Below are 119,472 nucleotides of genomic sequence, written 5' to 3' on the forward strand. Positions count from 1 at the left end.
GAAAGAACAAAATAAGTGTATGGATCTCCTGTATTCTACTTTCTGAATTTGTTGTTGTTTGTTAATTACCACAGAGTTAGGCTCTGAAAGTCGCACAATTCTGCATTTGCAATTTTCATGCAATTGTCAGGCGATTTCAGGGGATGCCTGAGTAAACTTGAGGTCTATGGACAGGGCTGGACTGGGACAAAAATTTGGCCCTGGACTTCATCCAGAACAGTCCACTTCAATTGTGAGTGTCCCCCTTGCATCAGAGTATCCCATCAGAGAGTCCCCCTTGCATCAGAGTGTCCCCCCTTGCATCAGAGAGCCCCCCTTGCAGAGAGTCCCCTTTGCATCAGAGTGTCCCCTATCAGTGTCCCCCCTTGCATCAGAGAGTCCCCATTGCATCAGAGTGTCCCCCATCAGAATGTTCCCCATTCACTTAAGAGAGCCACCTTTGCATCAGAGAGCCCAACATCAGAGTGCCCCCCTTGCATCAGAGAGCCCCCTTTGCATCAGAGAGTACCCCTTGCATCAGAGTGTCCCCCTTGCATCAGAGAGCCCCCCTTGCATCAGAGAGTCCCCCATGAGAGTGTCCAGCCCTTGTATCAGAGAGCCCTCCTTGCATCAGAGAGTCCCCCTTGCATCAGAGTGTCCCCCCTTGCATCAGAGAGCCTCCCTTGCATCAGAGAGTTCCCCTTGCATCAGAGTGTCCCCCCTTGCATTAGAGAGTCCCCCATCAGAGTGTCCCCCTTGCATCAGAGAGCCCCCCTTGCATCAGAAAGTCCCCCTTGCATCAGAGTGTCCCCCATCAGAGTGTTCCCTCTTGCATCAGAGAGCCCCCTTGCATTAGAGAGTCCCCCTTGCATCAGAGAGTCCCCCTTGCATCAGAGTGTCCCCCCTTGCATCAGAGAGTCCCCCATCAGAGTGTCCCCCCTTGCATCAGAGAGTCCCCCATCAGAGTGTCCCCCCTTGCATCAGAGAACCCCCCTTGCATCAGAGAGTCCCCCTTTGCTTAAGAGCGTCCCCTCTTGCATCAGAGAGCTCCCTTGCATCAGAGTGCCCCCCCTTGCATCAGAGAGCTCCCCCATCAGAGTGTCCCCTCTTGCATCAGAGAGCCCCCTTGCATTAGAGAGTCCCCCTTGCATCAGAGAGTCCCCCTTGCATCAGAGTGTCCCCCCCTTGCATCAGAGAGTCCCCCATCAGAGTGTCCCCCCTTGCATCAGAGAGCCCCCCTTGCATTAGAGAGTCCCCATTGCATCGGAGAGTCCCCCTTGCATCATGGTGTCCCCATCAGAGTGTCCCCCTTGCATCAGAGAGCCCCCCTTGCATCAGAGAGTCCCCCTTGCATCAGAGAGTCCCCCTTGCATCAGAGTGCCCCCCCTTGCATCAGAGAGTCCCCCTTGCATCAGAGAGTCCCCCTTGCATCAGAGTGTCCCCCCCTTGCATCAGAGAGTCCCCCATCAGAGTGTCCCCCCTTGCATCAGAGAGCCCCCCTTGCATTAGAGAGTCCCCATTGCATCAGAGAGTCCCCCTTGCATCATGGTGTCCCCATCAGAGTGTCCCCCTTGCATCAGAGAGCCCCCCTTGCATCAGAGAGTCCCCCTTGCATCAGAGAGTCCCCCTTGCATCAGAGTGCCCCCCCTTGCATCAGAGAGTCCCCCTTGCATCAGAGTGTCCCCCCTTGCATCAGAGAGCCCCCCTTGCATCAGAGTGTCCCCTCTTGTATCAGAGTGTTCCCTCTTGCATCAGAGAGATCCCTTGCATCAGTCTTTTTGATCCCACTCCACAAACAACCTGAAGGAGCCAGCCACATGTTCAGGTAAGTAATGGGCACCAACAATTGAAATTTACTGCAGATTTTGGAGCATGGTATAATGCTGATTGTTGGCATCGTATAAAAGGAAAAGAAGAGAAGGAGGGTTCTCGGTCAACCTGTGCCCCTAATAGACACAAGGTTACTTACACATAGGAGGGGCTGGGGGAGCTGGACAAGGAGCTTCCAGTGCTCTCCAAGGTAACCTGGTTTCCCCAAGCCCCCCGCCCAAAGTGACTACTGTCACAGGTGCCAGTCACTTTAGTAAGCTGAATACATGAACAGGTTTATTGCAGATTGCAATATGGGAAGGAGGGTGGGGTACAGAATCAGGATATCCCATAATATGAATGTCTCAAAAACAAGATTAGGCTCTAATTTCTTCTTAATCTCTCATCTCTCTCTGTGGCTCCTACACACAGACTATGCTGGCTGAACACCACCACAGCTATGGCACCTAGGCTATTGGGGTTCAAGAGGTATCTCAATCTTTGTGTTCCAAGGCTGGACAAAATTGACTTTTCTTGTGGGGACAGTAGCAGTTTATTTCCTCTGGGCCAGAAACTCTTTAGACTCCAGTACCTAACATCTTCAGGAATACCTCCCAGGAGGGGAGACTCAAGCTTCCTTTCCAACCCTAGACATTTGGACTTAGGGAGAAAGACAGATCTTTCAGGAGCAGGAAGAGTCCCAAATATTTAACAGATCTCCCAGCATACATCACCATCCCACCCACCCTCCCAAGCCACTGACTGACTAGGTAAATAAACATTCACAACACAGGACTCAAACAGCAAGTGGCAAAGAAAATAGGCCTCATTCACTAGGATTCTTACCAGCTTCTGTGTGCTGAGGTATAAAATCCCCAATGCTTTCTGGTGCCCGGGAAGTCACACGGCCTCCAATGCAAGTGAAGGGCTGTGCACTGATGGCTTCTACACCACTGTTTTACCCATGCATGTGCATACGATGCCCCCCCTCTACATTGTAAAGCGCTGTGTAAACTGTTGGCGCTATATAAATCGTGAATAATAATAATAATACGATGCTGCTTCACAAACGTAAAAGTGTCACGTTTGTGAAGAAGTGCCTTAATTGCATGTGCACAGTAAACGCTGATGCAGAAGCCATTGATGTTTACAGGACCATGGATCAATACAGCCATTCATTCTATGCTTAGTGATTAGCTGAGTGCAGCCCATTGCTTCCTACAGAAACATAAAAAAAAGAGGATGTAGCAAAAATATTACATCTCTACACATATACAATCTGTTTACCCCTGTACTTTACATTTCACTATAGAACACCCCTCTCCTGAAGAAGCATTAAGCGAAACACAATGAGATAAAGAGCTCATCCACAACCAACATTTTTTGTTCACTGTATGACATGCATCGTATGTTATTGTTTGTAACTTGGGAGGTTATGATTATAGTCGTTCCTGGGTTGGAGGATCTATGTTATATTTTGCTGTGGATGGCCTTTTATTTTTACTATAATGTGGTATTTTCTTGTTCCTTTTTTAACATGACCAACTTAATTACTGGTTAAGTTGTAACAATAAAAATTGGATTTAAATATGTTTATATATTATCAAATATATGCAGCGCTTATCAAATACATACATTTTTTAATATATAAACTTAATATAAAAGTGCTTAATAAAAAATTAAAAAATCATGTGTCTTAAATATAAAAACATCCATAAATCCATAAATCAGTTCATTAAGGTACAACAAATCATCCACAAATATATAAATAGTGAAAACAATGTGACATTCAAGTCCTGGACATTCAACAGTGGAAATTGGACATTGCGGATCCAGGATTTGGTTGTCACATTGTTTTTCACTCTTTATATATTGGTGAATGATTTGTTGTATCTTAACAAACTGATTTATGGATATTTTGGTATTTATTTATTACACTTTATTTATGGCACATGATTTTTTAGAATTTTTATTAAGCACTTTTATATTAGCTTTATGCATTACATAATGTATTTATTTGGTAGGCGCTGCATATATTTTGTAACTTGTTTGAAATTGACATATGTTGTGTATTGTATATTGGTTTTTTGCCAGCTGCTCTCTCTCTCTCTCTCTCTCTCTCTCCCTCTCTTTCTCTCTCTCTCTCTATATATGTATCAATTGAACGGTAACAGATTACATCATATGTAAGAATTTGGGGGCTTCAACACTGACTGCAATAAGTAATTTTTTATTTTTTTTGAAAAGAACATGTTTATTGTTGTCAAAAAACATCATACAAATAAAATGCATGTCATGTCAGCAGCATAAACGGTTATGAGCATTACATGTATTCTAGCTTGCTTTTCCATCGTTGTTTACATCGGACTAAGGAGGTATAGGTATATACATAACTTGGACATTGTAACTAGGTTAGCCATTTACATTGTATTGTTCATATTAAACTAGACATTTTCCCGAAATACCTTCTTAGGATAATGAAAACCGTAGCCTCCATAATCTTGCAGCTATACATTAGTGATCATGTAGTGCAGGTATTATTGTTGGATAGCCATGAGCTCCATATCTTATGGTACTTTTTAGGACAACCCCTATGTATGTAGAGTACTTTTTTATATGGCAGGGATGCATTTACCTCTCTCAACCAGTCCTGGACAGAAGGAGAAGTGGTTCTCAACCAGTGTTTGGCAATTAGTTTCCTAGCACTAAACAGTGTTTCACTGAGGAGTGTAGCCAGAGGCCTAGACATGGTGTCTGGGAGTAGACCCAGTAAGCACGGCCTGGGGTCTAGTTGTAGTGGTGAACCCATACGGTCATGGAGGAATTTTATAATCTGCGTCCAGTATTCAGTTATTACTGGGCATGACCAGATCAAGTGGAAAAAGGAACATGGAGTGCCTAGACATCTTGGGCAATTTAGATTCTGACTTGGAGAGAATTTGGCTATTCTGGCAGGTGTAAGATAAGACTTATGAATAATGTACAGTTGAGTCAGGCGTTCGGATAATTTAGGTGAGGTTTTTCGTACATTTTCCAATATATTTTCCCAATCAGTGTTATCTATTTGGCCGAGGTCTACCTCCCATTTGAATTTTGCTATATCTACTATTCTGGCAGTGGTTCTAGTACGTAGTGCGGTGTACAAGTTGGATATAAGTTTTTCTGAAGAGGAACCTGTGATAATGTCCACCAGTGGGAGCGTTTGTGGATTGGGAAAGCCATTTGCAAATTGCGCCTGAAGCGCGTGTTTTAGTTGCAAATAGCTAAATTGCATGGTAGAGGGAAGGTCAAACTCTTCGCAGAGTGTTTGGAAGTGTCTTACCCCAAATATAGTGATAACCTGGAAGAGGAACACTATGCCCCTAGCAGCCCACCTGTTGGCCCCCTGTAGGATCAGTAGTTCCCTCAGTAGGGGGTTATGCCATAAGGGTGTATGTGAGTGGAAAAAGTCAGTACTGGACATTTTGATCGCTTTTCCCCATACATAGCAATGCTGGTGTAACAGTGGGTGCCGTACCTTATTTGTTCGTCTCCTGCTCTCATTCCTAAATAGGACTTGTAGTGGGGAGTGCATATCATTATTTGGTCTTTGGCATACCAATGTTTGGTATCTAAGTTCATCAGTCTTATGAATATGATAGAAATGTGAAAGCTGTGCAGCTATATAGTAGGTGTGTAGATCTGGTATGGCCGCTCCACCTGACGAGGTTGGGTTTTTAATCGTGTTCCAAGCAAGTTTGTGCCTGTTAGACCCCCATATGAAAGAGTTGATGATTTGATCCATCTTTTTAAAGATCTCTAGTGGGATTAGCACTGGGGAGTTCCAAAATATGTACAAAAGTTTTGGCAGGAGTATCATTTTAAATAAATTAATTCTCCCCATTACTCCTAGAGGAAGCCTAGCCCAAGATTGTGTGCGAGATTTTAGAAGGGGGAAGAGTGGCTCGATGTTATTTACTATAAATTCACGGAGATCTCTTGTAATAGTCACGCCCAGATATTTAATTGAGGCCACTCTTTGTAGCGGAAGGGAGGACGCATGATGGGAGGGAGGTGAGTGGTCAAGGGGGAGAATCTGTGATTTGGACCAATTCATATTTAGCCCTGAGTGCTTCCCAAATTCCCCGATAATATCAAGAACTCTTTGAAGAGAAGGGCCAGTGTCCTCTAGATATAGAAGCATATCGTCGGCATATAAACTCAGTTTTTCTGTTAGGGGTCCCTTGGTCAGTCCTCGTACATTTGGGCTTAACCTGAGTGAAATGGCCAGGGGTTCCACAGCCAGGGCATAAAGTAGAGGGGACAACGGGCATCCCTGTCTGGTTCCGCGTCCCAGGGGGAAGGGGTCGGATGTGTGCCCATTAACTACCACTCTAGCCGAGGGGGAGTAGTATAGTAATTTTACCCATTTAATAAAATTGGGCCCGAATCCGAACCCCTTAAGGCATTCCCACAGGTACTCCCATTCCACCGAATCAAAAGCTTTTGCGGCGTCTAACGCCACCACCGCCCTGTCTCCTACGTTCTCATGATCAGCTTGAATGTTCATGTATAATCGTCGTAAGTTCATAGCTGTATTCATGCCAGGCATGAACCCCGTTTGGTCCAAATTTATTAAGGAAAGAATACTTTGGTTAAGACGCATGGACAAAATTTTGGCTAGTATTTTAATGTCCGCTTGGAGGAGCAAGATTGGGCGGTAGGATTCTAGGTGGTGGGGGTCCTTGCCTGGTTTGGGAATCACTATGATTACTGCTTGACGAAGGGATTCAGGTAAGGTCTCGGTTTCGAATATATGGTTAAACAGCAGTAATAATTCGGGGATAAGAATTTCCGAGTAGGCTGCATAAAAGTCGAGTGGTAAACCATCACCTCCAGGAGCTTTTGCTGGTGCCAGGGATGCTATGGCGAGTGCTATTTCATCCAAGTTAAGGGGGGCCTCTAGCTCAGTAACTTGAGATTCTGACAATTGGGGAAAGGGGATGTCTTTAAGAAAGGTCTGGGTCTCTTGTGTAGTGACTTGTACTTTCGAGGAGTATAGGTCCATAAAGTATGTTTGAAAGGCTTTTGCCACTGTTGGAGGGTCTGAATATGTGACAGAGTTTGGCCCAAGGAGTGTAACCACCACTGGTGGACTCGTATCCTAACGAGCAAGGTATACTAATAATTTGCCCGCGCGTTCTCCTTGTTCAAAAATCCGTTGCTTCACAAAGAAGAGTTTTTGTTTAGCTTTTTCAAAGTGTAACTGGTCTACAAGGCGGGTTTGGAGCTTGAGTGCAGACGCCCTTTCCTGTGAAGGATCATTTTGGAACTCCCTAGTGATCAAGTCCAATTTATCAGAGGCCTGACACAAAATAGCTTTGGAAGAGGTTTTGACTCTATTTATCTGGAAAGATAAAATAGTGCGTGCATGGAGTTTAAATGTTTCCCATACCATACCCACAGGGGCTGTGTGCCTATTGGTATTAAAGTAGTATTTCCATTCTCTGTGAATGTCCTCTTGGTCCTTTAGTGTAGTCAGCCAAAAAGGGTGTAGGCGCCAGGTACGGGGGCCACTATTCGGGGCTAGCTTTAACGTGTCCCAACATGGGGCGTGGTCTGAAAGGGATCTTGTGTGGTAACCTGAGTCAGTTGGTAGGGGAATTAGGGTGTCTGATATTAGGATGAAATCAATCCGGGACATAGTGGAGTGTGTCGCCGAAAAGCAGGAGTATATCGTGGTATTGGGATATTTGTATCTCCAAGTGTCAGTTAGTGAAAATTCCGTTAGTGTACGCCCAAATCTAGTGGTATCAGGGGGGTAGGGGTTTGGATGCGTTTGTAGTCTGTCTTTGCGGGGGTTAAGTACCATATTGAAGTCCCCTAACCAAATACTTTGGATGTTGGGGTGTTGTGCCATATATAATAATCCCTCTGTGATTAAGGTGGAATTGTATGGGGGAGGGATATAAAATGACATTGGTAAGTACTGTATCCCGTTTAGTGTGCAGTGTAAGAAAATATATCTGCCCTGTAAGTCTGTACGTACAGATATTATTGCAAATGGGGTAGTTTTAGCTATGAGAATTGAAATTCCCCGGGAGTACGGAGTGTGGGTGGAGTGGAACGCCCAGCCAATCCAGGGGAGCTTCAACGCTCGTTGAAGTTGTCCTGTAGCATGCGTTTCTACGAGGACTATAATGTCCGCTCTGTATGACTTGAGTATATTAAATATCGCTGTGCGTTTGATTTTATCCCGGAGCCCCCGGACGTTCCAGGAGAGAAATTTTACGTTAGCCATATTGCTCTATTGGCAAGTATTGGGAGGATGAATGTGAAACATTGTGGGGGCATACACCCCACCACACTCCGCACCATAGTAGACATAACTCTGTCCCTTTTCTTGCAGGGAAACGACTATGTATTAGCGCCTTGAGACATGAAATAACACTAAACATGTTTCTTATCTTAACATTACCCTCTACCCCCCTCCCTACCCTCAGCCTCCCAAACTTGACTGGGGTATGCATCCCAGAACTAGTGCAGTGACAAAAAATTAATCGCATATAGCAATCAAGAAATGAAAGTATTGCACTTTTGAACTTACCCCCACCAGCAGGAGCCTATTTGACAACGCCAGTGGCGGTATAACCAGCAACCTTTGGGTGCGAACAGATTCTGGATAGAAATCCAGCAATGGAGAATGTGTAACCTCTGCGACCTACTACCGTGGGTATGTCGCATTAACCTGAGCCTATGCTCCGCTGTGGCATCAAAATTTAAAGTATTTTCACCAAAAAAAAAGGGTAAAAAGAAAAAAGAAAGATGGGGAGAGGTGTCCAGGGTTCTGGTGTGGTCTTGAAAAACCCCCCCGTGTCTGGTTTTGGTGGTTTAGCGATGGGAAGAGACGAGCAGTTCCATGTTTCAGACTATGTGTCGTCACCAATTGCGACATGTCCGCTGCAAAAACCATCTGCTGAAGTTAATTTGGCGGCCCTGAATATGGGCTAACGGACGTTCTGAAAATTGGAAAGTCATGGTGACGGAAGTCAAATCAGATCAACTTTGGGCAGGGGGACTAAGTAGCATGTAAATGTTGGGCTTTAGTCATTGCAGATTCGAAGTATTCCTGATCATGCGGTGGTGTTGTATCGGCGGGTCTTATATGATAAAGGACGGTGGGTATAATAGGTGAGGTGGGAAAACGTCCTGGTAGAATAAAAGAAGGCACTTACAGCAGTATTAGGGCGATAAGGCTGTTATGTTGGGCGATTTCTTGTAGCATCCTGTTGATCTATCCGTTCCGAGGCCATAGCAGGATCCTCAAAAAAGTGCACTCGATCTTCTCCAACCACACGGAGGCGAGCTGGAAACAGCATTGCATATTTAATGCGGTGTGCACGTAGGCGACGTTTGACCTCTGTGAAACGTGCTCGCTGCCTCTGCACCTCAGCAGAGAAATCCGGGAATGCTGATATGAATCCAGATTGAAAGGGAATGTTGCCCTTAAGCCTGGCCATTCGAAGTACAGCGTCACGATCTTTAAAGTTCAGTAGTTTTGCAATAAAGGTACGGGGTGGTGCTCCTTCAGGTGGATGGCGTGCTGGCATGCGGTGAGCGTGCTCCACCACAAACGTAGTAGAGAAGGTATCTCTGCCATATGTGTTTATCAGAATTTTTTCCAGGAAGGTGGCAGGGTCTGCACCCTCCGCGCCCTCAGGCAGGCCAATAAATCGCAGATTGGATCTGCGAGACCGGTTCTCAAGATCATCATGCTTCTGTGCAAGTTGCTGCATCTGTCTCTGCAAGTCCTCATAGGAATGCTGCAAAGGGTGTAAAATGTCCTCCACCCGCCCTATCCTGGTCTCAGCTTCAGTGACCCTCTCCCTCAGTTTAGTCATGTCATGTCTGATAAGGGATATGTCCACCTTAACTTCCTCAATTTTAGACGTTAGGGTAGTCTGGCATAATGAAATAGCTTCCAGTACCTTAGCCGTTCCATCTTCTGCTGGATCTGAGGGGGGTGCCGCGTGTATTGCTGGCGCGGCGCCATCTTGCTCCTCTGTGTCCCGCTCCGTCCTCCGGTATCTATCCAGGGAAGAGGAGGCAGCGGTGTTTCTCTTTGGAGGGGACATGATCCGGTATGTCTACGCCGCCGGTTCACAGAGTTTGGGTGAGTTTCAGGCCGATTTTAGGTGCAGGATGAGGGTAGAAGGATCGCCACAAGCGGAGCTCCGGTCACACACGTCCTCTCACATTGCTGTCCAGGCCACGCCCCAATTGCAATAAGTAATTTAAACCGATTCTGTAGCTCTATATTACATGCTATACGTAAAAGCATAGATTATAGATTCCTAAAAACATGTGCTACTTTTATAATTATTCATTTGAGTTCGTGCCTGAGAGCATCCTGTGGTTTAGGCTTTACTTTATGTGTATGTGGTTGTGGTTTTTCAAAGCAGTTGAGAATTGAGAAAGCAGTGCTGTGTGCATTATGCAGCTATACATACCTAATGCTTTAAGGATTCACTTTTTAACTATCAATTATTGTATGTCTCTAATAGGTTGTAAGAGCAGTATTCTCACCACATACAGTATGAGTAATTATGAAATTATAACAGATTAAAAGCTATGTTTTGCTGACTCTGCAGTGTGTGTGTATGAGAGATCTGTAAGTGATTTTAATTGGTTTGTAAGTGATTTTAATTGCTTGAGTATTGCAATCATCAATTTAATGTCTACAGTATATTTACCTATGAGGTACAGGAAAACTATAAGTACCACTTCTTATTTTCCCAGAACATCTGATTAGCTTCATTAGTGAACAGAAACTGCAGATGGCCACATGAAAAAAAAAACGGGTTGGACGCCTATCAAGACAATTGGAAGGTCTCTTGCCAAAATGCCACCAAATATTGTGGTGTTGTATGGCATAGTTTTTAACATTGCTCTTTCTCCCTGTCATGGTACACATTGCACTTATGCAGTGGATGAACATTCTCTTTCACAAGCTGGGTCCCTTCTTATACTAACAGATACAATACGCTCTTGTTCCACCAGAGCAGTTCACCACTTTACATGGGGTATGACTTTTACAGTGCCCACTGTCCACTACAGAATGTCATGGCATTTAGCCAATTTCTGCAACAGTTTGAGTGTGTTTTAGCTGCAAATGTGGGAATATTTGATTGTCAATGCTCCAACAGAAATGCAAAATAAGTAGGGATCTTCTGTATTCTACTTTCTAAATGTGTTGTTGTTTGTTAATTACCACAGAGTTAATTGGTTATAGACAGGTACTTCCTGTTACTGCTAGCTGAGTCAGAAACCCCAATTGGAGGACTTTGATATCTTATATAAAGGGGAGTTTCCAGGAAGTAGACACAGTACTGAGCCACATCGGCCTTGCACACACAGGAGCTGCTGCTACTGTATTTCACCCAGACCAGAAGCAGAGACTATTAGGCAAGCATTCTTATGTTTCTAATAGTTTAACTGCAGCTAACCACAGCCTACTGAATGTGTGACAGACATACTTGGGGAGATTTACTAAAACTGGTGCACACAGAATCTGGTGCAGCTGTGCATAGTTACCATTCAGCTTCCAGATTTTTTTTGACAAAGACTAATTGAACAAGCTGAAGTTAAAATCAGATTGGTTACTATGCATAGCTGCACCAGATTCTGTGTGCACAAGTGTTAGTAAATCTCCTCCACAGTATCTCTGCCCTATTGTTATTTATTGACATGACATGCACAGTACCAAATAGCTAGGTCTGTGCTAGTGTATGTGTGTAGTGGTTACCTTTCAGTATATTAGTAAGTGAACCTGTTAATTGCATTAGAGTTTATATGCAACTCTTGATATTCTAGTTAACCTTGTCCCTTACTGTGGCTCTTGATCCCTACTACAGCTCCAACTTTACAAGTAGTGCCTCTGCATTGCACTCTATTTGATGCTCTGGGATGGCGGGTCAATAAGTCCAGACCACGATCTACCAGTCACCTGCTGTGATCTACTGGTAGATCACGATCAACTGGTTGCTGACCCCCAGATTAGAGGAAAAGTGGAGAGCTTACCCTTAAGCATAACATCCCATTCTTGTTGATACAGAAAAAGCCTCTACCTCTCTCTGGCTCTCATCCTGTCAGTCTTTTTGATCCCACTCCACAAACAGCCTGAAGGAGCCAGCCACATGTTCAGGTAAGTAATGGGCACCAACAATTACTATTTACTACAGATTTTGGAGCATGGTATAATGCTGATTTTTGGCACTGTATAGCATACATACATTGCTGTATAAGCTACTCTTTCACGTTGACATCTCTGTGGGAACTGTTATACAGCTGTAGTGCTATTAGTACTGATCTTTAATAAAGTTTGACTTCCATATGACGAAGAGCCATATTACAAATGTCCTAAGCACTCTTACATGGGAACAAGATCCCAAGCACATTTAATTTCAAGGTAACTTCATTACCTTGATGAATGGTGGCCTTTATCTTCATATATTCTTGATGTCAGACTGGGGTTCTTGGTCACCCTGTGCCCCTAATAGACACAGGGTTACTTACACATAGGAGGGGTTGGGGGAGCTGGACAAGGAGCTTCCGGTGCTCTCCAAGGTAACCTGAGTTCCCCAAACCCCCTGCCCAAAGTGACTCCCTTTACAGGTGCCAGTCACTTTAGTAAGCTGAATACATGAACAGGTTTATTGCAGATTGCAATATGGGAAGGGGGGTGGGGTACAGAATCAGGATATCCCCATAATATGAATGTCTCAAACACCAGATTAGGCTCTAATATCTCATCTCTCTCTGTGGCTCTTACACACAGACTATGCTGGCTGGACACTTACACAGCTATGGCTCCTGGCTATTGGAGTTCAAGGGGTATCTCAATCTTTATGTTCCAAGGCTGGACAAAATTGACTTTTCTTGTGGGGAACAGTAGCAGCTTATTTCCTCTGGGCCAGAAACGCTTTAGACTCCAGCACCTAACATCTTCGGGAATACCTCCCAGGAGGGGAGACTCAAGCTTCCTTTCAAACCCTAGACATTTGGATTTAAGGAGAAAGACAGATCTTTCAGGAGTAGGAAGAGTCCCAAATATTTAACAGATCTCCCAGCATGCATCACCATCCCACCCCCCCAAGCCACTGATTGGCTAGGTAAATAAACATTCACAACACAGGACTCAAACAGCAAGTGGCAAAGAAAATAGGCCTCATTCACTAGGATTCTTAGCAGCTTCTGTGTGCTGTGGTATAAAATCCCCAATGCTTTCTGGTGCCCAGGGAGCTATACAGCCTCCAATACAAGTGAAGGGCTGTGCACTGATGGCTTTTACACCATTGTTTTACTCTTGCATGTGCATAGATACGATGCTGCTTCACAAACACAAAAGTGTCACGCTCATGAAGAAGTGTCTTAATTGCATGTGCACAGTAAACACTGATGCAGAAGCCATTGATGTTTATACGACCATGGATCAATACAGCCATTCATTCTATGCTTAGTGATTACTTCAGCATAGGTACCGATAAGCTGAGTGCAGCTCATTGCTTCCTACAGAAACATTAAAAAAATGTAGCAAAAATATTACATCAGTGGGAGCCCTGAGTGTGTCACTTGCCACCGTCGCCTGCCACCTGATGCAACTTGTCACGGAATGTCACTTGCCACATCACCCGCCACACGTTGCGGATTGTCCACTTGCCACGTCGTCTGCCAGCAGATGCAGATTGTCACTTGTCACACGTTGCAGAATGTCACCTGCCACATGTTGCCAATTGTCCACTTGCCACGTCCCGGATTGTCACTTGCCACGTCACCTGCCACACATTACTGATTGTCACTTGCCACGTCCCAGATTGTCACTTGCCACACATTAGATTGTCACTTGCCATGTCACCTGCCACACATTACGGATTGTCACTTGCCACTTTCCGGATTGTCACTTGCCACACATTACGGATTGTCACTTGCCACGTCACCTGCCACATGTTATGGATTGTCACTTGCCACGTCACCTGCCATACATTAGGGATAGTCACTTGCCACGTCACCTGCCACACATTACGGATTGTCACTTGCCACGTCCCGGATTGTCACTTGCCACACATTACGGATCGTCACTTGCTGCCACGTCCCGGATTGTCACTTGCCACTTCACCTGTCACACATCACGGATTGTCACTTGCCACGTTGCCTGCCACATGTTACAGATTGTCACTTGCCACATCACCTGCCATACATTACAGATTGTCACTTGCCACGTCACCTGCCACACATTACGGATAGTCACTTGCCACGTCACCTGCCACACATTACGGATAGTCACTTGCCACATAACCTGCCACACATTACGGATTGTCACTTGCCACGTCCCGGATTGTCACTTGCCACACATTACGGATCGTCACTTGCTGCCACGTCCCAGATTGTCACTTGCCACTTCACCTGTCACACATTATGGATTGTCACTTGCTGTGTCACTTTCATGCTGTGTCCCAGAGTCAGACAGCAGATAGATAAGGTCATCTCTCTGCTTCCCGAGGCTGCCTGCACAGTGAGGGGGGAAATGCACTGCAGGGATGCAGGGAGGGCGCCGGGCGGTGAGAGATGATGTCATCTCTATGCACCAGGGGCGTAACTAGAAATCACAGGGCCCCATAGCAAAATGTTGTATGGGCCCCCCCTGCAAACCGCCCCCCCCCGCAAACCGCCCCCTCCACAAAAAAAACAACTAATGCCATTAAACAACAGATTACCGCACCCATGTGGCACAGTACCCAGGCAACAGCTTATATTAATTTTGAACAACAAAGTATGCAGTATACTGTATGCAGCCCCTAAAGGACACACATTGCTGACCTCCAGCCTTCTAACCAATTTCTGTTCTGTTATATAAAATGAAATAGTTTAACTCACCATAATGCAGAATCAGTGGGAGCCCTGAGTGTGCCACTTGCCTCCGTCGCCTGCCACCAGATGCAACTTGTCACGGAATGTCACTTGCCACATCACCCACCACATGTTGTGGATTGTCCACTTGCCACGTCGCCTGCCACCAGATGCAGATTGTCACTTGTCACACGTTGCAGAATGTCACCTGCCACATGTTGGCGATTGTCCACTTGCCACGTCCAGGATTGTCACTTGCCACGTCACCTGCCACACATTACTGATTGTCACTTGCCACTTGCCACACATTAGATTGTCACTTGCCACGTCACCTGCCACACATTACGGATTGTCACTTGCCACTTTCCGGATTGTCACTTGCCACACATTACGGATTGTCACTTGCCACGTCGCCTGCCACATGTTATGGATTGTCACTTGCCACGTCACCTGCCACACATTACGGATTGTCACTTGCCACGTCCCGGATTGTCACTTGCCACACATTACGGATTGTCACTTGCCACGTCGCCTGCCACATGTTACAGATTGTCACTTGCCACGTCACCTGCCATACATTACAGATTGTCACTTGCCACGTCACCTGCCACACATTACGGATAGTCACTTGCCACGTCACCTGCCACACATTACGGATTGTCACTTGCCACGTCCCGGATTGTCACTTGCCACACATTACAGATCGTCACTTGCTGCCACGTCATGGATTGTCACTTGCCACTTCACCTGTCATACATTACGGATTGTCACTTGCCACGTCGCCTGCCACATGTTACAGATTGTCACTTGCCACGTCACCTGCCATACATTACAGATTGTCACTTGCCACGTCACCTACCACACATTACGGATAGTCACTTGCCACATAACCTGCCACACATTACGGATTGTCACTTGCCATGTCCCGGATTGTCACTTGCCACACATTACGGATCGTCACTTGCTGCCACGTCCCGGATTGTCACTTGCCACTTCACCTGTCACACATCACGGATTGTCACTTGCCACGTTGCCTGCCACATGTTACAGATTGTCACTTGCCACATCACCTGCCATACATTACAGATTGTCACTTGCCACGTCACCTGCCACACATTACGGATAGTCACTTGCCACGTCACCTGCCACACATTACGGATAGTCACTTGCCACATAACCTGCCACACATTACGGATTGTCACTTGCCACGTCCCGGATTGTCACTTGCCACACATTACGGATCGTCACTTGCTGCCACGTCCCGGATTGTCACTTGCCACTTCACCTGTCACACATTATGGATTGTCACTTGCTGTGTCACTTTCATGCTGTGTCCCAGAGTCAGACAGCAGATAGATAAGGTCATCTCTCTGCTTCCCGAGGCTGCCTGCACAGTGAGGGGGGAAATGCACTGCAGGGATGCAGGGAGGGCGCCGGGCGGTGAGAGATGATGTCATCTCTATGCACCAGGGGCGTAACTAGAAATCACAGGGCCCCATAGCAAAATGTTGTATGGGCCCCCCCTGCAAACCGCCCCCCCCCGCAAACCGCCCCCTCCACAAAAAAAACAACTAATGCCATTAAACAACAGATTACCGCACCCATGTGGCACAGTACCCAGGCAACAGCTTATATTAATTTTGAACAACAAAGTATGCAGTATACTGTATGCAGCCCCTAAAGGACACACATTGCTGACCTCCAGCCTTCTAACCAATTTCTGTTCTGTTATATAAAATGAAATAGTTTAACTCACCATAATGCAGAATCAGTGGGAGCCCTGAGTGTGCCACTTGCCACCGTCGCCTGCCACCAGATGCAACTTGTCACGGAATGTCACTTGCCACATCACCCACCACATGTTGTGGATTGTCCACTTGCCACGTCGCCTGCCACCAGATGCAGATTGTCACTTGTCACACGTTGCAGAATGTCACCTGCCACATGTTGGCGATTGTCCACTTGCCACGTCCAGGATTGTCACTTGCCACGTCACCTGCCACACATTACTGATTGTCACTTGCCACTTGCCACACATTAGATTGTCACTTGCCACGTCACCTGCCACACATTACGGATTGTCACTTGCCACTTTCCGGATTGTCACTTGCCACACATTACGGATTGTCACTTGCCACGTCGCCTGCCACATGTTATGGATTGTCACTTGCCACGTCACCTGCCACACATTACGGATTGTCACTTGCCACGTCCCGGATTGTCACTTGCCACACATTACGGATTGTCACTTGCCACGTCGCCTGCCACATGTTACAGATTGTCACTTGCCACGTCACCTGCCATACATTACAGATTGTCACTTGCCACGTCACCTGCCACACATTACGGATAGTCACTTGCCACGTCACCTGCCACACATTACGGATTGTCACTTGCCACGTCCCGGATTGTCACTTGCCACACATTACAGATCGTCACTTGCTGCCACGTCCCGGATTGTCACTTGCCACTTCACCTGTCATACATTACGGATTGTCACTTGCCACGTCGCCTGCCACATGTTACAGATTGTCACTTGCCACGTCACCTGCCATACATTACAGATTGTCACTTGCCACGTCACCTACCACACATTACGGATAGTCACTTGCCACATAACCTGCCACACATTACGGATTGTCACTTGCCATGTCCCGGATTGTCACTTGCCACACATTACGGATCGTCACTTGCTGCCACGTCCCGGATTGTCACTTGCCACTTCACCTGTCACACATTACGGATTGTCACTTGCTGTGTCACTTTCATGCTGTGTCCCAGAGTCAGGCAGCAGAGAGATAAGGTCATCTCTCTGCTTCCCGAGGCTGCCTGCACAGTGAGGGGGGAACTGCACTGCAGGGATGCAGGGAGGGCGCCGGGCGGTGAGAGATGATGTCATCTCTATGCATCCCCGGCTGCCAGCTCCCTGATTGGCCAGCCCGCTCACACACGAGCCGAGCCGCCCAGCTGACTAACCTCCTGACAGCCCTCGGAGCGGACCCGCGGAGCCGCCCGCTCTCACCTGCAAAGCCGCCCGCAAAGCCGCCCGCTCTTGCCCGCAAAGCCGCCCGCTCTCACCCGCTGTCACCCGCGGAGCTGCTCGCTCTTACCCGCTGTCACCCGCGGAGCCGCCTGTGCCTGTCCTCACCGGGTCCGGGCCCCTAACAGCTGCGGGCCCCATAGCGGCTGCGTGTGTCGCTATGGCGGTAGTTCCGCCACTGCCTACACATATACAATCTGTTTACCCCTGTACTTTACATTTCACTATAGAACACCCCTCTCCTGAAGAAGTATTAAGCGAAACACAATGAGATAAAGAGCTCCTCCACAACAAACATTTTTTGTTCACTGTATGACATGCATCGTATGTTATTGTTTGGAATTTGGGAAGTTATGATTATAGTTGTTCCTGGGTTGGAGGATCTATGTCATATTTTGCTGTGGATGGCCTTTTTTTTTACTAAAATGTGGTAATTTCATGTTCCTTTTTTAACATGACCAACGTAATTACTGGTTAAATTGTAACAATAAAAATTGGCTCTAAATATGCTTATATAATATAAAATATATGCAGCGCCTATCAAATAAATACATTTTGTAATACATAAACTTAATATAAAAGTGTTTAATAAAAATGTAAAAAATCAGTGTCTTAAATATAAAAACATCCATAAATCCATAAATCAGTTCATTAAGGTGCAAAATTATCCACAAATATATAAATAGTGAAAACAATGTGACATTCAAGTCCTGGATCCGCAAACAGTGGAAATTGGGCATTGCGGATCCAGGATTTGGTTGTCACATTGTTTTTCACTCTTTATATATCGGTGGATGATTTGTTGCATCTTAACAAACTGGTTTATGGATGTTTTGGTATTTATTTATTACACTTTATTTCTGGCACATAATTTTTTAGAATTTTTATTAACCACTTCAATACTAGGCACTTATACACCTTCCTGCCCGGACCAATTTTCAGCTTTCAGTGCTGTCGCAGTTTGAATAACAATTGCGCGGTCATCCATCACTGTACCCAAACTAAATTCTTATCATTTTGTTCCCACAAATAGAGCTTTCTTTTGGTGGTATTTGATCACCTCTGCTAAACAAATAAAAAAAGACCGAAAATTTTGAAAAAAATAAAAGTTTTGCTTTTGTTTCTGTTATAAAATTTTGTAAATAAGTAAGTTTTCTCTTTCACTGATGGGCACTGATAAGGCGGCACTGACAGGCACTGATAAGGCGGCACCGATGAGGTGTCACCAGTGAGCGGGCACTGACGGGCACTGACGATGGGCACTGATATGCAGCACTGATGGGCACTGGTAGGCGGCACTGATGGGTGGCACTGATATGCAGCACTGATGGGTATTGATAGGCGGCACTGATGGGCACTCATGGGTGGCACTGGGTGGCACTGATGGGCACTGATAGGCGACACTGATGGGCACTGAAAGGCTGCAAAGATGGGTTCTTATGGGTGGCACTGATAGGCGGCATTGCTGGGCACTGATAGGCGGCACTGCTGGGCACTGATGGGCATTGATACATGGCACTGATGGGCACTGATATGAGGCACTGATAGGCATCCCTGGTGGCACTGGCAGTGGTAGCCATTGTGAGTGGGCACTGATTGGCAGCTGCCTGGGCATTGATTGGCAGCTGCCTGGACACAAATTAGTTTTTCCCTGGGGGTCTAGGTCCAGTGTGGATTGCCATCCTGATGATCCTGGGTGGCATGATGGTGGTCCTGGGCAGGATCTGAGGGGCGGTTGTGCTGAGAAACAATCAGTACAGACCCCCCCTGTCAGGAGAGCAGCCGATCGGCTCTCCTCTACTCGCGTCTGTCAGACGCTAGTGAGGAAAAGCCGATCACCGGCTCTTCCTTTTTACATTGTGATCAGCCGTGACTGGACATGGCTGATCACATGGTAAAGAGTCTCCTTAGAGACTCTTTACCTAGATAGGTGTTGCGGTGTGTCAGACTGACACACCGCAACAACGATCGCCGCGATGCGCGCCCTGGCTTAATATCCTGATCACGTCATATGACATCCGGTCAGGTTATTGAAACCACTTTGCCGCCGTCATTCTGCTATATGGCGGGCATCAAATGGTTAAGCACTTTTATATTAACTTTATGTATTACATAATGTATTTATTTGGTAGGCGCTACATATATTTTGTAATTTGTTTGAAATTGACATATGTTGTGTATTGTATATTGGTTCTTTTGCTAGATGATATATATATATATATATATATATATATATATATATATATATATATATATAGTATATTTTTTTTCCATTAGTGCAGACTGTGTTTTATGTGTTTTTAATATGTTTGTATTTTGATGATTCATTGAGAGATAATACACATCCAAAAATCCCACACATTTCCATTGGTGTGGAACATATGTTGCTGTTTAATACTATCAGGATGTGGTGGTAAATTCCTTTTTTTTATACCCCTGGCATTGAAGTAAACATGCCTGGACTGTCAAATTAGACGGTTATTTCAGGAGTCGATTTTCTGTTGTTTAGCATGTAAAGCCTATAGCATGCATTGCCACACCCAGTAAAATTAGCTCCACCATGCGTCACATCCGGTGTTTTATATCCTCCTTGGGACCCTCATTATATATGTAGCTTTATAATGCATGCTATATGTAAAAGCATAGATTATACATTCCTCAAAACATGTGCTACTTTTATAATTATTCATTTGAGTTAGTGCCTGAGAGCATCCTGTGGTTTAAGCTTTACTTTATGTGTATGTGTTGTGGTTTTTCAAAGCATTTGAGAATTGAGAAAGCAGTGCTGTGTGCATTATGCAGCTATACATACCTAATGCTTTAGGGATTCACTTTTTAACTATCAATTATTGTATGTCTCTAATAGGTTGTAAGAGCAGTATTCTCACCACATACAGTATGTGTAATTATGAAATTATAACCGATTAAAAGCTATGTTTTGCTGACTCTGCAGTGTGTGTGTATGAGAGATCTGTAATGCCCCGTACACACGGTCGGACTTTGTACGGACATTCCGACAACAAAATCCTAGGATTTTTTCCGAAGGATGTTGGCTCAAACTTGTCTTGCATACACACGGTCACACAAAGTTGTCGGAAAATCCGATTGTTTTGAACGCGGTGACGTAAAACATGTACGTCGGGACTATAAATGGGGCAGTGGCCAATAACTTTCATCTCTTTATTTATTCTGAGCATGCGTGGCACTTTGTGCGTCGGATTTGAGTACACACGATCGGAATTTCCGACAACGGATTTTGTTGTCGGAAAATTTTATATCCTGCTCTCAAACTTTGTGTGTCGGAAAATCCGATGGAAAATGTGTGATGGAGCCCACACACGGTTGGAATTTCCGACAACAAGGTCCTATCACACATTTTCCATCGGAAAATCCGACCGTGTGTACGGGGCATAAGTGTTTTTAATTGGTATGTAAGTGATTTTAATTGCTTGAGTATTGCAATCATCAATTTAATGTCTACAGTATATTTACCTATGAGGTACAGGAAAACTATAAGTACCACTTCTTATTTTCCCAGAACATCTGATTAGCTTCATTAGTGAACAGAAACTGCAGATGGTCACATGAAAAAAAAAAAAAAAAAAACGGGTTGGATGCCTATAAAGACAATTGGAAGGTGTCTTGCCAAAATGCCACCAAATATCATGGTGTTGTATGGCATAGTTGTTAACATTGCTCTTTCTCCCTGTCATGGTACACATGCAAGTGAAGGGCTGTGCACTGATGGTTTCTACACCACTGTTTTACCCATGCATGTGCATATGATGCTTCCCTACGAACGCAAAAGTGTCACGTTCATGAAGAAGTGCCTTACTTGCATGTGCACAGTAAATGCTGATGCAGAAGCCACTGATGTTTATATGACCATGGATGCATACAGCTATTCATTTCAAAAATATTACATCCCTACACATATACAATCTGTTTACCCCTGTACTTTACCTTTCACTATAGAACACCCCTCTCCTGAAGAAGCATTAAGTGAAACACAATGAGATAAAGAGCTCCTCCACATCAAACATTTTTTGTTCACTATATGACATGCATCGTATGCAATTGTTTGGAATTTGGGAGGTTATTATTATAGTCATTCCTGGGTTAGATGAACTATATCATATTGTGCTGTTCATGGCCTTTTTTTACTATAATGTGATATTTTCTTGTTCCTTTTTTAACGTAACCTACTTAATTACTGGTTAAGTTGTAACAATAAAAATTGGATTTAAGTATGTTTATATATTACAAAATACAGTATATGCAGCGCCTATCAAATAAAATAAATTTTGTAAAACATAAACTTAATACCAGGGTCTCTTCTTCCCAGGGCCGGATTAACGAAGGGGCTATTGGAGCTGCAGCTCCAGGCCCCTACCATATTATCGGGCCAATACAGAGATTCTACACACAATTACAAGCCGGCCGCCAGCCACTACATTGCCTCGCTGTCTCGCCAGACAGCCGAATTATAGGCCCAAGACAGTGAGCGGCAGTGGCGGCTACATAAATTGCCTTGCAGAGAACGCTGCACTGCATAATCTCTACTAGCCCTACAAGTACAAGAACAAGTAAGCTCTGCCTCTGCATGGGGCTAGGGAAGTCTTGCAGATAAGTGCAGCTCAGTGTACTGGCTGAAGTGGGTTAACTGTTTGGGAGGGAGGGCGGGGGGCTGTCAGTGCCTCCTAGGCCTGTCACTACCAGTGCTCATTAGTGCAGCTCATCAGTACCAGTTTCACCTATCAGTGCAACCTATCAGTGCAGCTCATCAGTGCCACCTGTCAGTGCTAGTGTCACCTATTAGTGCCTCCTATCAGTGCCAGTGTCACCTATCAGTGTAGCTCATCAGTGCCACCTGTCAGTGCCAGTGTCACCTATTAGTGCCCATCAGTGCAGCTCATCAGTGCCTTTTTTGTTAAGGTTATCTGAAAGATGGGTTTCAAATGTTTTGACAGGGATGCAGTTTCAGTGCTTGCCATAGGCGCTATTTTCACTAGATATGCCTCTGATCACATTGTTTTTCACTCTTTATATATATCGGTGGATGATTTGTTGTACCCTAACCAGTTCCGGACTGGTCAGGTTGGCCCGACTGAGCGAAATCACACAGCTAAACGTTCCGCTCCCCCCCTGACGGCCGCAACAATTGGATTCGATCAGGAACCGATCAATCCCCAGGCCAATGATATTTGGCCTGGACCTGGTGATCGGTCCTGACGACTGAGATCCTTCCCCTGTCTATGTAACTGTAAACACTGACAGGGGAAGTGATATCATCTCTCCTGGTGTCGGTCTTTTCCGTTCCAGACCGAGAGGAGAGAGCATCTAAAAGTGGGTTGCACAACACTACACTGACACAGGTCACATAGGCACAAAATTCACCCCCCGATCACCCCCCCCAGTTAACCCTTTTACCACCTGTCACTGTGTCACCCAGTACAGCAATCAGATTTTTTTTTTGATCACTGTACTAGTGTCATTAGTGACAAAAATCAGTGTTAGGGTAATTAGTCTTAGGCCCAGATAGGTCTAGGGACCCTCCCTAACCCGCCCAATAAAGGTTTAACCCCTTGATTACCCCCTGTCACCTGTGATCACAGTATAAGTATCACGGGTGGCGCAGTTTAGCTAGTTTATTTTTTAAAGCGTCAGGGCACCCACCGTATTTTACCCCATAAAGGTTTACCCGTCTGATCAAAGTTAGGTTTTAGCATCAGATAGGGTCTGTGTCACCCCAGGCAGCGTCGGATTAGTGACCCCCCAGACGACGTCTATGCAGACGAAACGTGTCGGGTAGGACTCCACTGTCGCCACTTCTTCACAGTGCTGTTTTTAGATACCTTTATATGTGAGTGTATACTACTTTTAATAAATTTCCATTTAAACGGATTTACACTATTTGGCCATTCCTTCTCTTCCTTCATTTGCTGCTGTTACTGCTGGTTCCAACGCTGATCTGAGGGATACGATCCATGTGTGCCGTACCCCATACCTTGGGGCCCGATTACCTTTGAGGAACACAGCCACGTGGAAGCCACTCCACCAACTTTGCCCCTCCGGGCCAATTGCAGTCCAGCACCACCTAAGCCTGATTGACTCCACCTGGCGTATGCCTTGTTGGGTCCACCGAGTCCGGTAAGCCTTTTCACTTTTATTGGTGGTGTGTGGGCACCCTCCACAGATGGTTTACACCCTTGTTGAGATCTGTTCCTGAGGATTTTCCATCTTTTCTTCAAGGATGTTCCCTTTCATACACGAACTTTGAACCGTCAGTCCATAGACTTCATTTTTTGATCCCTCTTCTTAGCGCTACACTTATTTTGTTTTTTGAGATTGTTTACACTTGCTGGTTGTGTTAGCTGCTGTTTTATTTCCCTTTTTGGTATCGCAGAATTACTGTGCATGTATACAGCGTCGGATTAGTACCAGTAGCGCTAACACCCACGCACGCAACATACACCTCCCTTAGTAGTATAGTCTCTGAACAGATCGATATCTCATCTGATCAGATCTATACTAGCGTCCCCAGCAGTTTAGGGTTCCCAAAAACGCAGTGTTAGCGGGATCAGCCCAGATACCTGCTAGCACCTGCGTTTAACCCCTCCGCCCAGCCCAGCCCAGCCCACCCAAGTGCAGTATCAATCGATCACTGTCACTTACAAAACACAAAACACATAACTGCAGCGTTCGCAGAGTCAGGCCTGATCCCTACGAACACTAATGCCCCGTATACACGGTCGGACATTGATCGGACATTCCGACAACAAAATCCATGGATTTTTTCAGACGGATGTTGGCTCAAACTTGTCTTGCATACACATGGTCACACAAAGTTGTCGGAAAATCCGATCATTCTGAATGCGGTGACGTAAAACACGTACGTCGGGACTATAAACGGAGCAGTAGCCAATAGCTTTCGTCTCTTCATTTATTCTGAGCATGCGTGGCACTTTGTGCGTCGGGTTTGTGTACACATGATCGGAATTTCCGACAAAATTTTATAGCAAGCTCTCAAACTTTGTGTGTCGGATCCGATGGAAAATGTGTGATGGAGCCTACACACGGTCGGAATTTCCGACAACAAGGTCCTATCACACATTTTCCGTCGGAAAATCCGACCGTGTGTACGGGGCATAACAGTTTTTTTTGGTAACGTTTGAAACAGTCGCTGACAGTCAGGAGCTGTGAGTCTCACTACTGTACCAGTAAATTTAGAGACCAAAATGTCACTCAAAGGTACACTAGCGAAGAGTCCTACACGTTTCTGAGCATGACAGATAGTGAAGAGGAAGTCACTCATCTGTCAGATTCAGGCTCAGAATACGAACCTGTAGACAGCAGCGGCACCCTGACAGACAGCTCTGATGCCGGAGTTGTGGTCCCTGCCAAGGTCAGGCGTACCAGACCCCGATCTTCTTCTGCTGTCGTTGAGGTGCAAGAACCGCAGGTCCCTCGTATGGAGCAGAGAGCCAGTACTAGCACCGCTATTCCTTCTGGTGAACTGGCAAGCACCAGCGGCCTAGTACATCCTGGTCATACATCCAGCACTGCAGTAACACTTGGTGACGTGGCAAGTCCCATAAGTGCCGTTCAAGCTGGTGAGGTGGCAAGCACGAGTAGTGTCCCGCTGCCACCAAGAAGACAAACACAGGCCCGTCGAGCCCATACTGCCCTTCCTGCTGTATTCGCCAATCCTAATTGGGAACCCACCACTTCTGCAGCACCTGTACTTCCCCCATTCACTGGCCAACCCGGAATTCAGGTGGAAACAGTTGATTTTACGTCACTTCATTTTTATTCACTGTTTTTCACTGAAGATCTCTATGGACCTATTGTGGACCAAAGCAATTTGTATGCTGGTCAATTCATCACCCCTAATCCCCAGCTGACCCTTGCCAGAGATTGGAAACCAATTACGGTTTCCAAATTTAAGAGCTTTCTGGGACTATCCCTCCTCATGGGCATAACTAAAAAGAGTGAGTTGTGGTCATATTGGTCCACTAACCCAATTCACCATATGCCCTTGTTCTCTGCCTCCATGGCCAGGACACAATACGAGCAGATCTTGTGGTTCATGCACTTCAATGACAATGAACTCTGTCGTCCTCGGGGTGACCATGGATTTGATTGGCTCTACAAAATTTGGCCCCTCGTAAACCACTTGAACCAACATTTTGCAGCCTTGTTTACTCCTGATCAAGTTGTCTGCGTTGATGAGTCCCTGATTAAGTTTTCTGGCCGTCTGTCTATCAAACAGTATCTTCCCAGCAAGCGTGCCAGATACAAGGTCAAGATGTATAAGCTCTGTGACAGGGCCACAGGCTATACATATAATTTTATGGTTTACGAGGGAAGAGATAGTCACGTAGAGCAGGAGAACTGCCCAGACTACATAGCAAGCGCTGGTAAGATAGTGTGGGACTTGGTGTCACCCTTACTCAGAGAGGGGTAAAACTTGTACATGGACAATTATTACATGAGTGTGCCACTTTTTAGTCACCTTTTTGATTATGGAATTGGCACATGTGGCACCATGCGATCTAATCGCCGGGGCTTCCCCCAATGGCTTGTAGAATCCCGACTTAAAGACGGGGGGAGAGAGTCTGCTTGAAGTGTAATAATTTGTTAGCAGTGAAATGGAGGGATTCACGGAATATTTTCGTTCTGTCCTCGCTTCACGCAGACACGGCAGTCCAAATTCCTTAAGGCGACTGGTGTTGATGAGAAACCCCTCTGTGTCCACAAATACAACTTTAACACGGGAGGGGTGGACCTCAACGACCAGTTGTTGGTGCCGTACCTAATTGCCCATAAGGCCAGATGCTGGTGTCTGTTTATTTATTTAAATTGGCTTTGCCGAACGCTTTTGTGCTATACAAAGCCTTAGGACGGGCTGGATCCTTCCTTAAATTCCAGGAAGAGATCATCAGAGCCCCTCTGTTTCCAGACGGTGCTCTTGCCCAACCTCCCAATCCAAATGCAGTGAGCCGGCTGGCTGCATGAGAGGCATTTTCCTTTTGTCCTCCCTGGTACCCTTACCCAAAGAGACCCCCAAAAAAGATGTAGTGTCTGCAGCAAACGCGGATTTAGGTGTGACACCCGCTTTTATTGTCCCTCCTGTCCTGACCAACCTGGTCTCTGCATTGGTGAATGTTTCAAACGTTACCACACACTAGTGGAGTTTTAGCATAGGGTACAGCACCACACAGTCCTAGACACACTAACACAGGGTCTCGGGGTCTGGAAAGATGTGATGGCCATCACATTTTGAAGAAACCCTAATCTGCAACGTTCAGTTTACAGTTTTTGTTACAGTTTTTATAAAAGTGAAAAAAAAAAACACAAAAAAATAAAAAATCCAAAAATAGTTGTGGTTGTATTTTTCTTCTCTCTCTCTATTGTTCTCTCTCTTATGTTCGCTCTTTACTGTCCGCTCTACTGTTCGCTCACTATTGTTCTATATCTATCTTTCTCTCTCTGTTTTATTTTTACTATGTTTTATTGTATTTGCTTTGCAGGTATGGTATGTTATACTGTAATGTTTGTTTTATTGTTAACCATCATTTGCTTAGCAGGTACACCATTCAGCTGCAGCACGGGTTTATTCATCTTGACAGCAACAGCGTTTGCTCCCACGATACATAAAACCGTGACTACAGCGTTGTCGGAGGTGATTTCACCACCACAGTTAAAAAAATGGGCATATATGCCGAAGCATGGGGGTGGGGGTGGAGGATCAATTTGCTCCTAACATTAGGGGTGGATTACCCCCATGCTTCAGCATATATTTTTTTAGGCACAGATTGCAATGTTTTATTTTTACTATGTTTCATTGTATTTGCTTTGCAGGTATGGTAAGTCTTACTGTTATACTGTAATGTTACTTTGTTTTATTGTTAACCATCATTTGCTTAGCCGGTACGCCATTTAGCTGCAGCACGAGTTTATTTATCTTGACAGCAACAGCGTTTGCTTCCACGATACGTAAAGCTGTGACTACAGCGCTGTCGAAGGTGATTTCACCACCACAGTTTAAAAAAATGGTGCATGTATGCCCATCATTAGATGTGGATGGATGAAGGGCGGTATTCTAATGGTGGGCATACCCACCGATCAATCTATTTTTTTCATTCAGCCCAACAAGGACCAGCAACGTACTGGTATGTTGCTGGACTTTGAGTGGTTATACCAGAATGATGCCTACAGGTTTAGGTATCATCTTGGTATCATTCTTTTCAGCCAGCGGTCGGCTTTCATATAAAAGCAATCCTAGTGGCTAATTAGCCTCTAGACTGTGTTTATAAGCAGTGGAAGTGAACGCCCCCCCTCCCACCATCTTCAATGGTTTTCTTGGGCTCTCCTGTCCCAACAGGGAACCCGAGAATGCAGCCGGTGGTTCAGCCAGCTGACCATAGAGCTGATCAGAGACCAGAATGGCTTCAATCATCTCAATGGACTAAGAAACCGGAAGCTACGAGCATTTCATGGCTTAGGTTATATAAACAGCGCCATTGGGAAATTGTCAAAGCATTTTATCACACCGATCTTGGTGTGGTCAGATGCTTTGAGGGCAGAGGAGAGATCTAGGGTCTAATATACCTCATTTTTTTCAAAAAAGGGTACCTGTCACTACCTATTGCTGTCATAAGGGATATTTACATTCCCTGAGATAACAACAAAAATGATAAGAACAAAAATGAAAGGAACAGTTTAAAATAATAATAAAAAAGCAAAATAAATAATTAAATCAAACAAAAAAAAAAAGCACCCCTGTCCCCCCGTGCTCACGCGCAAAGGAGAATACAAGCGTCGGTCTGGTGTCATATGTAAACAGCAATTGCACCATGCATGTGAGGTTTCACCGCTAAGGTCAGTAATTTTAGCAGTAGCCCTCCTCTGTAGATCTAAAATGATAACCTGTAAAGGCTTTTAAAGGCTTTTAAAAATGTATGTAGTTTGTCACCTCTGCACATTTGTGCACAATTTTAAAGCATGTCGTGTTTGGTATCCATGTACTCAGTATAAGATCATCTTTTTTTATTTCAGCAAACATTTGGGCAATATAATGTGTTTTAGTGCATTCAAATTAAAAAAAGTATGTTTTTTTCAAAAAAATTGTGTTTGAAAAATCACTGCACAAATACTATGTGAAAAAAAATTGCAACACCCACTATTTTAATCTGTAGGGCCTTTGCTTTAAAAAAATATGTAATTTTTGGGGGTTCAAAGTAATTTTCTTGCAAAAAAAAATATTTTTTCATGTAAACAAAAAGTGTCAGAAAGAGCTTTATCTTCAAGTGGTTAGAAGAGTGGGTGAGGTGTGACATAAGCTTCTAATGCCCCGTACACACGGTCGGATTTTCCGATGGACAATGTCCGATCGGAGCGTGTTGTCGGAAATTCCGACCATGTGTGGGCGCCATCGGACATTTTCCATCGGATTTTCCGACACACAAAGTTGGACAGCAGGAGATAAAATTTTCCGACAACAAAATCCGATCGCGTCAATTCCGACCGTGTGTGGCCTGTTCCGACGCACAAAGTGCCACGCATGCTCAGAAGAAATTCCAACACGGGACAGCTCGTTCTGGTAAACTTAGCGTTCGCAATGGATACAGCACTTTCGTCACGCTGCAATGTTAAAAATGGTTTAATACAGCGCACTCTCTTCTTCTTTATAATGTGACAAGAATTAAGTAGTTTTGCTGCTCGTATTCACACACACTTCTCACAAACTTTTATTTGTGTTTTTTTAGTGGGATTCCCTGAATATATTGTTATTAGTTGTCACATCTGACAGTTTGATATTTTTTAATTTTTTTTTATTTTGGATTTTAAGCCTTTTTTTTTCTTTAATGTTTGGATTTTTTCCAAGGCTGATCTTTGTTCAATGTTATTTTTATTTTTACTCCAGAATATTTTTGGGTGTGTTTTGTGTGTCAAGTTACCCCAACACCATTGATATCTTTTATTATTTAATCTCAAGGAGATTGTTTGTTGTTGGTGTCCCTTGTTCATTTCACATTGTATATTTGAAATGTACCTGAATCCTCACAAACAAACTGTCCTTTTTGAAGTAAAACACATAGGAGAGTATAATTCAAAATAAAAATCCTTTATTAAGGGATCAGAACCAAACAAAGAGGAAGGCAACACTGGATCAACAAGAGAAATTAGCGAAGCCTGGGACCCCCACGGCAGACATCAATTCTTCAACATCAAAATTGGTGGCCTGAGGAGTCCATATGTAAGGGAGGGCAGTCTGGTCCGGGATTCACAGAGACTTGGATAGCAGCAGATGACATGTGTGTCCGCAGGCTGTGGTACCACAAGAGGCTGCATTTTTTTGCCCAACAGACTGGATCCAGGATCCTCACTGTCTGGTCTTCCTTTCACGCTTCATTCCCGGCTGTGGCTGTGCAGTTGGAGATGTGGCAGGAGGAGGAGTAGGACCTGGAGGAGGAGTAGGACCTGCAGGAGGAGGAGGAGGACCATCCCAAAGCTGTGTGTGAGGTGTAATTTGGCCCCTCATACCTTTCTCCAGAGCCTCCGATATGAGGGCCTCACACAAGGCTTTTTGGCCCTCCTCCATCCTCTGCATTTTATAGGCTATGAATGCAGCAATGTTCTCCTGCCTGGTGTGTGGTGCTCCCAGGACCTCTGTAGCCCTCCAAAAGAATGCTATAGCAGCCTCCTCTAGGGCACTCCTCCTACTGCCACTTTCTGTTTTCAGGGGGGGTGGAGGGACCTTGATATCAGCCAGCCGGCTCGGCCCGGCCACCTCCTGGCTGAGACTTCCCTGTGTATGAAAAAGGGACATAGTTTTAGTTTTTGCATCATCAATCACAATCCTTAATTAGTACTCCCATGTAAAATATAGTTCACATCATTGATTGGACAAGCAGAAATATTTAGAGGAATGCTATACCTGGCTCAATCTGGGCTCCTCCACATGTGGCCTGGAAGGCCCAGGTTGGGCGTCAGAAGCCTCAGCTGGGGGGGAAGGAAGCGTGGAAGGAAGACTGGAGAGGGATGGCCTGGGTTCAGTCTGGCCTGCCAGAAAGTGCAGCCTGTCGTAGTACAACATCCTGGGGACATAGATGTCACCTGCTGCTCGGGATCTCTGCGAATCAAGGACTTTATTGCGCTCCCTCAGATATGTGCTCCTCAGGCCACCAATGAAAATCTTTAAATAAGTGATGTCTGCCGTGGGGATCACCTGCTTCACAATTTCACACAATTGCTCCAGTGCTGCCTTCCTCTTTGCTTGGTTCTTGTAATGGGGGTGTTTAATCTCCCACAGACAGGGCAGCTCCCTTAGCATCTCTATGAATACTGAAATGAAGTCATTATCTTTCATTAAGATATCCATGTTCACTGCAAGACACAACACAAGACAAAGCCTAATGTCACACAAAACTCTCCTAATCTTGTTACAATATAGGCCTCAATCTAGAAGCAGTATAGGCACAAGTTTGTCTCTTACCTTCGTTCTTACGATCGGCGCGTCCAATGCTCCTTCCTCCGCTCACAGATCAAACGTAATACGCACGTGTTTTACGCTTTATACACACTGCGCATGCGTGTAACTCCGCCCGCCCCTGACGTTCTTTCTAGTGTATTCCCCGCCCCTTTTCGTTCGGCGCAGTGGGGGAAGAGCATGATGGCGGACATACAGCAGGTGCGGGCTAATTGTAGCAACGAGGAGGAGGAGGAGGAGGAAAGGGCGGATCCAGGCACGTCCCGATCCAGAAGGAGACGTTTTAAGGCCACAAATATGTCGTTTGGGGAGATGTTGGAGATGGTCGACATCATGAGGAAGTCCGACTATGACGGAAAATATGGGCCTTACCCCAACCCGAACATCCGAAAGGCCAAGATCATGGCGAAAGTGGTCAGGAGTCTAGAGCGGAATTTCGGGGTACGAAGGTCTAAAGATCAGCTCAGGAAGCGGTGGTCGGACCTGAAGTTGAGAGAGCCAGAGCAGTGCCGAAAGATCCGGAGAGTGCTGCAAAAAAGTAAGTAGTTGTGCTGTGTTCCTATTCTTTCTGTCTTTATTACGTTCATTCTGCTCCATATGCTTTTATTAGTTGTAACGTTTAAAAAGGTCAACTTTAATGTTCATGGGCACATTATTCGTTCGTATCAAACATTTTTCTTTCGGCCTCTAGAACACCATTGTTTAGGCCATATGCATTTTCATACATTTTTGGGGGCCTACTTGGATGCCAAATATTTGTTTGTGTAGATGGGTTTGTTACTAGAATGAAATGCAAACTAGATTGTGTGTAAGGAGAGGACACTGAGCAGCTGTTTTCACATCTGGACACTGGAGCACTAGTGTGGGACACAAGAACACCATTTTTATTAGGGGGGGCACACAGGTGCTCCAGTGTATACTATAGGGGGGGCTACATCTGTGAAGCTTGTACCAAACAGGTAAAGTATTGCAGCTTGACAAAGGGCAATAAAAAATATACATCTTGGAACTCTGCTAAAATAGACAATTGTACCCCACTTCCGAGCAATGTTTCCTATTTCTAGTTCTGCCATCAAATATCTGTGTGCTAATTATACCATTTTTGTTTTACATAGGGGAGAAAAGACTCGGACACCCCTCATCCCAGGAGACCAGAGACCCCCCCCCTCTGGAAGAAGGGGAAATACCAACACAAGAAGAAGAGCAGGAGGAAGAAGAAGACGTGGTGGAGATTGGCACCACAACAGGTGAGTGTCTGCGACCACAGGCTCAGGTAAAAGAGATGGATGGTGGCAGATTTTTGAGACCTTTTTTTTTGTTCTTTATCTCTTTTTAGGTGATCGTGATCCAGAACGCTTTACATCTGAAAGTGCCCAGATACTGATCGGGGAGATCATGGGGTGTAATCTCCAATTGCAAAACATCCAGCAACAAATCAGTGATGTTATTAAAAAAAATAATAACATCATTGATGTTTTGGGGCGAATTTAAACCCCACAAAATCACCTGTTTTATCGTACCAAAATTTTTTCAATGTTTAGAAAAGCCAAATTTGGAGGATGCACACAGTGTGCCAACATGTGCTATCTGCCATCACGGGAGATCAATGGACGCGTTTTGGGGGTGCAACCCCTTCCTCAATTATAAAGTAGCGTTGAGGAAGGGCTTGCTCCCCCAAAACACGTCCCTTGATCCCCCCTGGTGGCAGATAGCACATGTTGACATTCGTAAATTGGTGTGCATCTTCCAAATTTGGCTTTTCCAGGGGTGATTTCCCCCCATCTGAATGCTATATCAAACACAGTTCATAAATACTCATGTCTGATATAGCCTTCAGGTTTTACCATATGTGAACTTTGTAAGTTCAAGTTTTTTGGCTTTCTTGTTGGTTTTACACAGGCCTGTTTTATCTGAAATGGATATTTCGATTTTTGATAATGCTACTGCAAACATTGTTATACAACAAACATGTTGGTTTGTTTTAAAAACCTTTGGGAAATGCACATGTGATTGTGCAGGTATAAAAAAGTGCCTTACTCAAGAATGTGTGGATTATTGTCTCAACACTACAACACTTTTGGGGTGATGTAATTGCTGTTTTATGCAAAAATGGGGGTTATTTCCTAAGGGCAAATCCTCTTTGCACTACAAGTGCAGGTTCAGTGCAGTTGCAAGTGCACTTGTAGTGAAATGTGTTTTTGCATTTAGGAAGTACCAGCCAACACTGTTTTTTATAAGGTTACCCAATCACGACATTTTCTGCACTCAACACATTTCTGTCAGGGTCAGCTAAAACAAACACAAGCAGTAAATGTCCACAAAGAATTTCTTTTGGTTGTTTTTTATTTGAAAAAGGTGTCACAGATTGTCTGGCATATTGATAGCCCCCCTACCCACAAAGAACTCCAGGTAGCGTAACCGGACATCACGGGCATTCAGGGAGGGCAAGCCAGGACAGCCACTTTCAAGCGCCGTCAGTGTTGATGGATTAGGGATTCCGGCCTCAGGCCCAACTGAGCCAGCATAGTTGGCTGAATGTTTTCTTAAAAAATTATGGAGAACACAGCAGGCAAGTATTATATGGTTCAGTTTATACTCCGCCATATGGATGGGTGTCAGAAATAATCGGAACCGACTGGCCAGGATTCCGAATGTGTTCTCCACCACTCTTCGGGCTCTGGCCAGCCGGTAATTAAAAACCCTCTGTTCCGGGGTGAGGGTCCTCATCGGGAATGGCCGCATCAGGTGGTCCCCCAGCGCAAATGCTTCATCAGCAACAAACACAAATGGGAGACCTTCAACATTGTCCTCTGGAGGTGGCAAGTCCAAGCTGCCATTCTGGAGACGCCTGTAGAACTCCGTCTGGGCGATCACTCCACCATCGGACATCCGGCCATTCTTCCCCACGTCCACATACAAGAACTCGTAATTAGCCGACACCACCGCCAACATCACTAAACTATTAAACCCCTTGTAATTATAATAGTACGACCCCGAGTTGGGTGGTGGGACGATGTGGACGTGTTTCCCAGCAATTGCCCCTCCGCAGTTAGGAAAGTCCCACCGCTGGGCAAAGTGGGAGGCCACAGTCTGCCATTCCTGTGGCGTTGAAGGAAACTGTTGAGGAAAAAAAAATAAACATTACTATTTTTTCACAGAAACATGGCAAGCAGATTAGACACAAACATTATGGGGCAACCTCCAGATAGCATTTACTAAGGGGAATTTAACAACAACAAAGTATAAGGTACACCTATCATATTCCCCCTCCCCCCTCTCATGGGCCATTTCTAACATTATAGGGGGGGGGAACTCTTGGACAGGTAACCCTCTTCACTTCATTGAGAGATGAATGCCTAAATACAGGGTATTACTTGGAACAGCCCCTCCTTAGTTACACTATTGGCAGACCACTGGACAGGTAAGAAGTGTCATAATACAAAGATATAAATACACACTGTACACATTTGAGGACATTTGAACATTCTGCTATTACCTATCAAGATAATAATACGATACAAAAACTTTAAACAGTACCATTGGAAAGTATACAGGCAGGCCCTTGCACTACATGCTTTGGGGAATTCATCCATAAATCTGACCAGTAAAGAGATGGGTATAGTGTGTATGGGTTTGGCAAAGTCAGCAGATAGATGATTGAGGATAGAGAATTGGGATCAGCTGACTTAGCAGTTGGGGGGGAGGGTTAAAAAAAATTTGGGGACACCACAAAAAAAAGCCTCTGGCACTCTGCCTGAATTTAAATCAAAAATAACATTTCCAAACATTTTAGGGGGTGTTTGGGGTAAAGCACTACTATGGAGCTGATAAAATACATTGCTAAGTGACTACATGAGGTGAATATAGGCCAGGAAAGACCATGCTGGGGAGGTTAGTGAAGGGCAAATATGTATGAAGGACATAAAATAATAATTACCTAAAAATCCAGCATGCATGAGAACAAAGGGGACATTCACAGCATATTACAATCATGGTAATTAGGGAATGAGGGAAGAAATACAATATATTATCAAACATTCAATACAATAAAATGTGATATAAAAGGATAAAAATCTTACCTTCATATACTTCTTCTGCAGGACCTGGATGATGGCAGAACAGGTCTCCGGGATAATGATCCCCAGAGCCTGGGGGGAGATGCCTGTCGAGAACTTCAAGTCCTGCAGACTTCTCCCTGTGGCCAAATACCGCAAGGTAGCGACCAACCTCTGCTCCGGAGTGATGGCTTGCCTCATGCAGGTATCCTGCCTGCTAATATAGGGGGTCAGCGAAGCCAACAAACGGTGAAACACGGGGTCCGTCATCCTGAGAAAGTTCCTGAAATCATCAGGATTATTCTCACGGATCTCACGGAGCAAAGGCATATGAGAGAACTGGTAACGCTGAAGCAACCAATTCTTGGTCCATGAACTCCTCCCCATCCTGTTCATGGACTGGACTTGTGTCAAGGTCAGGACCCCAACACCAAGCCCCCGCACAGCACGAACTCTACGAGGAGTACGCATACGAAACATGGCTAGAAAACGGTCGGCTGCTCAGAACGAAGTAACAGAACGCACTGAAGAACAGCAAGGCCTGTGAAGAGCGACCTGAAAAACAGCAACGAGCGGGCAAGATCGCACAGAAAACTTCGATACGAACTGACTGCACGCACTGAAGAGCAGATACAAACCCACAAGCACAAACTGAACGGCAGAAAATGATCTGAAAGCCACGAGTCTGAAAAAGCGCGTATCGTCTCTCACCAAACTTTTACTAACACGAGATTAGCAAAAGGAGCCCAAAGGGTGCCGCGCTTGGTTCTGAACCGGCCTTTTCTAGTCTCGTCGTACGTGGTGTGCGTCACCGCGTTCTTGGCGATCGGAAATTCCGACAACTTTGTACGACCGTGTGTACGCAAAACAAGTTTGAGCCAACATCCGTCGGAAAAAATCCTAGGATTTTGTTGTCGGAATGTCCGAACAAAGTCCGACCGTGTGTACGGGGCATAAATGTTGTGCGTAAAATGCCAGGACAGTTCAACCCCCCCCCCCCCCCCAAATGACCTCTTTTTGGAAAGTAGACACCCAAAGCTATTTGCTGATAGGCATGTTGAGTCCATGGAATATTTTGTAATTTCTCACAAGTTTTGGGAAAATTACACTTTTTTTTGCACAAAGTTGTCACTAAATGATAGATTGTTCACACATGGCATGGTCTTATGTGGAATTACACCTCAAAATGCATTCTGCTGCTACTCTTGAGTATGGGGATACCTCATGTGTGAGACTTTTTGGGAGCCTAGGTACAGGACCCCCCGAAAACCAATCACCCTTTCAAAGGGTGTAAATTTTTGATTTTACTCCTCACTACCTATCACAGTTTTGAAGGCCATAAAATGCCAAGATAGCACAAAACCCCCCTAAATGACCCCATTTTGGAAAGTAGACATCCCAAGCTATTTGATGAGAGGTATGTTTAGTCCATGGGATATTTTTTTATTTTGCCACAAGTTGCGGGAAAATGAATTTTTTTTTTTTTTTTGCACAAAGTTGCCAATAAATAATCTATTGCTTAAACATGCCATGGGCATATGTGAAATTACACCCCAAAATACATTCTTCTGCTTCTCCTGAGTACGGGGATACCACATGTGTGAGACTCTTTGGGAGATTAGCCGTGTACAGGACCCTGAATGGTGATTTCACTTCCTTACTACCTATCACAGTTTCGGAGGCCCTGAAATGTGCAGATAACACCCCCTCCCCCCCAAATAACCCCATTTTGGAAAGAAGACACTTCAAGCTTTTTATTGAGAACCATGTTGGTCATCAAAAACCTTGGGGTGTCTACTTTCGAAAATGGGGTCATGTGCTATCTTGGCATTTTATGGCCTTCAGAACTGTGATCGGTAGTGGGGAGTGAAATCAAAAATTTACACCCTTAGAAATCCTGAAGGCGGTGATTGGTTTTCGGGGTCCTGTACGCAGCTAGGCTCCCAAAAAGTCTCACACATGAGGTATCCCCATACTCAGGAGAAACAGCAGAATGTATTTTGGGCTGTAATTCCACATATAACCATGTCATGTGTGAGCTTTTTTGTCATTTTTCAATCACTTGTGACAAAAAAATAAAATATTCAATGGGCTCAACATGCCTCTCAGCAATTTCCTTGGGGTGTCTACTTTACTTTCCAAAATGGGGTCATTTGGGGGGGAGGTTGTACTGCCCTGCCATTTTAGCACCTCAAGAAATGAGATAGGCAGTCATAAACTAAAAGCTGTGTAAATTCCAGAAAATAGTTTGTAGATGCTATAACTTTTGCGCAAACCAATAAATATACACTTATTGACATTTTTTTACCAAAGACATGTGGCTGAATACATTTTGGCCTAAATGTATGAAAAAATTGAGTTTATTAATTTTTTTCATAACTAAAAGTGGAAAATATCATTTATTTTCCAAATTTTTGGTCTTTTTCCATCTATATCGGGAAAAAATAAAAATCGCAGAGGCAATCAAATACCATCAAAAGAAAGCTCTATTTGTGGGGAAAAAAAGGACGTAAATTTCGTTTGGGTACAACATTACATGACCACGCAATTACCAGTTAAGGCAGCGTAGTGCCAAATTGTAAAAAGTCCTCCAGTCATTGAGCTGCCAAATCCTCCGGGGCTGAAGTGGTTAACAAACTGATTTATGGATGTTTTGGTATTTATTACACTTTATTTAAGGCACATGATGTTTTGAATTTTTATTAAGCACTTTTATTTTAGGTTTATGTATTACATAATTTATTTAATTGGTAGGCGCTGCATATATTTTGTGATTTGTTTGAATTTAACATTGTATATTGGTTCTCTGCTAGCTGCTCTCTCTCTCTCTCTCCTGTATGTTTTTTTCTCCATTAGCGCAGACTGTATTTTATTTCTTTTCTATGCTTATATATTGATGATTCTTTAAGAGATAATACACCTCACTCCTGAGGGACATGTTGCTATTTAATACTTTCAGGATGTAATAGTAAATTCCTTTATTTTATCCCCTGGCATTGAAGTATACATCCCTATACTGTCAAATTAGATGGTTATTTCAAAGGTTGTTATGCTGTTGTTTAGCATGTAAAGCCTATAGCATGCATTACCACACCCAGTAAAATTAGCTCCCCCATGCTTCACATCCAGTATTTTATATCCTCCTTGGGACCCTCATTATGTTGAGATGCCTCTACTGAGACCACCCAAAGATTTCCCTCTCAACTGAACTTAACAGATTACATCATATGTAAGAATTTGGAGACTTCAACACTAACTGCAAAACCTAAGCTTCCAGTGTGTGGAACGCACCGCGTCTCGGACTTCTTGATTCTCGCATGCATTATCGTTTTATCACGTAAGTAGATTTTAAACTTTTTAAAATAAATTACCATACGGAATTACACTATGGGTTTTATTTCGTTCCATTCACCATATGTATGAGACCACTGGCTAAGAGGACCATACGGAGAATGGGAAACATATGATACCTGAATTTGGGACTCTAGTTATAGCTACTGTGAGCTGTGAATGCTGTTTACTCCCAGGGTGGGGAGAGCTTTCTGCTGAGTGTGGTCAAGGAGGGGGAGCGTGAATGGAGACATTGGTACAACCCATGTCCTTTTAGAAACTCCCAAGCTATTGAAGCACTAACAGCACTTTATTATGAACTCATAATATTGTTTATTCATTAATATCAATTGGGTGTTAGGGATTGTCACATGCATTTGGCATTTTTATGTCATTGTGCACTTTAATATGGATCTATTCATTATATTGTTAGAATTGCGTATATACTAATTGCATGACACTACATTTCATTGTGCACTTCTATATGAATTAAGAATTTAATTTATTTTCTGTATCATTAAAACTATATATATATATATATATATATATATATATATATATATATATATATATATATATATATAAATTTGGCAGTTTATCACTTATGTAACCACTGGGTTGTTATTGTTTAGCTAGTCTATAAGGGCTTCATTACCAGAAACATCTTATTGGATTGACTACATTTGTTCACTTTTGGAACTACAAGGAGGAGCATAGCACCATAACTCACTGAAGCAGCGTCACATCCACTCCACATTTCCTTTTCTAATTTATAATACAAGCAATACCTAATCTATAATACATGCTATAGATTAGAAATTCCTGAAAATGTGCTGCTTTTATAGCCATTCATTTGAGTTAGTGCCTGAGAGCATCCTGTGGTTTAGGCTTTACTTTTGTGTATGTGTTGTTTTTTTGTTTTCTTTTGGCTGAGAATTGGGAAAGCAGTGCTGTGTGCATTATGCAGCTATACATACCTAATGCTTTGAAGGATTAACATTTTAATTATCAATTAATATATGTCTCTAATAGGTTATAAGAGCAGTATTCTCCACATACAGTATCAGGTGAGCTGTGTGCGCCCTTGTGGGCTCCATCTGGGGTGGCAGATCTGTCCTGCAGGCGTTTCCAGACCACTACTCATCAACATTCCCTAGGTTCCAGCATCAGCCTCTCAAGACAATCATAGGACACATTCATGGTCACACCCGGCCTGGAGATTGTCCTGCTGGGAATTCTGCGTCCTTGGATGCCGCTTTGTATGGGCCTTGCATGCGGTTCTTGCAACCACAGCACCCAGAAAAGATGCCCCTTTCAAAGGGGGTTTCCAACCATTTGTGTTGCACTTTCTATACACAGCGATTTTATGTATACATGCTTGCTCCTGAAGAGTGGATAAAATTCCATGAAACGCGTCAAGCTTTTATACCTATCATGTTTAAACTGATCATGTGTTTTTTATTACCTCTTATTAGAATCATGTACCCTGTGTAAATAGTATATGAATTTTGTGCATATTTTGGTATTTATTCCTAAAACTAATTGGAAGTTAAGAGGTGTTATACCCACAAACCTTCCCTATGGAAATGTGTCATTCATGCTATTTATGTATGCATATAGATTAAATATTGCGATAATAGCCAGTACTATGTATTATTATTCAAATCTGACACATAAAAATGCCAATCATTAATTATTCATATTGACTGCATGCCTCATTTAAAATCCCACTCTGCTCCTTTTCTCTTTTTTATGCAAATAGGGATGGAGGCATGACTAGGTCCCTTCCTCATTCAAAGTCCCTAAAATGTCCTTTTTCTTCTTATATAAAGGGGAGTTTCCAGGAAGTAGACACAGAACTGAGTCACATAACCGTATACACACACAGGAGCTGCTGCTGCTACTGTATTTCACCCAGACCAGAAGCAAAGACTATTAGGCAAGCATGTTTATGTTTCTAATAGTTTAACTTCAGCTACCCACAGCTTCTTGAATTTGTATCTGACTTGTGACAGACATTCTTAGGAAGATTTACTAAATCTGGTGCACACAGAATCTGTTGCAGCTGTGCATAGTAACCAATCAGCTTCTAGGTTTTATTGTCAAAATCTAATTGAACAAGTTGAAGTTAGAAGCTGATTGGTTACTAAGCACAGCTGCACCAGATTCTGTGTGCACCAGTTTTAGTAAATCTCCCCCACAGTATCTCACAGTATCTCTATCCTATTGTTATTATCTCACATGCACAGTGCCACATAGCTGGGTTTGTGCTACTGTATGTGTATAGTGGTCACTTTTCAGTATATTAGTAGGTGAACCTGTTTATTGCAATATTATTATTATTATTATAATACAGGATTTATATAGCACCAACAATTTGCGCAGGGCTTTACAATAAAAAGGGGGACAGTACAATTACAATACAGTTCAATGCAGAAGGAATAAGAAGGCCCTGCTCATTGAGCTTACAATCTAAATGGAGGGGAAGGTGGTACACAAGGTATTAGCTCCAGGGGATGATCTGATAGAGGTGACTTAAGTACAGTTCTTACAGTAGGTGGAGGTGGGGTAGGTTTTCCTGATAATATGAGTTTTAAAACAATCACAGCTCTCTGTTAAACAGACAGCATATAAATGTACCTAGCTGTCTCCCTGTTAAGCAGAGAAACCAAAAACTATATACACTTACACTAGCACCTACCAAGTAGGGCGCTACATAGATGTTATGCAGACCCATTGACTTTAATACTTTGGGGTTGATTTACTATTTACTTCGCAAATAATTTTCCCTATAACTTAGTGAATGAAGTAGGGCTTTGCTGACTTCCATCAATCATGTGCAAGCAGAAATACTGTTTTTTTTTTTCCTTGCACATGACTGAACATTCTTTGCAAAGTTAATTTTCACTACATTCACTAAGCTAAGGGGACATTCCCATGCAAAGTGAGAAATCCCATGCAAAGTGAACAGCCTATTTGCCTTTAGTAAATCAACCCATCATTGGCTTGAAATAAATATGCAGATCAGAAATTCTAACTTTAGTTTGATTTCACTTTTTTTCCTAGTAGGTACATGCAGCCAGGCAATCAGCATTTTCAGAAGGTGGGTAAAATGGCAGCTCTTAGTAAAGGTTTCCTTTACGAACAAAGTACTGGGGTCCCGCCATAACGTCCTTTTAAACCATACAGTACAGAGTTATTTTACCATGTAATTAATTGTAGCACAATTCTAAATAAAAGACAGCACCCATTAAAAAGACAAGGTTCAAAAATAAATCCTGATGATTGTAAGAAAAAGCAGTACTAAACCCAAAAAACAAAAATTAGATATGGTGGATGCATTAATTTTCTTTTTAGACTTATTTTTCCTTTATTTTCAGTAATTCTGTTATTTTTCAACTTTTTTTTACAGACCAAGTTGTCCAGCAAATGTGGCAGTTAGAGGCTTGACACAAACCATTTAAACACAAGAGTGCTTAAAATTAAAACTACCGCCATAGTGACACACGCGGCCGCTATGGGGCCCGCAGCTGTTAGGGGCCCGGACCCGGTGAGGACAGGCACAGGCGGCTCCGCGGGTGACAGCGGGTGAGAGCGGGTGGCTTTGCGGGCGAGAGCGGGCGGCTTTGCAGGTGAGAGCGGGCGGCTCCGCGGGTCCGCTCCGAGGGCTGTCAGGCGGTTAGTCAGCTGGGCGGCTCGGCTCGTGTGTGAGTGGGCTGGCCAATCAGGGAGCTGGCAGCCGGAGGTGCATAGAGATGACATCATCTCTCACCGCCCGGCGCCCTCCCTGCATCCCTGCAGTGCAGTTCCCCCCCACTGTGCAGGCAGCCTCGGGAAGCAGAGAGATGACCTCTCTGCTGCCTGACTCTGGGACACAGCATGAAAGTGACACAGCAAGTGACAATCCGTAATGTGTGACAGGTGAAGTGGCAAGTGACAATCCGGGACGTGGCAGCAAGTGACGATCCGTAATGTGTGGCAAGTGACAATCCGGGACGTGGCAAGTGACAATCCGTAATGTGTGGCAGGTTACGTGGCAAGTGACTATCCGTAATGTGTGGCAGGTGACATGGCAAGTGACAATCTGTAATGTATGGCAGGTGACGTGGCAAGTGACAATCTGTAACATGTGGCAGGCGACGTGGCAAGTGACAATCCGTAATGTGTGACAGGTGAAGTGGCAAGTGACAATCCGGGACGTGGCAGCAAGTGATGATCCGTAATGTGTGGCAAGTGACAATCCGGGACATCATCTCTCACCGCCCGGCGCCCTCCCTGCATCCCTGCAGTGCAGTTCCCCCCTCACTGTGCAGGCAGCCTCGGGAAGCAGAGAGATGACCTTATCTCTCTGCTGCCTGACTCTGGGACACAGCATGAAAGTGACACAGCAAGTGACAATCCGTAATGTGTGACAGGTGAAGTGGCAAGTGACAATCCGGGACGTGGCAGCAAGTGACGATCCGCAATGTGTGGCAAGTGACAATCCGGGACGTGGCAAGTGACAATCCGTAATGTGTGGCAGGTTACGTGGCAAGTGACTATCCGTAATGTGTGGCAGGCGACGTGGCAAGTGACAATCCGTAATGTGTGACAGGTGAAGTGGCAAGTGACAATCCGGGACGTGGCAGCAAGTGACGATCCGTAATGTGTCGCAAGTGACAATCCGGAACGTGGTAAGTGACAATCCGTAATGTGTGACAGGTGAAGTGGCAAGTGATAATCCGGGACGTGGCAGCAAGTGACGATCCGTAATGTGTCGCAAGTGACAATCCGGGACGTGGCAAGTGACAATCCGTAATGTGTGGCAGGTGACGTGGCAAGTGACTATCCGTAATGTGTGGCAGGTGACGTGGCAAGTGACAATCTGTAATGTATGGCAGGTGACGTGGCAAGTGACAATCTGTAACATGTGGCAGGCGACGTGGCAAGTGACAATCCGTAATGTGTGGCAAGTGACAATCCGGGACGTGGCAAGTGACAATCCGTAATGTGTGGCAGGTGACGTGGCAAGTGACAATCCATAACATGTGGCAGGCGACGTGGCAAGTGACAATCCGTAATGTGTGGCAAGTGACAATCCGGAAAGTGGCAAGTGACAATCCGTAATGTGTGGCAGGTGACGTGGCAAGTGACAATCTAATGTGTGGCAAGTGACAATCTGGGACGTGGCAAGTGACAATCAGTAATGTGTGGCAGGTGACGTGGCAAGTGACAATCCGGGACGTGGCAAGTGGACAATCGGCAACATGTGGCAGGTGACATTCTGCAACGTGTGACAAGTGACAATCTGCATCTGGTGGCAGGCGACGTGGCAAGTGGACAATCCGCAACGTGTGGTGGGTGATGTGGCAAGTGACATTCCGTGACAAGTTGCATCTGGTGGCAGGCGACGGTGGCAAGTGGCACACTCAGGGCTCCCACTGATTCTGCATTATGGTGAGTTAAACTATTTCATTTTATATAACAGAACAGAAATTGGTTAGAAGGCTGGAGGTGTCAGCAATGTGTGTCCTTTAGGGGCTGCATACAGTATACTGCATACTTTGTTGTTCAAAATTAATATAAGCTGTTGCCTGGGTACTGTGCCACATGGGTGCGGTAATCTGTTGTTTAATGGCATTAGTTGTTTTTTTGTGGAGGGGGCGGTTTGCAGGGGGGGGGGCCCATACAACATTTTGCTATGGGGCCCTGTGATTTCTAGTTACGCCCCTGGGCCTATATATGACTGTGTCTGGAACTGTCCCTGTTTGGATGCAGGATGGAGTCCCAGTTGGTGCTGGTTGACTGTACTGAAGAAGATCTGGGAAAAGGATGGGGGTCTCAGTTGGTACTACTAAATGACTCTCCTGAAGAGAAGACATGGTTTGTATTGGAGACTGCTGATATTTCTAATAAGGTACAGGTTCCTAATTTCAGCTTAACCACTTCAGCTTCAGAAGATTTACCCCCTTCATGACCAGGCCTTTTTTTGCAATACGGCACCAAGTTACTTTAACTGACAATTGCGCGGTTGAGCGATGCTGTACCCAAATAAAAAGTATGTCCCCTTTCTCCCACAATTAGAGCTTTTTTTGGTGGTATTTGATCACCTCTACGTTTTTTATTTTTCGCAATATAATAAAAAAAAAAAAACTGTGTTTTTTACTTTCTGCTATAAAACATATCCAATAAATAATAAAAAAAATGTAATTTGTTCATCAATTTAGGCCAATATGTATTCTGCTACATATTTTTGGTAAAAAAAATCCCAATAAGCGTAAATTGATTGGTTTGCACAAAGGTTAGAGCGTCTACAAAATATGGGATCTATTTATGTAATTTTTATTTATTTATTTTTTTACTAATAATGGCGGTGATCAGCGACTGCGATATTGCGGTGGAAAAATAGGACACTAACTGACACTTTTTTGGGAACCAGTGACACTAATACAGTGATCAGTGCTAAAAAATATGCTCTGTCACTGTACTAATGACCCTGGGAAGGGTTAACTGTGTGCCTAGCCTTTGTTCATATACAGTGTGGGAGGTACTTTTACTAGGGGTAGAAATGGATTCTTGTCCCTGCTTTGCAGGAATACAGGATCCATGCCTTCTCTACTGACAGAACGACAGTCTGCCTTGTTTACATAGGCAGACTGCCATTCTGCCTCTGTCTTGGATGATCGGCTGGTGCTGGCCGACATCAAGTCTGCGGTACCCGCTGATCGGCCCCTGTGGTGTATAATTACAGCGGGAGCGAGCCGTTGCCGACGCACATTTGCATGGATATACAGTGGCAAAAATAATTATTTGATTCCCTGCAGATTTTGTAAGTTTTCCCACTTATAGGGTGGACAGCAAGTGGTTAAAAGTAACTGTTCTTGTACTGGAGTCTTTTGTTGGAGTCTGAGTCTGCAGGTCAGTAATGGTTCTTTGAATTCCCTACGCCTCTCTTCCTGGACTTTGTTTGAGAGTCAATAAACTTGCTTTGTTTTGCAACTAAAAAGTGATTGGGGCCCATCTGTACACATTTTCCACTATTGCCTGAGGACTACAAATGGCTAAAATGTCAGCACTGTTTCTGGGGGTACTCAAACCGCCTCCAGGGTCGGTCGCTACAAGTGCTAGCTGGAGTATGGTTTAAGCCATCTTTAAGCCATCCATCTAAATCTAAATCTAAATAAAAGGGCAAGTGTGTCAAACTGTGCAGGTCCCTGCCCCACTTCTTCTCAGATAGTATTACCAACACTTGTTGAGTTAAACTTTCCATCATCTTGTGCCATTCCCCTGGACTGAGACCTGCTCACAACATCCCTAGCACGAGACCTTAAAGCAGAGTTCCATCCAAAAATGGAACTTCAGCTTTAAGTACTGGTGACCCCCTGACATGCCACATTTGGCAGGTAATTTTTTTTTTTTGGGGGGGGGGGGGTACCCTGTTTTTACAGGCACCCACTCCCACTTCCTCCACTGGCTCTACGGCGCCGGAAAGAAGATCACCTCTCCCCCTCCCTCCCTGCAATCTTCTGGGACATGTCACAGGTCCCAGAAGATTGCCCGGCCATTCACAGCACACAGCACAGCTCGGGCATGCGCAGTGCACGCCAGCCGGGCGCCCATAGTTAGAATGTTGGTGCCTCGGAGAGGAGGGGGAGAGGTGTGGGGCTTCCTTCGTCCGCATTGCTGGATCGTGGGACAGGTGAGTGTCTGATTATTAAAAGTCAGCAGCTACACTTTTTGTAGGTGTTGACTTTTAAATGGGTGGAACTCCGCTTTAATATTCGATAATAAAGGAATGTCCACACACAAATGCGTTTTTCACACTTTATTGTAACGTTTTTGTAACATATCACATTGACATACTAGCAGAGTCTTCGACGCAGAATGCCATATGCAAGGTTAGACATTTTGTAGCAGTCACTTCAGAGCAGAGCACAGGCACACATCTTTAGGCCACTTTTCCTTTACGCCTCCATCTCTTTCCTTAGGACCACTTCCCCTTGCGGTGGCAGCTGGTGCTCAAAATATTTCGGGGGGCGCAAACAAACTGAAAAATTCTGAAAAAAACCCCATCAATTGCAGCCTCACTGTACCATCAATTGCAGCCACTGTGCCATTAATCGCAGCCACTGTACCATCAAACGCAGCCACTGTGCCCCATAAAATGCAGCCATTGTGCCCATCAATTGCCGCCAATGTGGCCATCAAACGCAGCCACTGTGCCCATCAATTTCCACCACTGTGCCATCAAACGCAGTCACTGTGCCATCAAATGCAGCCACTGTGCCCCATAAAATGCAGCCACTGTGCCCCATAGAATATAGCCACTGTGCCCATCAATTGCTGCCACTGTGCCCATCAGACGCAGCCACTGTGTCATCAAACACAGCCACTGTGCTCATCAATTGCCGCCACTGTGCCCATCAATTGCTCCCACTGTGCCCATCAATTGCCGCCACTGTGCCCATCAATTGCTACCACTGTGCCCATCAATTGCTCCCACTGTGCCCCATCAAATGCAGCCACTGTGCCATATCAAATGCTGCCAGGGTGCCCCCCGCCGGCCCGCCGTCTGCACTTACCTGTCTTGGTGGGACAGCTCCTCAATGTCTTCTTCCATCCTCTCTTCCCATCCTCTGCTATGATTGGATGCCTGGCGTCCAATCACAGCACCTGTCATCTCAGCCAATCAGGTGACGGGTAACAGATCTGAGCACCTGATTGGCGGAGAGGCGGTTTAGTGTTAGAAAAGCGAATATTCCTCAGCATGGCTCTCGCAGGTCACCTTTTTTGAAGCCTATTAGAGCCTAAGGCTCTAATCAGGTGCTTCAAAACCACCCCCTGCCACTGTAATTCAGGCTCCCTGCACTCGAAAGGGGGCCCGGGCACCTGAATAGGGGGTGGCAGCGATAGCCATAGATAGATTCATGCAATGCATGAATCTATCTATTGGTGCTAGAGGGGAGTGGTAGGAGAGAGGGGGCGGCGCCCCTGCGCCCTTATGGACGCACCGCCACTGTCCCCATGTATACTAAGTCCAAAGCATTTAGCTTCCATCACCAAGTCACAGGACACGCAGCTGAAGGTTGGGGGGATCAAGGTGCTTTCTTTAGTATTCCATTCTCTTCCTAATCCTTTAGCTCTGCCCAGCCAGGCACACTCCCAGATGGCACACTCACCCCAAAGCTTCACCACTAGGGATGAGCCCGATGTTCGCATCGAACGTAAGTTCAACTTGACCATCGGGTGTTCGCCCGTTCGCCGAACAGCGAACATTATGCGGCGTTCGCGGCAAATTCGAAAGCCGTGGGACGCCATTAAAGTCTATGGGACACTAACATGAAAAAACAAAAGTGCTCATTTTAAAGGCTTTTATGCAACTTATTGCCATTAAAAGTGTATGAGGACCCGGGTACTGCCCCAGGGAATATGCATCAATGCAAAAAAAAGTTTTTGCATTGCACGGCCGTTTTTAAAACTTTTTTTTGCATTGATACATGTCCCCTGGGGCAGGACCCAGGTCCCCATGCAGTTTATTTAATGATTTTTTTTATCTATATTGCAGGGATCGGACAATACATTACAGCCGCAAGCAGTTTTACATGACATTTTTTCCTTTAGAAATGTCATTTTACTGTGGTATTGTTCTAAACACGGGAAAGATGCACTACTTTACAGGCATACTAAGGACAACCACCAGGCATGATATTTAATGGAATATTTAGTTTTTATTGTTTCATTTTAAGCATTATTAAAATCACTGCTCCTGAAAAAAAACGGCCATTTTTAAAACGTTTATTTTTTGCATTGATACATGTCCCCTGGGGCAGGACCCGGTTCCCCAAACACTTTTTATGGCAATAACTTGCATATAAGCCTTTAAAATGAGCACTTTTGATTTTTCATGTTCGTGTCCCATAGATTTTAGTGTGTTCGTACAAATCTTTTGCCTGTTCGCAAGTTCTGGTGCGAACCGAACCAGAACTTTTTCGTTCTCTGGCTCATCCCTATTCACCACTACTCACATAGAGAAATCTGTCCAGGCCTTATGCACCTACCAGACTTGCAGATCGCTACAGGACTGAAAAAAAAAGGTTGGGGGAAACAGGACAACAACAGCAATTTCTTCAATATTCTGTACCACTTCGCCTAGGGCTTCAGCCCTACAAAGGGCCCTTTAGATCAGCACTGCAGGAGAATACATCTTAGTAGCTCTGGGGTCTCTCGCTCCCATGCCCTGTCTGACCTATCAAAAGTGATATGGTCCAGAAATATTTAGACAGAATAAAGGTGGATAAAGCACCTGGAGCAGATGGCATCCACCCACTGATCCTAAAAAAATTGAGCTCTGCCATTTCAAAGCCATTGTATCTATTTATTTTATGGACTCATTAATGACAGGAACAGTACAACTGGATTGGCGTAGGGCCAATATGGTGCCTATATTTAAAAAGGGAACAAAGTCTTTACCAAGTAATTATAGACCTTTTAGTTTAACTTCTATAATCTGGAAGATACTGGAGCGTTTAATAAAAGACCACATAGATGAGTTCTTGCTGGAAAAAAAAAATATTTTAAGCAACAGACAGCATGGATTCATGGAAGACAGAAGTTGTCAAACAAACCTGATTTCTTTTTTACGAAGAGGCAAGTAAAACCTTGGACAGAGGGGTGGCTGTGGACGTGGTGTACTTGGATTTTGCAAAAGCGTTTGACACAGTTCCCTACACACAGCTCATGTGTAAGCTAAAGTCTACAGGCTTAGAAATATCAGTTTGTAAATGGATAGAAAATTGGCTAAAAGACAGAATTCAGAGAGTAGTGGTTAATGATTCTTACTCTGAATGGTCTAAGGTAATCAGTGGTGTACCCCAAGCTTTAGTGCTGGGACCCTTACTTTTTAATATCTTTATAAATGATATAGGGTCTGGGATTAAAAGCACCATTTCTGTCTTTGCAGATGACACCAAGCTATGCAGTGGAATAACGTCCTTACAGGATGTCTCCAATTTATAAGCCAACCTCAATGCACTGTCTAATTGGGTGACTATGTGGCAAATGAGGTTTAATGTTGATAAATGTAAAGTTATGCACTTGAGGGCTAAGAATATGCATGCATCATACATACTAGGGGGAGTACAACTGGTGGGATCCGTAGTGGAGAAGGATCTGGGGATTTTGGTGGATCATAAGCTCAATAATAACACGCAATGCCAAAGCAAGCAAAGTCCTTTCTTGTATTAAGAGAGGTATGGACTCCAGAGAGAGAGAGATATCATTCTGCCCCTATACAAATCATTAGTAAGACCTCATCTGGAATATGTGGTTCAGTTTTGGGCACCAGTTCTGGAGAACTAGGTAACTGGAGAAAGTGCAGAGAAGGACAACCAAACTGATAAGAGTCATGGAGGAGCTCAGCTATGAGGAAAGATTAGAGGAACTGAATTTATTCTCTCTTGAGCAGAGGAGATTAAGGGGCGATCTGAACAACATGTACAAATATATAATATAGTCCATATAGTGAACTTGGTGTTGAGATATTCACTTTACGAACAACACAGAGGACAAGGGGAGCACTCTTTGCGCCTAGAGTAAAAGAGATTTCATCTCCAAATACGGAAAGGTTTCTTCACAGTAAGAGCTGTTAAAATGTGGAATAGACTCCCTCCAGAGATGGTTCTGGCCAGCTTAGTAGATTAACGGTCATCAAGAAAAAGAAGCAGCCGGCAACTCCATACCATCAAGCGTATTTATTGTAAAGCCTTCACAGTGAGTACAGTTAGCAGCACATAATATATAATGTACATAATATAACTGGGTACTAACATTTATAGGTAAAGTTGATCCAGGGAAAATCCGATTGCCTCTCTGGGATCAGGAAGGAATTTTTTCCTCTGCTGTAGCAAATTGGATCATGCTTTGCTGGGGTTTTTCGCCTTCCTCTGGATGAACTGTGGGTATAAGATTGTGCAGGGCTTTTTTTCTGCCGGAAAGCGGCGGAACGCTGTTCCGGGACCTATGGCAGCCCTCTCTGCTCCGACATGTCATGTAACACAATAGTCAGTAGAGGGAGTTTTCTGCACAACTTACTTCCTCTACCGGCTTCTCTGTGCTAGCCCATGTGAGTCCTGCCCTCGATCGGGTCAGGTCACAGCACTGCACCTGCTTGTGGCCATCCAAGAGGCAGTGTACATCCCCGCCTGCCACCGCTGCTACTCTGAAAGTTCCGATGGGCGGAGCTTTCCGATCGTCACTTTACTGTGACAAGTTTGAAAGAAAAGAGCCTGTGCATATCATACAGCAGTGGCTGCTTTCCAGAAGAGGTAAGGGAGCTGTGAAAGGGGGGAGGGGAAGAGCTTTTTTTTTGAGAGTGAACATGGGCAGAGAGAACAGTGAAAGTTAGGTTTTGGGGAATTTGTACAGAGGAGAACTGGGAAGGGGGATCTGTGCAAAGAAGAGAGCTGGGAGAAAATTTTAGCAGAGAGGAGAGCTGGGGGGGGGGGGGGGGGGGTTCAACAGAGAGGAGAGCAGGGTGGGGGAGATTTGTGCAGAGGGAACTGGGAAAGGGGGAGGTTTGTGCAGAGAGGAAAGCAGGATGGGGGAGATTTGTGCAGAGAGAACTGGGAAAGGGGGAGATTTGTGCAGAGAGGAGAGCAGGATGGGGGAGATTTGTGCAGAGGGAACTGGGAAAGGGGGAGGTTTGTGCAGAGAGGAGAGCAGGATGGGGGAGATTTGTGCAGAGGGAACTGGGAAAGGGGGAGGTTTGTGCAGAGAGGAGAGCAGGATGGGGGAAATTTGTGCAGAGGGAACTGGGAAAAGGGGAGGTTTGTGCAGAGAGGAGAGCAGGGTTGGGGAGATTTGTGCAGAGAGAACTGGGAAAGGGGGAGATTTGTGCAGAGAGGAGAGCAGGATGGGGGAGATTTGTGCAGAGGGAACTGGGAAAGGGGGAGATTTGTGCAGAGAGGAGAGCAGGATGGGGGAGATTTGTGCAGAGGGAACTGTGAAAGGGGGAGATTTGTGCAGAGAGGAGAGCTGGGAACTGGGGAGATGTGTGCAGAGAGGATAGCTGGGAAAGGGGGAGATTTGTGCAGAGAGGAGAGGTGGGAAAGGGGGAGATTTGTGCAGAGAGAAGAGCTGGGAAAGGGGGAGATTTGTGCAGAGAGGAGAGGTGGGAAAGGGGGAGATTTGTGCAGAGAGGAGAATTGGGAAAGGGGGAGATTTGTGCAGAGAGGAAAACTGTACTTAGAACCCACAAACTCCGGCTTTTATATGGACACTAACTACACTGGGAAAAGGGGAGGTTTGTGCAGAGAGGAGAGCAGGGTTGGGGAGATTTGTGCAGAGAAAACTGGGAAAGGGGGAGATTTGTGCAGAGAGGAGAGCAGGATGGGTGAGATGTGTGCAGAGAGAACTGGGGAAAGGGGGAGATTTGTGCATAGAGGAGGAGAGGTGGGAAAGGGGGAGATTTGTGCAGAGAGGAGGAGAGGTGGGAAAGGGGGAGATTTGTGCAGAGAGGAGAGCTGGGAAAGGGGGAGATTTGTGCAGAGAGGAGAGCTGGGAAAGGGGGAGATTTGTTCAGGGAGGAGGAGAGGTGGGAAAGGGGGAGAATTCTGCAGAGAGGAGAGCTGGGAAAGATGGAGATTTGTGCAGAGAGGAGAGCTGGGAAAGGGGGAGATTTGTGCAGAGAAGAGCAGTGGGAAAGGGGGAGATTTGTGCAGAGAGGAGAGCTGGGAAATGGGGAGATTTGTGCAGAGAGAAGAGCTGGGAAAGGGGGAGATGTGTGCAGAGAGGAGAGCTGGGAAAGGGGGAGATTTGTGCAGAGAGGAGAGGTGGGAAAGGGGGAGATTTGTGCAGAGAGGAGAGGTGGGAAAGGGGGAGATTTGTGCAGAGAGAAGAGCTGGGAAAGGAGGAGATGTGTGCAGAGAGGTGAGCTGGGAAAGGGGGAGATTTGTGCAGAGAGAAGAGCTGGGAAAGGGGGAGATTTGTGCAGAAAGGAGAGCTGGGAACTGGGGAGATGTGTGCAGAGAGGATAGCTGGGAAAGGGGGAGATTTGTGCAGAGAGGAGAGGTGGGAAAGGGGGAGATTTGTGCAGAGAGAAGAGCTGGGAAAGGGGGAGATTTGTGCAGAGAGGAGAGGTGGGAAAGGGGGAGATTTGTGCAGAGAGGAGAATTGGGAAAGGGGGAGATTTGTGCAGAGAGGAAAACTGTACTTAGAACCCACAAACTCCGGCTTTTATATGGACACTAACTACACCAATGACATCACTAAAGGAGGGCTTTTTCTAAAAGCGGAGCTAACACCTAATTACAACATTCCCCCTACCATAATACAATGGGAACAGAGCCATCTAGAGGCAAGGAAGCTAACTGCATCTACCAACATGCTAGTGCATCTAATGCCCTGTACACACGATAGGATTTTCCGACAGAAAATGTTCTATGGGAGCTTGTTGTCGGAAATTCCGACCGTGTGTAGGCTCCATCAGACATTTTCCATCGGAATTTCCGTCACACAAAATTTCAGATCTGGATCTCAAATTTTCCAACAACAAAATCCGTTGTCCTAAATTCAAAACATGGATTTTGTTGTGGGAAAATCCTATCGTGTGTACAGGGCATAACACTTCCATCTGCCCAGACTGACAATGCTGCTGTCCAAAGGTGTCTGCGTTCCTCCTCCAGTGGAGCGGTGACACCCTAAGACAGGAAGCGTGTTACTTGCCAAATCACCAGGGAAATATAAAGAGAAAAAAAATAAAAATAGGAATGCAGCCATCACATCCAAGGAGTGGTAAACTGCAATATATTTCATTTTTTGGTTTAATACCATTTTAATTTTCACAAACATGACAATATCTTTTTAAAATAATATGACAAAGTCTGTTATAAATATTGTTTTTTAAAATAATTCAAACCTAATTGCGTTACACATTGCATATTTGAAGCCGTTGTCTCCTGTTCATTTGTGGTTTGTTCATGCTTATACAAGGGAGAGGTTGTGCTGGGGGAGGAGGACAAAGCTGCTTTATTGCTCATAAGTTTATCAGATAGTGTAGTGCAGACCCTTGTTATACAGCATCTGCTAGTGTCTGACTACACCCCTATGGATCTGCATTTGTGTATTTTCCGTATGTTGGAGACAATGAAGTGGCTGTATGTATGCACAATAATTCTGGCATTAAGTAAGGGTGAGTAGTATCCATAATCACCATTTGTGTTCATTCTTTATAACAGGTTGTGACACACAGTGACCTGGGAAGGGGATATTTATGCATGTAGAAAAATGTGTTGCACTGATTCAAGCATACATTAAAATCACCTTACATACAGTGTGATTTATTCTTATTATACCTATATACTAAATGTGATATTGAGAGGTAAAGTACATTCCAAGATGAAGTTAAATATGTGCAATATCTCCTTGTATAAAACTTTGCTTTATTTGGTGTCTCTGTTGTTTATTATATTGTTTCATAATCTTAATGATTATTATGTGTATCCCTTTATATCTGCAAATGTTTATCAGTTCCCTTTGACATGTGGCAGTTTCAAATAACTAACCCTGAATTATGTCTATATATATACTATTTGTATTTAATAGTTTTATCTTTAATTACATCAAAATACTAATTTATTAATTAAATTGCATGGCAGGTACCTTTCTAAAAATGATAAACTATGCTATTTTTAGGGTTTATTTTAAATATCAGAAATATGGCTAGGTGCATGCATACCTGAGAAATGCAGTATTCGAAATTAGAGGGGTATTTGAATGGGTACAGTATATGCACTTATTCACTGAACAGGAAATTGTTGTCAGTATACCTAAATAAAGCTGAATTATACCAAGAACTTTTTTTTTAAATTGCACATTTACAATCTTCAGTATATGATATTTGCAAGCTGTGAGTTGTAATATTTATATGTCTACCATTAATACTACCTACAGGTGAGCTATCTGGTTTTTATAAACTGACCTGTTCTGTAATGTTCAGTAAATTATGAGATAAAACCATAAATGTGTTATGAACATGTATTCAAGTCAATTTCATTATAGGAACAATGTATTTTTTTTACTGGGTGTTGATCTTACATATTCTCGTGAAGTCTTTTTCATTAGATAAAATGGAATTCAGTAATTTCAACACACTTTACAAAATGCAGTTCTTGTCTGATATGATTATGGATATTATTTCCAAGCAGTGATGTCTCTGCTGTGGTTTCCCAAAAAAATGCACCTTCATTAGGAATGGATAGAAAAGATTTTCAAGCGCATGTAAAATGCATCAAAATCTGCACCATCCCTAACTTTTACTGCCCCTCCCATACAGGGTTATTGAATATAAACGTGATAAACATCAAGGAGATAAAGGTTTTATTAGGTGATCTAAAATAGATGATCACACACCTCAGACAAGACACAGCTCTTGCACTTTTTTCTATCTACATTTTTTTACACATTGAATAGTGCAATCAACCACTCCTGAAGGACCAGGAGGTAAAATATGTATGGAAACAGTAATTTTAAAGCACATAACTATTGCTTATCTGGGGCTTAAATCAAAAGAGCCACACCTGGCCTGTACGTCCCTAGAACAATGATTGGTATCCTGTTCAACTCAGTAAGGTTTAATGCTTAGATTGAAAAGGGGGCCTTTTCCTTATATATTTATATAATATTATATTGTGATGCTACATTCATTCTAACATTTACTTGGTCCTGCATCTTGCTTTTGTAAAGTTCTCTGCAAATCTTTGGCACTTAAAGGGGTTGTAAAGTCAGAAGGTTTTTTTATCTTAATACATTCTATGCATTAAGATAAAAAGCCTTCTGTGTGTAGCAGCCGCCCTTGCCCCCCCCCCAATACATACCAGAGCCCCCTCTCTATCCAACAATGTCCATGAGTGCCACAGCTGTCCAGGACACTCACTCCTGATTGGCTGGGACACAGCAGCAGCGCCATTGGCTCCTACTGCTGGCAATCAAAGTCAGTTAGCCAATCAGAGGAGAGAGGGGGTGTGGCCGAACTGGGACTCAATGTCTGAATGGCTACACAGAGCTGTGGCTCGGCTGGGGTTCCCCCAGGGCAAGCAGCTTGCTCTGGGGCCACTCAACAGTTGATGATCAGGCCGCACAGCGGGAGGTAAGCGGCGACCGCGGCCTGAACATGGGTAACACAGGCCGCGGCCGCCGCTCGCCTACCGCCATGCAGCCGTGCCTGTGTCATCTCTGGCGGCTGCATGGGCTGAACTGTGTGTCTCTCTCACACACAGCTCAGCCTCAGAGCCGCGCTGACAGTTCCGCAGCCGCTCTTCTTCTCCAGGCATGAGCGTCCGCACGGTGGGGAGAGCTGCAGGCTGCTGTGATGATATTCCCCCCTCGCCCCCCTTCTCATATCGGCAGCAGGGGAAGAGAAGGCTTTCCTGTCTGTTCGTTTTCCCTCCCCATTGGCCACAGCGGAGGGCCAATCAGAAGCAACTAGAAGGGCATCATGGGAAATGTAGTCCCAGAGCTAGGTGGCCCAATTGTTCTCAGCAGGGAGCAGACTACAGCCCCCAGCATGCATTCTGCTGGGGTGAAAGAGAAAACCCGGAAACAAGCTGAGGAGTGCTTATAGCAGGAGGTATGGAAAACGAAAGCAAGGACTGTGCTGGGGGAACTAATAGCCCCAGCACCACCAGATAAAGCCACACTGTACCCGCACCACCAGAGAGAGCCATGCTGTACCTGCACCACCAGAGAGAGAGAGCCACGCTGTACTCGCACCATCAGAGAGAGAGCCACGCTGTACCGCACCACCAGAGAGGGAGCCATGCTGTACCCGCACCACCAGAGAGAGAGCCACGCTGTACCTGCACCACCAGAGAGAGCCACGCTGTACCCACACCACCAGAGAGAGCCACGCTGTACCCGCACCACCAGAGAGAGCCACGCTGTACCTGCACCACCAGAGAAAGAGAGCCACGCTGTACCCGCACCACCAGAGAAAGAGAGCCATGCTGTACCCGCACCACCAGAGAAAGAGAGCCACGCTGTACCCGCACCACCAGAGAGAGAGAGCAACGCTGTACCCGCACCACCAGAGAAAGAGAGCCACGCTGTACCTGCACCACCAGAGAGAGAGAGAAATGCTGTAACCGCACCACCAGAGAGAGAGAGCCACGCTGTACCCGCACCACCAGAGAGAGCCACGCTGTACCCGCACCTCCAGAGAGAGCCACGCTGTACTGCACCACCAGAGAGAGAGCAGGTCAGTGTCACTGGGCTGTGTGGGCACAATAGGAGACAGACAGTACTAGCATTGTGTGGCCACAATAGGACCGGGACACTGTAATATAAAGGGGACTGCACTGTAATCATTGCAGTGCCCCTTTATAGTGCAGTTCCCTTTATATCACAGTGTCCCTGCACATTACAGTGTGAAGGACCGACACCAGCCATCCCCGCGAATGTCTACCGACCCCCCCCGGTCCCTGGAAAAGTGGGCTGCTCAGTCTAAAATGCCCGGGCCTATTTTTTGTCCCAGTCTGGGCCTGACTGTATGTGATGATGTTGGCAAGAGATGGGGTGACAAGACTGGTTGGAGACCAGCAAGAAGAGTGACTTCGGGGACAAGTTTTCTCAATTGGGCTTGGCAGGGAGGAACCAAGTGGCCTTGGATTAAAGTGATATTAAAATCTTGTTTTTTTTGTTTTTTTTAAATAACAAACATGTTAAGCCGCGTACACACGAGAGGAATGTCCGACGGAAAAAGTCAGACGGAAGCTTTTCATTGTCTATTCCGATCATGTGTAGGCCTCATCGGACTTTTTTTTTTTTTGAAAATTCTGACGGACCTAGAAATGGAACATGTTCTAAATATTTCCGACAGAACCAATTCCTATCAGGAAAACCAACTCTGTATGCTGTTCCGACGGACCAAAAATGACGCATGCTCTAAAGCAAGTACGAGACGGAAGCTATTGGCTACTGGCTATTGAACTTCCTTTTTCTAGTCCCGTCGTACGTGTTGTATGTCACCTCGTTCTGGACGGTCGGACTTTGGTGTAACCGTGTGTATGCAAGACCGCTTGAGCGGAATTCCGTCGGAGTTCTGTCAGAGAAACCTTCGGAGCCCGCCCCCTCTCTCTCCTCATTGGCTCACTGACTTTGATTGACAGCAGTGGGAGCCAATGGCACCCGCTTCTGTCCCAACCAATGAGGAGGGAGAGTTCTGGAAGGCCGAGGCTCTTAGGCAACATCGTTGGATCGCGATGGGGCTCAGGTAAATATTAGGGGGGCTGGGGGAAGGGGGGGGCTGCTCCACACAGAAGGTTTTTTATCTTAATGCATAGAATGCCTTTGGAACCACTTCAGTTATTTCAAAGTCATTTTAATTATTACTTATCTCATCCCCTTGAAAGAGTATTAGATCCTTCCTCTAAAGAGAGTATCCGGAGAAATTTTGTTGTATGTATGTATACAATTACAATAAAGTATATCTTATCTGTGGAGGTAGGGGGGCAATTTTATTGATTTTGTTACCACTCAGAGTTGGGCTTTAAAATAAGCCCTTACTGACCTCTGTAGCTGTGTGGAACAATTCATCCTCAAAGTTTACAGCAGAAGCAATGGTGAAACAGACGGTGAAAACAGGTTGGAGACTGGCCAGGGGACCAGTTACCCCAAATAGACTTGGCAAGGAGGGAGACCATGGGTCTGTGGATTAAGGTAGACCCTGGAAAGAGCATTAGATTCTTCATCGTCTGTGGGGAAGGGGGAGAATTTTAATGATTTTGTAACCACCTGGAGATACTGTAGGCTTTAAAATAACCCCTCATGTAGCTGCATGCGCTGTGAATCAATTAATTCTCAAATTTGAAAGGAGAAGCATTGGATCTGGTTCCCAGTAGTGACTTGACAGCCCCCCAGCCTTTACATCTCCAATATAAACAAAGAGCAGGTGCTCTGGGGAGGGGGACAGGGTGATCAAAGCTGCAGAGAGTTAAAGTGGTTGTAAAGCCTCAAGGTCAATGCATTCTATGCAATAAGCTAAGAAACCTTTTGTGCTGCAGCTCCCCCCATACCCTCCCTCTTTTTTACTTGAGCCCGGTTCAGCGTTGTGCATGAGTGCAGCAGTGCCAGCCACTGTCTCTCTCCTCATTGGACAGATTGATAGCAGCAGGAGACATTGGCCCCCGCTGCTGTCAATCAAATCCAGTGTCGCGGGGGGGTGGGGCCAAGTCCCACTGTCTGTGTCAATGGACGCAGCAGTGGGATTTGGGAAGGAGCCCGCACGGGTGCTCCCAGGGAAAGTGGCATTTCATGGGGGCACCCAATGAAGAGGAGGGGCCTGAAGTGCCGACGGGGCACCCCAGAAGAAGAAAATTGAGGCATCTCTGTGCAAAATGAGCAGGTAAGTACTGTATAGGCATGTTTGTTATTATTTTTTATTTTTTTAAAACAAGGGTTTACAACCCCTTTAACCACTTAAGCCCCAGACCATTTGGCTGGCCAAAGACCAGAGCACTTTTTGCGATTCGGCATTGCGTCGCTTTAACTGACAATTGCGCGGTGGTGCGACGTGGCTCCCAAACAAAATTGACATCCTTTTTTTTTCCACAAATAGAGCTTTCTTTTGGTGGTATTTGATCACCTCTGCGTTTTTTTTTTTTTGCGCTATAAACAAAAATAGATAGACAATTGACATCCATCTGCTGGAGATATCCATTGGTCTCTACTGCCATCTACCATCCTGATTATTAAGGCATTTAGAGTTGTTGTTGTTGCGGACCGGAAGTTTTGTAATAGGTGACGGCGGTACGCCGTCTGGTGCTGTGCTGTGCCATTTTTAACGCCCTGTACAGCGTTTTTAGATCATAAACTGGATTGTTTTTTCACTACTACACGATTGGAGGCCTTTCTTTTCTTTTCCTTTCCATATGCACATCCGGACCTTGAGGCGAGCCTCACCCGGCCCTACAATTGACATCCATCTGCTGGAGATATCCATTGGTCTCTACTGCCATCTACCATCCTGATTATTAAGGCATTTACCCATACCTGTTGAGGTAAGGGCTCTGTGAGCACATTTCTGTACCATCCATCATTGCCCATATCACCTACAACATCCATGGAGAAGATTCATCAACATTTATGCTAAAACTATCGGGATGACGCGCTGCCTCGACTGATTGCAGTAACATCAGCAGAGAGCAGACTTCAGACCGCTCTCTGCTGAAAACGGATCACAGGAGTACAAAACTAATTGCACTCCTGTGACCCTTAGGAGAAGCCCAGCCTAAAAAGCTCAGGCTGGACTTCTCCGTTAAAGTGTGCCTCTGCTCTTGGGGGCATTCTGTTTTTGTGTGTTTGGAATCTCCTGAAAGCAGCTTGAATATAGGATTGAGAGCTATATTGCTCTTAAATCTCAGTTATTGATCTGTAGTTGATTACTTGACTAGATACTGTTACTGTTTGTCATTCTGCCACAGAAATATTGCAGTGAAGACAATTTCTGTGTTTTATCATAACGTGTGTGTTTCTCATTGGTCATTGCACTTACACTATTGCCAGGTGTGCCAGAGGGGACTGAGGCTGTTATTAGGGTTGAGAGGTAGAGTAACGGGCTGAACAAACTTAAGCAGCTCCTTCGGGGGTATTGCTACATGTGGGGCCTCATCTGGGATAATATCGCTACTCTGCAATCAACTCCTCAAGTCAGCACCCCTACAAGTGCCAAGATGGACCCCGCTACTGCGACACAGTGGTGTTGTGAAGAAGGCGCCCACCCGGAATCAAGTGTAGTGATCAAACTCCCTGGGCAGACCTGGACTGAAGAACAGATCAGCCAGGAGGTAAAGATATTGATTCCAGACCAGAAGGAGTGGTTGATTGCTGTCAGAACAGACCAAGAGACCTCTTGCACCTATGCATTACTAGATTGGAAGCTAGGGATCCCTGACAGTTTCCAAGAAACCAGTGTGCAGTTGGCTGACAAAACGGAGTCTTGTCTAATTCAGCTAAGCACATCAGACATGTCTCCAGCAAGTTCTAGCAAAGCTGAGGCCATAAGGGAAGAAATCCCATCCCCGACACCCTCGGCCATGATTGGACCAGAGTTCTTCACTGCAAGGGCTATAAAGTTTCTATCATACAAGGCAGTAATGTTATCCATCAGGTCTGCCAAATCAATGATGAAACTGAAAGCCTTTTAATACAACATCTATTTACCCAAAGAATAGAAAACAATGGTTTAATCTCTCTGTCATGTGACTCAACATTTGTGAAGTTATCATCTGACTTAGGATAAAATGTAGGCCGATCAGGAGAATTGTCATTTTTCACATTAATTTCAGAGTCTTCTTCTTCTTCTTGTCCTCATGGGATTTCATCTTCTCCTGGAGCTGACTGATCAGTGAGGTCCCTTTTAACAAGGTGCACAAAGTCTTTTTTAAGAAAGTGTATAGGTATTTTGTGGAGCTGTGTTTCTTGAAAGTCATTATACTCCATATACCAAGTAGCAGGTATGACTCTACCAAAGTAACAAACCCCTTTAGAATTCAAAGGAACACAAGAATATGCTTTCTTTCCACATATGAAATAATAACCTGGTGGGGCAGCACAAGCTTTATTGAAATTATATCCTTGCAGGCACCTCAATGGCTTCATATTGTCCCAATCGGTCGGGTAGTACTCTGGTAACCCTGGGAAAGCAACTCAGGTGTATAGGTTCGAGTAAAGTTAATGCAGACTGCTAGTTTTCTCAACGAACAGTAGAAGTGAAATAGCTCTGTCAATCATTGTTCTACTGACTTCACCAAAGTGTGCACTGTCCTCTATTTCCGCTAAAGTGCTAGGTATTCCTAACAAAGGCATAGTCTTATGAGAAATAGGTGCATGTGTGCATATCCAGCAATTAGTGATATTCAGTTTCTTGGCAGCTTGCAGGTGCATAGATACAAAAGAGTTATGGAAAGGCTCTGTTAGTTTGGCATGATATTCATGTACGGCTTCCCTCCGTGCTCTTAGATCAGCATCTGAAACCGATTCAAGTTGTGACATTTCTTCCATTACAGTAGCATTAAAAAGAGAAGTGTCTTGTATCTTACCCTTTTCTTTCTTGTATGTCCATTCATATGCCATGACTGTAATCCATACCACCACTCCACCGCAGAGGATAACACTCTAAAGCTTCACATTCATCTTAGGCCCTAGGAGATTCATTCTGCAGTTTTCTTGCTCGCACACAAGTCAGTGGAGGAGACCTGGAAGGTAAAGGTACAGAGCAATTCTTGCCAGTAGCAGACCGGCTCATATTCTCTTTTGGAACCACAGACTTCTTACAGTGTGAACCATGCACCCAATACTTATAGTCTTTCAGCTTCACTGCAGTAGGAGACACAAGAATGACCTGAAATGGTCCTTTCCACTTAGGGGACAAAGTAGTCCGGGGTGTGTGATTCTTGATATACACCCAATCTCCTGACTTTAGTCCATGAGTTCCTTCACTCGTGTCCACAGGTTGTCCTGCTTTGGCTCTCGAAAAAGTATTAGAAAACACATTTGCCAATTTGCGAACATATTCTATCATGGAATCTTGACCATTTATTAATGTCACTGTCTCTGGCTGCACAAGAGATGAATGTAGTCTCCTGGGCGGTCGCCCAAACAATATGTGAAAAGGTGACAGTCCATGTTTCTCTTTAGGGGTAGTCCTAATGGTCGCCAAGGCTATAGGTAACGCTTCTACCCATGTGCTTTTTCCATTAGCAGTTATTTTGGCTAAATACCTCTTCAGGGTTTGATTGCTGCGTTCCACCATCCCACTAGCCTGAGGTCTCTAAGGAGTATGCAATTGCTGTTTCATACCCAAAATATTCACTACTTCTGCCATAAATCTGTTCTCAAAATGTGTCCCTCTATCTGAGGAAGTAATTGACCCTATACCAAACCTTGGGATCAATTCCCTCGACATTTTACCACAGTTCTGGCATCATTTTTGGACGTGGGCCAGGCCTCTGGCCAGTTCAAAAATTGATCACTGCAAACCAAAATATACTTAAATCGACCACAAGGGGGCATATTCGAGAAGTCAATTTGCACAATTTGAAATGGCTCCTCAGTATGTGGAATATGCTCCATGGGAGTGGGCACTGACTTCCCAATGTTATGCATTTGACATATAAAACATTCAGTAACCTGTTTAGCAGCATATGCAGAAAAACCTGAAGCCCACCAATCTCTGGCTACCACCCGACACATCCCTCCTGTTGAAACATGGCAAGCCCCATGGCTCAAAGCAAACAAAGAAGGAAACAATGTCAGAGGAGCAACCAGTCTGTTTTTCACTCTCCATAGACCATCTGCCCCACAAACAGCTCCCTTTGTGGTCCAAGAGGATGTATGAGGTGAGCTTGCCTGCAGGGCTGATAGAATGTCCAGATCCATTTGAAGATCTGTGAGCAGGAATGTTGGAAGCGCTGTAGTTGGCTCATAAGAATGTATAGCATCTTTAGCATACCTATCAGCCAAAGCATTCCCAAGTGATATACTATCATCTGCTCTGGTATGTGCTTTACATTTAATTACTGCAACTTTAAGAGGCAGCTGGACCGCTGCCAATAATCTAACAATTAACTGTTTATGCTGTATAGGAGTTCCTACCGCTGTCAGATAACCTCTTTCTTGCCAGAGTTGTGCAAAACTATGCACTATGCCTACAGCATAGGATGAGTCACTATAAATATTTACAATAGCCCCTTCTGCTTGGGGTTAATAAATTGCTGGCATAAGGAGCAAATCTAAAGTCTCCCTTTACTTCAAGTATGTTTTACTCCCATTCCTTTAGTGGTTAAAACTATAGTTACTCCTATATTTATTACTATATCTCTGTCTATTAGACTGTCAGGGGAGTATGGCGATAAAACAGAAGAACATTTATGACACTGACCTCTCATTTTTACCTATAGAGGCTCAGTGACTTTGGCAGTAATTACATCATTACTTACCCTGACCAAAATTACCTGCTGATTCGAAGTGGAAAAATTGGTATCACATATATTTAACAAACTCTTTGAATCACCTTTATCTATTAAACACAGGATAGATAAACCATTAACTGACACATCAATCATTGGTTCTATATTTTGTCCCAAATTCAAGACAGCAAGTTCAGGGAAGGAATGAAATTTTCATTAATCAAATCACCACACTCCACTATCTGCTGAACTCGAGCCCCCATTCTTGGGGCATTTCTAACATACATCTTAGTTCTGCTAGACTTAGCTCATCTTTCCCTTCTAATTTGAACAGTTAAGACCTGCACCTTAATACTTTCCATATGCAGTGTTGCTTTTCCCGGTACAGGAACTTGTTATACATTCATTATTATTTATTTTTAACTCTATCCTTATTAATCTCTCAGATTCTGTAAAATTCAATATTCATTAGTTTTAGCGATAGCTTCTTTCTCCTGCTTTTATAGATTTGGGAACTGGATAGATAGGAGTGTTAAAAAAACCCATACAAGGAGTAAGAACACCCTCCTGTAGTAACTCCTCTATTACTGGTTTAATACCTTCAATTGATTCAGGAGATAAGGGGTATTAAGGTAGTCTAGGTACTGGTAATGTAGGGTCTCTATTTAACCGCACAGGAGCAACTTGCATGAGGCCAGGAGTGTTTGCTCCTGTTATCCATATGGAGGGCTCAATTTTTTGTTTGGCCTCTTCTGGAATTCCTCCCTCCATATCAGCTACTAATAAAGGCATGAACAACAGATCAGTTGCTTCCTCTTTTAACCTATGTGGTACGTCAATGACAGTTTTACCCGGAGATAAAGCAATGGTTACCCCCATTTTAGAAAGTAAATCTCGTCCTAATAAATTACAGGGGTAATAATACAAATGAGTGTTCTGTTGAATGCTCTCCCAATGTCACCGGTACCGATTCTGTAACCCTTGCCGAGTTTATATTATTACTTACTCCAACCAAAGAAACCCTTTCATTGGAGAGTGGTAAGTTGGAGTCAAAGACATTTAAAAGGGACCGCGAAGCCCCTGTGTCTATGGGACCACACAAATCAATACCGTTTACATTTATTTCAAGCACTGGCTCATCAACAGAATGAACTTCAATTACAGCTAAAGCTTGATAAAATGTGTCATCTATATTGTCACCACATCCCACCTTATCCTAGCGCCCCCTACAGTCCCGCGCCATATGTCCACTCAATCCGCAATTGAAGCAAGTGGGGAAGGCACGAGGTTGCAGGCTTGGGGGGTCTTACTCTATTTGGGATGATTTGTTGGTATCGGGACTGAATTCTAGGGTTTATGCGTTGTCATCTCATTTTGTCTCCATTTGCCACACTTTTGCCGTGGCGCCCCATAATTAGAGATATATACCACTCCCGAAGGTGGGTAAGGGGGGCTGCTACCGGTACACCCTGAGGTGTTATCTGCACTGTACATACTGGTACCCCCTTGGGCTCTGGGACTTTTTCCTTAACCTCTGGTAGTTGTATATTCATCATTTTTGTTTTCTCCTTCTTTTCTACCTTGTCTTTCCTTTTTTGTAACACTTCGTAAGCTATTTGAGCAATCTCAACTAATTCAGGAGCAGGTTTCTTTCTCCATCCCACTGTACGAAGCTCTATTTCTTCCCTAATCTCAGGCAACATTCCACCCACCAATACATTCACCAACTCTGGTCGTTTCATATCACTTTCATCATCTGGAATCCAATCAGTATGCTTCTGAATAGCATCTTTGAATCTAATGCAGTAATCTAACACATCCTCACCTTCCTTCTGCACAACTGGATCTTGTGGTGGATCTTCTATTTTGATAATTCCTTGATGATATGCTCTTTTTTTCCTTGCAAACACATTCCATACATCCACATACTTCTCTGGCACAGCACAATTAATCAAGATCCACATATCCATATATGTAGCCTGTTGCGTGTTCTCTATCCACATCAACTTTTTATACCATTTCTTTGGCCCTAATCTCTAAGTTGGGCAGATCAGCAATAATTGCCCTAATTTCCAGGGAACATAAACTTTTCCTATTCTTGCGGTATAATTTCCCTGGTCATCTTCTACATGTAAAGCAGCTTTCTCTGAGCGCATTTTATAGGGGGGCAATTTTATATCCTTCCTGGATACTTCTTCCCAGGCTGCTAAACATTCAATCCCCCCACAATCAGACATTTTAAAAAGCAGATTAAACAATGCATCAATTGTAGGTGTATTAAGGGACCCTCTGGCGGCCACCATTTAGATGGGTCCTTCTTATACTCCTTTTTTGTTAGTTTACACCATTTCACATGATGTTTCAGGGCATCTGGGTCTCCACTCACCATCATTCTGATGATAGGAGCACTTGGTTGTCATTTGGCAATACTTAGCCCTGTTGCTTTTGCTATTTTCAATAACTTTTTTGCCCTATCTTTTGTTAACCCAAATGTATTCATGACAGGTAAAACATTTTTTTCAAGCAAATTTCCCATATTTATCACAATTTTTCATTAATCTCTTCAGAAATGACAATAATTTGGAACTCCGGGACCGAGAGCTCCACCGTTTAACATTATGGCTGTGTACCAGCAGCCCAGTACCTAAGTTGAGATATCTCGCTCGTTCTACTCTCAGAAGGATGTCTCCTTTCTGAGTGGTAATAGGCTAGTCCCTATCTAGACTCCCTATTCCAGAGAACATACAGCAGGTCATTCACCCATTTGTGGATATCCGCTGAAGGCAATACCTATCCGCCTTAGGACCACAAATGTTCAAAAAAAACATACATACAAAAAATTCAACACCACCACCAACTTCCATTCACTCTTTAGAAATTGTGGTACCTGCACTTATACTTCCCTTCACAAAATATATATATACATTGTCATTTCTGGAGACAAGGAGAAAAGGCAAGCGCTTAAAATGATCATTCTTTAGCATGCTTTAAATTATAATAGGTACCTTTCACATTCTCAGTAATCATGCAGAGACAAAATGCAGGCAAAATCAAATAGGAAACGTGTTTACCTTCTGTGGCTGCACTCCCCCAACTGGCCCCTCAACACCGCACAGAAAAGACAGTATTTATCATGAGAAAATAAAAGTTTTCTCACCTGAGGCCTCTTTGCTGCTGTCTGTCCTGGAGAGGGTGCTGAGCCGGTGGTGGAGATGCAAACAAGAAGACACGAATCGGGGTCACCAAACTGTCAAGTTGAACCTTGAAATAAAGGACATCAACGCCAATAGAGCTGCATTCGATTCCCCTGAAAGCAGCTTGGATATAGGATTGAGAGCTATATTGCTCTTAAATCTCAGTTATTGATCTCTAGTTGATTACTATATACTGTTACTGTTTGTTATTCTTCCACAGAAATATTGCAGTAAAGACAATTTCTGTGTTTTATCATAACGTGTGTGTTTCTCATTGGAGGTTGCACTTACACTATTGCCAGGTTGAGGCTGTTATTAGGGTTGAGAGGCAGAGTAACGAAATGAACAAACTTAAGCAGCTCCTTCAGGGGTATCGCTACACTTGGATGTCCACAGACAGGCCACAGTTTTACTTTAAGATATGTAGCACCCTCCTAGTGTATGATGCTAGGTTAATTTAGTATTTGATTCCTTCAACAATCAAGGGACCAGTGATCGTTTGTCCTGGTCTGTTCATGGTTTCACAGGCTGGGAGTTTGATTACGTTCCCCGTCTCTGAAAGAAGATTCTAGAGCTGAAGGAGGAAGAATTCAAATATAACTCCTGGAGAGGAGTGTCAAGAATGGGGCTGGAAAGGGGATAAATAGTCTGAACCACTGGAGAGATGGGTCTCTTTTTCTCAAGAGAGTTCCAATCTTCAGGAGCTATTGCCTGAGGCAGTCTGTGGACTGTGTTGCTGTACTGTGAGGTCTCAGCGGTGGCAGAGCTGGGACTTGGAAGTGATCTGGAACTGACTGCAGGACTTCATCAAAGGGATCTGAGAACTGTCTTATTCACTGGATTGTGTCCAGAGGATGCTGGAAGCTGTCCTGGGAACTTGTGAGCAATGACCCTGAAATGATTTTTAGATGACTGTGTGCTTTTGAAATATACTGTAAGTGCCAGAGGTAACACAGACTGAGTCTGCTCTCACAGGGTCTCGGATACTAGCCATTCCCTGTTCTTAGCAGTGTCCTGGACTGTGAGCTTTAAGAAGAGTGTTTTTCTGTACTGTGCAGTGTTCCCGAGATTGCACTGGATACCAATAGCTGTGCAGTGGTGCAGGGTAACCAGATACCAAAGAGACTTGCCTCGTGATCCCCAGCTGTGAGGCCTCTGACTGTCCAATATTCAGAGTTGCTTAAGGAGAAGAATGTCCTCTAATTGCTAAGTACTAACCGTTTTGGAGTATCCCATGTCGTAACCCCTCTCCTGTTTCAAGCTTTACCAAAAATAAATAACAAAAAGACAACCCCTAGACTAGGGATATGCAATTAGCGGACCTCCAGTTGTTGCAGAACTACAAGTCCCATCGGGCATAGCAAGATTCTGACAGCCACAAGCATGACACCCAGAGGCAGAGGCATGATGGGACTTGTAGTTTTGCAACAGCTGGAGGTCTGCTAATTGCATATCCCTACCCTAGACTGTCTATCAGGGCTTGAGTGAATGGACTGTTGCTTGGGTGGCTGGTAGCCTCTGTACTGTTTGGGGGAGAACCAGTTAAAACCAGTGGCGGAGATACTAACTAACCTATGTAAGAAAAATGTCTATACTTACAGTATATCTATACTTATTTTCAGGCTGCCCTGGTCCTGTCAGGGGAGATGACGTTACCAGACCAGAGCAGTCTGAAAATTGGTAAGTATATACATCTTTTTTTATACAGCTTACTTAGTATAGGTGTTGAGGGGGGTGAAGCGTTTTTAAGACTAGTTAGGTAATGCCCGGATTTCTTCTACTTTGTGCTTTTAGCTAGTTGTAGGACAGGGCACATTAAAGGGGTTGTAAAGGTAAAAGTTTTTTTCACCTTAATGCATTCTATGCATTAAGGTGAAAAAACATCTGACAATACCGCCCCCCCCCAGCCCCCCCCCCCCGTTTTACTTACCTGACCCCTCGAAAGTCCCATGCTCGCCCCCGACTGGCAGTTGATTGGTTACAGTGGATGGATTGAAAGCAGCGCAGCCATTGGCTCGCATTGCTGTCAATCACATCCAATGACGCAGGGCGCGCCGGGGGGCGGGCCGTGTGATACAATGAGCGGCTATGGCCGCCGGCTGTATCACGGGAGCGTGCCTGCAAGCACTCAACACCATACGAGGGAGCTCGCATGAATGTATTGAGTCCTTGCGGGGGAGGAGCCGAGACAGCCGCCAAGGGACCCCAGAAGACCAGGTTCGGAGCCACTCTGTGCAAAACGAGCTGCACAGTGGAGGTAAGTATAACATGTTTGTTATTTAAAAAAAATATATATATATTTTCTTAGTGATCCTTTAAGGTGTTCCTACCTGCTTCCTAGCTTATGTCCTCCTATTTATATTCTCTTACTGAACACTTTATAACTTTAACACTTTGTTTCATTTTCAGTGTGTGCTTGTTCTGAGCATGAGCACAGGTTATATACAACCTTGTTTGAAAAATACAACCCATACATTCGACCAGTGGAAAACGTATCCGATCCTGTCATCGTGCAGTTTGAGGTGTCAATGTCCCAACTTGTCAAAGTGGTGAGGATTTGATTTGTTATGCTTTTTTTTTTGTTATTTTTATTGCTTTTGATTAAATGGGACTGAAATGTACCACCACACCTGCCTTCTGAATCGCCCATTGGTTGGTCAAAATGCAAATTCCTCACTAGTGTTGACCGAGCATAAATTCGTCCCGAACATTACCTGTTGGGTGAACACCTGAATTTGTGGGGCACTCAGTGGGACATTCGCCCGTCGAGTGCCCCACAATGCACTGCACGCTGCACAGTGCATTCTAAGCCCAGATTGGCTAAAGCAATGCACCTGACAGGCTTTGCCCAATCAGGGCACAGTGAATTGCTAGTTGTTAAGGAGCAAGCTGGGAAGCCGACCGCTGCATCCTTAACAACGGATGAGTCATCAGCTGTCAACTTGCTACCCCGCTGACAGCTGCATGAAAAAAGAACATTGCCGACAATAGAAAATTGTGAAAAAAATGGTGTGGGGTCCCCCCCCTAATCCATACAAGGCCCTTTGGCTCTGGTATGGATTTCAAGAGGAACTCCAAGCCATTTTTTTTTTTAAACAACATGGAGTCCCCCCAAAAATCTATACCAGACCCATAAAAAAGGGCCCTACTCATTCACCAAAAAAAGTGTCAAAAAGAAAAAAACACACACACTGTTTTTTTTAATTCCCCTATTAAAAATAAAAAAAACAATGTCCCCTGATGTAGATCCATCGTCAATCACGATGGCCTCCCCACCGCTGGACCCAAAAAAAGAAAAAAAAAGCTCCACCCGCGACGAAGGCTATCCACCGACTGCCTGCTCTGCCTTTTGACAGTTCTTAAATAGGTAAGGGGCGGGGCCACCTGGTGACGTCACCTGGTGGCACTGCCCCAAGTGACATCACCGACACAGCATACACCGATTAGTGACATCACACGGGGACGGTGCCACCAGGTGACGTTGCCAGGTGGCCATGCCCCTTACCTATTTAAGAACTGTTAGATGGCAGTACAAGCAGATGGCAGTTAGCCTTCGTCACGGGCGGTTTCTTTTTGACACTTTTTTGGTGCATTGGTAGGAGTACTATGTACCCCATACTCATTCAGATGAGGGGGGGGCTGGGATCTGGGGGCCCCCTTGTTAAAGGGGGCTTTCAGATTCTGATAAGCCCCCTGTCCGCAGACCCCCACAACCACAGCCCAGGGTTGTCGGGAAAAGGCCCCTGTCCCCATCAACATGGGGGCAAGGTGCTTTGGGGTGGGGTCAGAGCCCCCCCCGCCCCAAAGCATGGGCTTCATGCTCAGATAAGGGTCTGTTATGGATTTTGGGGGGACCCCACGCCATTTAAAAGAAAAAATTGGAGTATGGTTCCCTTTAAAATCCATACCAGACCAAAAGGGCCAGCAATATCTTGCAGCCAAAAAAAATCAATGTACCGTAAATGTAATTTTTTTTTTCTTCATATATGCCAGTTATGCCGCATCAGGTTCTATACATAGTACAGATGTGCCACTTTACAGGCAGAATAAGGGACCCCCCCCCCCCCCCCGGCACTATATTTAAAAGGAATTTTTCATTTTTATTGTTTTTAAGCATCATTAAAATCACTTCTCCTGTAAAAATGTTTGCATTGATACATGTCCCCAAGGCAGTACCTGGGCTCCCATACCCTTTTTATGACCAATAACCTGCATATAAGCATTCAAAATGGGGACTTTTGATTTTTTTTTAGGATCGGATCCCATAGACTTGAATAGATTTCTCGGCTTGGGTCCTGAACTCTTTCCATGTTCAGGAGTTCTGGTACGTAACAAACGGGGGTGTTCAGTCCATCACTATTCTTCTCCATTTGTCAACGTGATGTCTTCTGAAAGGGGAGTATCAACGTTAACTTGGCCATGGCATCTTGGAGCAGCTGTTTCTCTAACACAGATATATTTTTCAAGAATTCTGTAGGAATACTTGATTGTATGGCTAAAGGGACAGGAAATCTGGGGAGGATTTTCAGAAATGCTCTGAATTATACAAGAATATTTTTAATGTTGGCCATATTTGTGTGTGTCTTGGGATGGTTGTAACTATAAACTGAAAAAATGAAAAACAAGAAATTGTTCTTTTCATTGACCTTGTTTCTGTCATGAAGTCACAACAGAAATAGGAATAAAATATCCACATTCAGGGAGGGGGAATTCAACACGTGTTCCCATTGGAAATATTACCTCACCTCCTGTTCCAGTTATGGCTGTAACATTTAGATTTCTTCTTACTTTCTGTCCCGTTGATAGTTACAGAATATTAAAATTATCCTCCCAACGGGGAACACAGGCAGAGAAAAAAAAAACGAGAGCGATGCCCATGCTTCCCTCCTCTACACAAAAACCGAAAAAAGTTTTGCCTGTAGTTCCACTTTAAAGATGAATTCCAGGCATTGTATATTTTTATATAGTTACATTGGTCCAGCTTGGTATGCTTGGCATGGGCACCATTCAGAGAATGCTCAGAAAATGCAAAGCATTCTGTGAATGGCATCAGGCCAGACGCTCAGAACAGGACCTGAAAGCAAGTGGAGCTCACTGGAGTAGTGTTTACTTCAGTGATTAACACATTTCAGGGGCATCGCCCAGGTATGGTATATACATAGTTACACTAATCCAAGCTGCACCAATGTAACTAGTGTATGTATAATATAGCCATAATTCTTCTTTAACAATCTGTATTGTACATTAAAGCTATTGAAACCCATTGTAAATAATGTAACTGTTTCTTTGTGTATGTCCACAGGATGAAGTTAATCAGATCATGGAAACCAACCTTTGGCTGAAACACGTAAGTTCCAAGTAATTTTCCTTATTAAAAATATTAGTTCTGTCAATACAAATGTACACAACAGAGTACACAACCAGTCACAGGTGCAGACTATCATACTTGCTTCTGCCTAAGCTACAAAAAAAGAGGGGGGTTATCCCAATGACAGTCATTGGGAAAGCATAGCAGTTACTAATGGTAACAAAGGGTAGTTCCAGGGAATTGTCTAAACATAAAATATATTTATTGGCAAGCAGTAGAAAACATCAATATGCTACACTCTGCTTAGAGTACAGCTTCACAGTGTCACTTGTATTGTAACCGCACCTAGATAAGGTGCTGCATCAAGAGACAACAGACAAGGACATACACATACCATAACAGTACATAAACTTTCAAAATGAGGGACATCTGGACGCCTGATCATAGTGCACATTTGAGATGTCTGGTGATGAATATCGCATTTATGGATCATTTGTTCAATCAGTGTGTATAATAATATGGCATCTAGTCTGGGCATTACACCGGGGTGGATGGAAGGATAATGGTGCCTCTCTATCCTGGATGCTGGATGAAAATAAAAATAATGCCACAACATCCAAAGAGGGTGAAAAAATATGTGCAAAATATAGAGGTATTCCTTTATCCATGTGGCAGAGTAACAGCTGCAGTGAGGCCTCGTGGAAAAATGCCTCTATAGATGGTCAATAAAAAGCATAATGAATGTCACTAGAATCGCTTGGACATCCTGTTATTGTAATAAAGATCATATATTCCCATTAAGGCAAATGGCAGAGAGTGAAACAACTTCCTCTAACCAGAGGATGTTTAATTGATGCACTAGCAATCACTAGCAGACATGTATAGCAATCAGCTTATGTACTGGTTGTTAGTTCATCATTATCAGTGCAGAGTGTTTTACGTTAAAAGATGGAGTAGTATCCGCCACCTCAATGGAGGTAGTAAAAACAGTGTTTAGTCAGCAGGATACCAGCAACCAGAGACTATACAGGGAAAACAGGGTGAAATGACATTGAGAGGAAGGCTGAGGCCGTCAGCATGTAAGAAGTCTATTGCATGTTAATGCTGAGCATGGCTAGGGTAATTTCCCACTACAGACGCTTCACTCCAGTCTATCCTGATTCCCATATCTTCTCTGAATCTGACACTGTTTGTTATGTTGCTGATGCTGCATCCACCTAGGTAAGTATAATTATCCAAAAAACAAGAAACCCATACTTCTCTTCTAATTAACAATTTCCTGCTACCAGATGGAGATCTGGGCCACCTTTCACATCTTTACCAGGCTACTCACTGACAAATCCTTTTGGTTACAGAGTTCAATAGCCCAAGTTTCAAAATATTTGGAATTTAGACATAGATTGGATTTGTCAGTTGTGGTGAAGTCTAAGAGAACTGGCCACACATGGCTTACTGTGTTGGTGCACATAAGATACAATGCTTTTATGAAAATTGGATACAGATTTAAGAATCATTGATTGGATAAGCAAAAACATAGACCTAAGCAGATTTTAAAGCCAGAGACAAGTTATAGTCTGTTTTTATACTCTTCCTAGATTTATCAGTGAGTATATAGGGCATGGATCCACCAAACTGGGCACAGATTAAATTGATTGTTTAGGGAGGCCCTCATACTGCATAGCTTTTGCAAAATATATTCACTTATAAATAGCGAGCACCTATGCATTTATATCAGAGCCTCTCTGGAAATCAGTGCAGACTTGGTTGAAGATATTATTCACAATTTATAGATTAACAGCTTCTTTCTTCCAATCTGCATTTGGACAAACCTTGGAATAATAGGCGTTCCATAGGTGTCACGTTAAAGGCCTTTGCAGGTTATCAGTTTAGCGGTAAATGGGTAAATGATGATCCTGTAATTACTGCTCAAACGCCAACATTCACAGCAATATGTAACATGTCATAAATACAGTAGTATAAAAGTCTAGCAATCAAACGCTGGATCATTAAATACTCAGAACAGTGCTAAAAATAAAAGCCAAAAAAATGTGTCCCAGTATGTGACCAAAAACACAAATGTAAGTCTCTATTTAGAAGGTAATAATGAAGACAGTTCAAGGCTTTTATAGGTGTAGAATCACTGATGTCCAAGCGTGCACCTTTCACCAGAAAGAAAACGTATTCCACCTCATGTTGCACACTCCCCCAGGGGGTCAAACTCACCAGAAGCCGCTAATAAAAGAGCACTGAGTAAGGTATTCAGCATCCACTTCAATACTAAGTCCTCATCATCAGCAGGATCCACTGGTAAAGGGGCTCCATATATACCATAAAACACAAGAGTAACACCAACATAGCGTAATCCTGTTTATTAATGTAAAATGTAATGTAAAAATCCCCTATACAGCAGCGGTCCCCTTAATTCTAACTACGTACATTGTAACCCAGTAAAACAAGCAGATAAATAAGCCCAGAGGGTGCTGTCACCATGTCCAGCCGTCCATGATAGGATGTGTGTTTCCCTACAGACACCACACTACATTCCTGGTAGGTGGTAGTGGACAGTGGAGCGCAAAAACGTCACTTCCGGGTTGTCGTGTAGGTCACGCCCTGACCGGTGTGACCTACACGACCTACTTTCTGTTATAAAACATATCCAATAAAATCAAATTTCTTCATAAATTTAGGCCAAAATGTATTCTGCTGTGGTGGACACAGCGGTCCCAGAAGTGGCACGCTGCACTCCCCAGGGGGTGCGCCAGTGCAAATGTCCCAGGTGACATAGAGGTACACCGCCTGGTCTACACCCAGATAGCAATTGTGCTGCAAGTTTGAATATGGCTTGCTAAACTATTGCTAGACTTGCCAGGACTCACAAGTTTGTTGCACAATTGCAGCATGTCTGCATTGCATGACTACAGATCAACTTTCTTTGCAAACATTCTGCAAGTCTGCTGCAAGTTCTGGTTCAGTTATGTTGTACAATAGTCATCCCACCACAGAGGTCACTGTGGCTGAATTTTCATGCTGTAGACTTGCAGAGTTCTTACTGTAGACTTACCACTGCAACTTTGCTCATGCTAGAGTCTTGCCATGCAGATTTGCTACTAATTGGAAAAGTGTCAACTAGAACTTGTGCTTCAAGTGCTCTGCAAGTGTACAACTTGCAAGTAAAAATGTGCCACAAGTTAACAGACTTACAATTCAACACTGCCACAAATTTGTGGCAAGTTATCCCTGCTATCTGGGCAGCTGCCACCCATCTGTAATAAGACTACTGTGGGTGAGCGGAGAGTGGTAATATCCTGCTCTACCAGCCATCGTTTGTAAACTGTAGACAAGTGGCTAAAGCCATTCTAAACATTCGTGCCTGCACCTTGTGTTTTACACCTTCATAAGATGTGCATTGAACACATAGTTTTATGGTGTCAATGTCATTTGTTGCCCTGTACTCACAGTCTATAGTACAGTAAATCTTCACATTCCCGTGCAGCAGTTTTTGGATTGTATTAAAACAGGAGGCATTCGGCATGGCAATACACAGGTTAATGCATGACGTCTGTCTGTAGTCTGAGAACTGACACTTTCTTTCTCAGTCTAGTGCTGGTACAGGTAAGAGCTACACAGTAAATAGATCTGACAGTTACAAGCAGAGACAGCATTCAGAGCTTACTCCATGCAGCACATTTGAGTGAGAGGAATTAGTCCTGGCCCTAAAAACAAGCATGCAGCAGATGAGCAAAATCAGAAATTACTTATTGGATACTTGTTCAAGGTCTGTGATTTATAAAAGACTGACGCCATCTGATCAGTATGACAGCCAGGCAACTAGCGTCTTCAAAAGACATCTGCAATGGCAGCCCACTTATGTCTCTTACTTTAGGTTTTTCTGTGGTCTTTTATGTGGAATTATAATGTGTAAACATATTGAACAATGTTTATCAGTTAACAACTAACAAACACAGAGATGGCTGTCCAGAGTCCAAATCCAAATCACAATCTATAGACCAGGCATCATTAAATGGCGGACCACAGTTCGGCTCTGGACCGAGTCACTGTCCCAGCTGGACAGCTGCGATCATGCTACTTTACCAATCAAGCTCTTTGGACGTACTATGTAATATGCCCAAAGACTGAACCCTTAATCACATGCTGGTGGCTGCAGAGCTGGCGAACAGCTTCAAAGTGAAAGTGATGTGACAGCTCCATAGCTGCCGATCACTTTCACACAGCCGGCAGCGCAGTGCCCCCTCCCACCGGTGCCCCCCCATCCTCCCGTGGTCCAGCGTGGCTGTCTTACACTCGCCAGAAGCCCGGGAACACATTCGCCAGCTGGGGGAGAGAGATTGCAGTGAAATCCATGCCTTGATCCCACTTGCAAACAGTGAAGCCGGAAGTGATGTCACTTCTGGTTTCAGATGCATCATTTCCTGGCCAGCACAGCCAGGGGACACATCTGACCAAGCCGATCTGTGCTTGGTTACAGGGACGTTGCTAGGTCTGCAAAAGATCTGAGGCTAGAGCCCATAGCAGCGGTCACCAACCTTTTTGCAGGTCGGGGGGGCACGCCGGCGGTAAGCAATTTTTCGCAGGCAAAGGCTGGTGTTGGCGTATCAATCATCATGGCACTAGCAACGTCCCTGTAACCAAGCACAGATCGGATTGGTCAGATGTGTCCCCTGGCTGTGCTGGCCAGGAAATGATGCATCTGAAACCAGAAGTGACATCACTTCCGGCTTCACTGTTTGCAAGTGGGATCAAGGCATGGATTTCACTGCAATCTCTCTCCCCCAGCTGGCGAATGTGTTCCCGGGCTTCCGGCGAGTGTAAGACAGCCACGCTGGACCACGGAGGATGGGGGGGGGGGCACCGGTGGGAGGGGGCACTGCGCTGCCGGCTGTGTGAAAGTGATTGGCAGCTATGGAGCTGTCGCATCACTTTCACTTTGAAGCTGTTCGCCAGCTCTGCAGCCACCAGCATGTGATTAAGGGTTCAGTCTTTGGGCATATTTGATATGGTGTCAGGGTGATTGAAGCGCATTGTTTCTATTATTACATTGTAATATATAACGAAGTGGTTCAACTCACCATAATGCAGAAGCAGTGGGAGCCCTGGGCGTATCACTTGCCATATCTCCTGCCACCAGATGCATCATGTCACTTGCCACCGTCGCCTGTCACCAGATGCAGCTTTTTAACTTGCCACAGTCACCTGCCACTAGATGTGGATTGTCACTTGCCATGTCACCTGCCACCAGATGTGGATTGTCACTTGCCACATCACCTGCCACCATTTGCAGATTGCCACGTCACCTGCCACCATTTGCAGATTGTCACTTGCCACGTCACCTGCCATTAGATGTGGATTGTCACTTGTTAACTGATGTGGATTGACAGTTGCCATGCCAGTCAGTGCCACCCTGTGGCATACCTCCCAACTTTTGAACTTCAGAATGAGGGACATTTGAGGGAGGAAGCGACTGGCGGCATGCTACGTGAACGTGCTACGCGCACTACAGCATAAGTGGGTGTGGTCAAGCTTAACAGTGGGAGGGGCTTAATGGGGATGGTTAAACAAAAGGTTAATGCAAAAGTTGACCTGCCCCCCCCCCCCACTACCACCTGCCACTTTCACCGCATGCCAAGATACTCCGAGTGGCTAAAGAATCATTTCAGATCTTTATTTACTTATTGAGAGGATCATTCAAAAGAACTTGGAGGAACAGTATGTCAAAATGTGGACAGTTTCTCCAAAATCTTTTGACTACTCTGGATTAGGGCTAGGCAACAGATCAATCTGAACAAAATGAAAAAGATCACTGGGGTTTGGCGCCCTTTTTTTTTTAGAAACTACCCAGCAAGGCCTAAAATAGGGAAAAATATAATAAAACAAAATGTCACCGTTAAAATATAAACTTAGCCTGCCATAAAAGCGGACAGTGTCAGAATGGGAGTTAACAGTGTCAGTAGAGCAGTGGACGGTGTCAGTAGAGCAGTGGATGGTGTCAGTAGAGCAGTGGACGGTGTCAGTAGAGCAGTGGACGGTGTCAGTAGAACAGTGGACGGTGTCAGTAGAACAGTGGATGGTGTCTGTAGGGCACAGGATGGTGCCAGTAGGGCAGAGGACGGTGTCAGTAGAGCAGTGGACGGTGTCAGTAGAGCAGTGGACGGTGTCAGTAGAGCAGTGGATGGTCTCAGTAGGGCAGAGGACGGTGTCAGTAGGGCAGAGGACGGTGTCAGTAGGGCAGAGGACGGTGTCAGTAGGGCAGAGGACGGTGCCAGTAGGGCAGAGGACAGTGTCAGTAGGGCAGAGGACCGTGCCAGTAGTCAGTGTCAGTAGGGCAGAGGTTGGTAGTAGGCAAGTGTACACGGACACAAATCCGTTTACATCTGCCGCTCCATAGAAGTGAACGGAGGGTCAGATTGGGTCCACCTGAAAAACAGACTGGCGGACCCGATTGGACTGATCGTATGAAAGGGGCCTAATGCCCCGTACACACGGTCGGACTTTGTTCGGACATTCCAACAACAAAATCCTAGGATTTTTTCCGACGGATGTTGGCTCAAACTTGTCTTGCATACACACAGTCACACAAAGTTGTCGGAAAATCCGATCGTTCTATACGCGGTGACGTAAAACACGTACGTCGGGACTATAAACGGGGCAGTGGCCAATAGCTTTCATCTCTTTATTTATTCTGAGCATACGTGGCACTTTGTCCGTCGGATTTGTGTACACACGATAGGAATTTCTGACAACGTATTTTGTTGTCGGAAAATTTTATCTCCTGCTCTCCAACTTTGTGTGTCGGAAAATCCGATGGAAAATGTCCGATGGAGCCCACACACGGTCGGAATTTCCGACAACACGCTCCGATCGGACATTTTCCATCGGAAAATCCGACCGTGTGTACGGGGCATAAGGCTGCTTTCACACTGATGCACTGTGGTTGACACACACCGTGGGTGCAGCGCAGTGTACCTGTGGCTTTGAATTCTATTATATACTGCAGGTGTGATGGATGCACTTTGTGAAAGCTCACCAAACCTGCAGGTAATAACAGAAGTCTATGGCTCAGTGCAGGCAACCCGCAGCTGCACCTGTAGATCAGTTTGAAAGCAGCCCAGTATAGAAAACAGACATGTCCATTGCTGTTTGATTCTATAAAAAACTGACCTCAATCTTCATGGCTGCTTCTGTCCTCCAGGGTGGGTATGGCTGACGGGGGTTGCTGCTGCTGTCCTCCAGGGCGGGTATGGCTGGCAGCGGCGGTTGCTACTGCTGTTCCTCCAGGGCGGGTATGACTAGTGGCGGCTGCTGTCCCCAAGGCAGTTATACCCACCCTGGGGGACAGCAAGCCAGCCAGCTATACCCACATGTGGCCCGCGGGCCAGCGGCTGGGCACCCCTGACATAATGTGACAGGGAGGTGGAACGGGCCCCTGGAGCATGGGCCCAGCACTATGCCATTATGTCCACAGGGGTCCCGCTGCTGCCTGCACACTACAAGTCCCAGCATATTCAGAACTTATCCCTTTCACATGCTGGCCCTTGTCACTCCAGGGAGAATCCAGAGAACTCTCTGTCCTCCTCCAGCCCTGTCAGTTTCCTGGACAGTAGAATGTACTCAGTCACCCCCATCCTGTGCTCTCACCATAAACATGCTTGCTTGTAGGATCGACTGCACCTGCTTAGAGAGCACTTCCCCGGCTGGATCCCCCCCATTACTGAGGACAGGTTGGGGGTGAGAGGGAAAAAACGAGTCCAGGAGAGATCAGCAGGGAATGAATTGGAGCGAAAGATGAGGGGAGGAGACCAGCGAGGAGGGGGTGGGACCAGCTCATGGAGGGGGTGGGACCAACTCACGGAGGGGGTGGGGCCAGCTAACAAAGGGACGGGGCCAACTCGCGGAGGGGGTGGGGTCAACTTGTGGAGGGGCGGGGCCAACTCACGGAGGGGGCAGGGCCAACTCACGGAGGTGCATGGATAGGGAGAACAGGGAGTTGGGAGGTAGCGTCATTCTAAGCAAAAGAACGGCCCCTTAGCAGATGACCCGCCTCCTCCACTCAGCAGCGTTCCAACGGCACCTGTATAGGGGAGGGGAGTGGTCTGTCCTATAACATACCGGCCCCTCATGCGAGCCCTCTGCCCACACACAGCAGCGACATAAAAACAAATGTAACAGGGAGCCACACACCCACCCCTGAAGCATGGGCGGGGTCACAGTTGCAACTCCACACGCTACACCCATGATCCTGACCCTCTGCAACTTTGTCCCGGCCAGCAATGTATGAATGCCGGTGTCTTGCCGAGAAAGTTCCCTCAGCGGATAAGTTCCCCCCTGTACTGCGCAGGCGCGGCGCCTGCGCAGTACGGACTACTGTCAGCCGTCGGAGATAGCCGAAGCTCAAACGCTTCAATCAGCTGTACATGGCGCCTGCGCCCTGGGTCCAGGTTCCTTCCCCACCATCCAAGTGGACCTAGAGGGGAAATCTAAAAGAGCCGAGCGAAGCGAGGCCGTGCCCGAAGCGTGGTGAGCGAAGCGAGCCCGCGAGGGGCCCTCTTACAGGCACCGTGTACAGCTGATTTTCAGCTATTCCGCTTCGGCTATGCGCAGTACAGGGGGGAACTTACCCGCCGAGCGGAACTTTCTCGGCAGAACACCGGCTCTGCACTGGTTGGATGACAGAGGGGTGGGTCTGGGTAGCAGTCCCGCCCATACCCGACATCACACTCTCGATTTTACAGGTGAAGTCTTCCTTCCGGACTGCACAGTGTACATTCAGCCAGCCTGTCCACCAATTCCTGGCTGTGCTGGATGATCACACTGCTGCAGGTCCTACTGAGCCAGAACCTGCAGCAAGAGACTCGGGGCTATGGGCTCCTGATTCAGGGCTCCAGCCTCGATAGCCACCCCCTGGCGACGCCTATGCTTGGTTAGATATTGAGAAGGGCCGGGGAAACATTAGACCCCTAATGTCTCCATAAAGAGTACCTGTCACCTGCCCAATGCTGTCACATAGGGGTTTATTAAGACCTTGTGATAGCAATCAAGTAAAAATAAATATAAAAATAAAATAAAAAATAAAAAAATAAAATAAAATTATAGATAAATATATTAAAATAATTTTAAAAAAATGCCGAAAACCCCCATAGCCCCACACACCTGCGCAAACATAAACGTGACCCCAAGGTGTGCACGCGCATGTAAACAGCAGTCGCACCATATGTGTGAAATATCGCCGCGAATGTCAGAGTGATAACAATAATTCTACCACAAGAGCTACTAGCTAACTCTAAATGGATGAGCAGTAAAGGCTTCTACTGCATCCCCTATGGGCACCATTGTTTTTAGCGATATTGCAGGCGCACACCATTTTAGACATGCAATGTTTGGTATCTATTTACTGAATGCAACCTCATCTTTTATATTTTAACCAAAAATGGATATTATATAGTGTGGTTTTGCACTAAAATGCATTTTATTATATTTTTTCCTAAAAATTTTAATTTAATAAACAGTTGCGCAAAAATCATGTAAGACAAACATTTGCAACTATCAACTTTTTATTCTACAGGGACTCTGCTTTCAGAAAATATATAATGTTCTGGGGGTTTAAGTAATTTTATTGCCAAAAATTAAGATTTTTACATGCGAAAGATAAAAAAAATTGCTCTGGAACCAAACTGGGTAAGGAACCACTTCTTTCCCCAAGCCTCCACCACTGTCATTCTCACAATAGAGTAGGAGGAAGTACAGTTCTGGACGGAGGGCGGGAGCTGCCGGAGTTAACTTTTCTTATTAACCAGCAGGTGATTGATTGCTAGGACCAATCTGCATCCTAGCAACCAACCTGCTGGTTAACTTAAAATAATAACTCTGACAGCTCTCACTCCCGCTCTCCATTCAGTGCTGCTGTGCCTCCTGACCTCTGTCCTTGATAACTGTGTAAGGTAGGAAAGTGAAGGAGGGCAGAGTACATGGCTGTGGGTGGGCAGAGTACATGGCTGTGGGTGGGCGGGTGATGTAAAGGGGAGCAGATGATCTGGCTAGAGAAGGGAATGTGATGTGAAGGGGGGCTAGGACATTGCTGTGGAGGGGGGAGGTGATATGAAGGTTGCAGTGGACAAAGCTATGAGGGGGTGATGTGAAGGGGGGGCAGAAGAAATGACTGTGGGGGGGGTGTTATGTGAAGGGGTAGAAGACATGACTGTGGGAGGGATATAAAGGGGGCTAAGACATGGCTTTGGGGGGTGATGTAAAGGGGGCAGAGAACAAGGCTGTGGGGGGAGATGTGAAGAGGGGAAGAAGGCATGACTGTGAGGGGGGTGATGCAAAGGGGGCAGAAGACATGACTGTGGGGGTGGTGATTTGAAGGGGGGCAGTGGACATGGCTGTATAGAGGGGTGATGTGAAGAGGGGCTAGGATATGGCTGCAAATGAAGGAGGGTTCAGAACACTACTGTGACGAGCTTGGGGTGATGTGAAGAGAAGCTGAGGACACTCCTGTGAAGAGTTTGGGGGGGAATTTAAAGGGGGCCAAGGACACTCCTGTGAAGAGGTTGGGGGGGTGTGAAGGGGGCCGAGGACATTCCTGTGAAGAGGATGTTGGGGGCATGTGAAGGGGGCTGAGGACACTCCTGCGAAGAGGTTGGTGGGATGTGAAGGGGACCGAGGGCACTCCTGTGAAGAGGTTGGGCGGGGATGTGAAAGGGTCCGAGGACACTCCTGTGAAGAGGTTGGGGGAGGGGGATGTGAAGGGGGCCGAGGACACTCCTGTGAAGAGGTTGGGGGAGGGGGATGTGAAGGGGGCAGAGGACACTCCTGCGAAGAGGTTGATGGGATGTGAAGGGGGCCTGAGGACACTCCTGTGAGGAGGTTGGGGGAGGGAGATGTGAAGGGGGCCGAGGACACTCCTGTGAAGAAGTTGGTGGGATGTGAAGGGGGCCGAGGACACTCCTGTGAGGAGGTTGGGGGAGGGGGATGTGAAGGGGGCCGAGGACACTCCTGTGAAGAGGTTGGTGGGATGTGAAGGGGGCCGAGGGCACTCCTTTGAAGAGGTTGGTGGCATGTGAAGGGGCCGAGGACACTCCTGTGAAGAGGTTGGGGGAGGGGGGTGTAAAGGGGGCCATGGACACGCCTGTGAAGAGGTTGGTGGGATGTGAAGCGGGCCGTGGACACTCCTGTGAAGAGGTTGGTGGGTTGTGAAGGGGCCGAGGACACTCCTGTGAAGAGGTTGGGGGAGGGGGGTGTGAAGGGGGCCATGGACACTCCTGTGAAGAGGTTGGTGGGTTGTGAAGGGGGCCAAGGGCACACCTGTGAAGAGGTTGGTGGGATGTGAAGCGGGCCGTGGACACTCCTGTGAGGAGGTTGGGGGAGGGGGGTGTGAAGGGGCCATGGACACTCCTGTGAAGAGGTTGGTGGGATGTGAAGGGGGCTGAGGGCACTCCTGTGAAGAGGTTGGTGGGATGTGAAGCGGGCCGTGGACACTCCTGTGAAGAGGTTAGTGGGATGTGAAGGGGCCGAGGACACTCCTGTGAAGAGGTTGGGAGAGGGGAGAGTGAAGGGGGCCGTGGACACTCCTGTGAAGAGGTTGGTGGGATGTGAAGGGGCCGAGGGCACACTTGTGAAGAGGTTGGTGGGATGTGAAGGGGCGGAGGACACTCCTGTGAAGAGGTTGGGGGAGGGGGGTGTGAAGGGGGCTGTGGACACTCCTGTGAAGAGGTTGGTGGGATGTGAAGTGGGCCGTGGACACTCCTGTGAAGAGGTTAGTGGGATGTAAAGGGGCCGAGGATACTCCTGTGAAGAGGTTGGGGGAGGGGAGAGTGAAGGGGGCCGTGGACACTCCTGTGAAGAGGTTGGTGGGATGTGAAGGGGGTCGAGGGCACACTTGTGAAGAGGTTGGTGGGATGTGAAGGGGCCGAGGACACTCCTGTGAAGAGGTTGGGGGAGGGGTGTGTGAAGGGGGCTGTGGACACTCCTGTGAAGAGGTTGGTGGGATGTGAAGCGGGCCGTGGACACACCTGTGAAGAGGTTGGTGGGTTGTGAAGGGGGCCGAGGGCACTCCTGTGAAGAGGTTGATGGGATGTGAAGGGGGCCGAGGGCACACTTGTGAAGAGGTTGGTGGGATGTGAAGGGGCCGAGGACACTCCTGTGAAGAGGTTGGTGGGTTGTGAAGGGGGCCGAGGGCACACTTGTGAAGAGGTTGGTGGGATGTGAAGGGGCCGAGGACACTCCTGTGAAGAGGTTGGGGGAGGGGGGTGTGAAGGGGGCCGTGGACACTCCTGTGAAGAGGTTGGTGGGATGTGAAGCGGGCCGTGGACACTCCTGTGAAGAGGTTGGTGGGTTGTGAAGGGGGCCGAGGGCACTCCTGTGAAGAGGTTGGTGGGATGTGAAGGGGCCAAGGACACTCCAGTGAAGAGGTTGGGGGAGGGGGGTGTGAAGGGGGCCGTGGACACTCCTGTGAAGGGGAACCTGAGATGTAAAGTGAGGGACTGTGATGTAAAGGGGGGATTGTGATATGCATGGGAGACTGAGGACACTTATGTAAGAACAGTATTGTGATATAAGAGAAGAGGAGGCTGTGATTTGAAGGACCTCTGCTGAAAGAAAATTGTACTGATCGGACCTCTGTGAATTTTAATTCAGTTTCCCTGCTATAGACAGTGGTCATCTTACAATGGTTAGGGCTAATGGCAGAGATCAGAACAAGACAAAGTCAGCAGACGTTAACTGAAGTTTTTTCACATCACCATTTGATGTAAGCATGCATTCATCACAGGCTGTTTTTTTGTGCAGTATTCTGCCAATCACTTCTTGTAAGGTGTGATCTATGCCATTCAGTTCAGTACACACTTTAGGCCCAGTGCTTGTAGGGTACTATGACAAACAGGGCTGAAAGGAGTCAGAACTACATACCAATGCCCATGAACTGACAGAACAAATGTAATGTGAATGAGCCCAATGCAAAAAAGGGGAAAAATGTAAAGTATAATTAAAGGCAAACCTTTTTTTTTTGAAACAGTAGAGAGGAATTAGAACATCTGTCTGGTTTTTATTGCTACCTCCGCCTCCATTGGGGAGATTCACCCTCTCAATATGTCCTGTTTACCAATACTATCAAAAGTGAAATTAAAAGAAAATCCCACATTTTGGGTTGTCCCTACAATAGTAATAGGGGGGGGGGGGGAATCTTTCAATGGGGACATTAATTATGGTGACCTAGGTTGCCCCACTGAATTCCCTTAATTGGCAGGGATTTCCTCTCATGTCCTGCTTTGGCTATGGGACAGGAAGTAATGGTAAATCTCCTGAATGGGACACAGATGGTGAAAAAAAAACTGACAAGGGTTATAATCCTCCCTTTCTCTATCCAAAAATAAAACAAAAATGCCTATAGTTCTACTTTATGTGCATCTCTGGGAAATTAAGGGAAATTTCTCCAGCTATTCATGCACTTTAAAAATTTGCTTTCAAAATTGTTAAATGTTCTTATAGCTGCTTCCATTTATGTTATTATAACATTATCAGCTCAATTTATGGGAAAGCTGATATTTTAGAAAGATGTACAATGGTTATTCAGTACTAGAGCTCCCTCTACAGGAAGACAGCTGTCCAAAGAAATTTCCTTTCTGATACTACAATCTTCTTTTACAGCAGACAGTACATTGCTGAGGGCTTAAATGAAATGTCATAAGAGAAATATGGGAATTGCCATTAATCATTTCTCCTTGCAAAAATGTTAGCTACCTGGTCATCATGCTGACCTTTCACTGACTATTGTGATCTGCAAAATAAATTGAAGTCAGTAGGTCAGCTTAAATGCTAGTCAAGCTTTTTTTAAAAAAAATAATAATAATAAATGTACATGATTTTGTAGGTAAAAAAATTGTGCATTTATTATTTTTTACACTGCAGCCTGCAAAGACCCCAATGGATCCCTACTCGCCATCACAGAGCAGGATCGGGAAGGAAGGGGGAGGTTTGTGGTGGTAGGTGCGGAGGACTGTTACAAATTAACATGTCACATCCTAAATATGATACAGTGACGAGTGTAAATGATTGGCAAATTTAGGCTATGTTCCCACTTGTGTGGCGTGTTTGCGCACACACTTCATTAGTACAGCATATTTGCTGCTGTACTTGTGAAAAACATGGGTAAAGAAGTCGCAGAACCTTTTTTTAAAATAGCGCGGGTGTTTTGCCAATGTGTGAGGTGTCATTAACAAATAATGGCACCACCGCACGTCTGCTAAAGAACAGCAGCTTTTGCTTGCAGGTTGGAAACAAGTGCAATTTTGTGACCTTTCTTGGCTTGCAAAAGTGTGAACCTAGCCTCATTCAGTGAGGGAAAAAAGTGTTTGAGCCCCTGATGATTTTGTACGTTTGCCCACTGACAAAGAAAGGATCAGTCTGTAATTTTAATGGTAGGTTTATTTTAACAGTGAGACACAGAATAACAACAAAAATATCCAGGAAAATACATTTCAAAAAAGTTATACATCGATTTGCATTTTTATGCGTTAAATAAGTATTTGACCCCTTCGCAAAACAGTGTAAACAAACAGATCCCTGTTCTGACAGAGGAGCTGAGAGTGATTGTTTGTGCCTAGTGATTAGGAACAGCAATCTCTCTCCTCCAGTCAGCCCAGCCCCCCTTTTATGCGTTAAATAAGTATTTGACCCCTTCGCAAAACAGTGTAAGCAAACAGATCCCCGTTCTGACAGGGGAGCTGAGAGTGATTGTCTGTTCCTAGTGATTAGGAACAGCAATCTCTCTCCTCCAGTCAGCCCAGCCCCCCTACAGTTAGCAACACCTCCAAGGGAACACACTTAACCCCTTGATTGCCCCCTTAGTGTTAACCCCTTCACTGCCAGTGACATTTATACAGTAATCAGTGGCTATTTTTAGCACTGATCGCTGTATAAATGTCAATGGTCCCAAAAAAGTGTCCGTTCTGTCCACCGCAATGTTGCAGTGCCACTAAAAATCACAGATCACTGCCATTAATAGTAAAAAATAATAATAATAATAAAAATGCCATAAATCTATCCCATAGGTTGTAGACGCTATAACTTTTTTGCGCACACCAATCAATATACACCTTTTGTGATTTTTTTTTTTTTACCAAAAATATGTAGCAGAATACATATTGGCCTAAACTAATGAAGAAATTTATTTTTTTCTACATGTTTTGGGCGGATATTTATTATAGCAAAAAGTAAAAAATATTGGTTTTTTTTTCAAAATTGTCAGGTTTTTTTGTTTATAGCGCAAAAAACAAAAACTTCAGAGGTGACCAAATACCACCAAAAGAAAGCTCTATTCGTGGGGAAAAAAAAAACATCAATTTTGTTCAGGTACAATGTTGCTCGACCGCGCATTGTCAGCTAAATCGATGCAGTGCCGTATCACAAAAAATAGCCTGATCATTAAGGGGACAAATCCTTCCGGTCCTTAAAGTGGTTGCAAACTCACAGAAAAAAAGAAAAAGAAAAAAAAAAACTGCAAGACAAAGGCATAATGGAGCTAGTATGCATAGCATACTAGCTCATTATGAAATTAATACCTTAAATCGAAGTCCCCGTAGTGGTCCCGTCACACCGCTGTGGCCAGTGACATGTCTCCCGGAGTTATTTTCGGGTATCGCAGACTCTGTGATTGGCCGGAGCCGCAATGACGTTACTCCAAGGGAGCTGCCGGTAACGGCACAGCAGCTAAAGGAACAGAACGAGCGAGACGTTTCTTCAGTGTGCGTGTGCCGATGACATTGGCACATGCCGTTATAGTGAATATCTCCTAAATGGTGCAAGTTTAGGAGATATTTACGGTACCTATACGTAAGCCTTGTTATAGGCTTACCTGTAGGTAAAAGTGGTGTGTAAGGGTTTACAACCACTTTAAGTGGTTAAAATGCAAATCAATTTATAACTTTTTTGAAATGCTTTTTTCTGGATATTTTTGTTGTTATTCTGTCTCCCACTGTTAAAATAAACCTACCACAGCGGGCACACCTGGGCACTGCCCAGGGGCCCCAACTGCATGGGGGGCCCCTGCACTTTCCCCAAAGCAGCTGGCCCTTGAGCCCAAGCTGCCCCAAAATTGGAGGCACCGTGATGGCACTGAGAGTGATAAATACACAGGGGAGGCAGGCTGGCAGCGGTTCACTTTGCTGTGCAGAAAGATACCTATTATTTCACAGCCAACAGGGAGGGGCAGGGCCAGAGCGCCAGTGATGCAGCTTGAATGCTCAGAACTCGAAGGCTGCGGGGTAGGAGCTAGAGTGGGAGCTGCTGAGTCAGCAGCACTGAGAGCCCACCTGCGGAAGTAGCATTGTGGATGGCGTCATGGTGAGCCCAGCTGTCCAGCACTGTTTGCACAGCTTGGAATGCCCGGAGGGATGCTCCCTCCTCCGCCCCTCCTTCTGCCTGCTTGATTGGTATAGGTGAGTCCAGTGCTGGAGGTGGGCACATAGCCAAAAATTTACATGCACTGTATCTCCACTGGAAAAGGGGGTACTACATGGATGGAATAATGGTGCTGGGGGATATCAAGGGTGTATGGAGGAAAACAATCCTGAGGTGGGGTCTGGGGTATATAGGGGGTAGCAATGCTTGGGGTAGCTTTGGTGGCTATAGTGCTAGAGGTATCCGGGATGTAGAGAGGCCACAGTGTAGGGGGCATCAGGGATGTAGAGGGTTCACACTACAAGGGGTATCTTATGGTATATGGTAACAGTGCTGGGGGGAATATCTAGGATTTAGAGGGGTCAGAGTGCTGGGGGATATCTGGGATGTAGAGGGGTCAGAGTGCTGAGGGGATATCTGGGATGTAGAGGGGTCACAGTGCTGGGGGGATATCTGGGATGTAGAGGGGTCAGAGTGCTGGGGGGATATCTGGGGTGTAGAGGGGTCAGAGTGCTGGGGGGGATATCTGGGATGCAGAGGGGTCAGAGTGCTGGGGGGATATCTGGGGTGTAGAGGGGTCAGAGTGCTGGGGGGATATCTGGGGTGTAGAGGGGTCCGAGTGCTGGGGGGATATCTGGGGTGTAGAGGGGTCAGAGTGCTGGGGGGATATCTGGGGTGTAGAGAGGTCAGAGTGGGGGGATATCTGGGGTGTAGAGGGGTCAGAATGCTGGGGGGATATCTGGGAAGTAGAGGGGTCAGAGTGCTGGGGGGATATCTGGGATGTAGAGGGGTCAGAGTGCTGGGAGGATATCTGGGATGTAGAGGGGTCAGAGTGCTGGGGGGATATCTGGGGTGTAGAGGGGTCAGAGTGCTGGGGGGATATCTGGGGTGTAGAGGGGTCAGAGTGCTGGAGGATATCTGGGATGTAGAGGGGTCAGAGTGCTGGGGGGATATCTGGGATGTAGAGGGGTGAGAGTTCTGGGGGGATATCTGGGATGTAGAGGGGTCAGAGTGCTGGGGGGATATCTGGGATGTAGAGGGGTCAGAGCGCTGGGGGGATATCTGGGGTGTAGAGGGGTCAGAGTGCTGGGGGGATATCTGGGGTGTAGAGGGGTCAGAGTGCTGGGGGGATATCTGGGGTGTAGAGGGGTCAGAGTGCTGGGGGGATATCTGGGATGTAGAGGGGTCAGAGTGCTGGGGGGATATCTGGGGTGTAGAGGGGTCAGAGTGCTGGGGGGATATCTGGGGTGTAGAGGGGTCAGAGTGATGGGGGGATATCTGGGATGTAGAGGGGTCAGAGTGCTGGGGGGGATATCTGGGAAGTAGAGGGGTCATAGTGCTGGGTGGGTATCTGGGGTGTAGAGGGGTCAGAGTGCTGGGGGGATATCTGGGGAAGTAGAGGAGTCATAGTGCTGGGGGGTATCTGGGGTGTAGAGGGGTCAGAGTGCTGGGGGGAAATCTGGGGTGTAGAGCCGAGCGGTCAGAGTGCTGGGGAGGCATCAATCTAGCAGATATATTATATGCACAGGACAGCTTTGTTACTTTATGTATGTAGTATTTTCCCACTGTTTCTTTGCTGTACAGAATGATTGTTAGTTAATGCGGAGCTCCACCCAAAAGGGGAAGCTCTGCTTGTCTGCCTCCTACCTACTTGATGTCTGTTTGCCTGCGCTGTCTTCATTGTAGGGGCCCCAGAGCATTACTTTGCCCAGGGGCCCATGTTGCTAGTAAGACGGCCCTGAAACCTACCATTAAAATTATAGACTGATCGTTTCTTTATCAGTGGGCAAACGTACAAAACCAGCTGTTAGTGGTGTCTGCGTGTTAAAAATAAGAGAAATGATTAAAGCAAACAGAGCAACAAAAGCAATACCTACAAATTAAATCACAGTTTTAGCATTGGAACATACCCTGTTTCCCCAAAAATAAGACCTAGCGTGATTGTCGGTGATGGCTGCAATATAGGCCCTACCCCCCAAATAAGCCATAGTTAAAGTCCTTGTAGGCCTTATTTTCAGGGTAGGGCTTATTTTCGAGGAAACAGAGTAGGGCTTATTTTCGAGGAAACAGGGTAGGGCTTATTTGGGGGGTAGGGCTTATATTGCAGCCATCACCGACAATCACGCTAGGTCTTATTTTCGGGGAAACAGGGTAGCAAGCATAATCAAACAATTCACTTCATCTTCTAGCTAAACTACCTGTAATACGGTATAAGTCCCAGACTTCTCTGTTGGTGAGCTCACAAGTCTGAATTGAGGCTGCACAATAATATTCTTTCCAAAGTAACAAAATAGTAACTACAAAATAGTAACTAAAATGTACTACACCCTGAAATAGCAAGTGTCTTTTCTCATAATATTCACTTACTCAAGGAAATACCGCAAAGCAATTGCCTTTCTTTATCCTCTATATATAGCTAACTCTCCATGATAATGCAATACAATCTCTCACACTAGCTCTTGATGGGGTGAACAGTTAGAGGAAGATGTGTTAGCGCTGTGTTGCAGCAGAGCAATGCAATGCTAGACATCTGATGGACAGTCACTGTAGCACAAAGAACTTGCTTGTGAGACATACAATTCAGCAGTCAGCACTCATCAGTTCTCTTAGGCAGACAAAAAAATAAAAATTGGATCTGCAGGCAGACAAAAAAATAAAAATTGGATCTGCCACAGCTTTTCTGCACTGTCCTCTAGGCGTTGAACAACAGGAATCTGACAAGGAAGGATTCTGCTGGGAGTCTCTCTGAAGTCTTCTTCCAGGACAGTCTCACTGACCTCTTTTTTCCCAAACTGTGTAGAACATTGATGTAACATACTCTCATAGGTGTGCACAGTTATGCATTGGGGTGTGCCTCCCAAAGCTCACACACATATGCGTGCATGTGTATATATACTGACGGTGTCAGTAGATCAGTGGCGGTGTCAGTAGACCAGTGGACGGTGTGTCATTAGGGCAGAGATTGGTGCCAGAAGGGCAGTCGACGGTGTCAAATTTTTCTTTTATTATTTTATTTTTTATTATGTTTTACAATTTTATTTTTTTAATTATTTTTTTTTACAATTTTTTTAGGAGCCTCGTTAGGGGGCTTTGGTGAACTATCAAGAGTCCGCCACACAGGGTGATTAGGGTGTGCCCAGGCACATGCGGTGCGCACGCTTATGCATACTCCCCAGGCTGGTACCTCAATTCTGTAGCTACCTGATAGATTTCATTTATGGCGGCTATTTTGGGATAGTCTGAAATATGTTGCTGGCAAGCAGTTAGCAACAAAGTGGCTTCAGTCTAGTGGCACAAAACAGTCTATCTGGAATGATAAACAGTTTTGCTACACAACATGAGAATATGTCTGCATTGTAAAACAAAAAGGCCTGCAATACATATACACAAAAAGCAGCATAACAATTGTCTGTGGGGTGACTACACTATCCTGCTAAAATTTGCTAACGTTTGTTGTATTCGGTGCAGTGGCGGCCCCGTCCATAGGGGGAGCACGGGTGCCACCCCCCTGTCCATGCGTCCGCCCCCCTGATCTACATGTAGGGCGCTGGACCATGGATTCCAATGGGGTTTTTTTTGTTTTTTTTAAAGCACGTGATTAGAGCCAGAGGCCTGGGATTTAACTGCCGGGACAGTGTAAAAGACTCGTCAGGCTGAGCGGCTGCAGACCGGGGCCAGGACCCACTGTGTATGGGCACACCAGACTGAGCAACCGCTCATAGAGTCCAGAACACACCAGATGGAGCAACCTCTCACTGGAGCTGGGACCCGCCGCAAGGATGGATGAAAGGGGGGCAGCGTCACAGGCAAACACGCACCTGTCAGGCTACGGCAAGTTTTTACAGGAGCCCATGGCTTCCCCTGCCCTCAATGTCTGCTGTGAGACCAGGAATCGGGGGTAGTGGTGCTGTAGCCCAGACAGTGCTGGAGTGTTGACTTGAAGCCAGGTAAGTATTTAAGGATAGAGGGGTCTAGTAAAGATAGTGGGATGTTTTTACCTTACTGCAGAGAATGCATTAAAGAAGTTGTAAACCCTCAACATTTTTCACCTTAATGCATTCTATGCATTAAGGTGAAAACCTCCTGTGCTGCAGCTGCCCCCCAGAGCCCCCCTTTTTTTTAGCTGAGCCCCATCGTTCCAGTGACAGGGATGAGCACAGCAGCTCCAGCCAGTGTCTCGGGTCCTCATTGGATAGATTGACAGCAGCGGGAGCCATTGGCTCCCGCTGCTGTCCACAAATCCAATGATGTGGGAGCTGGGGGGTGGGGCCGAGTCCTGCTGTCTGTGTCAATGGAGTATGTATTGAAAATAGAAAGGTATTTTAAAAACCTCATTAGCATTTTAACAGGGGGCTGGTGGGCAAAATATAAGCAGAATAAACTTCAGCTTTTGGAGGTGTTTATAAAACACATAGCTTTACATTTGTTTTTATTTTGCAGATATGGAATGACTACAAGCTGAAATGGGAGCCAAGTCATTATGGAGGAATTGAGTTTATACGAATACCATCTTCAAGTATATGGAGGCCAGATATAGTTTTGTATAACAAGTAATGACTTTTTGTATTCATGTTGTATATGTGCAAATTATTAACTCACATAATTATGTAAATATTTCATAGTTACATATTAGGTGAGGTTGAAATCTTTGCCGCTCTTACAGTAAAGAACCCTCTACGCAGTTTAAGGTTAAACCTCTTTTTCTTGTAATTTTAATGAGTGGCCACGAGTCTTATTAAACTCCCTTCGGGGAAAAGGTTTTATCCCTATTGTGGGGTCACCAGTATGGTATTTGTATATTGAAATCATATCCCCTCTCAAGCGTCTCTTCTCCAGAGAGAATAAGTTCAGTGCTCGCAACCTTTCTTCATAACTAAGATCCTCCAGACCCTTTATTAGCTTTGTTGCCCTTCTTTGTACTCGCTCCATTTCCAGTACATCCTCCCTGAGGACTGGTGCCCAGAACTGCACAGCATACTCTAGGTGCGGCCGGACCAGAGTCTTGTAGAGCGGGAGAATTATCGTTTTATCTTTGGAGTTGATCCACTTTTTAATGCATGCCAATATTCTGTTTGCTTTGTTAGCAGCAGCTTCATATATATGGTGAATGTCACATGATCCTTATATTTTTGCAGTGATCTTTTAAAGTGAACCTATGCCCAGACTATGCACATTAAAGTCCAACTCCGGGCAAATAAAGAAATTATCCCTTGCAGTTGGGCTGTGTTCATGCTGCAAGTGTTAATTGCTTGTTTATGTCTAGGAGAAAAATCCTCCACTCCTCCCCGCAGTTAGACCAGTCCCCACAGCTTCTTCCCCCTTATGCTCCATTAGTCTAGGTTCCTGACATCATCAAGTCCAGAGTAGGATTCATAGCCCTGCTCTGGACGTGAGGACACCGAGGAACAGTTCACCGCTGGATTCCGGAGGAACGCTGCCTACCGGGGGAGCAGAGGATCAGGTAAGTATAACTGTTTCTTTTTCCCCCCAGACTAAACAAGCTATTAATCCCTGCAGTGCAGGCACAGCCCTAGTGCAAAGTTTAATTATTCACTTCTGTAGCTAGACATTGTGGAGTGGGTTTTTTTTGTGCGTTTTGCAGTTTGCAGAAACGCACTACAGTCCATTTAACACAGTTTCCTATGATACACGTTCACATCTATGCGTTTTTTAGTGCATTTTTGGAAAGGGTCAGGGACTTTTTTCTCACAGCAGATTGCGTTTTGCGTGTAACAGACGGGCCGGACTGCATGCTTGGATAAGGGTCTGGTATGGACCCCACACCATTTTTTTCCCGATTATTTTTTTTTACATTCAGCTGTCAGCAGGGAACCCCCCGCTAACAGCTGATGACTTATCGGTTACATAGTAGGTGAGGTTGAAAAAAGACACAAGTCCATAAAGTCCAACCTATGGACTACCCTATGACCACGCCCCCTTATGACCTCACAGTCCCAGCATGCCCCGGGACTGTGATGTCATAGGGGGCGGGGTCACCGCCTATATAACTCCATTGCGGAGCGCACAGAGACCATTCCAGGTGGAGAGAGCGTCGTGTCAACATCTCTGGAAGAGAAGAGGGAAGAAGACGATCCAGAAGTCCGGACCACCGCTGGCAAAAGATCGCCAGAAGATATCGGTGGAGCCGGCAGAAGATGCGGACACTGGCAGAAGACGCCGGAGAGACCCCCGAAGTCAGAAGAGGACCCCCGAAGTGAGAAGAGGACCCCCGAAGTCGGAAGAAAACCCCCGAAGTCGGAAGAGGACCCCCGAAGTCGGAAGAAGACCCCGGAGCTGCCTAATAAATTACTTTAAAAACCTGTGTACTGTGTTTTTTATTGACACTTTTTTCCCTAGGTTAATGGGTAGGGGTACGATGTACCCCATACTCATTCACATAGGGTGGGGGGCCGGGATCTGGGGGCCCCCTTATTAAAGGGGGCTCCCGGATTCTGATAATCCCTCCGCCCGCAGACCCCGTCAACCAACGGCCAGGGTTGTCGTGAAGAGGCCCTTGTCCTCATCAACATGGGGACAAGGTGCTTTGGGGTGGGGGGCCCGCAGGGCGCCCCCTTCCCCCAAAGCAACCCCCCATGTTGAGGGCATGCGGCCTGGTACGGCTCAGGGGGGGGGGCGCTCGCTCGTCCCCACCCCCTTTCCTGACCGGCCGGGCTGCGTGCTCGGATAAGGGTCCGGTATGGATTTAGGGGGGATCCCCACGCCGTTTTTTCGGCGTAGGGGTTTCCTCTTAATATCCATACCAGAATTGGTATTCCCCAGAGGGGAATTGCCTCTCGCGCCCGCCGCAGTAGGAAAATGTTTTTTTCCTATTGCAGCTAGCACGAGATGTACAGTACTCTGCCGTCGAGAACCAGCGCGATACGATCGCGCTGGAAACATTCTCGCGGCTGCGTACTGTAGTTTGTACAAAAGTCCGCTGGCTTTGTGTACACACGATCGGACTTTGCTCCATCGGACTTTTGTTGCCGTAAAGTTTGTCCGTTCGCACAGCCAACAAAAGACCGATGGAAACTGAAAAAGTTTGTCCGATGGAGCGTACACACGGTCGGATGTTGCTCCAAAACAGCTCATTTGCATGTTTGTTGTCAAAAAGTCCGATCGTGTGTACGGCCCTTAACAGATTAGGTCTAGGGCTAGAATTATTGCTCTGGCTCTAATGATCGCAGTGATACCTCACATGTGTGGTTTCATATACGGGCGCTACTCACGTATGCGTTCACTTCTGCACGCGAGCTTGGTGGGACAGGGTGCGTTAAAAAAAAAATTTTTCTTATTTATTTTACCTTTTATTTTTTATTTTTACACTGTTCTTTTTTAAAAAATGTGTCACTTTTATTCCTATTACAAGAAATGTAAACATCCCTTGTAATTGAAAAAAAGCATGACAGGTCCTCTTAAATATGAGATCTGGGGTCAAAAAGACCTCAGATCTCATATTTACACTAAAATGCAAAAAAAAAAGTTGTTTGGAAAAAAAAAAAAGTCTCTTTAAGAGCTATGGGTGGAAGTAACATTTTGATGTCGCTTCCACCCTGCAAAGGTATGTCAGCTCCATACCTAACAGGGAAGAGGACCCAACCGCCTCCGCCGGCAGCTCTGGTAAGCAGCGGAGGGCACCGGTAAGCAGCGGGTGCAGGGACCCTATAACAATAAAAGTGATCTTGTGGCGAATCCACCGCAGAGACCACATTTATCTGAAAGCGGACCGCCCACTGAAGAAGAGGAAAGTGGGGTTATGGCAGCTAACTGCTGCCATAACAACGATAACCCTCTTTAAAGTGTTGACGTATAACGACGATCAGCGGTCCGTAAGTGGTTAAAGAGAAAAAAAAAAGCTGCAAAATGCATGAAAACTGCATGAAAAAACACATCAAAAGCGTGGGTTTAAAAACGCAAAACGCGCCTGAAAACGCATTAACCTCAACCGCATAGATGTGAACCTAGACTAAAGGCTTTTTTGTACTCTTTGGGGATGAATTAATTCACAGTACATGTGGCTAGAGAGGTTTACGGATGGTTTGTTTTGAAGCTTGTTTTCTCTTTATTGATAATATGTAATTACTTTGTCTATGTTGTCTATATATCAATAGTTAGGGCACAGGTTCACTTTTAATAGACGGTGGAAAATCACTATTTGTGTTGCAAAAAATGGGCAGACTGAAATTCTCTATCATGATACAGGGATAGCTTCATACTCCACTGTAAAGCACCTTTGATGTCAGTGTTAGACATGCAATGGATACTGGATCTGTATGTTGGGGAAGATAGACTTGTCAGAGAATCTGAAATTTTATTTCTGATTAGATGCTTCTGTGCCTATCAAGCATAGATGAAGTACCGTGGAGGAAGGACTTTATACAGCCTTCTTCCTCTGCACAACTATAGGACAAAACCAGCCTTCTTTCTCTAATTCATCTAATGACACCAGAGGCACTTACAAGAATCCTGTGAGTAAATGAATGTAATCTGCTTAGCAGAGGATTTGGTTTCGAAATCTCATTTAATGTGCATCTTTGTGAATGTTTATAAATTATTAGAAATTTAAATAAGAGTACCCCATAGATCAGGAGCAGTGTAAGGTAATAAATAGGACGAGAGGTATAGCTTGAAGCTTGTAGTCCCTGATGCAAAAGTTGAGTTTTTCGACTCACGACCACCAGCTGCTTCATCCGTACGTCAAGATACTTCCACCGCGCGATAAGATACTCCAAGTGGCTAAAGAGTTATTTCAGATCTTTATTTATATATTGAGCCCTTCATGATCTGTCACTCAACACTGTGCCCTCCACCTAACAGAATAACACTAACAGAAAGGACTGACCTCCAAATTATAGCTAGGTTTTTGTGCACCATGAGTGCACGGTTGAGCAGGGCTGGCCGGAAGGAGAGGAAAGGGCTGTACTGGGCTGGGCAGGGGGGCTGAGCAGAAAGTGTGCCGCTAGGGAAAAGGGCTTGCCCTGCCACCCTGTGTAGTTGAACCTGGAAACTCAGAAGGATCGGGACAGTCCTGGGCAGGCCCCTACCCAGTCGGCCTGGGCTCTCTAAGTTTACTGAATTACCTATGCAGGGTGACGAGGCAGGCACTTTTTTTCTTCAGCGACACAGTGTAAAACAGGGGTAGGCAATCAAAGAACATGAAAGAGATCAAAGATCACCAGGGTTCGGCGTACTTTTTAAAAAAAAAAAAAAGGAATTTACCTAGCAAGGCCTAACTAAATAATAAGGAAAACTTAAAATAAGATATTAAAACAAATGTCACTGTAAAAATATAAACCTAACCTGCCTTAAAGTGGTTGTAAACCCTTACATATACCCAGTGCAGGGACTATCCAACCTCAGGTGATACACAGAGGTTAAATAAATCCTTCTACACAAGTTGTACACAAGTTGTACCTGTTTATCTTCCCTCCTTTACCGCCATTCAAAGTGCAGAATTTCTAATATATCGTCTGAGAGTTCAGAAAACAAGGGGCAAAGTTACACTCTGCTGAGCTCAGTGAAGAGAGCTCTGAGAGCTGATTGGTTGCAAGGGACCCCCCCCCCCCCCTCACACAGCTCACAGGAAGAGAGCTGAGGCTGTCAATCAGTTGGCGGTCCCCCCCCTGTCACTGGGAGGAACAAAGCAGTAGACAAAAATAACACTTAGTGCTTTTACTTGAGAAAAGTAAATACTATATAGAGGGAATGCTTTGTTCATATTTCATATCTGAGGTTTTCAACCACTTTAACCACTTCAGCCCCCGAAGATTTGGCTGCTCAATGACCAGACCATTTTTTGCAATATGGCAATGCGTCACTTTAACTGACAATTGCACGGTCGTGCAACACTGTTCCCAAACAGAATTGACGCTCTTTTTTTCCCACAAATAGAGCTTTCTTTTGGTGGTATTTGATTATCTCTGCGGTTTTTATTTTTTGCGCTATAAACAAAAAAAGAGCACCAATTTTGAAAAAAAGAACACAATATTTTGTACTTTTTGCTATAATAAATATGCCCAATTTCTTTTAAAAAAAAGCTAATTTTTTTCTCAGTTTATGCCGCAAAAAGTTATAGCGTCTACAAAATAGGGGAAAGATTTATGGCATTTTTATTATTATTATTTTTTTTTTTTACTAGTAATGGCAGTGATCAGCAATTTTTTATCTGGACTGCGACATTATGGCGGACAGATCGGACACTTTTGACACATTTTTGGGACCACTGACATTTATACAGCGATCAGTGCTATAAAAATACACTGATTACTGTGTAAATGTCACTGGCAGGGAAGGGATTAACTGTAGGGGGATGGGACTGACTAGAGGAGATGACAGATCGTTGTTCCTAGCTAGTAGGAACACACAATCTATCTCTCCTCTCCTCACAGAACAGGGATTTGTGTGTTTGCACACACACCTGCCTGCCCTGTTAGTAGAGCAGTGGACAGTGTCAGTAGTGCAGTGGGCGGTGTTTGTAAGGCAGAGGTTGGTGTCAGTAGGACAGTGGAAGGTGTCAGTCAGTAGCGCGATGGACGGTGTCAGTATGGCAGTGGACTTTAACAGTAGGGCAGAGGACAGGGTCGGTAAAACAATGGATAGTGTCAGTGGGGCAGTGGACGGTGTCAGTAGTTTTTTAATTTTTATTATATTTTACAATTTAATTATTTTTATTTTTTATATTTTTTTTTTAAAAGTTCAACAGCCCTGCTGGGTGGTTTAGGTGAAATATCAGGGGTCTAAACAGCCCTGAAAGAAAGGAGATTGAGGACACAGTCTTCACTCTCCATCTCTTCAGCTGCACAGAATGAACAAACAGGAAGAGCTCTGCGCTGTCTCCTTGTTTATTCACCAAATGAAGCATAGTAAACTCAATTTACTATGTTTCAGTTATGAATGAACACAGTGAGTGATTGGTATGGATCACTCACTGTGTTCATTAAGTATGGGCGCATGGGCGGCGTCGTCATTGCAAGCCCTGAAGCTCTGCCAATGAAAAGGACCCTCCTGCACATCATGCTACTTTGGATATATTTGATTATATGATCTTAAAATATACACTCTTTATATAGCTGGAAGCTGTTGAAAAAAAATTAAATAGTTGACAGGGTCTCTTGTAAATATGTCACTAAGAGGCTTCATTTCTGGAAGTTTGGACTGTGTTATGAAAAGGTATTCTGATTAGCAATGTTAACAGGCAAGATAAGGACATAAATAATCTTTTAGCCCCTAGTTGTCCTACTCCTTGTAAAGGGCTTATATAAACACCAATACATTAGAACTATTGGTTCCAGTGACAGTTTGTTCAGTACACTGAGAGGAGCTCCAGTCGTTTTTGTGTATATTAAAAGTCAGCAGCTACAAAAACTGAACACACACTCACCTGTCCCAGGATCCAGCAATGTGGTCACCTGAACCCTCTCTTCTCTTCTTTCCTCGGCGCCAGCATATCGACTGTGGGCACCCGGCTGTGACAGCTTGTGTTTTTACAACCGGGTGTACACTGCACATATGCGAGTCACGCTGCGCCTGTTTAATGGTCCGGCAGTAGGGATGAGCCGAAAACCCCCGTTCGGTTTGCAGCAGAACATGCGAACAGGCAAAAAATTTGTTTGAACACGTGAACACCGTTAAAGTCTATGGGACACGAAAGTGAAAAATCAAAACTGCTAATTTTAAAGGCTTATATGCAAGTTATTGCCATAAAAAGTGTTTGGGGGCCCGGGCAAAAAAAAGTTTTAAAAACGTCCGTTTTTTCGGGAGCAGTGATTTTAATAATGCTTAAAGCGGTTGTATAGTCTTTTTTTTTAACTTTTACCTACAGGTAAGCCTATAATAAGGCTTACCTGTAGGTAAAAAAAAATATCTTCTAAACCTGTACGGTTTAGGAGATATTCCTCTTGCTATGAGCCGCTGACTGCAGCGGCGCATGCGCACAGGGGATTCTCGGCTGAAGGCCCGGCAACTGCCGGACCTTGCCGGGAAAGAAATCTCCCGCGCGCATGTGCGGGAGTGATGACATCGCGGCTCCAGCCACTCACAGCGCTGGAACCGCGATACCCGGAGGACACGCCGAGGCAACATGTCAGCTACCTCGGCGTGGACCAGGTAAGATACCGACGCCTTGTTCTAAGGTAAGTATATCATAATGAGCTAGTATGCGTTGCATACTAGCTCAATATGCCTTTTGCTTTACAGGGGTAAAAATAAAAAATAAAATTTCAGCGGGTATACAACCGCTTTAAAGTGAAACAATAAAAATTAAATATTCCTTTAAACATTGTGCCTGAGGGGTGTCCTTAGTATGCCTGTAAAGTTGCTAATTTTTCCTGTTTGTAGAACAATACCACAGCAAAATGACATTTCTAAAGAAAAAATGTCATTTAATCACTTGCCGACCAGCCGCCGTCATTATACTGCGGCAGGTCTGCACAATCCCGCGAACTGTCTTAGCTGTACGTTGGTCCCTTTAAACAGGATAGCAGGTGTCCACGCAGGGGTGCCGATGCGCGTGGCCGGCAGGCGCAATGACCGTCGAGCGCGCGTGATCATGGCCTCGAGAGCTAGAACAGGGACGTGTGTGTGTAAACACACAAATCCCTGTTCTATGAGGAGAGGAGAGACAGATCGTGAGTTACTACTAGCTAGGAACAACGATCTGTCATTTCCTCCAGTCACTCCCATCCCCCTACAGTTAGAACACACAGGAGGGAACACAGTTAACCCCTTGATCGCCCCCTAGTTTTAACCCCTTTCCCGCCAGTGACATTTACACAGTAATCAGTGAATTTTTATAGCACTGATCGCTGCATAATGTTCAATGGTCCCAAAAATGTGTCAAAAGTGTTCGATCTGTCTGCAATAATGTCGCAGTCCCGATAAAAATCGCTGATCACCGCCATTACTAGTAAAAAAAAAAATAATGACAAAAATGCCATAAATCTTTCCCCTATTTTGTAAACGCTATAACTTTTGCGCAAACCAATCAATATACGCTTATTGCGATTTTTTATTACCAAAAATATGTAGCAGAATACATATCGACCTATAAATAAAATATTGTGTTTTTTCAAAATTGTCGCTCTTTTTTTGTTTATAGCGCAAGAAATAAAAACCACAGAGATGATCAAATACCACCAAAAGAAAGCTCTATTTGTGGGAAAAAAGGGACATCAATTTTGTTTGAGTACAGCATCGCACGACCGCGCAATTGTCAGTTAAAGTGGCTCAGTGCCGTATCGCAAAAAATGGCCTGGTCATTGAGCAGCCAAATCTTCCGGGGCTGAAGTGGGTAAAACTACTTGCGGCTGTAATGTATTGTCAGGTCCCAGCAATATAGATGAAAATCATTGAAAAAAACATGGGTCCCCCCCAGTCCATTACCAGGTCCTTTGGGTCTGGTATGGATATTAAGGGGAACCCCGCACCCACATTAAAAAAATGGCATGGGGGTCCCCCAGGCCCTATATACTCTGAACAGCAGTATATATACTATACGGCCTACCCTATATACTCTGCAGAAAATTGGGCCTTAGGTGTTGGTGGTACCAGAACACTCTGTAAACCCTCACAGTTTCTCTTACTATTCTATTACTTCAAAAGTACAATTGTCCTTGAAGAATATTCCCTGGTGGCTGAGTTTATACTTCTTATCTAATGGCAGCATACAGTAGGTGTGCGCAGCCTATAGCATTAGGGTGTGCACCCCAAAGCTGAAACACACATGAGTGTGTGTGTGTGTATATATATATATATATATATATATATATATATATATATATATATATATATATATATATATACACACGGTATATACACACAAACACACACACTCTATTAAATAAATGTAAACAAACACTTTCAAATGTATTAAAACATTTTTTAATTTTAACATTTAATTGTTCACACTAGTGGTTAAGGGGCACTAAAACTCTGTGTTGCTTTTACCACCCCTCAACCGCTACAACCTTTTAGCTGTAGAGGCAGTGACTGGGCATGTTCACATGCCACAGCTGCAATTATACCCTGTTGCTTTCAGCAGGTGTAGCACCCACTGACCATGACCCATTCAAGTGAATAGCGGCACTTTATGATTTTCACAGAGGTCCCACTTACATCAGGGTTCCCCTTTACCCCAAAGTCTGCAGAGTTCCCCTTTAAACCAGTGTGTCAGACAATAAGTATTTCTAGAAGGGGGGTCAGGTCAGCCATAGAAGCCCCCTCACAGCACAGAGCCTTTGACTTTATATGACCACCCAATATGCCTTCCCCAGTATGTGTGAGCATTGTCCTCCCCTCCATGGGACTACAAATCCCAGCATAGCAGGCTAGGTTCCTATTTCTCAGCTGCTCCCCATTGCCCCACACACACAGTGTGACTGAGAAGGACTGCACTACAGACTCTCTCCCTGCCTGCTGCAGTTCTGCACAGACACTGCCAGAGTCTGTGCCCCCACTCCCCCCCTTACCAGTGAGTAAGTCCTGGCGGGTCCCCCTCACCTCAGTTGGTTCCAATGTCTGCAGGGCAGAACCCGCGAGCACTCAGAGGCGGCACAAAGAGGATAAAGTTACATCCTCCTCCTCTGTCAGGAGCGGTCCTGGCAACCAATCATTTTCTTGGCGGTGGACACAGGGCAGTGGTGGGCTTCAGTGGCCCCGTGGTGGCAGGGGGCAGCATTTGTTCACATGATAAAAACAGTGGGGTTAATCCAGCCCTGATGCTACCTCTATTGTTCTGGCTACAGCATCCCTGACAGCAGACAGCGAAGTGATATTCAACTGTCAGGGATGCTGTAGCCGAAACTATAGAGGTAGCATCGGAAAATGCAGCTGCCTGCCTGCTTACTCCATGGATAGTGGCTTGCACTGACAGGAGTTACTTAGCTAAATGAAAAATAGTTTCACTCACAGCGCTGCCATTGTCAATCAGCAGAGGTGCCGAAATAGAGATCCTGCACATTCTGCCAGCACAAAAGCCCTGGGGTGTACTGGATGTGCCTGAGCATTAGGGTGTGCCCAGGCACACCCTGTGCGCATGCCTATGCATGGAAGAAATGGCTCTGCACACTGGCATGTTAACTTAGGCAGGGGGAAATAGCCACCAAATCTTGAGAGAAATAAGTAGTGGGTGACTGAAAACACCAGAATCCACCAAAACTGAATTATTGGTTGAGTCCTTTTAGGACAAATAAAATCTAATAATAATTAATAATGTGGTCTGTTTAAATGAACTTTCACTTGCAAGCATACCTATTTTCATTATTGTTTGTGTTTATAGTGCGGTTGGAATCTTTCAAGTCGATGACAAAGCCAAGGCCATATTAAAGTATACAGGAGATATAACCTGGATCCCTCCATCTATATTCAAGAGTTCTTGCTGGATAGATGTGACATACTTCCCCTTTGACTACCAGAACTGCACCATGAAGTTTGGTTCCTGGACATATGATAAAGCCAAAATTGATCTAGTTATGATTGGCTCTGAAATGAACCTGAAAGACACTTGGGAGAGTGGAGAATGGGTAATTATGAGTGCCCCAGGATACAAGCATGAAATCAAATACAACTGTTGTATAGAAATTTACCAGGATATCACATACTACTTATATATTAGACGTCTTCCATTGTTCTACACTATTTACATTATTATCCCTTGCCTTCTCATTTCTTGTTTGACCATCCTAGTTTTCTACTTACCCTCAGACTGCGGAGAGAAAGTCACATTGTGTATGTCTGTTCTTTTATCACTGACTGTATTTCTCTTGGTAATTACTGAAATCATCCCTTCAACATCCCTGGTGATCCCTCTGATTGGAGAATACCTACTTTTCACAATGATATTTGTAACGCTCTCTATTGTTATAACTGTGTTTGTGTTAAATGTTCACTACAGAACTCCCAAAACACATACAATGCCTAGCTGGGTCAAGAAAATATTCTTGGAACAACTCCCCAAAATAATGTTCATGACAAGACCATCTAGAGAAGAAAGAAGTGCGCTAAAGTCACTCATGAATGTGGACATCTTCAACGTGACCAGCATCTGTAGCTCTGAAAATAGAAGCTGCAATGACCAAGTGTTTTGTCAGGACAGTTCGTGTCCATGTGGACAGATGAAGCGATTGTATACCTCAGACACTGGATGTAACCTTACTCGAGGATCCAGCATAGAGTCTGTCGACAATCTGCTGACAAAATCCTTGTTATCCCTAGAAATAAGAGAAGCATTTGAAAATGTACATTTTATTGCGGAGAACATGAGGATGCAAAACGAAGCTAAAGAGGTAAGGTAATTTCTGTATGTGGCCATATGTCATATGTTTAAATTCAGATACAGAATGTCTGCCAGTTATTATTCTCACTCTCCTGGAAAGGTTTCCCTTCTATTTCTGTCAATCTGACGCTAGGACTAGAAATTAGGGACACCGGTAACTCAACAACAGAAAGTCACAGTTCAATCCTTCCCATTCCACTAATGAACCATTTTGGTTGTTCTGTCAATATTGGAGAACATTTCCTGAGACAGGAATTAAGGTTTAACTTCTTTCCAATTCTATTTAAAACCAAAAACATTTTAGCCTGGAGCTTGGCTTATATTTGATAAAAATTGAATCATGTTTCTTAACTCTAGCTACCGTGGCATATGGCAAACATAAATAAGATGCAATACAACACCCTACAAGTGTGTTATGATAGAATGTATCTTCATTTCTGTGTTGACTAGAGTTTGCCGCTGCTATAATCTGACTCCATTCCATTACGTCTTTTACTGTGTCCCAAACTGATTAAAAAGTTTTTAATAGGCATCACTAATGCCAATCTGTTATAATAAGTCTTAAAGCTGAGCTCCATAAATTCAGCCACTTTCCAAAATGTACCAGATTACTATGGGTTAAGTCCAATGAAGTCCATACCACCTCAAGAACTTATATCTTTAATTTACATTTTACATTTTTACTGAAAGCTGAGAGTACAGCTATTGCTATATTTCTGTCACTTTGACGCTGGACCTTCTTGTCTCAGCTCCAGTAGCTCCAGAGTTGCCTGCAGCTGCTCTGCCTAGCCCTCACCGCCTCCTGCCCAATCACAGAGTGCTTTGTATTACATCAACCTATTTACAAAATACAAAGAGCTATATTAACACATAAATAATAAGGTCTAACTGTGCTATACAGCTCCGCATCCCAGGATTGTGACCAAAAAAATATAAGAAGGTGTGGGATTTTAGTTGAGCTGAAACCTCCCTACAGATAAGACTTTAGACAAGCATATTTATAAAAACATTCATTTTATTACAGCAAATTCATTAAAAAACAACACTGGGGAATCATAGCCCTAAAAATGCTTATAGCATAAGAATAATAGATATACAGCTCAGTCACCCTCAACATTTTCCTCCCTTACATGTTGATCAAGAAAAGTGTGTACAAAGTACTATACATAAAATACACAAACTAGGAGGGAAGGTGATGATATAATTCCGACACATTTTACAGTTATGGCTTCCTTAGGGGTGGAGGGTGTTGTTGCATATAGTATCTGAGAAGAGAGAGAAAATAATAAGTCATGCATATAACTCTCATTAATACAAAAGTGTACATGGATCACTTACAATGAATTGAATAAAATATGTATTCTGAGCTGCTTAAGATCTCAAGATCCTGGTTGTGGGGTGGATGGCAAACTGGGAGAGGAGGAGTTGGTATCAAAGATGTCAAGCCTGGAAGCCCAACAAGCTATGCATATAGGGTAAGGATCAGGGATCAAACCTAAAATGGCCTAAAAGGTAAAAAATATGATATGCTAATACCTGTCAGGATAATAAAATAGAATCCATATATGGTATATACTTTAACCAATCCAGTTGGTAAAAAAGTAAGACAGCAATCACTACCTTTCAAAGTAAGATATCAATTTGAGAAAGGGGGGTGAACCGTGACAACATTCCAGCCTCATCCACAGTGGGGGAGAAGAGAAATGATGAGAGGACACACAAAGTCCACCTTCTAAAAAAAGTATGGTATGATAAAAATGCTGGAAGGGAGGGAGGGAGGACCCTCACACAGATCCTTGGACAGAGACCAAAAACTAGTAACAGCTATCAATTGGATGCTACATACCTTTGAACCCTCCAGTATGGTTGTATGCAGGCCAGCATCAGCCAGGCTTGACATCTTTGAAACCAACTCCTCCTCTTGCAGTTTGCCATCCACCTCACAGCCGGGATCTTGAGATCTTTACCAGCTCAGAATGCATATTTCATTTATTTCATTCATTGTAAGTGATCCATGTACACTTTTGTATTAATGAGAGTTATATGCGTTTTTGTATATTTTTTATGTGGAAGATTATTGTTATATCTTATTATTTTCCCTCACAGTTACTATATGCAACAACACCCTCCACCCCTGAAGAAGCTATAACTGTGAAACGCGTCAGTTAATGTCATCACTTTCCCTCCTTGTTTGTGTATTTTATGTACAGTACTTTATATACACTTTTCTTGATCAACATCTAAGGCAGATAGATGTTGAGGGTGACTAAGCTGTATATCTATTATGTTTATGCTATATGCATTTTTAGTGCTATGATTCCCCAGTGTTATTTTTTAATGAATTTGCTGTAATAAAATGAATGTTTTTATAAATATGATTGTCTAAACTCTTATCTGTGGGGAGGTTTCAGTTCCATTAAAATCCCACACATTCTTCTTGTATTTTTTTTATAAAATGTGCCAATAATTTATTATTAGCTGTGCTCCTGGTACTCAGTAAAACTGTCAGTGGTAAATAAAAGAGATAAGTCCATGACATGGCATGCAACTCGTTGAACTTAACCCATAGTAAGCCAGCACATTTTAGAAACTGGCTGAGATCCCAGAGTTCAGCTTTAAGCATGTGTGTCTTGATAGCAAAACTATTATGTACTTTAAATAACTTACGTTAGCCTTTTTTATCTGAAAACATTTTGACATGATTGCCAGGTTTTCCATGCTTTGCTATTACCTTATTATATTTTTAATTCAATATACACGTTTGTAAATTCTTTCTCTAGTTGCTATCTGTGTCTCATACAGTGTAGTCAGCATCATTATTATTATTTTACAGGATTTATATAGCGCCAACAGTTTGCACAGCGCTTTACAACATGAGGGCAGACAGTACACTTACAATACAAATCAATACAGGAGGGCTCAGAGGGCCCTGCTCGTTGGAGCTTACAATCTAGAAGGGAGGGTCAAGTGGAAAATAAAAGGTAATAACTGTGGGGGATGAGCTGATAGAGAAAATGAAAATACAGTTGTTAGGTGTTGGTAGGCAGGCCCGGATTTACTCCCTTTGCCGACCCAAGGCCGGGCCCTCCCCCCCCCTACACCACCAGAAAGAGCCCCCAGACATAATACGGTCAAAGACTGCAGACATGATACAAGAGATGGTCAGAGACTGCAATCATAGTACAGGAGATGGTCAGAGACGGCAGACATGATACAGGAGATGGTCAGAGACTGCAGTTCCTATGGACATTAGTAGATAATGGCCGATCGGCCGTCTCACCTGTCAGCTCACTTTGAATTGCCCGTGGCGACTCCGTTGGGTAGCACCCAGATCTGTATTCCTGCAATGACTCCATTCCTTTCTCCACCAGGGATGGCGCCAGGCTGTGTGGCTTTCCCTCTGGTGGCGCAGGGCAGCGGGGTTCTCTCTCTGATGGTGTTCCCTCAGCACTGCCCTCTCCCTCTGGAGCCCTGGGTGTACTTTCCTGGGTGTAGACCCCCCCAGGACAAACCACCCCCTTCCATTAGTACAGACCCTCCCCCCCAGGACAAACCCCCCACCATTAGTACAGACCCCCACCAGGACAAACCCACCTCCCTTCATTAGTACAGACCCCCCCAGGACAAACGCCCCTCTATTAGTACAAACCCCCCCAGGACAACCCCCCTCCATTAGTACAAACCCCCCAGGTCTACCCCCCTCCATTAGTACAAACCCCCCCAGGACAACCCCCCTCCATTAGTACAAACCCCCCCAGGACAAACCACCCCTCCCTTCATTAGTACAGACACCCCCAGGACAAACCACCCCTCCCTTCATTAGTACAGACCCCCCCAGGACAAACCCCCCTCCCTTAGTACAGACCCCCCCAGGACAAACCCACCTCCCTTCATTAGTACAGACCCCCCCAGGACAAACCCACCTCCCTTCATTAGTACAGACCCCCCAGAACAAATTCCCCTCTATTAGTACAACCCCCCCAGGACAACCCCCCCTCCATTAGTACAAACCCCCCCAGGTCTACCCCCCTCCATTAGTACAAACCCCCCCAGGACAAACCACCCTTCCCTTCATTAGTACAGACCCCCCAGGACAAACCACCCCTCCCTTCATTAGTACAGACCCCCCAGGACAAACCCCCCTCCATTAGTACAAACCCCCCCCAGGAAAACCCCCTCTCCATTAGTACAAACCCCCCCAGGTCAACCCCCACCCCCTCCATTAGCACAGACCCCCCCAAGGACAAACCGCCCCTCCCTTCATTAGTACAGACCCCCCAGGACAAAGCCCCTCCTTCATTAGTACAAACCCCCCAGGACAACCCCCCTCCATTAGTACAAACCCCCCTTCACTAGTACAGACATCCCAGGACAACCCCCCCTCCATTAGTACAGACCCCCACCAGGACAAACCACCCCTCCCTTCATTAGTACAGACCCCCCCAGGACAAACCCCCCTCCATTAGTACAACCCCCCCAGGTCAACCCCCACCCCCTCCATTAGCACAGACCCCCCCAGGACAAACCACCCCTCCCTTCATTAGTACAGACCCCCCAGGACAAACCCCCCCCTCCATTAGTACAAACCCCCCCTTCACTAGTACAGACATCCCAGGACAACCCCCCCTCCATTAGTACAGACCCCCCAGGACAACCTCCCCTCCAAGTGTGTACAACAGAACAGATGGAGACAGGCACAGGCTTGGGCGGGAGTGAGAGACAGAGGAGAACACGCCCCCCCCCCCCGCACAGAGACCAGCCGCTCCAATCTCCGGCGGCTGCTCTCTTTCTCTGACAGGAGGAGGGAGGGGGGACGGGCTTGAGCAGCGAAAAACACAGCGGTGGCGGCGGTGACCTGCGGAGGGAGCCGCCTCAGTCTGGACACAGAGAGGAGGAGGAGGGAGAGGAGCACTCTAGCGCTTCAGCGCCCCCACCTCTCTGGCGCCCGGGTGCACTACATGCTGATGTTAGTGTGGGGGGCAGCGCCGCCCCTGTACCACTGCCGCCCCGAGGCCTGGCCTCGGTGGTCTTGTGGGAAATCCGGCCCTGTTGGTAGGGTAGGCTTCTCTGAAGAGAAGGGTTTTCAGGGATCGTCTAAAAGCGAATAAAGTAGGAGATAAGCAGACAGATTGGGGTAGGGCATTCCATAGGAACCCCAACAGATTGAGAAAGCTTGGGCATGGGATGTCTTCCATGATTAAGCAGGGCCTATAAACATATGAACATTCCTTGGTTTGATCTAAAAGGTTAGACCAGGTAAATGTCGTATGTACTGTATGTTAGCATATGAGAACTCTGAGGTACTAACTCCTAAACCACAAAGCCTTTTGAAAGCCTATATACGGCTAAAGCCAGCATTCCTAATATAATATATACTATAATTTGTTAAATATATCATTTGTTAAATTTATGAGCAGGAGCCCTCAGAATGCTTATCTGATAGTGTTGTTGGTCTGTGACAGACATTTGACAGAATACAGAGCTTCTGTGCTGTAAGTGGATTTCTTTATTGTACATCACGGGACACAGAGCACCATAATAATGACTATGTGGGTTATACGCTTACCTTTAGGTAATTGGACACTGGCAACCAATAGTAAGAGGGTTCCTTCCATATAACCCCTCCTACACAGGAAGTGCCTCAGTTTTTTCGCCAGTGTCTTGAAGGTGATGGTCATGGCTGTTGAAGCTCTTCAGTTTCTTCAAAGAAATGTCCCACTGAGGACGTTATAATCGGATCCATTCGGATGGCTTACTAAGCTAAAGTGGATGGTCCCACTGAGGACGTTATAATCGGATCCATACGGATGGCTTACTAAGCTAAAGTGGATGGTTAGACCAGGTACCTGAACCTCGGTTCAAGAACGAGGTGTTGCTTGTAATGTGTCCTTTATAGGCGCTGGACCCTTGTTAAAGTTGGTATTCCTGGTCAATCTTGCCCAAGGAAGCCATAAAGGGTGCTTTACAGGTCCAGGGGTGTGGACCCCAATATGGGGGACCCGGTCCCTGAAGGTCCTTAGAGGGGCTACCCGCCGCTATCCGTGTCACAGGTGCGCCGCAAGCGTCAGGAAGGCGCATGCGCCATGCGGTAGGCAGGTCGCCGATCACTGATGCGCGCGCTCGCTCTCATGCTAGTGCTTATAAGCATGGAGCTCCTGGCATGCGCATGGAGGAAGCAGAGCGAATGGTGGGCATGTGAGCCTGGTGGTCTTAGACACAGCGGTGACAGGTTTAAATCTAGTTGTAGTTTTGTGGGGAGTACTCCTTTTTAGTTTCCTCGTGTGTAAGCAATGTCTTCCAAGAAACGAGGAACAGGGAACAAGGCAAGCACAGGGGTAAAAGTCCCTCCACAAAAGACAGGAGACCAACCCCATGCTGATGCAGCCTCAGTTTCTCCTGAAGGACCTGCGGCTTCTGACCTGGCTGAGCCATTGCACTTGTCAGGCATAATAGCCACTACTAATGTACCTGCCTCGGCTTATGTTACAAAGGATGATTTGGCATCTGCCTTAGCGGGTCTTGAAGGCAAAATAGCTGGCATGATTGCCTCTGTAACACAGGGGGGAAGGAAGCGTAATAGATCTCCCTCCCCCGGGCTTGGGCCAAGTGGTGAGTCACTAGAGCCCCAGGACTCTTATAGCCAGATGGGTCCAGGTAACCTGGAACCAAAATGGGCAGAGGATCCAGAGGAGGTGGTCATGAAGGACCAGGAGGTAGGAGAGGCTGAAGATTCCTCGGCTGAGGACTGACTCTGAGGAGCCAATTTCAGCCTCCCATTGCCAGAAATTGTTTATCCAATCTCTAATGGAGATGGTACGGATTGGGTTTAAGTTACCCCCGGTTCAGGAGTCTGCACTCTCTTGTTCCACTCTGGGATCTTTGCGACATAAACAAATTTCCCAAGCCTTTCCCTTGCATCCGTTACTGGAGCAGGTGATTTATGCGGACTGGGAGCATCCTGACAGGATATACTTACCTCCCAAAAGGTTTTCTGTTTTATACCCTATGGAGGAGAAGTTTAGGAAGAAATGGAGCACACCTTTGGTAGATGCTGCCATATCTTCCGTGAATAAAAACTTAACCTGTCCAGTGGATAATGCCCAGGTTTTCAAGGATCCGGCTGATAAAAAGCTAGAGTCCTTATTGAAGGCCTCCTTCTTGGTTGCCAGTGCAGCAGTTCAGCCTGCTATTGCAGCCATTGGGATTTGTCAATCCCTAAAGGATCGCTTTAAGAGGATAGTAAAGAACAAACCTGGCCTGGAGGAATCTGCTGAGGAACTATCAGAGATCCCTCATGCCTTGTGTTTTGCGGTAGACGCTTTAAAAGACTCTATCCAACAGATGTCTCGTTTTGCGTTACTATCAGTTCATATGCGCCGAGTATTGTGGCTAAAGAACTGGTCTGCTGAGATGCCAAGTAAAAGACTACTTGCTGTTTTTTCATTTCATGGAGAGCGCCTGTTTGGCAAAGATCTGGATAAATATATCCAAAAGATCTCTGGAGGAAAGAGCGCTCTGCTTCCTATTAAAAAGAAGGGGAAGAGGCCCTCTTATAAAATTCCTAATCCTCCAGGGCCTGGTGCCTCTTCCCCTAAGCGGTATCGACGGCCTCAGCCATCTGGGTTTAAAAGACCACAGGGCCAGAAAAAACCCTGGACCCAAAAGCCACCCAAGCCCAACTCCAAGTCTACCTTGTGAAGGGGCGCCCCCGCTCTCACGGGTGGGGGGCAGGCTTCGGCTGTTTGGGGAGGCCTGGGAAGAACTGGTTCAAGACAGATGGGTCATTTCCACTGTAAAATACGGTTACAGAATAGAGTTCTGGGAGGTCCCCCTGAACCGGTTTCTGTACTCAAGGGTCCCGGCGGATCCAGAGAAGAGAAAATGCCTATTTCTAGCTTTACACCATCTGCTGACGCAGGGAGTAATTGTAAAGGTCCCGCACGAGGAAAGATTCAAGGGGTTTTACTCAAACCTATTCACCGTGCCGAAACCAAATGGGGAAGTAAGGCCCATTCTGGACCTCAAGGCTCTCAACTTCTTTGTAGACGTCCGATCTTTCCGCATGGAGTCGGTTCATTCGGTAATAAGGTCCCTTAGAAAGGGAGACTATTTGGCATCCATAGATATCAAGGATGCGTACCTTCATGTGCCGATCTTCGGTCCACATCAAAGTTTCTTACGCTTCGCTGTAGAGGGCAGTCATTTCCAGTTTGTGGCACTGCCTTTCGGTCTAGCCACGGCCCCCAGGGTCTTCACAAAGGTTCTGGCCCCAGTATTGGCTTCCCTAAGATCTCAAGGAGTCTCCATAATAGGATACCTGGACAATCTACTTCTAAGGGAATGCTCTCACCCTACACTAGTTCTAAACGTGTCAAGTACAGTGCGGGCCTTACAACGCCTAGGTTGGGTACTAAATTTGGACAAGTCAGCTCTTTGTCCGACCCAAACCTTGGTGTATCTGGGTCTGGTCTTGGACACCGCCCACGAAAAAGTCTTTCTTTCGCCCTTAAAGGTCGCCTCCATAGTGGAACTTGTACAGAAGGTGAAAAAAGAACCAACACCTTCTGTTCGGCTGTGCATGAGGTTATTGGGCAAGATGGTGTCATCTTTCAGCGCAGTGCCATATGCACAGTTCCACTCCAGGGTGTTCCAGAACAGTATCCTGAAAGCCTGGGACAAGTCTGCCCGAACCTTGGATCAACCAATGGTTCTATCTCCACAGGTTCTATGGAACCTCTCTTGGTGGTTAAGAACCACCAACTTAAAAAGAGGGAAGTCTTTCCCACCAGTAGCCTGGAGAGTAGTGACCACGGACACGAGTCTTCTCGGCTGGGGAGCAGTCCTAGAGGAAGCGTCTTTCCAGGGAGTGTGGTCCCAGACAGAAAAGACTCTGCCCATCAATCTACTGGAGATTCGGGCAGCCCGTCTGGCCCTGCGATTCTGGACGTCCAGATTGACGTTAGAGTTCAGTCCAACAATTCCACAGTAGTGGCGTATATCAACCATGAGGGAGGTACCAGCAGTCGGGCAGCCCAAAGGGAAGTAAATCATGTACTAACCAGGGCAGAAAAACATGTGCCGTTTCTGTCGGGAGTGTTTATCCCGGGGGTGGACAATTGGCAGGCGGATTCCATGAGTCGCCAGAAATTGTTACCAGGGGAAGGGTCCCTGCATCCTGAGGTTTTTCTACAGATCTGCCAATACTGAAGGGACCCCAGATGTGGATCTGCTGGCATCCAGATTCAATGCCAAACTGGACAGGTTTGTGTCCAGGACCAAGGATCCGCTTGCTGTCGGGATAGACGCATTAGTGGTTCCTTGGGATCAGTATTCTCTGATATATGCCTTCCCTCCGATCCAAATTCTGCTGCACTTACTACACAGAATACGGGAGGAACGGAAGCCGGTGATCTTAGTGGCCCCAGCGTGGCCCAGGAGATCATGGTACACGGAGATTGTGAAGTTGGCAGTAGGAGATCCGTTGGTTCTTCCTGGCCGCCCAGACCTGTTGTCTCAAGGGCCCATATTCCATCCTTCTTTACGGTTGCTGAATTTGATGGCCTGGCTATTGAGACCAGACTATTGAAAGACCGTGGTATTATGGGTTCAGTCTTGTCCACTTTGATAAACGCTAGAAAGTCAGTTTCTAGAGCTATCTATTATAGAGTCTGGAAGTCATACATTTCTTGGTGTGAGAAAAGGAAATGGAACCCTCGTAGGTATACGATTGGAAGGGTGCTCACCTTTCTCCAAACAGGAGTAGACTTGCCGCTTGCTTTAGGGACAATTAAGGGACAGATTTCGGCCTTATCGTTTTTTTTCCAAAGACCAATTGCATCCCATTCTTTGGTGCGAACCTTTGTCAAGGGAGTAACACACCTGAGGCCACCGCTTAAACCACCTTTATGTCCTTGGGACCTAAATTTGGTACTGTCAGCCTTACAGAGTCAGCCCTTTGAACCTATTAGGCATATCCCTTTTGTTCTATTGACCAGGAAATTAGTTTTCCTAGTGGCTATAACATCGGCTAGAAGGGTGTCAGAATTGGCCGCCTTTCATGCAAAGAACCTTTTATGGTTCTTCAACAGGACAGAGTGGTCATGCGCCATCGTCCGGATTTTCTACCAAAGGTAGTTTCCAAATTTCATTTGAATCAGGATATCATTTTACCTTCCTTTTTTCCAAACCCTAAAACTAGGGAGAAAAGGTCGCTTCACTCACTGGATGTGGTGAGAGCGATAAAGGTTTACTTGGAAATGTCAGCTCCCTTTCGGAAAACTGACTGTCTTTTTGTCTTGCCTGAGGGTCCTAAAAGAGGACAGCCAGCAACAAGTTCATCTATATCCAGGTGGATTCGCCAGACTATTGTCCAGGCGTATGGATTAAAGCGCAGGGTTCCACCCCGGGATTTAAGAGCACACTCCACTAAAGGAGTTAGTGCATCATGGGCAGTACGCCAGCAGGTGTCTATGGCTCAGGTTTGCCAAGCAGCCATTTGGTCTTCAGTTCATACGTTCACCAGGTTTTACCAGGTGGATGTGAGATCTCTAAATGAGACTGTTTTTGGCCACAGCGTGTTGCAGGCTGCTGTATAATCTTAGATCCATTGGGTCTAGGGATGATGTGTTCCCCCCCCCTCAGATGCATTGCTTTAGGACATCCCACATAGTCATTATTATGGTGCTCTGTGTCCCGTGATGTACGATAAAGAAAAATGGATTTTTAAAACAGCTTACCTGTAAAATCCTTTTCTTGGAGTACATCACGGGACACAGAAGTCCCTCCCCTCTTTTTCTGGGATCGTCATTGCTTGCTACAAAACTGAGGCACTTCCTGTGTAGGAGGGGTTATATGGGAGGAACCGTCTTACTATTGGTTGCCAGTGTCCAATCACCTAAAGGTAAGCGTATAACCCACATATTATGGTGCTCTGTGTCCCGTGATGTACTCCAAGAAAAGGATTTTACAGGTAAACTGTTTTAAAAATCAATTTTTTTTTCTTCAGTGCTTCCATATAATGTAAAAAATTGAATATTTATGTATATATTTATTCTCATCTCTCCAGATTCAGAATGACTGGAAATATGTCGCTATGGTCATTGATCGTATCTTCCTCTGGGTTTTTGTACTGGTCTGCATCCTGGGCACAGCTGGACTTTTCTTGCAGCCCCTGATATTTGGAGACTAAAGAAGAGTTATTATTCCATGTATATATTGAAAAGGATGTTCATGTATGGATATGTAAAGAAAGGGAGTTTAATAAGACACATGGCCACTCATTAAAATTAGAAGAAAAGAGTCTTAACCTTAAACTGCGTAAAAGGTTCTTTACTGTAAGAGCGGCAAGGATGTGGAATTCCCTTCCACAGGCGGTGGTTTCAGCAGGGAGCATCGATGTTTTAAAAAACTATTAGATAAGCACCCGAATGACCGCAACAAACAGGGACATACAATGTAATACTGACATAAAATCACACACATAGGTTGGACTTGATGGACTTGTGTCTTTTTTCAACCTCAGTCACCAACTATGTAACTATGTAAGAGGCTGTCGTGTGAGAAAGAATGAGTGTAAACTAAAAATGAATTCATACATTTTTACGCACACTTCGCACGGCACACATACACGCACGCACGCCTGCAATTAGCAAAGTTACATTAGAAATCACCTACTTTACAGTCTATATGGCATGCTTTGGGTGATAAAATGGATATTTCAACAGACATAGTTTTACAGGGTGAGTAGACAATAGAATTCTGGCATAAAATAAATCAATAAAAGTCCAACTCTGGGCAAGGACAAAGATTATACATTGATAATTTTTTTGTTCAACCAGTGGCTGAATTCAAATCCATGTATGGCTGGCTTAATGCAGCATTGATCTTTTTTTTTTGGGGAAAAATTCATCCATCCAATCGAAACATTGCATGTGTGGATGGGAGGAATCTTTCCCGCATCCAACTCTGGGCAAAGACAAAAATTATACTTTTTTGTTCAACCAGCGGGTTGAATGAAAAAAAATGATCTGATTCCCACATCAATACATTTGATGTGGATGGGGGAATCTTTCTTGGTGTGGTATTGTATTCTGACAGCGAGGAGCCTTCCCTGGCGTCAGAATACAATGATCAGTGTTGCTGGCTAAGCCGGTGGCACTGATAGTTTGGGAAAAACTCAACAGGCTGGTTGTACACAAGTCAAATGATAGGACAACTTGCCAAAACATGGATCTAAATTTGTCCAGTCTCTGCTGAATTGTGATCCATATATGGTGGGCTCAAGGATATTCTGTGAGTGCAGGGTGTCATAGACCTGCCCCTGAAGTCACCACATCACACTACACATTTTATATGGTACAGTTCAGGATATTCTCAATTATCTTCAATTATCCAGCTATGTACAAACAAAAATATAAGATTTCTAAATTTCTCGTACACGTGACTGGCAATTCAAGATGAAAATAGCTTCACATTTTCTTCTAATCCTACTCCTTTATTAAATCAATTCAAATGTTTTCAGCACACCACGTAAAAAATAAAGCAACCTTACTTTGACTAATAAATATGCCAACATACATTTATAAAATAAATAATTTCTGTATTCAACTATTCTGTGGCTAGTTTCATTATCAAACAGTTCCATCTTTGGCATCTCACGCTGCATTTTGAAGCACCTCTGAAATGTCAATGAACTCTGGCTGAACTAAGAGCTGGCTATCCCAACGTAATATTTGTGATTGATACATGAAATGAATATAAAAGTTAGCACTATCCTACATCATGACCAGGGACTGGCCAATCTGTCTGGGTTCAACTTGAATTCCTGGAATTCTGTTTGAAATCTGTACAACCTGAACTCACAGTAAAATGGCACTTTCTCCGCTGTACAGTATTTTTTTTTTTGCTTTGTTTGGTGGGCAAATCTTGATAGTTCTATCCGTCTTTGGCCATTTTTAAGACTAATAGGTGCATTTTTGTCAAGAACGGCATGGGGAGCTGGACACCATCGTGGGGAACACTAAACAAAGCATAAAAAAATACTGTACAGCAGGGAGAGTGCCCTTTTAATGTGACTTTAAAACACCAATTCCTTTAAATTATATTGCATTGAAAAATGCCTATGCTTGTAAAAGTAATCACTTTTGAGGAGAAAGACAATCTCCTCTGGGTACTTAATGTAGGGATTTGAACAAACTTTGCTGCAGATTCCTGCCTGCTTCTGTTCAGAAGAAATAACTGTTTGTTTGGCAATATCCTGTGCAAACTGATTTTGAATAGGAGTGACTGGTTCATTATGATCACCTGGTGCACTCTCTGTGTTCTGATGAGAAATGTTGCATGAGCTGCATTCCTTTGGAAGTAATTAACACTTACAAAGTATCTCTAACTTCAGTTGGCGGAGGATGCCTAAAATCTGACTTGTATCTTAGCGCAGACTTTTGGGCAAATCAGTAAGCTAATCACACAAGCAGAAAATTACAGTTTTGGAGGTGTTTTGCACACCAGGGGGGTACAGAACGCCTCAAGAATGCCATATTGCATTGAATATTACAGAAAATGACAGTGTTGCAGACTAAAATGGAAAGGTTGTTTAACTACTTGCCGACCAGCCGCCGTCGTTATACAGCAGCAGGTTAGCTACCCTGCGCAAATCGCTGTAGCTGTAAGGACTATAGGGGGCATGTAGCGACCCGCGATTGCTCCTCAGAGAGCCAGAATGGGGATCTGTTAATGTTAACAGACAGATCCCCGTTCTGTCAGGGAAATAGAGAGAGATCTGCTGTTGCTAGTGATCAGGAACAGCGATTTCCCTAGGGAACATTTAACCCCTTGATCACCCCCTAGTGTTAACCCCCTCCCTGCCAGTGACATTTATACAGTAATCAGTGGCTATTTTTAGCTCTGATCGCTGTATCAAAATTGTTCGATCTGTCAGCCACAATGTCGCAGTCCCACTAAAAATCGCTAATCATCGCTAAAACTTTTGCGCAAACTAATCAATATACGCTTATTGCTTATTTTTTACTAAAAATATGTAGAAGAATACATATTGGTCTAAACGGAAGACATTTTTTTTTTGGGATATTTATTATAGCAAAAACTAAAAAATTAGGGCTGTTACTGATTAAAATTTTCGTGTTTGATTAATCGATTTTTTTTTAATCGATTAATCGACTCATTTCGATTAATTATAACGCACATACAGATCCAACTACTTTTAGCTGATTTAGCACCGTTGTTATGGCAACGGCCGAAGCCTGACATAGCGGGGCATTGCTAGGACGTCACATGTCATAAACTCAGCCTCACCGTGCCCATAATCTCAGCCTTACCATGCCCATAATTGCAGCCTCACTGTGCCCATAATCGCAGCCTTACCGTGTCCATAATGCAGTCTCACCATGCCCATAATTGCAGACTCACCGTGCCCATAATCGCAGCCTCACCGTGCCCATAATCGCAGCCTCACCATGCCCATAATGCTGTCTCACCGTGCCCATAATCGCAGCCTCGCCGTGCCTATAATCGCAGCCACACAGTGCCCATAATGCTGTCTCACCGTGCCCATAATGGCAGCCTCGCCGTGCCCATAATGGCAGCCTCGCTGTGCCTATAATGGCAGCCTCACCGTACCCATAATGCAGTCTCACCACGCCCATAATGCAGTCTCACCACGCCCATAATTGCAGCCTCCCGTCCTTCTCCTAGATCAGCTCGTGTGATAGACAGAACACTGTGTCTATCACACGAGCTGATCTAGG

At 45.1% G+C, this 119,472-nt stretch overlaps 1 protein-coding gene across 1 annotated transcript; it reads left to right on the forward strand.

Annotated features, from left to right (window-relative positions):
- Positions 1-53,542: 53,542 nt before the first annotated feature.
- Positions 53,543-117,878, forward strand: LOC141131670 (neuronal acetylcholine receptor subunit alpha-3-like). Its single transcript, XM_073619215.1, has 6 exons — positions 53,543-53,759; positions 69,135-69,274; positions 72,028-72,072; positions 92,881-92,990; positions 103,715-104,720; positions 115,776-117,878. Exons 1-6 carry the CDS (start codon positions 53,675-53,677, stop codon positions 115,896-115,898), a joined length of 1,509 nt encoding a protein of 502 aa, XP_073475316.1. The 5' UTR covers positions 53,543-53,674; the 3' UTR covers positions 115,899-117,878.
- Positions 117,879-119,472: the final 1,594 nt, after the last annotated feature.

Source organism: Aquarana catesbeiana, linkage group LG03 (assembly GCF_042186555.1).
Source record: "Aquarana catesbeiana isolate 2022-GZ linkage group LG03, ASM4218655v1, whole genome shotgun sequence".
Lineage (NCBI taxonomy): Eukaryota > Metazoa > Chordata > Amphibia > Anura > Ranidae > Aquarana > Aquarana catesbeiana.

Coding starts and splice junctions, on each gene's coding strand:
- LOC141131670 (XM_073619215.1), top strand. CDS start 53,675: ATGGATCTGCATTTGTGTATTTTCCGTATGTTGGAGACAATGAAGTGG. Junction 72,073..92,880: donor CCAACCTTTGGCTGAAACAC/GTAAGTTCCAAG, acceptor TTTATTTTGCAG/ATATGGAATGACTACAAGCT. Junction 104,721..115,775: donor TGCAAAACGAAGCTAAAGAG/GTAAGGTAATTT, acceptor TCATCTCTCCAG/ATTCAGAATGACTGGAAATA.